General features: G+C 42.1%; 1 protein-coding gene and 1 long non-coding RNA gene across 2 annotated transcripts; both read right to left on the bottom strand.

Moving 5' to 3' along the window:
* Positions 1–20,218: 20,218 nt before the first annotated feature.
* On the bottom strand, positions 20,219–117,569 carry efna2b (ephrin-A2b). Its single transcript, XM_083557943.1, has 4 exons — positions 116,293–117,569; positions 30,948–31,240; positions 26,016–26,081; positions 20,219–22,963 (listed from the first exon to the last, which is right to left on the bottom strand). Exons 1-4 carry the CDS (start codon positions 116,427–116,429, stop codon positions 22,842–22,844), a joined length of 618 nt encoding a protein of 205 aa, XP_083414069.1. The 5' UTR covers positions 116,430–117,569; the 3' UTR covers positions 20,219–22,841.
* Positions 117,570–128,162: 10,593 nt separating this feature from the next.
* LOC310735311 lies at positions 128,163–137,586 on the bottom strand. The gene is made up of 2 exons (XR_014536261.1): positions 137,520–137,586; positions 128,163–132,596 (listed from the first exon to the last, which is right to left on the bottom strand). It is a non-coding gene; the product is annotated as an uncharacterized lncRNA (long non-coding RNA).
* Positions 137,587–141,010: the final 3,424 nt, after the last annotated feature.

Here is a 141,010-nt window from a genome sequence, read left to right on the forward strand (position 1 = left end):
GTTGTTTTTATTTTAAAGGAGAAATCGCTCAAAACTGACTGTTTGTGTTACATCCTGTAACTTATTTCCATCACAAGGCTCAGGCCAATCTGTAAACCAATCTGTGACGAGAGTCTATATTTCAATAATAATAATAATAATAATAATAATAATAATAAGAGAAAGAAGAAGAAGATCTGACAGAAATAGAGGAGTGTAAAGGATGATAGTGCAGGTTTGCTGATGAAAACCGTGTAAGGAACTGGACTGGGACGTATATGAGATCATAGAAAGTAGGACACACGTCACATTTCATTTAAAGATTCTTACGTAAAATTTCCAAGTTGGATTTCGCTGTTGGATTTTACGGCTGCAGAATCAGAATCCCACAAGAGAGTAAAAGGAAGTTCTTTCTGGTAAAATCTCATCCATTTATACGATTACTCTGATACTAAGCCCAGGTCTGAAGAATGTCTTCTTCATTAAGACGACCCTGAGGACATCTTAACACCTTCTTCCCTCCATCACGTATCCTTATCTTGACACACAGACATAATTTTTCAGCCACCTTTTATTTCCTTCTGGCTTTAAATCTTTTCTTGTTCCTTCGTAGGCCTGATGCAGTGTTATTACAGCTCCCATGAGACACGTCTCCATATGCTTTAATATAAACACTTTTGCAGCTGCAAAAAAAAAAAAAAATAGCATAAGGCGAGACTGCGATCAGAAGATAACATCAGTAACGACCCCCAAACCCCCTGCTGAAAACAGGCTGTAACTGAAGTCATGGTGGTGGAGTAAAAGTCAGGCCTGGCAGAGTCCCTGCAGAGAAAAAGGAGGAGGACTGACCGCTCTAATCTAGTGAGAAGACTGGCAGGATGTTCCACGGTGGTCCCAGCAAGAGCCGTCTCCGATGGGAACAGGACCCGGGCGTCCGAGACGCCACCGCCGCCTTCCCCATGGCTCGACTTTCACTCCTGCCTCGGACTACTCAATAATTCAGAACAAAAAGCCGTCTCTGGAGATATTAAAAAAGCAGCAGCGCTAGTTCCTAAATTACAAAATGGGCTTACAGATGATTGCATGTGGCATGTTCCAGAGAGTTATGAGTATTTTTTTTTCTCTTTCTGAAACTAATTCTCCAGGAGTGTGAAAGTGCTCATGCACTTACCGTGTTACTTGTTTGTACAAGTGAGTTAAGCGTTGCGGTGTAACAGAATCTTACATGGTAACCACCAGGTACAGTGTGGGAGCGTGTTTTCAGACACGTCAGGAGGAGCTTTTGGAGGTGTCCGGGTCGATGGAGCGATCCTGACTTTAAAGTTAAACATTTGGCCTCATGGATGACAATGAAGTCATGAAGACTTGACAGCTCTCGAATTGGATCAAGATGGACGTGTAGCACTGTTGCTGAAAAGACTCGCCCTGGAATAAGATACATCTCTTCGCTCAGAAACAGGAATTATCAACATAAATCCCTCCAGACTTCCTGCAGTTTATTGTATCATGTTATAAACTCCGTATTTAAGAAGCTTTACGATGGAGGAAACGTGGCCAAAGTAGACGTGACTCGGGATTACCAGTCATGGCGTCATGAGTTCTTGAGAAGATATGAATCGTAACTTTTTACAAGCACATCTGAAGCCCATTCGTGTGTCTCTTATCTCTAATGGCAGATCCATATGGGCTGGAACGACCTAAAGCCAACACTCGGGCTTATATAAGACTGATTTAGCATTGTGTGCGCTCTCTACACCAGCCGAGTGTTTCCCATCAGTCCTTGACAGCGTTCGGAGCAAGGCTGTGGAACCTGCTGGCTCTGGGGTTCAGTCTTAACAAAAAGGCAACTGTGCAGGCGCTGAAATCGGGACCGACGGAAATGGCTTCACTCTGCACCTGGGCACTGCAGGACACAACGTTCACGCCATGTGGTGCGATCAAACGCATGCTTCATGACTGAGACACAATAAAAATAAATAAATACTCGCTCACACCAGGTCTGGAGAAGACTGGACACTGAGCAGAAACAGGGGGGTACAGGTGTGGGTACGGGGGAGTGAGGAGACCAGGAGACTCGCTAGCATCGAAACTGGAGGAGACTGAGGTCAGAGGGCATCCGCACTCAGAAACTGAGCGTTTACTTGGGAATTTATATTCTTTATTCATCTCGATTCTACACACAAAAGCGTTTGTGAACACTTTTACCCATTAGAGCATGTTGTAACTGGGCTCCTGTGGCGTAAAGAAAAAAACTCTGTAATCCACTCTTTCTTATGTAGAACTTTTTCACTATGAATTGCTGAAGTTTTCTCTGTAAAGCAGGAACAGTTGGAAACATTCTCCCTTTAACTCCTGAAAGAAACGAGTTTGTATTTTTACATTTCTTCCAACAACACTTTATCTTGGTGGTTCAGAACCTGCACCGCTCCTGCTTTTTATCCTTTTAATTAATAAATCTCACATCCCCTCAGAAATGTTGTCTAAACTTCTCCATCTTCAAATCTGCTAGCTAGATTCGCTCAATCTGTACATAATGCACTCTTCATACACTTTCAAATTAAATGAGAAATATCAAAGTATTTGGATATGTGCATGAATAATTTATGCATGAATGGATTAAATTAAAAGGTTTTTTCTCCTGAAACTGGACATTTTTATTGTTTAAATGTTTAATCCTTAAAAATAAATCATTCAAACATCCATCAACCACAACACAGAGCTCATGTGAAGCTCCTGATTCGTATCTGCATGATGTGATGTTTCTAATAAAGTGGCCGGTGAGCATCATTTCATCCTCTCCATACTGAATGTTACTTAAACGCAAAAAAATTGATTTTAATGGGTCCCGTAATGTTTTTCTTTCTATGTAAAATGATGCAGAACGAGTTTATTTCACGTGTAATCATACGATCACAAAAATGTAATAATGGATTTTTATTATATTCTAAAGAATACAAGAATCTAATTTGCATATGGAGGCAGTACCCGTCTTTAAACATGCGAGAACGATTATTGTGGCGTATTTTGAATTATTATAAATTTATAAACAGTATTATGAGATCAACTCCAGGAAAAGTTCACACATTTGCTTAAAGAAAATTTTTTTTTCCATAATGGAAAGTTTTTATCTTTTGTCCTCATCATCATCATCATCATCATCATCATCATCATCATCATCATCATCATCCTCTTCATTGCATGGCTTTTAGTCTGGAATTCATATTCGCCGAATTATTGTGTGAATATTTTGATTGTATTACAGAAATGTATTACGTTAAGTTTATTTCCTGCAGAAATTTAACATAATGCCGCAAAAAGGAAAAAAATTCCTGTTGTGTCGGCATAAATATGAATTTTTTGCTGAAATTTGCATTTAGGTTTGATCATATTTATTCACTCTTGTTTTTTTTGGTTCCTAAGCCACATGGTAAACGTCACTAAAACCAGTGAAAGATTAATGGTGGGCCTCAGAGCCTCCATCACCAGTTCAGGGAGCTTAGTGTAGCTTTCGGCTCGTCTCCACTGCATGATAAGGACAAAATGCAGAAGTGCAGAGTTATTATTCACACATGTGACTGCAGATCCACATCTCTCTTCTTTAAGCCGTTCATGTGAGATGAAATTCTGAGACGTTGGTGCTTCGGGTTCCTCGGGTCAAAACTAGAAGCCACGTGTGAAGTTTTCTGCTCCGTCTTTGCTCACGATATCAGGATTGACTCTTCTGCAGATCTCAGCAATGTGAACAGAAGCATTTAAAACTCCTCCAAATAGCAGCTTCGTCCAGTCCAGACTGCTAGAAGGAACACGTCCTGTTTCACTCCTGTTCTCCTCAGGCCAGATGTAGGAATCTTCTCTGGGTTCCTACACTCTACACCCTATCCAGTAGGTCAGATTTCGGACACGCCACAGAAGGAGATCGTATTCCCTCCTTCAGCGTTACTCTGGATGGAAAGATGCACTATTACAAAGCAAATGTAATTATCATAACAGTGTTTCCTGCTCTGATCTTCACTTCACTCTTTATTACGTTATTGTTTTGTGGGACTTTTTCTTCTACTCCTCGAATCATTAACATTAAATTTCACAACACAACAATCATATTATACTGCTGTCCTGGTGTTCGAAGAGCAGCAAACTCCAACATCAACAGATAACAGATCATTCCCTCTACTCACATCTGTCTCCCGCAGGAACCTACAAGGATACTCTGCTAGATTGAGACTGACAATTTCTTTCCTTCCATCCATCCATCCATCCATCCATCCATCCATCCTTCCTTCCTTCCTTCCTTCCATCCATCCATCCTTCCTTCCTTCCTTCCATCCATCTATCCTTCCTTCCTTCCTTCCTTCCTTCCTTCCATCCATCCATCCTTTCTTCCATCCATCCATCCATCCATGTAGTTTTCTCTAATTAGAAGAAGTCCTTGATATATAGTTGTAATTGTCTCTTTCTATTTCTCTCTCAATTCCACACTTCCACTACGTATCTGACTGAGTAGATGGACATACATATATAATGTATTAAAAGTTTTGGACTAGTTTTGTAACACACCACCAGATGGCAGCACAAAGCTGCATGCACAGTCACAGGAAGCACCGACCCTAAAAGTCAATGTTCCAAAAGACTGCTATTCTGATCACATGCGTTACCACGTCTGCGATTTCCTCATGAACAGCAAGTTAGAACAACCAGCAAACGTGTGATTCTGCATGAAACTGCAAACCGTGTTTCGGCTCCTGCGGACTTCACCCTCTTACCGAAGATGAAGATGAAGATCCAGCTCAGTTGGACACCATTGCGGAGATCCAGCGCGAGTCGACATGTGCGATACACACATCAGTAGATACAAAACATTACAGGAGCTCACACGAGTCCACCAGATAACATACAGCGCAATTAGACCTGTAACTGATAACCTTCTGTTGACTTCAATCACTTCTGAGTGTTGAACGACACGAGCTCCAGCTTTAAAGGTGTTTGAATTACAGAGTGTTTTCCACCCCTGAACCCTGAGTAAAGTAGCACCTACATTCATCTCTCAGCCAGGGAGGATTATGACACCCTGCTGCTGCGCTTCCTACTGAACATAAATTGGATATTTAACGTTCAGCTTCAAGGTCAAACAAACCTCTGTCTTCTGAAACCTTCTATCTCACAAGTGTGCTGCTCTGAAAGAGCTTCAAATCCAGTGATAGATCAGAGACATTTTCTCTTATTTTGAAGAAAATGTAATCTATGCTGTGTGTGCTTATTGCAACAGCTTCTAAATGTAATACATCTTCACAAGGATTCTTCTCAAATGTGATCTACAGCATAATAACAGCCCACTGAAGCCGAGACGAGGAGACGTCGAATTACTATAAAACTATTTCTTTCTAAACGTCTCCATCAAGCAATTTAAATTGAATGAAAGCGTCTATGTAATGTGTAGTATTAGTATTATTATTATTATTTTATTATGATGATGATGATGATGATGATGAAGGCACATCCTGCCATTTATTTTATCCACAAAGTCAATAAACGTGTAAATGGATCCTGAAGGACAAGCGACATTATGATGGGTTTGATGAATACAGGAGACACTGAGGTTGATGACAGTCACAACAACTAATCCATAAAGCAGTGTGAAGGCCAGATCACCTGAACACCACCTCAACTTTATAAAGCGATTCCATGAAATTGATCAAGAATTAAACAAACTATGCAGAGATACAGGTAAGAACAAATCTTTAAATGAGATAAAAAAAAAAGCCCAAGAACTTTCCTTTTTAAAAAGACGTAGGGTTCATTCACTTGTCTTTCAGCCACATAATCACATCAGATGAACAGCAATAGAATTCAAGTACCACGAGTTTTCAGGACTTCCTACAGACACACATTCATATCTCAGGGTAAGATCATCATAACACAGAAACGGGAGCTGGTCAGGGTGGGTTTGAGCAGGAAACACAGAAGAGATGTTTAATCTGCATGGACCTGTGAAGCAGGGGAGATGGTGTGCCACTGGATAAACACAACGCTGGCAAAATGGGGTTTAGGTCGCAGATCCTGTGTGAAGAACCAAACCAACTACCAACCAGGAAAACCACTGCTCAGGCTCTCCTGCACTCAATTACAGAGAATTACTTTTACCTTTAAAAAGATTCACCAGAAGGACAACCACAAGACGATGAATATGTTGAAAAGGTAATGAGAAAATTCTTAAATTAAACCAAATAAACAAGACCAAAAAAAAAGGAGAAAAAATAAACAAAAAAGACACAATAATAATAAAAATAAATAAATAAACGTTACAAAAAGAAGGCAGCAAAAGATAAAGTAAATAACTGCAAATTACACACTGGCATACACACAGACAATGAACGAATAAAAAAAGAAAGGAAACAAATCAAAGAGAAGATGAGAACAATAAGAAAAGGTTAATAAATACTGTAAATACGATAAAAAAAAAAAAAAACCCACAAATGCAGAATGTCTCCATCTAGTGTCCAGAATCTGTAAATTAAAAAATGCTAAAAAAAAAAAAAAATCCTCATTAATCACAAAGTATTTTCTATCCAAGAGTGAGAAATAAATGGATATCAAATATTTTATTGCTTGTTTCTCTGACATGTAGCCCCTTTCTTTACATTACTGCACACCAAGTTACATTTTTTCATTGCAAACTGGTTCCTGAGATACATTTCGCAGTTGTCCTGTATTGTATCTTGCTAACATCGCAGCATGACAGCACTGATCCAGACATTGCTGTGTTCAGCTCGTCATACGGCAGAGATTATACACAATTATATACAAACTTTACTCACCACAAACAAGAATTCTTTTATCCATCAGGGTTTACGCTTCCAGATGAATTACTTCTGACCAACGAAACTCCGTGTGGCTGTAAAAGATATTTATACTTACAATAACTAACTTTAATCAGGTAGATTCAGAGTTACACACACTGATTAGGCATTTTCACACCGTCTAGACGATCATATCAGTTTTACTCGGTGCAGAACTGTTTAAAGAAGACTAGTGATTTTCTGTGCAGATGTTGTTTTGTAATGTATTTGTGTAAATAATCAGAGCGTCTGTGAGTGCTCACAAACATCTGCACGATTTAAACACTATTTTGCATATAGTCTGTACATCAGTGCAAAATCACAAAACATCACGTTATTAATAATACATCAGATTGCTGCAGAATAAAGAAATCTCTCAGTTTACAGTGTTTTATTGTCACAGTGTGCGACAGTTAGAGAGACGACAGGCACAATGACACGACTCTCTGTTGAAATCTTTCACAAATACATAACGTTGGCATTAAAAGCAGCTGCCTCAATTAGTCGAAATGACGAAGCAGAGTGGCACAAAAGTGATATTAGACCAGTCATCTCGCCAGCAGGACTCCCAAAGCGTGCGAGAAGAAAAAAAAGTCCTGTGTTTTAGGTGAATTGGCTAAACTAAGCAGAAAAGCATGTCATTACCCAGACCCTGTAATTCCCATCAGACTGTGTTTGTGTTGCGCTTCAGGAAGAAAATGAATGGCTTTTGGATTCTGAGCACAAGAAAAGAAAAAAGAAAAAGAAAAAAGAGACGCGACCCCCCACCACACTGAAGTCTCCTGACAGCATTCAATCCAACTTCAAAGTATAATTGACCTTTTCATCTGTCCCTGTAGAAAAGGAATAGTAACGAGGAAAGACGGGATCGGACCATTAATTGGGTTCCCTTTAAAGTCTGGCCTTGTCCTTGCTGAGGGCTCGTCTGTACATCTGTGCTCCATTATTGCCACGCTGCGTTTGGGAGGTTGACGTTGAGGCGCCGCGGCGCTGCCTGACAGACCCGGGACATTTCTGTGTGTCCCCCTGCTAGATGATGAATCCCACAGGAACCAGACTGGAGGCCAGAGTGCATTGTGTATGTAGATGAAGGAAAACAGGAGGATTGCTGTAAATCTCTGAGATTGAACACAAAATCACGTGAATGAGTCACATTATACGTTTTCAAACAGAGCACATTTACACGTCACATGGGGAAGTCGATTCTCTCCAGATCACGTTGTTTTCGTCTACAGGCGTAACACAACCGCTATCACACTGCTCTCGGTTTCATACTCCAGATTTCTGGATTTGGATTTAAAGTGTGTGGAACTTTTTTGCCACGATGCTCCTGGAGGTAGACGTGTCATCACTGTCACTGTGAGGCACAGACTCTGCCTCTGACAGTTTCTCAACCACAGCTACATCATTCGAGTGAAAAATAAAGTGTGGGATTTTTATATCGCACTCATGCATGTATTATCAACTACAACTTTTCCAATGGGTGAATTTCCCAAAAATATACATCAAATATTTCCATTTTAATACACAGCCATTAACAGTTACAGTGTGGAGACTGAACGAATGCTGAAGAGAATAAAGCTCATGTTGATGCACAGATCGACAAAAACATCCAGTCACTGTTATCACGGTTTCCTTTATTATTTAGAAGTTTCCCAGCTGAGAGTTTATATAAAGTATAACTCCAATCCCACTCACATGTCATCTGTAGTTCTGCTTATTGCTCCAGACTGCTACTGGGATTATTCACACTCATGCACTTCTTCAGCAGAATTCTACAGTAAATCCCTGGTTATTTCTACTGCCAACCTTCGTTTCACTCTATAATCCTCTCGTCTTACTTCTGCTGCCGAACAGGAATCACACTCATTCCACTCCACGCAACCTCCACTGCCCACGCCCCATGCAAACACAGCATCTGGCCCACTTTCCTGTCTGTAGCGCCGGGTTTGTCTTTCACCAAGGTTAGTAATCGGCCTAAAACGTGATCTGTTCACAGTCTGTTAATTCTCTTCATCAGGCTCAAGTGGTCTTGTGAGGGAGGTAAAGAGAGGGGGGGGGTCTTTTCTCTGGAGCTTTCATCAGCCTGCAAAACATGATGAACGAAAATGACTGACTGACTGACAACACACACACACACACACACACACACACACACACACACACACACACACACACACACACACACACACACACACACACACACACACACACTTTTTGTTTAGAGTTGGTGATGAGTGAGGTGCTGATTTCCGTTCTGGTTGTGTGCACATGTGTACAGGTGCTGTGTGCTGCACACTCGTCCCTCAGCTCCTGTTCAGAATGCTAATAAGAGCACATCCATTGGACACCACCAGAGCAAATGGAGATTCATTTTTTTGGGATGAGGAGGGGAAATGTGAAAAGAAAAAAAAAAAAGTCATCTTCATGTAAAGCACATGCAATTTCCCCCCAGTGCCTGAGGGCATGCAGTCTGGGTTTTGGTCACATTTTGACAGCGTTTCCACTTCAAACACTCGAGACTGCAGCAGAGAATATGATGGAGAGGGAAAAAAAACTATTGTCTCATGAGTCTGCAACAAATTAGACCTATTAAATTAATTTCCTCTTTGCTCCCGAGTTGCTTTCAGAGGGCAAAAGATGAGAGATGAGGTCAAATCATTGTCGTGTATCATGTTGCGAGCGGGACGTTCACCGAGCACGACCTTCTCCGACCGGTATTGAGGAGAAAAAACATTTCAGAAATCACTTCACATTCTCTACAACAATTACAAGAAAAAAAGAGAAACAACATCAGCGTCAACGCCATCAAAAAAAAGCCCGAACTCGCTGCAATTACACTCGCATCGGATTTTAAAGCAGGGAAAATATCAGGCTTTGCTAATGGGCCATTTCTACCAGCTGTGCTAAATGTGCACAGCATCTTGGAAATGTGCGTCTGTCCCAGTCGTCCAGATTGTGCTGAACAAGGAAAGAAACACGGAGCTGAAATGGTGCTAACGGTCATGAATATTTAACCACTTCACAATAGTAATTAGCAACAGATTACACAGAACTGCCGTCTGACTCGCTGCTATTAGCAGGATGTGTGTGGAGTGGACACGGCTCACGGTCACCGACATAAACAAGATGTTAAACACACATTAGTGACAAAGTGAAAACATTTCCTCAAATTTCTTTAACATGCTTCAGAGGTGAATCCAGTTCGGGGTTAAAACGCGTAAAAATATCTGCAGTGTTTGAGGTTTAATGTCCATTTCCGTCTGTTCACAAGGTGTTTCTGAGGTTTTTAGAACATTTTCAGATCGTTATTACAGAATCATTTTAGACTAATGCAGGAAATAAACATTTTATACTCGCATACGTTTTCTGAAACGTAATTCTTCCCCTAGAACTGCATCACGAAGTGTAATTTGCAGCTACAACTCGTTATCGCTTACCTTATAGCAGCTATAAACAGTCGTTCCATCACGGCTAAAAAGAACTCAATGTGCCCCGTTTCAGAAAACAGAACATGATTTTATCACTGTTAGAAATCACTGACACTGGAGACTCCTTCCAGAATTCTTAACATACTCCTCATCTCCTCATAGAAACCTTCACGTCTCTGTGTATTTGTACTAAAGGACTGATCATGTATTAGAAATCTTACACTAATCCACAGTTTGAGTGGAATCACAGAGTGAAAAAAAATTATCTGGAATAAAATAAATGTTTTATTAACAGTAACAGTTGATTGTAGCTTTAAATACAGTACATTACTGTAGCAGAGAATTCTGTCCTACTATACTTGTGTTATTTATTATATATATAATTATATAAATGTAATTCGTTAATGTACTTAAATGGCTTTTTTGCGTATCAGTACTTTACTGAAAGAAACTCCAGACTCGAACTCTCCACAAAACCCGTGAACTTATTTATATGATTTTTTGCTAAAAAAGTAGTTGAAAAGTTGTTGTGGGTTCATGATAATTATAATAGAAATCAATTAGTGTTTGCGTCATTAATATTATTCTATTAATAGATCAGTGTGCTGAGAGTCACATGACTGAGGTGATGAAGTAAAGAGTTTTGTGATGAAAATGATATCATTATAGTTATGATAAATCAGTACTTTGGATGCTTAAAAACTTTTGTACTTTTACTCAAGTCAGAGTTTAAAGGAAAACTTTTACTGGAGTCACATTTTACTGAGTGTCTCTACTGTAACTACTAAATACTTTAACTTTGTGTACTTCATCTACCACTGAGATATATACTGTATATATATGTTAATTTATCTCTCTCACACACACACACACACTGTATATATATGTTAATTTATCTCTCTCTCTCACACACACACACACACACACACACACACACACACACACACACACACACACACACACACACACACACACTGTATATAGTTATATAGTTAATGTCATGGAAGGTTTTATAACATTCTCAGCACATCACTAATATTATATGCGCATATATATATATATAATTTTTTTTAATAGGACAGTTTTCCCCTTATTATGGTTTTATTTGTAGTATATTATAATTATATTATAATAATATAGTAATAACTAATACCAAAGCATCCCAGTGTGTGAGGAGGTGTGAGAAGGTGTGATGGACCTTCTTTAAGGTGAAAATTATTTTTAAATGATCAAAATATGACCTGAAACACAGGCCTCGGGTTTAGGAAGTGTGTGTTTGTGAATCAAGTCTTTGTTTTTTCACAGTACACGCTGTAGAAGAGAACAGAGAGTGTGGGAGAGGAAACCACGCTTACATACGGGCATTTTAAAGCCTTTCTTTGGAGGTCATCCCGTGTTGCTGCAAGTATACGTGAGTATTTAGAATATATATAAAAATCACTAATACATTTAAACGTAAACTATTATACAGTATAAGATGGAACTTATTAATAGTGCAGTGAAGGTATAAGAGGCATGTAATAAACACCAGCTCTCACATTCTAAAAGCTTCAAAAGAAAAAAAAAAACACTTTCTATCTTCTTGGTTTTATAAGAACATGTGTGTGAAATGAAAGGTCAGCATTAACACTCAAAGCTCTTCATATGCAGTCTCAGTTCAGATTCCTCACAGTTCTCACAGGACTCTCAGAGATATTAAGAATCATGCCATGTAGATGCCAGGCCCTGAAAACATACACTGACCTTCATAGCTTCAGTAATTGCTACTTCTTCTTTTAATAATTCCATTATGGCATTTGAAATAAGCGCTAATTTTGTGCTTTTTTGAAAAGGGTAAGTTAAATATGTGATGTATTTCATTACATCATCCTGAGGAACATGGAGGACTGAAACATGAGGACTGAGGAACATCATCATCGCTAAATAACTTCCTTCCTTCCAATAATAACTAAATACAGCTATTAACCAACTTATAGGTGATAATTGTATGTAAACAGTCTGATGCTTTACACACACACACACACACACACACACACACACACACACACACACACACACACACACACACACACACACACACACACACACACACTTTCAAATCATTACATAGTTCACATTTAGATACAGTTATAAATATATGGCTTGTGAGATCAAAGTCTTTTTGAAATATTCATCAAAGTAAAACCAACACATGTTCTACATTTAAAACTTTTGTGTGAAGTCACACGGAGTCCCAGTGCATTAACATTAGAATAAAAGGGCAATGAATCATCAAACTGCTGAGGTATAAGAGAAATAAACCCATTCCTCATACCACCACACTGACCTCTGTCTCTGATTACTTGTGTAACAGCACACGCGCACACACACACACACACACACACACACACACACACACACACACACACACACACACACACACACACACACACACACACACACACACACACACACGTATTACTCAATGCACGTAAATGTTCTACAGCAGAACCAGACATTAAGACTGGAGATGTAAAGCGGTGCTCTGTACATGGAGCCAGTAAGAAGTGGATAAACGCAGCTGTTCAGCAGAGTAAATGTATTAGCGCTGATTGTTACTGAAGATTAATGCTGTGAATTAGCAAATGGATACGGCTATGAGAGAGAGTTTCCTTGCTCAGGCTCTGAAGCCCACATCGAGCACAAAATTCACTCTCCCTTCCCCTATTAAACACATGCACTGGTTTCATTAACAATGATTAATTCCCTTTTCTCCTGTAAATTGATTCTATAATGAGTACATTAATGTTAGGACTGATAGCTCTTCCTCAGAGGAGAGAAAAACAAACACATCAGTACAGTGGGAATGGACCTGAAACTGCTCACTAATAGCAGCCTGGAGTTCAGACGTCTGACACACTGATGGACACGTTTATAAAAAAACAAGTAACAAATCTACAGGCTGATACGTCGTTAAGATTGATCATGATGACCTGCTGCTTGTAGAGTGTGGATCGTTTATATTCATACAGGAAACAGATCGAGGCCTCGCTCCGAGTCGTGCGTTTAAAATCCACAGTAAATCACTCAGAGATGTGATTCTGTGTGTTAAAGCTTTTCTTCTGAAACAGGAAGTCAAAAACTCACCTGTCAGCAGCGTAGTGAGCTTTTACTCAGTCTGACTGACGGACAGAGTCAGACGTTCCATCAGAATGTGGGAGAACCTCTCCGGCGTTAAAAAGTGTTATATAAGTTACATAAATCATCACCAACTCACTCGAATCCCAGCAGCTTTAAACTCCAACACCTGAGGGATGGATGGAAAGGTGAAAGTGTGTAGGACGACAAACAAACAAAAACATCCGGATGAACCACGAGGGCCTCTAACACAACGCCGAAGCGTCACGTGCTGAAACAGAGCGCAAGTGCTGAGATTTTTTAATAAAGCGCAAAATATACACAATTACACAAAACACACAACAATTCAACCAAGAAACACAGACCGTTACCTCAGTCATGGTGTGCTGAGCAGAAACAGAGCACTGAGTTACACTGAGAGAGGTGTATTATAAGGTGAATGTGATCACAGGATAATGTGCTTCAGGTGGAGAAAGTCATGTGACATGAACGTGATGCTGCAGTGAATTGTGGGAAATGTAGTCCTGTGCTATAGATGCTAAACAAGTATAATAAAATCTCAAATGTGGGCAAACTGAATTTTGATGAATTGTCAAGAAATCATTTATAAATGATTCTGTTTCAGATGCTTTAAATTATTCAAGCTTTACATTTTCTTGCATAATTTCACAAACTTCTAACTTTGAACTTTTTCAAAATAGCGTGACATTTTTTAAAAATGTTTTAAAATAGAATTAATAGTCTTTTGTTAATTGTAATATTATAATAAACTACTAAATGAATAAACACGTATTTACATGCAATGCGCAAGTATCATTTTTGCTATTTGATAAAATGCTGGGGATTTGTTTCGCATGTCATTCGATCTGAAAGAGCAAGACACACCCCCAGGGGGCGGGGCATACAATCTGCAAAGCATTTCATTGAATGTTTTGCAAAATATCTGCAAAACCTTTTTTTGGTTTAGTTTAATATTGTTGCCCATTAGACTGCAGTACAGAAACAAAAATCTCAGCAATGTATTTCTGTTTTCTCTTTTAATCCCAAAACACACATCATTCTGAGTGGAGCATCATGAGATGTGTGTGACGTGTTCTGACTGTAGCAGAGAACTGAGAAGTGATGTGGTGTGTTCATCAAACACCCAGTTATGTGCTGTTTCATATATAACACTGAGCACAATCACTATCACTGCAGGGTATTTATATTTATTAGTGTTCAGGTAAGTGCTTGGGGAAGGTGATCAGATCTCCAGACAGAAATCACTGTGCTACAGACCTTTACTCGTTCATTTTTTTTCTTCTTTCTTTCTTTCTTTCTTTCTTTCTTTCTTTCTTTCTTTCTTTCTTTCTTTCTTTCTTTCTTTCTTTCTTTCTTTCTTTCTTTCTTTCTTTCTTTCTTTCTTTCTTTCTTTCTTTCTTTCTTTCTTCTTTCTTTCTGTGTGTGTGTGTGTGTGTGTGTGTGTGTTTCACTCCACACCACAGATGGTCCTCATTAATATAGAAAGCAGGCCTTTCACCCTTATGTTTCAGACAGAGAGAGAGAGGATTTCATGGTGATACTGATATCTCAGCTGTGCATGAATTAGTCAGAGCTCAGTGATGTTCTAGAATAAAATTTTATAAAAAAAAGTTTATAGAAAAGTTTTTTCATCGCTATACAGTATGTTTTTACAGTTTCATTTGTTAAATTGTTTAATTCACAAAAACACAAGACCAATAACATCCCTGTAACATTTCAATAGAAATCACACACAACTTTCATAAAAAACACACACTGTGAGTGTGAGTGTGATTCCGTGGGGACTTGTGAAGCTGACACACCTTTTTTAACGGAGAGATGATGAACCACCACACCGACATTGCATTTACAACATTTGGCATCCAGAGTACCTACTTTTTATCTCATTCATACAACTGAGTGGCTTTGGGGTTAAGGGCCTTGCTCAGGGGCCCGGGAGGGGTGCACTGCACCTCACCAGATGGAAGGTGCTTACAGCCTCCCTCATGTGATGTTTATGTTCCTGTAGTTACAGAACACATTTCTGAATGTTCAGTTCAGCACTGCTTCACTAAATTCTTGAGAACTTTAGAAAGTATTTTTCTCCAAATACTTCCAGAAATGCAAAGTCAGCATATTGTACACTGGGTTTCAACTTGCTCACGTGAAACCCTAATAAATATTTGAACGTATTAGGCTCGGACTGTATAACTGCAGTCATAACCACATACGGCAGACATCCTTATCAACCGCACACAATTATATAATTATCCTATTTATACACTGAGCAGTTGAGGGCCTCGTTCAGGGGCCCAGAGCTCGGTTCCAGTCTTAACGTCTTAACCACTGAGCTACTGCTTCCCCTTTACGGCTACTCTTATTACTCACTACTAATACACATTTACACTGAATACACAAGTAAACTATATGTAGTGGTGACCAAGTAGACATCAATAAATTCATTAATTGATTTATTATTAGACATAATTAACAGAGTTACTTAGACACTTTTTTGGGGTCAGTATAAGCTCTGAATGAGTCTCTCGTCACTTAGACCATGTCCACACTAATACATTTTCATTTTAAAACGCATCATTTTCTCTCCTTTTTGCACTGCTGTCCAAACCGAGACATTTTCAGTGGGCAAAAAGCTTTTTGAAAAAACACCCTCTAAAGTGAATCAATTTCAAAAGCATCTTATACACGAGTGTGAAAACAGAGGCTGCCGAAAACAATGGCGCATTTTTTTATCTTTCTTAGCGATTTTTAGTGATTTTTAGTAAAGAGCTGGAAAGTTAATAAACGGCAGGCGGAAATGATGCTGGTCGAAGCGTCTTACGTTTTAGGTCCAGGGACGTGAACATTTCCAGACGTTTCCGTGTGGATGAGTGAAATCTGGGAAAGTGTGGACGTGGAGTTTTTTAGATGAAAACGCTGTTTTTAAATGGATCTGGATTAATGAAGACGCCTAAATCTCACTGGTTTATCGCAGTTCACCTGGTGTACGAACCGCGGCGCTGGATTCTCTGATATGGTTCATTAATAAGCAGTGTGTAATGAGTGTATTTAATATATATATATATACAGCGTAGGCTGATTCAGTCTCCTAACTGATGTATAGATTAAAATAAATTGCTGTGCAGTTATAACACAATGGATTTACAGTGCATTATGGGTAATAATATACTACTCATCAGGGGATATATATTTCTCCACGGGGACAAGGTTACACCATGAACAGTGCACTATATCAACAAACTGTGTGGAATTCATAATTCAGAAGCTTCATTCAAACGTTAAATGACCAACAATATCAGAAAAGAGCCTCCATGCGACTCCTCCAGACGTCAGAATGTTCTTTATTGCTTCTCACAGCCCTGAGTGTTAGTGGACAATTAGAGGCCGCAAAACCTGTGGCCATTTTCTCCCTGGCGATATTCCTTCTGCAATTTTGTTAGTCAATCATCTATCGAATTCTGTCCAATTTCAACCCATAGGGACTGAATGAGGATGAACACAAAGGGGCTGATGGTGGTTGAGGAGGTTATTACAGCTGCTGATGTTGTGAGGGTGCATGGTGCTCAGACCGTTTCTGATTGCTGGTCATAATTTGTTAAAAGTGTGCCATGATAGCAGGCTTTCTTTATCCTGTTAGATGGTGCCTTGGGTGCAATCTCTGGTGCGAGTGAACACATGTCCCACACTGGGACATTGATAGAGCCTCGGCTGTGGGGCCTTTTGATTGTGGAAAGGTCAAGCTGAGCTTTGTTATCTCACAAGGGGCCAGTGGAGTGGCACTACAGCAGCACTGGATCCATTCAAGTCAAGTTGCCGGAGATGAAAAGGCAACGAAGGGAGAAGCGTTGAATACCAATCAATTCATATTTGATCTGCTGAACGCTTTGCTGCTATAGGTTTAGATGGAGTGGTACTTCACCCTGAACAGAACAGAGCTGTTGTTGTTGTTGTTGTTGTTGTTGGTGGTGGTGGTTTGCATGTTCTCAGAGCAGAAACTCTTGTTATAGCGTCAGCCACATCTGCTCACTGGATCTTTTGGCTCAGTATCAGTATCAATGTTGGTTTAATTTCAAGGCATTTAATGGACAATAGAAATTAGTCCCCTTGGGTGTGAGTGTATCATCTGGAAAAAATGGGATTAAAAGATCAGTTTTGGAGCCGTTCTTGAAGCCTGTGGTGCAGCACCGCGAAAACGTGGTCATTCAAAGTTCTTGTGTAAAGCCATGTGGTTTATCAAGCTCTAATCTCACAACATTTTCGTCTTATCTGCAGGAACAGAGAACAAAGACCACGTCATGGTCGCAAACGTCCAAGCGCACTTTTGAAAATGATTTTATTGCTGCAGTTTTACGCTCCCCAGTCAGGCGGTTTCCATCTCTGCATGAAGCTCGCATGGCATTCAGAGCGATCAGTCACCATTTACTGCCATCATCCCAAACAAGAGCTGCTCACAGGCGTGCACCTTCCTTTCCTCCCACCGTCTGACAAAACACCAAAGACTAACGGCATGCCTGTGTGTGTGTGTGTGTGTGTGTGTAAATGTCACTCTGTGTATTAAGACTAGTGTTACAGCCTTCTTTTAAAGTTGAATCTTAAAGAGATGATGTCCAGGACGTGATCTGATCGTGGTTTTAATAAGACATTGCCTGGAAAAGGGCAGCTGTGTTTTAAGTCCATAATCAAAGAAATGAAATCCTTTATTCCTGATATGATTCACGGTTTGGAATCAAACCCTCATAAAGACCCCTGTGTGTGTTCCCTGTGTCTCCTTTGAGTAAACTGTTTTATCTCTATTAAAGCAAGATTTCGAGGATAAAATGTTTAATTAGATATTGGAATATTAATGTGGTGTAAGTGAAATGTCAAGGCACTGATTAGTGATCATTAGTCTGATAAGCAACACGCAGATGTGCATGTGTTTCAACACAGTTTTGGCATGAATGCGTCTCTCCCCATTGTAGTGCTTCACAACTCACTTGTGTATGTGTGTGTTTATGGGGTCTTACAGTCATTTTGAATCAGTTAGTGTGAAGCTGTAGCATGGCAGCTTTTCCCCCCGAACCTACGCAAATGTCGATAATTCGATACTCACATGCTGATTGGCTCGTCTGCTGTTAGCAGGGAAAACAAAGCCGCACTCTTTTAGACCAGAGTTTCTTTAATCTAGTAAATTGTATTAAGTAGAGAATAAAGTAGGTGTAATTCTCAGCAGTAGACTGGAGGTTTCTCCTCAGTGTGTTCCTGCTCGGTGATTAGCTCCTGCTCCACTAACACTCCGACCCGGGACACAGATTCATCAGCTCAGACAAATACACAAATATATGAGTTTTTTTAATGGAATGTAATTACTTTTAAACACAAACACATTTGAGGATACCAGGACCATAATAACAAAAGAATGTCTGAGACTTTTTTAGGTCCCTTTAGAAGCAATGCTCATACATGATTGTGTTTGGCTGCACTGAAATAATGCAGAGACGCCAGAAAACTGCGGTTATTAATCTTCATTTCAGGAGACAAATCAGCTGGAGTGGTGCCCAGGATAAGCACCAGTTTTTGAAACTTTGTTGGAAGATAATAATAATATACCCTTTCATTTCCTGGCTTGCTGATATACTGATTGAACGTCTCTACATGATCTCGCTCACACTGCCATGATGCCCAGGGATGATTACCACTGATTTCACCAGACGTACCAACCTTCAACACTTTACACTGGAACACCACAATCAGATATTACACTGCTATGAGCATGTATTCATCATATTAATACAAATATTATAATCATTACTTCATTAATAGTAATCAGTCGTCATTTTCTCCTGAATATAAAAAGGGAGATAAGAAGGGAAATGATTTGTACAGAAGCTCCTTTTCTTTATTATATCCTCCTTTATTATATCCTCCACTGGCTCTTTATAAAATATATATTATTCAATGTAAAATTAAATCTTTCATTAAATCATTGCTAAAATGTGTATTTGTATTTTACATGTAAATAGCTAACATACACTATATATATCATTAACCTAATAATAAATATAGAACACACACACACACACACACACACACACACACACACACACACACACACACACACACACACACACACACACACAATCATTACTTCATTAAAGAATCTTGTTTTTCTACCAAACACCTCTTGAATCAGACTGATGATATTCTTCTGTATGAACCAGGATGTGTTTACTGACTGACTGAATGTAAACTAATGTTTATTTTTTATTTAATTCTATTTTTTATCAAAGGTTTTCATTTCTCTCAAACCTTCTGAGGTGTATTTATGAAGGATAGTCAAAACTGGCACTTCTGATCATGTGGAAATTATTTCAAGAATTAAATTGAAATCGTTATTTAATATACAGTATTTATTAATTTTTTACTTTGTATTTCTGAACATTTATCTGCAGATTCACCCTCCAGCAGAGGACTCGTGATCGCCGCTGCAGTGCCTGACTACACTACATTTATAAAACCATCCTGATCTCAGATTATCAGTTCTGGATAAATGAGTCATTAATCACATTTCTTTAATTTTGAGCAGCTAAAATCGATATTGTAAAAACCCAGTAAGTGGATAATAAGGTCATTATACTTTATGAAATTTGGTCCTGATCACAAACTAGAGGCAATGAATTCTGATGATAACAGTGTGTGTGTGTGTGTGTGTGTGTGTGTGTGTGTGTGTGTTTTATTTTGTTGATGAATGTTGTCTCTGGGCTGTAATGAAGGGTGTGAGATTGTATAAACTGATGTATATTATAAAGATGTTGCAGTGTGATTGCACTTCACCGCAAACATATTCAGAGTCAGAAGAAATTCTACTATAGACAAAAAGCTTTATTTTAATTGTTTCCATTTTTTTTCCTGTAGCTTTCCTCTTCCAAAACATTGGAACACTTAATAGGAATGCAAAAATGTTTCATCCACATGATCTTCAAATAAAAATGATCTGATGATACCACCATGAACGGTTCTGTAACATTAAACAAAAGAAAAGAACTCATTACAGGACTACATGAACCTGAATGTGACACGAGCAGGAAACAACGACAACAACAGCAAACATCTCTAGACTGGTTTGAACTGGTTCCGTCATTGCGCTAGTAATTCAAGGGTTCTACATCGGAACTTCATATAACATGAATAATGTCCACTGTTTTTTTTTTTGTTTTTTGGAAAAGAAAAAGGTAAAAAATAACATGGAATAAAGTAAAATATAAAAGTTTCAGCTAGCATTTTAAAAAAAGTTATTTTTCCGACTTGCCCATGTTCAGCGCCTGCTCTTCCCCAAAATCTTTTCATTCCTTATTAACATTTTTGTACAGTCACAAAATTATTCACCACACACAGAATCCCACATTTTATTTCTGAATATTCTCCTCTTTCAGAATGAAAGCGTCCACTGGAGCAGAAGTGCTACTTAAATTCCTAATTCCTCCTTTTACGCTTTGAACTTTGAGGCTTTCGCTCACTCTCAGGCGCAACTTTAGTCCTCCAGGCCCGAGGTCAGCGCTTGTTCTGGGCCGTTGCACGAGTGAAAGTGTGTACAGGGCGTGGGTTAGTGCAGATACAGGAGATTCGTGTGGAGCGGCTCAGCACGGAGAAAAAGCATCACATTCAGAAACTGGGAGATAGAGAGAGCATCCGAGAAAAAGAGAGTGAGAGAGAAAGAGAGAGACAGAGACAGATAGCAGTCGGGACAATTAAAGACCTGAAACACACTAACACTTCACCAACACGGCATATCCATCCCTGCCCCACCCCCTGCCCCGCCCCCTGCCCCACCCACCGAATCCCCCACCATCACTTGGCACTGTAGCTTTGTGACAGATTTGTTTTCAGACTGAGCACCAGTAATTAAAAAAAGGCATTTTGTAACTGGTTAATATTATTTTCTAATCTACACAACATTCTTTTTGTATGACAAAAAAAAAGCTGTCATCAAAAAACCTGTATTCTGATGCGAGTCCCTTCCTGTGATCTCGAGACCCTCGAGACCTCTAACCCTCTTCCCTGCTAAAAAAAACAAAAACAAAAGTTCAACTAATGTCTTTGGCAAATTCACAGAAAGACGTTCCCTTATTGTTTTGTTTTATATACACTGAACCAGTCATTTTATTAGGAACACCTGCACAATTAACCAATTAACCAATGAGCCAATCGTGTTGCAGCAGTGCAGAGCAGAGAATCCTGCAGGTGCATCAGGATTAGAGGAAATTTCGGAGCGTTTTAGAAACATCACAGCCGGTGTGAGCTGACAGGAAGGCGACGGTACCACAAATAACCGCTCTTTACAACCGTTTTGCACGGAACGGCACCTTAGAACGTCAAATCTTACGGTGGATTGGATACAACAGGAGAAGAACAAATCATGTTTCCCAGAAAATAGAATCTAATACAGAACTGGAAAAAAACGTCGCATGCACTGGTTGATGTTGGTGCAGGTTTCCTCTGCTGTAGCTCTTTTAATCCATTAACTGAAGCTCCAGTCCTGTATCCTCGTAGCTGATTGGATAATCGCACAGATAAATATGTGTACAGGTGTTTCTAATAAACTGACACCTCGTGTATAGTAGAAAAGAAACAGGACTGAAACAGGACTTATTTTTTTTCACGACTGACAGCATCCTGTTTCTCTGAAATTCCATCTATTGGGCTTCATTATTTATTTATTTTTTTATTTTTACTACATCCACTCTCGTTACTGAAGCATGCTGAAGCTACTTCCTGCATTCTTCTTCAGATCTCGATCTATATATTTCTTTCTTTTCAGTAAAGGCGCTGGGGATTGTTCAGAGAAAAGTACACATGCCCTGCAAAATGCACTCGTTCTCTAACCGCTGTACAGTGACTGCATCCACAGGATCGATGGTGGTTAGACGGGTGGTTTCTACTGAGGGGCACGTCGGTAGACACAAACACGCAGATGTTCCAGATGCTCGTGAGTAAAATCACAGAACACACCATCTGTAATTAGTGCATGACTCCTCCCCCCTCCCCGCCCCGCCCCCTTTAGTCTTTTCTTATATTTCATAGATTTTATTCCCCAAATGAGTCTTTTCTCAATGGCAGTCTTGGATCATCAGATGAAGATGATTTGGAGAAGATGCTCAGAAGTGAATGAACGATGAGAGTATATTTAATAAACAGTTTTTTTTTTGTTTGTTTGTTTTTTTAGCTTTTTTTTCATTTAGGAGGAGCAGCAGTGAGAAACTACATGCTGCATTGGGATTCAGTTGTGTATGTCTGTATATAGTGTGTGTGTGTGTGTGTGTGTGTGTGTGTGTGTGTGTGTGTGTGTATATATATATATATGAGTGTGTGTGTGTGTGTGTGTGTGTGTGTGTGTGTGTGTGTGTGTGTGTGTGTGTATCTGTGTGTGTGTGTGTGTGTGTGTGTGTGTGTGTGTGTGTGTGTTTTGCTGTGAAAAGCCACGGTGCTAGGAGGAGCTGAAGAGCATGAGGAGCGTAAGCAGCAGCAGAATGAGACACGGGGACAGGAGGTGACCGCTGTTGGTGTCTTCAGTCAGAAACGGCTCGGGCGACTCGTACACTGAGTCATCTGTAGGAGGAAAAGACACAGTGGAGAGAAAAAGAGAAGAGGATGTGAGTCAAACGTACATTTTCATTTGGGAAAACACAACCCTTGAGGATTGAAAGCTGGTCTCCATGGAAGTGACACTTTATTGACTAAATGCTCTTGTCTTGGATGACCCAGATTAAGTGGGAAAGACGAGCGCAGCGATTTCGCTGTCACTTTTGCGCTATGCAGATTCCATCAAAGAGCATCAGACGCAGCGCACATGCACGTGACGGCTGTCAGATCCAAGCTGGGTTTGTGTTTTGGAGACGCACGTGACTGCAGAAAAGATCACCCCGTAAACACGCCACTAAAAACCTGTAGATCTCTACAGAAACACGGTGTAGGCGTCCGACTGTACGTCCCGTCCTGCTCACTGCTCGCTGTGTTCACAAATGCCTCGGGCTCCTTTAATTCACACTAATGAAAATTATTGTTTACGTTCCACTTAGTACAAATTACACGGCTGCTACGATTACAAAACGCCAATTTCAGCCAATTATTTTCCCAGAAAACATCACGAGAGCGCACACCTGATTGCTTTTGTTATTGAAATCCAAACAGCAAAATATACAAATGATGTAGTTTGTGATTAATAAAGTTCTCGACTTTATTGCCTTAGTGTACACACACACACACACACACACAAATAATAATAATAATAATTATATTATACATTTCTTGTCCTCTGTATGTACAGTGTATTCCATCATGCTGTTTCTTTAACACTTCTCATGTGCACACAGTGTCGGATACAAACTCCTTCTCCATTCTGCTCCTTTCCCCGAGTTCCCCTTTTGTCCAAACTGAAATTTCACCCCATTCCTGGGGAATTAACGTGAGGTCTGGGGCTGAGATTAACCCCTGTCTATGCAGTGAGATTACGACTCGGCCCTGGCAGTGAGCGTGAAAATAAACAGAGGTGTAGCAGACTCGTCGTGCGGCATTATGGTAATGGTGCGAGCTGAGCTGGCGGAAAAAAAGGGCCAGGTGGGTCGTATAATAAACCGCTTTCACGCCAGGCGTCCCTTCTTCTAACGTTTCCTCTCCATCGCTGATATGCACATACGAATACGACGCTTTCAAAAGGACGGCAGGCCTTTCACCCCGCACCGCGTGGAAATTCAATTCAAGACAGTGCGAAATCCGCACACACCTCGTTGAATAACGTATGAAATTCAACTCCTCGCTTTGCGCTTATCAATTCAAAAAGACCTCGAGTATTCACAAAGGAAAAGCACTTGTCTGGTCGCGCATGCATTTTAAACGACAGTCCGAGCGGCTTGTGAAGTGAAATTGTTTTGAAGGCCAGGGTAGAGATCGAGAGAGAGAGAGATCGAGAGAGAGAGAGAGAGAGAGAGAGAAAAAGAGAGCCATCGTAAACAGATAAATGGCAGAGTGAGAAAAGGATCATTTCAATTTGCATGTAATTGTCTCGAATCCTCGCTGGAACTGATGAGCTCAGAGCGAGTCCGTTTGTTAACAATTATATTAGAATAATGGGCTTCTGCCCTGAGCAGCTTCTCCTCCAAATTTATAACCTGCTCTAAAAGCACAACTCTCGGAAATGACTCTTTTTTTTTAAATAATGCTAGTGCAAATATTGACCAGCTCCTCTCCATGCTCAGAGGAGTATAATGCATTCCTCAGGCTCTTGTATAAATACGTGTAGTGCTGCTGCTAACTCCACTGTCACTCTGGCTCGTTTCAGAGCTGCCCTCCAAAGCCCTCATGTGAACCGTGAACCGTTTCTGAGAGTTGATGTTGTGCAGGTCTGAGGAACCTCAACGCTGAACTGTTTACTGAAACCTGGCTTAACATCTGCATTTTCAGCACTACACTGATGTCCTGAGGTCATGAGTTCAGTACGAGGCTCTGTCTGGAATGTGGCTCTAAATTAGTGACGAGTCCTTCATGAACGATTCCTTCATTTTGTTCATTTTCTACAAAGCATCGCGAAATCTCCGTACTTCATGTAAAGGAAACAGAATTGAGTAGTTCATCTCTCGACCCTTCCAGTCCGAGTCGTTCGTTCTTTTATCAAGTGACTCCCATAGACACCATGCAGTTATATATACAGAACATCGTGTATATAAAAGTTCAGAACTGTAGTTAAAGTCGGTGTATGTAGGCGTGTTGTAGGCGTGTTGTAGACGTGTTGTAGGCGTGTTGTAGGCGTGTTGTAGGCGTGTTGTAGACGTGTTGATCTGATTATTGAAAATGTAACATTTTATTTTATTTCTGATCAAAGGAACAAAATGAACCAAATGACTCAAAAAAAGATTCGTTCATTTTGATGAACCGGATCCAAAGACCCGAGTCACTAAAATGATCCGGAAACATCACTACTCTATTCCAGCGTGGAGAAACTTTATTCTCTTATGGTTTTAGTTCAACTTAAACCTATTAACAAGGTTGTTTTTGACGTCCAGTGATCATCCAGGATGAACACAACGTTATCCTATCAACATTCGTCTACTATTTAAACTCAGTGGTGTCTACATGTGTCCTCATTTTCTCAGAACATCGATAATGTAACCGCACACGAGCTGACACAGAGCCTCATAAAACCCAGGTCATGAAACGTGTCACCTGCTAGCATGTTCAGCCAGGGTTTATTCAACCAAACACCTTCTGGAAGATTCTGTACACAGCAGAAAGAGAGAGAAAGGAAACCCCCTCATGGCTCCTCGGTGGTGTGATTAGTGGAAGGGTCAGAGCTTTCGGATCGTTATCGGACCCTTGTCAGATAAATAGCCTGCTACAGAATCTGCCCAGAGGAGCGTTATTATATTCGTGGAGTTATGACTGTGCTCCCGAGAGCTTGGACCATAAAGTGTGGATGGAGATCCTTCATATAAATGGCCAGGGATCGAGCGTGAGATTATAAATCAAGTCTGATGATTCGGATGGAGATGAGGGAATACGGGAACTTGTGTTCCACATCATCGGGCCGTAGCGTGAGCAACACTGATGGATAGAAAAAAACCCATCACAAGGCATTAAAGGCTCGTAGATTCATGGACATACTCACTTGTAGGCTTGACGTACACTCTGAGCTTCAAGCAAGGCTTTCCAGCAAGGTTTGGATGAGGAGATGCTGCGGAGAAACAGAGTGACAGATACAGATTAGGGCTGAAAATAGCTTCATACAAAAAAAGGCTACACAGGATGAAAAATACGCTGTGCTCAGCTGAAAGTATTTCAAAACCAGAGTCATTAATACTTCGTTGACACACTGTTTACACAAATCCAACCAACAAGGGCTGAGATCTTCACCAAACCCTGCTCTCAGACTCAGACGTCTCAGGCATTGAGCAAATCCAGCTCAACGTCTTCAACGTCGAAACTCTGTGACTCAAGTGTAAAGAACAAGTCGTCTCTGCTTGTCTGGTGACCATGTGGCCGCACACACACACACACACACACACACACACACACACACACACACACACACACACACACACACTTTATATCTCGTACCACACACCATATGGCTTTGTAAAACATACTTGCGCCCGGCTCACATCAGATGTTTTTTTCCCCACTGAGAACACAAAATGAAAGTCTTCACATGTTTGCTTCAGGAAATTTTTGTTGTATTCCACAAAAACTCCTGCGTTCCTGCTGTTCAATGGTTTTTCACGCTAATACGCCTGTTCTGGTGAAGTTCTCCGTAACAGGTGCTCTGGTGTCACCAACACAGAATTAAAGAGAAATAAAAGGAAAAATCCACAACACTTGAATCAAAACCTCGTCCCTGCTGCTGATCATCTTGAAGCAGCCTGACAGAGATAAAGAGGATTTCTCCTTAATAAGTGAGTCAGTGGTGATTATGGTAAAGAAAAAACAACCTCAGATGGCAGGAGGAAGAAACCATGAGAGGAACCGGACTCAAAAAGGAACCTCATCCTCATCCTCAATACCGAATGTCCATCATTACAGTTCCTCGTTGTTGAGGTTTGCAGTGATGCCGATTAGATGCAACTTGTGGTTCTAAGCACATTGTTGCAGACTGTTGACATTAATTACAGTCTAAATCCATCCTCAAAGCTCCTGTGTTGCTTCGTACTTTTATGGATCTCCAGGCCGTTGAGGTGAAACCATCCCCAGCCCGGTTCTGGTTAGATTAAAGAATATATGTCTACAAAATCAATTTTATCAGATGTATTCAAACCACCACAGAAAGTAGATTAGCACATTAATGCATTAGACTTTGAATCTGAAGGTCATGAGTTCAAATCCCACACCAAGCTGCCACTCCTGGGTCCCTGAGCGAGGCCCTGACCCTCTGAGCTCTGAATCAGGACGTCTGTTAAATGCCGTAAATGCGAATATAAATACATAAAGGTGAAGAATGATGAATAATACTGAGAAATAGAATGAAAGAGTGAAAGTGAGCAGTGCAGAGTGACGCCTGATCTCAGCTGCTCGACGGCTCTCAGCGCTGGATCTTCTAACCTTCTAACCCTGAGCTGCTCTTTCCAACTGAGCACCAGGATTTCTGTCCATACAAAGACAGGAATGTGACAGATTTGACCCTGCAGCTGGTCCCTACGAGGACATGGCAGAAAAAAGTGGAAAATCAAATCAAATCCAGAAAGCTTGATTTTGGGTACTGATGTTAAGGTTTGGGTGAGATTTAGGTGTTAAGGTGTGTGTGTGTGTGTGTGTGTGTGTGTGTGTGTGTGTGTGTGTGTGTGTGTGTGTGTGTGAGATATTAAAATGAGATACACAGTTTGAGTTAGTGGAGAATGTGTGCATGCATTTTTTATTTGCAGGAAACAATAGAAATGATCACACACACACACACACACACACACACACACACACACACACACACACACACACACACACACACAAATAATGACTATGGCATAGGCAATACGAATGCATTTTACGAGTAAGAATTACGTGGAGGCTGTCCGGGTGTGTTTATGGTTTAGCTGGTGCTTTTAAATCGTCTCACACTCTTTTCAGGGTATTTGCATTCCAGACGCTGATGGAAACACCCCATGATTAGCATTTTCTTTGCAACGTTTTTTTTTTTCTAAATATGGAAATATGGATAATGCATAATTGCAAAATGGGCGTTTTGCATCTATTTGTGTGTGTGTGTGTGTGTGTGTGTGTGAGACTGCCACAGTTCCCATTGGCCCTCTCAGACTGGGTGAAAATCCTGGGGTGATGGACAAGTTCTTTTGTTTGAGGATAACTAAGCTAAGCCTCCTCTCGCCTGCGCCCTGTTCCTCTCAGGCAGCCCTTTTCACCCCGTAACCCCAGGGGCCATGACAGCTACAATATTGGTAGTAGCCAAACACTTCTCCAAAGGGGGGGAAGTGGGGAGGAGAGCGTGCTGAAAAGGCGGTGTAAGTGCTTCCCTGCCCAGGCTGCTGTCGGGGACAAAGGGCACACAAAGCCCCGGGCCCCGGGGCCGAGCGGCAGGCGAAGAGCTCAGGACATTAAACCCGATTCTGGACACGCTGAAGAATCGCCTGAATCCCCCTGAAAACTTAGAACCATTTTTCTTTCTTCGTTGTTCACCCTCTCCGTCTCCCGCCTCTCCTCTTTCCAGGACTGACAACTTCCCGTGGAGGGGAATAAGTTCTGTGACGCCCTGCTGTTTGAGGGGGTGGACAATTTGTGCAAAACCCACTGCTCTCCCCCCCCCCCCCCCCTCCCCCAAGTCAAAATAGCTTTCTATCTCTTCGTGGATAATAAGCAGTGAAATATGGAGTGGTGAGACAGACAGTTTCGTCAGCTTGGAGTAGAACTGGGCCAGGGCTAAAGCTCGACTTAGTTATTCTGTGCTTGGGTAGCCCACAACCTACGATGGAGATGTTCTGATGACCCCATTGTAACTTAAAATATATGGTAAATCATGACCTGACCTAGTGTACCCAAGAGTCTTACAGAATAAAGAACAGTACGGTGTAGTGAACTGGAATTTAACAAGAATTGAACAAAGTGCATCATTTAGTAAACTTACAGTACCGTACTGTAAAAACTGTACAGTGTATCTGTAGGCAGTGGGTGCGTGGATGAGCAGGACGGATCATACGATGGTGCGCTTGCCTTTAAATATTTGTACAAACATTTATTACCACTGTTGCTATCGTTAGATTGTAAAATCATCGTCACTCAGGGACCATCTGTAAATAGAACATAATGCATTTAATGAAATGTATCAAACGGAAAGAGGTTTTGGAAAGATTGTTCAGGAGGTCAGGTTCTGCCCCGGCCACAAAGTCTTTGGATGTTTCCCACTTGCACACAGCAGAGCTTTACTAGATGTGCATTTCCAGCTTGCAAGTCTATCGGTGATTAAGGACAACAGATGGCAGTGAGCTTTCACAAATGACCGCGTTGCCAGTGATGATAATAAATGCGCTTTTAGTCCACAAACGAGCCATTTGTACAGTGGAGCTTTTAGGATCAAGTGTCCTGACACATAATGAGCTATTTATACTGCAGAGCCATAAGTTGTGTTTCACCAGCGTTTCAGTCTCTGCTTCACCAGGAGATCGGCGGCTCTCTGGACCAACACTGAGCTGTATTCATTTAAGATGAAACGCCATATTCAGTTTCTCTTTTCTTCATACATTAACTTCACCTTCTTCTCAAATCCTCTTAGCATAGAACAAAAACAAGAAAAAAAAAGTGGAGAAAAAGGGAGAGAAAACAAAAAAGATAGAGAGAGTTGAAATTGCCTCATTAATGCATCGGGCATGCTGCCCTCAGCTTTTCCCTTTTGCCTAGGCCCAGCGGGAGCCCTTTTTATCAGGCCAAAGGACACCTTTCGCCTGGGCCATTAGCAAAACTGGGACAGATTCACCCTGGCAAATTCTCCCCTTCACGAGCCCTGAGAGATTGCAGGTTGAGGATGGAGCAGGCAGAGGGGCGTACCCGCTGTGACCTTGGCACGCTGAGCACGGAGCATCTGGAGGACGAAGAATCAACAGTGAGTGGTGTCCAGTGCCACATACCCCTCAGGTTAATGGCTTTTAGCTGTTCTTGTCCAAAAAATGGTAATGACAGCAGACTCGAAGCTGCTGGAGACACAATTACTCCCATCAGGAACCTCCCCGACAGCTAAATATGATTTGGCCAATCAGCATAATTTGGAGAGCGTTCCGCTTGATGGCGTCCGTAACTGGTTTGCACCCATTCAGCCCTGTGTGGCTAAGTGCTGAGCTAATGGCGTATGTAGTGTTTGACAAATCGACGTTTTCATCAAGCGGAGAGCTCCTGGATGCACTCGGAGCAACGTGGAGGAGAAGGGGTCAGGCGGAAATCTGACCACGGGAGGTCCTGAGGGTGGAGATGAACTCACCTTGATTGATGTCGCCTTTTAAATCAACACAATCCGCAGCGATATGCACAGTTTACAAATGTTTCACGTGTCAATGTGAGTGAAGGTGAAGACTGCGGGAAATGGGAGATCACGACACAAACAGTTCGCAGGTATTAAACGGTTCGGCAGGAAAAGGACCCAAATGAAACTCCAGAGCATGACCTGTGAAATAAAACACCCATCATCTGCATGTGCTCACAATCTCATCTGTCCTTCAGAAACGAGCATCAGGCAAACGTAATGAAAAGATGTACAGAAAACAGCTCTGTAATTTCAGGAAGGTCAAAAACCCCCCTCCAGGTCTGTTTACCGCACGGAGGACATCAGTAATAGATCTTACTGCATTATTTCACTTTAACATTTATTATTTCAGACAGCAGCCTGTAAGATCTGTCACGATAACAAATACATGTATGGATCACTGGGGCACATGTTACTGATTACACTGCCCTGTGAAATGCCACATTCTGAAACATGCACCCCCAGCGGACCTTCTCTTTTGCCCCCTGGACCCTGGTTCCTGTAATATGAGAACAGATGATTAACCCCCTGGGGCAACAGCTACACCTGGTCTGGGGTGAGGAGTGTTAGGATGAAATGAGATGTACTCACAGATGTAGTAGTACTCGTGTCCCGGGCGGAACTCGAAGCCCAGCGAGAAAGGTGTAAAGAGCTGGAACTTCTCGGAGAACTTGAGTGGTCCGCTGGGGCTCAATGGCCGATTGCACTCCCAGCGCTTGAATCCTCTGATGAGGTGGTTGCAGGTGATGTAGCTGTCATAGCTAACCATGTAGAGGATGTAGCGCTCCATACGCTCAGGCGGGATTGGTGTCTCGTAGTGTGGACAGTAAATGTCCAGGTAGTCGTTGATGGCCACCTCCACTGTGTACTCACCATGTACGAATCTGTAAAAACAAAACAAATATTATATTAGTGTAGAAAATACACAATAGCTGCACAAACAAAAAGACATGGAAGACAGGTTCCAGCTGACACAAATCCATTTGCCCAGTTTAACACCTCTAGCCTCTGAAGCGGACTTTGAGGAACGACAAAACGATCTCATCATTCAGGAGAAAATAGCTGATGGCATGTGTCACTTATGCAGGAGATATTCTCAGTGCTCCCTGCGATTGGATAATGGGGCTCGGTGCTGCTGGAAAGGGACTGACTGGAATGACCAAGCAGCATCGGACAGGCGGAGATTGACAGGGGTTCACGGAGTGAGAGCGGCTTCATTAAGTGCTTTCACAAGGTCCACCTCATGGCCGTCTCAGCTGAAATGAGTTTGCTGGCTGCGCCGATTTAGATACAAATTGAGCACCTGCATCTGCCGTGGTGCCACGAGCCGGCTGAAAGACCACTCCAGACTCGATCAAACTATACATCAAATGATCCCATGTATAGATTCAGACCTGTTCTCCTGTATATCCTCACACTATTCTTAGACTTTGGGTTAGATTTTAACACCACTTCGCAGTTGGGAAAAAAAGTGATGAGTCAAGGTCTCTTTTGAGGGACGTATTCTGATCTCGTCTGCCTTGGGAGCTTTATGTGAATGAGACGTGACAGCCCCAACGGAGGGATCTCAAATAGCTTGTTAACAACACGGCTGACAGACTTGCTCCATACCCGATGCCTTTAGCCTGGGAGGATCGGAAAAGCATGTCGGGAGGGACTGCGCTCAGAAATCGCATATTCAATTGGATTAATAAGGTAAGAAAAAAATGGCGCACATTTCCACCAATAAATAAATGAACGTGAAATGCTGAAAATGTGAACGTGACATGGGGCGAAGAGAAAAAGCCCTGGACCGACTCTGACTTCTTTTTGTCCGCTGAAAGCGTAAATCCAAATCTTATAAAAACAATGGTGCCACTGTAGAGACCAGCCCACTCTTAATGCTATAGGATTAAGGCTTTGTTTATAAGAACAGCACACTGAAAGAGGCAAAAGGGCAAAAGCAGGGGGAGGTAAAGGGGCAGAGGGGGAGGAGTGCCCAGACAACAGATGACTTTATATGCCAAATATGGACGTCAGGAATATCAGGATCAGTAACGGCAATGAAAAATATTCTGTTTTGCCACGAATCTAACATCCACGTTTAAAGGCTTTTATGGAATTGTCTGAGCCAAAAAGAATCACGCCCAAATGCAACCAGCCAGACCTAATTGTTCTTCATTTTGGTTCAGAAGTTATCCCAGTGTACGTTCTCTAAAACCCTGCGAGAGCCATATTACCCTGGAGATACGAGCTCGTCAAAGTTGAGCTGCATCTGTGTCCTGACAAGGAGATTTGAATTAATCGGCGTCGTTCCACAGGCGCATGTGGACCAGATGAAAGTGGTAAGTGTGGGCCATCACTCAATTACTATCTGGGTGGGGGTTTGGAGAAAGGCTCGTATCAAATGGCCGGGTAATCTGGGTGTGGAATTACTGTCGGAGGTCTGTGGAGGACCAAACTCCAGCTGCCTTCTTTAAATGTCTCTCTCCCTTATCGCTGCTACCCAGAGATCAATCCTTCTTTCCTTTTCAGTGTGCATTTCCTTTTTTTTTTTTTTTTTTCAGTCCTCCCCCCTTCTATTCCCTTCAACATGTCACTTTTTTCACTCCTCCATCGCTGGCACTCCTGAAACCCACATGATCACTGACGGCTTGCTTGCCAGGCATGCAGTTCACTGGCATCGGGGTGGAGGGGAAACGACTAAATAAAATATAAGAACCTGTCTTTAATGTCCAGCGTTTTTAGAAAAGACTTTATATTGCTTCTGCACAGCACTCACGCTATCACTTTAGCCTTCATGTTCAAAATAATATTTGAGTAAGCACTAGCGCAGGGGTAATACTCGTCTCTCTTTCTCTTTTATCTGCTCAGGCTTTCTCTTTGCCTGGATTACAGCGTGATTACGCCTTGTGACGGAGGCTTAAGACAAAAATGCAAAGGAAAAAATAAAGATCTTTTTGATGCAAGTCTGCGATAAAACTTTTATCATCTCGCCATAAAAACGTGTGTTACGAGTGCACTAATAGCGAACACATATCATTATGGCAAGTCGTGAGTGTCAAACGTTTGTCTTTCGGCTCCCTAATATGCATTATGTCGGAATAAATCAATAACAGTGCCTTCTCCTGGCAATAAAGGCACTAAAGGCTGCCAAACGCACTGACATTCACAAAGTCTGAGCGATTCCTTCTGATCGAGATGTGTGCCTGCGTAAAAAAAAAAAAAGAAAAGAAAAAGAAAATAACGACCTTGTGAATGATGGCTGGTTGATGGAGGAGGAGCTGAGAGGGAAGGAGAGTGATATGACAGATGAAAATATCAATAAAAGAGCTCAGTGCATTAAGGAAGAGCGATTGCACACGGATGTGCGCGCCTTATTCGGTAAACTCGTCACGCCGTGGTCCTCTTACTCTGATTTAAGGTCAGGTTCTCACAACAATTTTCTCAATTCTCAGCCATTAGGACGCCGACACCCACTAATATCATGTTTACTTCCCATCTTCAGGGTATTAACTTCTCCAACGGCAATCGATAGCGACACTATCAGCTACAGCGGCCCTCAGTCCTCCGTCAGCAATCTAACAGGGAAAACACGAGATAGCATGAGATAAAGTCTGGCGTATCGTGTGATGATTTATAGAAGACTACATGGTGGGTGAAGACTGCAATTATTTCTAGGCAAGAGAGCAAAGTTTGTCCGGGTGAAAAATAATGCACTGTCAATCACAGCACAACCAACCAATCACGAGAGTCTGTGTGGTCGCGTACGCAGAAGAGGACAGATAGCGCTTTCTTCTGAGTGTGTTTCCAAAACTGGGGTCAAAACGGATGTTTCTGCACCCATACAGACAAAACACCTCAGGAACACATGGTGATTAATTACGCTTTAAACTAAACTCTCAGTGTCGACTTTGAAGCTCTTCAGAAAGCCACTGCACCATTTGGTCACCAAATACCCGCTGGACTCGAATTCATCAGGCAAAGCCGTTTGTGTTTGGCGTGTTTAAAAGACGAATGGAGATCTTCGCTGTGAACTTTTCACCCAGGGCCGTTCTCCCGTGGGTCTGAAGTGGCCTGATTTACCGACGTGTTCGACGCACCAGAGCCTGCAACGTGCTCCAGCTCTTCCAGGCTTTATGACTTCCTTTAGTAAACGTTGCCTGTAATCGGGCCCCGCTTTCAAAGTCTCAAGCAGGAAGCATCTGCACCACAAGAGGTCAAGAACCAAACCAGTGGATCTGATAAGACACAACCAGCAATTTATTACGCTATTTGATGTTTTCAATCAACGAGTCATTAAAGCCATTAGAGGTCATAAAATCAGGCCTGAGCAGGAGTCTGGGTTCTGGGTAAGTGAGAGCATTTGTGGCTGCTGGACTCTGATAAGGAACACCTCATGAACGAAGGCAATGCGCTGGAACGAGCTGACAAACAATATCTACATATTCCACAGGAACACGCCAGGCAGCCGGAGTGATTCTCAAATAAGAATGTGAAGTGAGGAAGAGTTTCTTTCTGTGACCACCGAGTCTGTCCTCAGAAAAATTCACTCCAGCTGTTTGTTAGTCCACGCCACACGTTTTACAACGAATTACAGAGCCAAGAGAGCAAGCGAGAGAGAGAGAGAGAGAGAGAGAGAGAGAGGTATTGGAGTGCAACAAGGCAAATATTCACATCCTCTCTGGTGTGTACTGCACTCGGGGATCTTCCATTCATCATGCTCGCAGTCTGGATTCTCTCCCAGTGCAAACAGTACAGAGCGGAATTTCGACAGCCGCAGCCGATTCGACGCAGAACTGCAAATCTGTTTATATCATGCGGATTTCGCTCTCCGCCTTACGGCACCTGAGACTTTCCTCTTTTTGTTGACTCGAAACCAAGACAAACAGAAGGGCAGAATATTTTTTAACAATTAACCGGTGACCCAGACGAGTTTGTTCAACGCAAACACAGTCGACTAATAACACAATCTTTTTACACGTCAGGACTAATTTAGCTTTTAGCTACACACTGTTATTTTTTAAAGTCTCTTCTAAAACAAACACCACCGATCGTGGAGTCTGCGGCGCTTTGGTGTGTTAGTGTTGGGATTTTTTTTGTGACAGTGTTTGATGAGGAAAAGGGGGTTTGTGCACAGGTCAGTTTAGTCACCGAGGTCTGCAGGAACACATCACAGAACCGTGCTGGTGTTTATGATAGACTGACTAGAACAATCCTGTAGACGACATGTGTGTGTGTGTGTGTGTGTGTGTGTGTGTGTGTGTGTGTACGTGTACACGTTTAGAATGGCCCTTTGTGCTAGCAGGCTCTGGTCTGGAAGCCATTTCCAAGCGCAACAGCTTGGACTCCGACTGCTGTCCGCCTCTTCCCATGTGGATTGTGTTTATTGTTCTTCGTGTCATGCAGACGCCGACACCCCCCCCCCCCCCCCTGCAATCTAAGCCTGTTATTCCAACTCGGCTTGAGCAATTTTCCTATCGCTGCATTTACGCAAACTTAACCCCCAGTGGACGCTCAGCACTTGTTTGCGAGAAAAAGAAAAAAAACACGTTGAGAAAACAAACGAATAAAACACGCGTACCTCAAGAGACAAAAAAAAAAAAAAAAAAAGAAAGAAAAAGGTCTGCGTTTTATTTATTTATATATTTTTTAAAGATTAAAGACTCCATATTTTTCAGCGCATCAACATGATTCCTGTCCTGGGTTTTATTCTAAACACACGCGTGAGCTGGTTTCAGGAGGTCGGCATTAATTAGCTCGGTCGCTCATGCACTGGCACACGCTCAGCAGTAGTGTGTGTGTGTGTGTGTGTGTGTGTGTGTGTGTGTGTGTGTGTGTGTGTGTGTGTGTGTGTCAGTCACAGTGACAGCAGTGGACTAATAGAATACACTCTTTATAGTGCAGATGGACTCAAGGCTTAATTACATTTTATATCTTGTTCTGTTCTTTTTCAGTTCAAATCCAATGAAACTAGAACTCATGCTACAGTCTGTGAACGATGTGAAGTTTGCAAGCGTCAATCCAACACTCCAACCTTCTGCACACACTTTATACACAGGGTACAGAGACTCCAGGTGATAAATGTGACTTACTGCAGAAGGAAACTTCTAAATAACGAATAAACAAGCTAACAATCTGAAATTGAATGAATGATATATTTATTTCTATCCTGCACATTAGCTTCCTCTGTGTAATTATCCTGTACGTACATGTCGAGTCTCTACACTACATGATATCCACACGTCTCAGACTGTAGCAGCCTGTTGAGGAGGCAGTCTGCATTTCCGTCTCGTTTTCCACAAACAAGGGAGGAATAATTACACTCCTTCTGACTAGGGAAACTATTTATCTCCCACTAAATCCCACACAACAACCACAACAGCAGCAGCAGCAGCAGCACAAAGCAGGCAGGAAAAAAAGAGCACATCTGCAACGGCTTGTGCATCTGAAAAACCCTGCACTGATCTGAGACTTGGCCGGGGAACGGGTGGGTGTGGCTGATTGGACATGCACAAACAATGCAGAGAAAAGCCTACCTTAAAACACTCTCACACACACACACACACACACACACACACACACACACACACACACACACACACACACACACACACACGGATTTTCCGATTCGACTCAGATGCCCACACACACTGGTGAAACACTAAATATAATTTAAATGGCAACAAAAATCCAGGCTTCTTCTGAGCAGCAGTGTGCTCTTCTTTACTTCTCCTCACATCATCAGCTTTTAGGGTTGAGAGGGAGAGGGAAAAGGAAAGAAAAAAGGAAAGAGAAAGAGAAAGAGAAAGTCACTTCATATCAAACATATCACTACTCTAAGCGTATGCTGATGCTTATTGGCGAATAAATGATGGTTCTTCTCTCTCAGGGTTGAGACGCTGCTGGCTGACGTCCTCTGGCCTCCTGTGAACCCTAATGAGAAGATGCTTATTGACATCGGCACTCGTTATTAAACCGAGTTTGAGAATCCGAATGTGAGACCCACGTGCTCGCCAGCAGTTTAGTTGGGGTCTGGGCCGAAGCTGCAGGGTTTCCCTTAATAGATTAGACCTGCGTGGGGGCTCTGTTTCTACTGAGTGCTGCGCTGTTACCTGCTGTTCTAACAAACGTGATCTACAAACCGGTGAACATGCAGACGCGAGTGAAACGGCGAACCATGCGGGAAAACACTCGCTCGCTCTGGGTAGAGGGGGAGGCGGAGTAACAATCAGGATCACAACTGAAACAATATCAGGATGGTATATCTGCATTTTAAAATGACATAAAAACCCACACACACTTTTTGTGTGTTTTTGTGGTCAACAATGGCAGCACGAAGTCACTGGGAGCACAGACATTCATAAGTAAATGTGCCAAAAGACATGGTCCTGTGTACATCAGGAGCTGTGCATGCGGCTCCTGCGTTTCTGATCACGTGCGTTACCACGCCTGCGTTTCTGACCACGTGCGCACCCTGCCACACGTGAGTTTCCCATGATCCATATTTGCTAGATTTGGCTCCTGTGGCCCTCTTCCTGAAGATGAAGATTCAGCTCAAATGTCGCTGCTTTGACACTGATGAGGAGATCCGGCGTGACTCACAGAAGGTTCTTGACACGCTTTAAAAAGAAGATTTCCAGGACACGTTCCAGGAGCGGCAGAAGCGCTGGGAGCGCCGCGTTGCTGTGCAAGGGGACTATTTTGAGGGTGAAAGTGTGGAAACTTAGAAAAATAAAGTACTTTCTTGTAAGAAGAGCGAATCTCAAAACTTCTGCATGAACTGAATCATGCATTTACATTATTATCAGGAAATAAAACACAATTTCAACCGGGGAGATTTTATCGCATGTTACACCAAAACACCGAGACATGGCCTCTTTATTTATATATGCTGTCCTCTAGAGGGCTTGTGAGGTGTGGACTATACCAGCCATGTGCTCGCTGCCGTGATGAGATTTTATGCTGTTTGTTTCATCATGGGTTCTGTAAACACCTGTCTCCGACAAAACACTTCCAGGCCAAACAAGACGCTAAGGAGTGCTTGTGCATGCTTACAGAGCAGCATAGGCTCATGAATTCACATGTGCACACAAATTCTTGCGCACACACGCGCACACACACACACACACACACACACACACAAGCACATTTTAACCTGATGCAGATATCGATATACAAACATACAAAGTAGCTCAAGGACTGGATACAAACCCTCCCTGTTCTCAGCTCAGGTTTCGAGCTTTGTGTGCGAATAGGTACACAAGTGTGGGTGTGTAAATGTGTGTGTGTGTGTGTGTACTGTACGTATACAGGGGGACAGGCTCCAAGCTGAAAATGATAATGATGCCATGCACTCTAGAGCTAAGTGTATCACCCGGCCTGCTCTCCACTGCCGGCCTTCTTTGTCTTTTTTAACACCATTAGCAAAGTGCAGGCTAATAGAGTTAGAGCTCAGGCTCGGTCTGCAGGAGAGGGATTGGGTGACTCGCTCTGCTTGAGAGCACATCTACTCGACTCCTCTCATCTTGCTCTGCGAGGCCTTTTAAAGGGCCTTGATGTATTCTTTTATTTCCCTCTCTGAGTACTGGGCCCATTTCACCGCCATTGTTCTGCTCGGTCAAACAGTCCGCGTCGGACCCTGCTGCATCAGATGGCTTACACAAGTCTCATTTCAAAAGCTGATCGAGAATCATTTGAAATGAAGACACACTGCGTGACACAAAAACACTAGTGATCACAGCAGCCGTTAGTGACTGTAGATTTTGTTAGGGAAAGGAGACATTCATAATCAAACTGGATAAAATCGAAACCTGATTTACGCTTCTGGATATCTGGATCTTCAGAACAGTTTCGGGTCGACGACATGCAGCTTTGAGAAGTTTGAACGTTGCTTTGTTCAACATATGTGCTTCTCATCACCAGTAAAACATAAACAGAAGGTTACAAGTATGAATCCAGTGCCAGTGGGCCTCCATTAGCGCTTCCCAGTTTTTGCCCACTCTGTGTATGGTAACTGAGCTAAAGGGGGCAGTGAGGGCATTTCTCCATGACTGTTCATCGTAAAAGGACAGCAAAGACGTATTAAGAATTCAGTTTGTATTAAAATGTATTTTCATCACATTAAAATGGCGCCACCTGCCTGTATGGACAGGACGCCTGTATAAAATTACGGCATTAAGTACAGGGAAGTATTTTGTATCTCGAACACCACAAGATGCACAGAATTGCTTTGTTATGTGTCTAACAGCAATGTGCCGATCATCTAGTTGTAAGTTGTGAGATGTGACCTGGTATTCTGTCTTCTGATTTATGCACTGAAACACCTTCTTCTCTTCCTCCTCTTCCTCCGCAAACAGCAAGTATTGATTAAATAAATATCTGACATCAGTGGGGGAGATTCTGCATCATTAGTCATCATTTTTCAAGCACGTGTTCCTACTACAAATCTGAAGGTTCTGACAAAATGCATTCTTCATCTGTGAGGGTGACGTTAGTGTGGAAGGAAAACTGCTCTTAGGAGGATTTCTCCTGTAATATAAACTTCAACCTGCAAATACGTGCTACTGTTTAAAGAGTAAAGATTCCCACAGATATGGAACGTCGCAGAGGAAATCGTAGAGCTACTCCTTTATCTCTTGGGTAACTGTAGCTTTTATATCATTCTCCTGAATCGGTGTACAAGGTGGTCTAATGGTAGGAGATATACTAGAAGCATTCCATGTGGGCATGTGGGCATAGCGAGAGATAAAACCGACGCAAAGAAAATGGCTGCATTGCAGGCAGGAAAAATCTTGGTCTGATGGTTTTCTTGAACATTGTGTGTACTAATGAACTACACCTTTCCAGCGTAGGTAAGTGTGTGTTAGTGATGGTCTGCAGGTTCTGGTGAAGAACAGGCTGCACCGCCTGCAACCCGAGCCTTGTAATGACAAGAGCTGGGACAATGCGAGCAGTGTAGTCACTGTTCAGCTCCCAGGCAGGGCTCCCAGATGTGAGATAAAAGATACAAGCTCGGAGACAAAGTTATCTACGGTCAGCATCAGCCAGTGAGGGAGGGGGAAACCCAATCCTATTGTGGAGACGCCGATTGCTGTGTGTGAAACGCCTACAGGGGCAGCAGACAGTGGCAGAGGAGCACAGCCCCTTGGGCAGACATGTCCACAACACAGGTAACATAAGCCTCGGGTGCCGCCCATTTCCCATGATCCACCCCAAACTCCATCTCCTCCACCGTCACTGCAGAACTCGTCAGGCATCTCTGTACAAATGCTCTCCTGAATTGATGAGATGACAGATTTCACCGAGGGACACGTCTGTTGTCACAGTTCTCGTCTTCCTCCGTCGTCTGCTTTTCAAACCCTGCTCAGATTTCTGTTGTATCAGCAGTGTTGTTCTTGGTCTGAGCTGATACATTGATCCAGACTGATTTTTTCACCTTTATTTGTGGTCGCTGTGTGGAGGTTTTTCACGCAGATATAAACAAAAGTCTAATAAATAGAAATATGAATTTAAAAAATAGGACGTATAAAAAACAAAGCATGCTGATTGTGTTCTCCTTGACCTTGTGCACGTCCTGGGAGCAAGTCAGGTTCAAGATGGAACAACTGAAATCAATTAGCATTCTGTGACCCCATATTTCTTGCAACCACTCATATGAAACAGACAGAACAAGTCAGGCGTGGATGTGTGCTGAAGTGCTGAAGGTGACACACTGCTGTCAGAGATCATCCACTGCCGTTCTGTAAAGGCCTTGTGAATCAAAGTTACTACAGGAACAAAGAATGGGCTCAGCATCCGTACCAGACAGTACAGCAAAGCCGCTCTGCCAGAAAAAGGTTGACCTGAATGACAGGAGAATATAACAGTGCCTGTTCACTTCCTGTTCAGAATACTAGTGTTCACCTCGCCTGGGTGTGGATGCTCAGTTTTCCATTCTGTCACATTGTGCATTTGGAATCTTGCGGTTTTGTCACACATCGTTCTACAAACACACCTGTGATAAAGGTGTAGTGCTTTCTGATTTGTGACATCAGACTATAGGGTTATGGGTTTCATAGAAGTCGTAAATAGAGATACACAAAACAGTTAAATGAAGAGTAAAAGAAATATTTCCGTTTGGGGAGACTGTAACTTTACTACACTTCAACGCCAAATATTCAACTTTTTACTCAACTATATTTAGTGAAATCAGTCGTTCCTTTTTTATGAGGATTAAAACTGTTCAAAAACACACCAATCACCAACGTCCAGTTCAGCATCAGCATCAGTTCAACAGCAAGCAGAACATTCAGAGAGGAATCAATGCTGAAGAAACTTCAGACTCGAACTCACAACAAAACACGTGACCTCATTCACACCATTTTATTAAAGTAGTTGAAAAGAAGGTTTTTTATACTTTTACTCAAGTGAGTGTGCAAAATGACACGTTTACTGGAGTCACATTTTACTGAGTGTCTCTACTTTAACTCTACTACATGGTTTGTGTCCTCCGTCCACCACTGGTAATATTAATGCGGAATTAAAATAACTGGTAAGCGTTTTCTCCGCTTGGGTCATCATCATCTCAGAATGTACAACACCAAGACTGCAGTTGTGAACCACATCATACTAGATCTTAATTCTCAACGAATCTCACACCCTGGCCAAAAGATTTGCTTAGATAAATCTGGATAAACTCTAAAACTTCATTTAGAACAAATATAGAGTAGGTTATAAAACATCCACAATTCGATCGTCAGGTCGTAGAGCTGCTAGTCTTCAGAAGTGGACTCTCAGTGTGGAAAGAGTGGCATCAGATTACAGTCAACCCCTGTTGAACTTGTCTCAGCAGATCCCCACATGCTGATGCACTTTGCCTGTACTCTAAATGTGACTCTGCCTTGCCTGTGGCATTGCGCAGTCATTTCTCCATGTCTCAGGAAACAATAGTTGACCCTTTGGGGTCAGACTCCTACAAAGAGTAACTTAATTATTGACCAATATGGCGGAGATGTTCATTTGTGCAGTGGCATTCTCCTAGGAGGCTGAGAGCCTGGCTAATGAAAGACACTGCAGATATACAGTTAGTGAAGTGGCCTGGAGCGTTCCCTACGGAGTCTGGGGTTAACCCTCACTTTTTGGTTTCCCTAAACACCATACGTAAAGAACGAAATCCATCACCGGGACTGACGGACACCTAGCTCTTAAATCGATGGAGGTTGTGACCCCTGGCCCATGCAGTATATGGAATTGAGTGGCTGAGTGGCAGCTGTGACTGGACCATCAATCTGAACAACCTGATTTGGGAGAGGAAGAGGAAGAAGGGGGGGGTTGCTCTGACTCCGTTAATCAAGAGGAGAAGAGAACATCGGCAGGCCGACCTCCAGGGTCACACCGCTTTGTTCCCCGGCTGGCTGTTTATTAGGCCGTGCTGAAAACTCCCTGAGCTCACTTCTTCTCCTTCCTCGCTGCAACGAGTTAATCGCAAGTGTTAAAACCCTAATGCTGCGCGCCAACAGATCTCGCGAGTGCATTCATCCACAGCTTGACCTCAAATTTACAAACGAGCGTAGCTAAGTAGCTCTCACACAGGGAGACGTCATCGGGTCACAACCTGCTTCTTGATCATCTGTCATCGCATCACCACATGCGATCGTGCATCAAAACCAAAAGGTTGCCGTTGTTGTTCTGTCGTCTGGAGACACCGCGATCCGAGTGCGCCGTCGATTTCCCGGCACCTCGTAAACATCAAAGTTAGGGACTAGCTGGCCTCCGTAACTCGCAGCAGCAGGGCTGAAATGTGCGCTAATTGAGCCAATAGTGTCCAAGCCCTCCATCTGTCCACCTTCTCATCTCGAAGGAAACGTCATTCTGAGCTCAGCGCAAGCTGTTCTTGGCTAAAGGAATGAAGATCGCTGCTGATGGTGACGTTTTCAAAAAGAAAGAAAGATGGAGAGCACAAGAGCAGCGCCGCGATTTCGTCCTCTCATGCAGAACTATATTTGTTCTAACGTTAATGGATTTCTGCAGTGATGATTCGAAGCCAGCAGGAAAAACTGATATTAACTTGATATGATTGCTTGGAAGCGATCCAGAAGTTTCTGGTAACTTATATTTACACCCGCCATCGCACAATCATCGCATAGTAATAAACACGCAGCTGTGATGAATGAACCAAATGAAGTGTTTCCTCCTCTGATCCAAGCCACTGATCATTACACGGCATGCTGTGACTGTGACACGCTAATTCACAGGCGAACAATTCAATCTGTCACAGCATGGATTTCATTTAGGAACAATAACAAAACAAAGAGGTTTATATGTTATTATTATTATTATAATTATTATTATTATACAGTAACATCACTCTCAGACCTGCAGTCTGTTGCTAAAGGTAAAAAGCTAAAAACCAAGATGGACTTCTTGAGTACATGGTGCACTGCAACAGCACTTATTTAGATAATACATTTTTTTTCCAGCATCAAATGTTTAAAGAGCAGATACACGAGTACTAAAAGCTGTGATCTTTAAACTTATCACACAAGTAGTTTTTCAGCAGAATATTACTGTTCTTGATCTGCATCTTTACCACCAACCACCACTGGGTATAAGAATAACAACAAATCTGGAGAAAAAGTAGAACTGAAAAGTTACAGCCACAAGCAATGGAGTTATCCCAAAGCATAATCCCAATGCAGAGGAATGGCGTCACGTATCCAATTCCGGCTTCCCAAAAAAACCTCGCCTAACCGTTGTCCTTGACTCCCAGTGGCCATTAAGCCAACTGGCGGCCTAATTAAGCATGCCGTGGTGAGCCATCAGCACGCGGTGAGAGCCGGATGGCCGCCATTGCTCCTTCCAAGAAAACGTCTCAATCAGCCCTGCAGGAAGGCACTTTTTTTTTTTCCTGAAATGCATGAAAAATGCCAGTGTACCAGGAAGACGTGTCTCTGGAAAACGCACGTTGAATAACTACTTTATTTTGGCCTAAAATGTGCGTAGGGAAGTGCGTAACTTCACACTGTGTGCAGCAGCATCCGACTCCAATCTCCTGCAAATGAATGTTCTCAAGCTGGATAAGCAAACAAACCAGTAACATATCGTACAATTAAACTATTCGTTCTGTCGTAATTATAGACGTATATTTCTCCAACAGGTGGATCGTAACAGACGTCTGGATCGTGCGCTTAAACACAGGCGGCTATTTGTGGTGAGATTTAAGTGGACGGTTAAAGCTGATCTCGTGTAATCAACGTGGTGTTACAGTGAGCTGAACAGCGAGACCACGTCCCCCTGATGTCTCAGAAGAGCCCCGATGGCATTGTGGGGTGTAACTGCTGGCACACTCCTCTCAGCTCACACTCTTCTCCAGCGACTCAGCGGGGGGGAAGTAGTGGAGGAAAAAAAAAAAAAAAAAAAAGCATTCACACAGGAAGAAACACTCATTTCTGAAACAAGGCTGCTTTTTTCCTCTCCGTGTGAACCTCAACCCCTGAGAAGATCTGGAAATAGGCTCCTGCTCAGGGGAAATAGCGACCAGCTCAGTGCTAGCCCAATTTTAGCCCAATAAATATGACCGGCAGGAAAGAACAAGGATGAAAAAAAGGTGGAATCATGGACTTGAAATTAGGAATGTAGGCGATGTACAGGTTTAGGATGAAAATGCTGATAAAAAAACAATTATAATCTGTAGCACTGTGATATTTCTTTCTTTCCCTTTTCCTCCTCTAGATAGCTGTCATGATTGGCTCCTCTTCAAGCATAGCTTCTTGGATTGCAGCCAGCGTTCCTGGGATCGAGTCCAGACCTAGCATGACCAGGATAAAGTGGTTACTGGTGAAATGTGAATTATTGAACGAATACACAGTGGTGTTAATCACTATGTATTGTTGTGCAGATGATATCCGAGTGAAGCGCTTCCATTCAGTATTTAATAAAAAATTCTACCTGAATCAGAAAAAGAGTAAAAAAAGTGCATCACCTTCACGTGATAAACGATTTGTGATAGAGTTCCGGGTTCATTGTGTCCCTGCGCTGTACTGAGTTCCATTAGACCACGTTCAAGGACACGCACCTGCCACTGCCAAGGACTTCACTCTCGAGCGGTGCTTTATTGGAGTCTGCTGAGAGACGTCATGAGACGATGATCTGATCTGAGAAACGCGAGTCCAGCTGAGAGACTCCTCCTGACCCTCTAAAAGCTTCACCTCTTCAGTGTCCCACTTGTGGATCTGATTCATGGATGTTTGTGGAAGAGAAAACTCTCTCTCTGCACATCTCTATCATCGTGCACCTTTTCCAATTTACTGTAGCAAATGACTAATAGTGAAATGTTGCTAAATAGTGGAGTCATTTTTGCTCTAATTACATGTTGGACATGTGACTTCAGAGCTTCAATGTACTCGTGTAGCATCACTTCAAGCATCTATCGATTTCCCTCTGATATACAGACTTAAATAAAATGACCTCATGTTAATTATATAAACAGAAGGAGTTTGAGCGTTAAATATAATATTATTGCTGAATTATTATCTGCAGGATGAAGCGTCAAAAGTGAAGTAAATAATCGTGTTTGGAGTAAATTACGAGATCGTCTTTTCCACAAAGGGCCGCTGTGGGTGCAGGTTTTCATGTCAACCAATCAAAAGCCACACCTGAAAACCATTAGATTTAAACAGGTAGCATTTGTGGAAAAGATTCAACACCCTGGTTTGGTCCTTTAATTACTATAACCATGGAATAAACAATGCCTTTGGTCAGAACATTGATTTCTGCACAGGAATATTATACATGAGATGCATGTGAGACATGTGTCCATTTGTTCTTGTGCTTTTTTGGCCCACACATGATGATGATGATGATGTATATAAATAAATAAATAAATAAATACACTGCTGGTGTGATGTAAAGAATTCAACCTGCTAAAAAAATCAGCATTTTATTAGTAATTTGCAAAACAAAACTGAGCAGAAGAAAAATGAACGTGTGTGTGTGTGTGTGTGTGTGTGTGTGTGTGTGGTATCATTGCCACAATGTACATTCTGGCAGAAAAGGTGGTTTAGAGCGTGCGTCTAATGAGGCCCAGATCAAAGAAACGCACTGAAGGGAGATTAGACATGAGAATTCTATCGATTTTTAATCGACTCGTGTCGAGCCGGGGGAAAGCGAGCCGACCGGAGTATGAAATTAGCTTGAGCCGTCAATCACAGGCAGAAAAACGGAGAAGCATCCGAGGGACGCTGACAAAATACAGAAACGTGGAACATCTTGTAAATCCTGTTTGGTGGAACAAAGGTCTCGAGGCGGCAGCAGCCACCTGTGTTCTTCTCCTCACCGGTGTTGGCCCGCCGCAGCGCGTGCAGCTGAACGGAGGAGGAGCGCGAGATGTTCTGCGGAAGGAGGAGCCTGCGATTCGCTGCTGGTGTCTTTCAGGAGCAGGCCAAACAGCCGGGAGGGGATGAGCGAGCGCCAGGCACCCTAATGAGCTAGGAGAGAAAAGGAACGAGGGAACGGAGCGAAAAAAGAAAAAAAAAGGACGAGCCGCATCTGCGCCGAAGGCCGGTCTCTTATTCATGGCACTCTGATGGCACTGGGAGCAATGCCACACACTTCAGCTTCACATGGTACTGCATTACATGATGACTTACATCCTTTGCTTTAATCTCCATCTCCTTCTCTTCCTATATACTCTCCATGCTTAGTTCAGCCTCGCTCTCCTCTGCTCTACAATCTCCCCTAAAACCCCAGCTCATGTGCCCCTTACCAATTCCTCCCTCTCTCTCTCTCTCTCTCTCTCTCTCTCTCTCTCTCTCTCTCTCTCTCTCTCTCTCTCTCCAGTACACTAAGGGGAAAAGCAGAAGCCTTTGATCTGCTCTTGCTTTGTCAGAAGTTGAGGAATCCTGAAATGGCAAGTGCACTCCAATTAGCCCGGGTTAAATATTTCAGAGGCTATGCCATTTCTTTCCACTTCTCACGCTATATATCAGCTCCCAGGATGACACTACAAGGAGGACACACACACACACACACACACACACACACACACACACACCAACAGAAAGGCTGAAATACGTGAAGAACGTACACTATGCTGCACTACACTCGGTTTACACATAAAGCTCCACAAAATACACACTGCACATCACAGAGAATACGTGTGTCCTAAATAAAAGGACGTGTGGAGAAGAAAACATTTGTTTTGTCCTCCATGACTTTGGTGCTCTGGTTTGGTTTGGTGTTTGGTGCATCTGATAATACTTTTAACTGCATCACGATTTCACTCGAATGTCCATCCCATTCGCTCGGCAGCTGTAAGAGCAGAAACGCCAGATTTCAGCACAACAAAAACACCTAAAACTACGCTGGCAATTTAACCACTGGGAAAAGTGCGACATTTCCTTCTTTTTCTCAGTAAAACTTGTTCACTGTGGTGCGCACGCATTTCTGATTTCCCCAATTCACATTCAAACTGTGTTTTTTCCTCCATTATCAACCCAATAATCCTGTTTCCGTACCCAATACATTTTACTGTATATATCTAACGAAAGAAATGGCTGTAGATTACCTTCATTACACTGATTATTACATTTATAGTACAGAGTAGATTCATGTGCAGACTTGCGTTTCTTTACTTCGGTCTGAAAAACTCAAGAACTGAAAACATCTTCCAAAGAAGATTTCTCACTTTTACAGAAAAGTGAAAAAAATGAATGATACTGATTCTTGTGCATTATTGATTGAGATGATTTGAGATCATAGTCTGATTGCTTTCTTAGTTATCGGTTTAAAATCAAATATTTCAACTTAAAAACTTATTAATGCCCAAAACGGAGTCTGAATTCACAAATTCACACTGTGGGTCACTTTACTGTGAATCACATTAATTTACCTGAGTGTTTAAATGATTATTTATTTATTTATTAGTTAATAATCAGCAGATTCAGACAGTAAATCAACTCTTTTTATTCGATAGTAAATTCGCATCAAATCTCTGTATTTATTTCTTGAATGTGATTCAGTTCATTATTAGATTTTTAATTCTGTTTAATTTATCTCATTGTTTATATTTTGCATTATTAAAATGTGCTTGAATGTGTTCATTTTAATCGCTATTCTGAATTCAGCTGCATCATGTACACTATACAAATCATTTTATACAATAATAATAATGATAGATAGATAGATAGATAGATAGATAGATAGATAGATAGATAGATAGATAGATAGATAGATAGATAGATAGATAGATAGATAGATAGATAGATAGATAGCCTTTTTAGCACGATGCTATTGAGCAGCACTTTATTTACAGATTCTATGGACGTAATGAAAATATTTGCTAAAAGAAAAAGATAAAACACCGAACACACACGTTACACACTCTCTACTTCTCTCTGCTATAAAACTACAAAATAAAAAAACCAGCAAAAATTAGCTCATTATAGTGTTCACAATTCTGCCCTGAGGACTGACCCCCTGTTCTGACCTGTGTGTGTGTGTGTGTGTGTGTGTGTGTGTGTGTGTGTGTGTGTGTGTGTGTGTGTGTGTGTGTGTGATCTGTACTCTGAATACAGTCTTCTTAGGGAATTGCAGATAAGCACTGCATCTAAATTATTTAATTTCCCCCAACTGTTGCTTGTGTATTAATTTATCATTTCTTTTGAAGTGTGTTAATGACGCTTGCCTTTTTTTTTTAACAAGGAAATAATAATAAAAAACCCAAAACACCGACACGTTAATACAAAAACGCATCCAGCAATTCAGAGGAGGGGAAGAGAGCTGAAAGAGAAGAGAGCAGGCCGGGCAAACGAGGAGGATTTAGAGATCTGTGTGTGTGTGTGTGTGTGTGTGTGTGTGTGTGTGTGTGTGTGTGTGTGTGTGTGTGTGTGTGTGTGTGTGTGCTGGGAAAGAATGAGCTTAAACAAGTGTCAATCATAATTCAATAGAGGGTAGAGATTTTGTGGAGATTTTTTAATGCAATATACAGAGAGACAGAACGAGAGAAAGAGAGACAGAACGAGAGTAAGAAAGAGAGAAAGAACGAGAGAAAGAGAGACAGAACGAGAGTTGGAAAGAGAGAAAGAACGAGAGAAAGAGAGACAGAACGAGAGTAAGAAAGAGAGAAAGAACGAGAGTAAGAAAGAGAGACAGAACGAGAGTAAGAAAGAGAGAAAGAACGAGAGTAAGAAAGAGAGACAGAACGAGAGTAAGAAAGAGAGAAAGAACGAGAGTAAGAAAGAGAGAAAGAACGAGAGTAAGAAAGAGAGAAAGAACGAGAGTAAGAAAGAGAGACAGAACGAGAGTAAGAAAGAGAGACAGAACGAGAGTAAAGAGAGACAGAACAAGAGTAAAGAGAGAAAGAACGAGAGTAAAGAGAGAAAGAACGAGAGTAAGAAAGAGAGACAGAGCGAGAGTAAAGAGAGAAAGAACGAGAGTAAGAAAGAGAGACAGAACGAGAGTAAAGAGAGACAGAACTAGAGTAAAGAGAGACAGAACGAGAGTAAAGAGAGACAGAACTAGAGTAAAGAGAGACAGAGCGAGAGTAAGAAAGAGAGACAGAGCGAGAGTAAGAAAGAGAGACAGAGCGAGAGTAAAGAGAGAAAGAACGAGAGTAAAGAGAGACAGAACGAGAGTAAAGAGAGACAGAACGAGAGTAAGAAAGAGAGACAGAACGAGAGTAAGAAAGAGAGACAGAACGAGAGTAAAGAGAGACAGAGCGAGAGTAAAGAGAGACAGAGCGAGAGTAAAGAGAGACAGAACGAGAGTAAAGAGGGACAGAACAAAAGTAAAGAGAGACAGAACGAGAGTAAAGAGAGACAGAACGAGAGTAAAGAGAGACAGAACGAGAGTAAAGAGAGACAGAACGAGAGTAAAGAGAGACAGAACGAGAGTAAAGAGAGACAGAACGAGAGTAAAGAGAGACAGAACTAGAGTAAAGAGAGACAGAACTAGAGTAAAGAGAGAAAGAACGAGAGTAAAGAGAGAAAGAACGAGAGTAAAGAGAGACAGAACGAGAGTAAGAAAGAGAGACAGAACGAGAGTAAAGAGAGACAGAACGAGAGTAAAGAGAGACAGAACGAGAGTAAAGAGAGACAGAACGAGAGTAAAGAGAGACAGAGCGAGAGTAAAGAGAGACAGAACGAGAGTAAAGAGAGACAGAGCGAGAGTAAAGAGAGACAGAACGAGAGTAAAGAGAGACAGAACGAGAGTAAAGAGGGACAGAACGAGAGTAAAGAGAGACAGAACGAGAGTAAAGAGAGACAGAGCGAGAGTAAAGAGAGACAGAACGAGAGTAAAGAGGGACAGAACGAGAGTAAAGAGAGACAAAACGAGAGTAAAGAGAGACAGAGCGAGAGTAAAGAGAGACAGAACGAGAGTAAAGAGAGACAGAGCGAGAGTAAAGAGAGACAGAACGAGAGTAAAGAGAGACAGAACGAGAGTAAAGAGGGACAGAACGAGAGTAAAGAGAGACAGAACGAGAGTAAAGAGAGACAGAACGAGAGTAAAGAGAGACAGAACGAGAGTAAAGAGAGACAGAACGAGAGTAAAGAGAGACAGAACGAGAGTAAGAAAGAGAGAAAGAGCAGCAATGCCACATGAGCGAGTGTGATTGGTTGCGAGGGCTGCTCTTGGTTAATGGCTGTATTGATTGGCCTCGGTGGATAATCTAACGAGCTGCTACGACTGATAGGGGAAAGCGAGAGGGTGTGAGGTTAAATTGAGAGGCTCTTACACTCATCTAACTGGGAGCAAAGTTTAAAGAGCTGCTAGACCTGACCTCCCTCACCACTACCCTGCTGCAATTACTGCCTCCTTTAAGCCCTTAATGTTTTCTTAAACGCACTCTCGACTCTGTGCATCCAGAACTTCAAGCAGCAGAACTATATATGATTATATAAGTTACAGTCTCACAGTGAGACATGTAGAACTCTGCTATAAACACGCTGGGATGGAATGTTTGCGGTCTGGTTTGATGTCCTGCGTCGCAGCGTTGTAACTGGCTTTGCTCCACCAATCTGGAATTTGTTTCCTCTTTGAAACGACTCTAATTTAAAAAAAAAAAAATAATAATCTTCTACCCACAAAAGAACAGCCAGCACATTTGACTCCAAACTGAAAAAAAAAACCTGAAGAAATAAACCAGCTGCTGATAATCAAGACTTGTTTGCTCGTTGTGTTCTGATGATGTCATGCATTAGAGAGCTCGTTCAGAAGAAACGTCCGAGCGGCCGCCTCTGGCTCGTCCTATAGAGCGCATACGGACAGCGTTAATCACCGAACGTTCACAGCATGAATGAGACCGTGTTAGCGAGACGCCGGGGCAGCAGGGACGTGACGATAATGACCTGGAACTACTTTGCACGGCATGTTAGCTACTCATGACCCCTGACTGACCATGTGATGCTTTACGAGGCTGAATTCAGGCAAAAACAATCAAAAAAACGTCTATAGATTTATTCCGTAACTTCAGACTCATATTCCAGAAAAACAGGATTTGATTTCATCGTGAGAAAAACTGGAGGGGACGCATGGATCAGGTTTATGGATCAACATGTGCCATTAAAGACGAACATTTCAGTGTCCAATCAGACACAGAATCTCAAAATGTCCTCAGTGAAATGAGAACAGAATCACAGTGTATTCGAGTCTCTTTCAGAACTATAAATAGGGTTCATTTCTATAATAAACTACATAAAAGGGTTTTCAAGGACACAGGACGTGTGTGAGGACTTTCCCAACCCATGGCTCGTTCCACTGTATTTCAAATACTGAAAACAAATCCAGGGGTTTCTGCATTCATTAATTCTATCTGGCTGTGAAAAGGTCTCGTCTTCATCCACACCGTGCCCCATGCTCTGAATCCTTCAGCTCCGAGTCACAGGCATCATGAATTTTATAAAGCAAAGCTACGCCAGAAATGCAGTGCACTCTAATGGACGGTGCCCAAAAACACAAGGAGGCAGAACCTAATCCCATCCAGTACCCAAAACAGACAGCATGGCTGAAAACCTCAGAATAGCAAACAGAAACGTTCAAACAGAAGAGATTCGCCTCGGACCCCCAGACAAATAAACAGCTTACTAACTCGGGCTCTGCAACTGATCCTGATTGGAATTCTTCTGGATCCTGTAATGGGTTCCAGCTCTTCTTTGTTTATGGGTGAAGATGATTTACCAATGTAACCTAGCAGAGGTCCTGGGCTTCGTCTCCCCCAGAACGTGAGCTTTAACTTCAAATCACAGCAACAAGCCTAAAAAAAAAACAACTCAACAAACAACGGTAGCAAACGGACGACAAATTCACAAACACAACCACAAACACAACCACAAACACAACCACAAAACCACCACTGACTCTGTATTTCTTTGTGTTTGTGTAGTGTGTCGTTATTTGAAACTGTTGTTGATGGTTGTGTTTTTATTGTATGTAAGGTGACCGTGAGTGTCGTGTAAAGCGCCTGTAAATAAAACATTCGTAATATTACTACACATGCGAAAACAAACACGCAACCAAATGGCACATCTTCATTAACTTCCAAACCGAAAGAGTTCCTCCTTATGGAATATCACATCCGCGTTCCTGACCAGCTGCAGGATGCATCTGTTTTTCTTCTGAGCACTTATATGAAGAACCTGAGTGTTCATGATGATGTGTTTTGGCTTTAAAATGTTCCCTTTTTTACTGTAAATATATCAATGTGAATATAACGTTATAATCCAGCACTAACAGGTCTCTCTGACACCTTACACTTTACTGGCATCCATCCATTGAGGGTGAATTGAGGCTGAAGCTCTGCTACAGCAGCTTCACAACACCAAGCTGAACAGTGATGAAATGAAAAGAATGTCGAGCGACGGCAGGGGCCTGAGCACTCACAGGTCAATCCTCTAAAAAAACATTCAAGCTCATTTCTCCTTGGCTGAAGTGGCTCAGAGGTCTCAGCTGGAGCTCGTCCTGATGTTCGTTTATGAGGTGAAGAGTGACCGAGAACGAAGCAGAACGCTCCATTAGCGTTTTGTCTTTCACATCAGGTCCAGGAAGCGAACGTTCACATGCCGCAGTGCTTCTGCCTGATATCTCGCACGGAATTAGCTCCGATTGATGCGCCCCGTGTGTCGGGTTTCTCTCGGAAGATGGCAGATGGCGACCAGTTTATCACTTCAATTAACTCCCAGGCACAGAGCTGGTGCCCCCCGCAGGCCAGACACTTGCCAAAATTACCACAGCTCCAACAAACAGAACCAGTCCAAGCGTGCAAACACTTTAACTTCACCTAACGGCTGAATTAAAACATTATGCCTGCGAAGATGCCGCCAGTAAAGGCAATGATCGTTAGGTTTGAAGACTCGTGTCACAGAAACAGAGCAGAGTTTATTAGTTATCATTAATGCAGTAACTCTGCTAAATGGTCTCTGCTCCAATTCTCGATCCTCCTCCTACATAAAAGATTTCATTACGACCTTTTTTTGGAAAAGCTCATTGATATTGATGTAGTTTTCAATCACGCGCTGCATTGTGATTTAAATCCAAGGATTCTCAGCTCCCCATTGGCTGAGCCAGGAGCTTTTTACCTCAACCAGATGATTGGCTCTGCCTTCACCTCTCATTTGCCTAATGTGGCAGCCAAGCCTGTCAGGCGTCCTGAGCTCTTGCCTTCCTCCTCTCATTCTTCTGGAGCAATGCCAAGCCTTCCTTCGACATTTGCAATTCAAGACTGTCATGAAATTAAATTCGTCCTGTTCCCCCCCTCCCTCCATCCCTCCATCCCATGCACTCATAGAGGGATGTGGGAGTATTCAGTGCCATCATCACTTTGCGAGGCCTTTCTGGATTTCATTTCTCTTGTCTGTCATTGAGATGCTTTGTGAATGTATTAAGGTCTTTCCCTTTGCCAGGGTGAAGAGTGAAACAGTAAGCACTGGTGATCTGTCCTTGCTCACAATTAGCACCCAGCTCTGTATCATCATCATCACCTTCAACTCACTCTCTGGCTCAGTTCAGAGCTCCAGACAAAAGACATCCGTGACCTTAATGAACGGCAGCGTTATGATTTCAGAGAAATCGCTTGGCACTTTGTGAGTAAAATCAGAATGCAGAGGGTGATCTCAATCTGTTCTGTCCAAGCTGCCAGGAGAACGTGCTCTTTCCACTCTACTTCCACTTGCTTCCCCTCTCTACCGCGCTTTCATTTTGCATTGATAATGTGTTTGCGGCCTGTTTCTCCTCCTGTGTCTTAGCGCCCGTGGCTAGGCACGGATCAGACAGGGAGATCTATCGGGGGCTCTAAAAGGCAGCGGTGGTGTGCTGGATCCCTTGCAGGCCACCCTAAACATCCAGAATCCACCGTCAAGGAATATAAAAAAATATATATAAAATCCATTTCCACATCAAAGCAGCCCCCAACACCTGCCCTCACCGGCAGTGTAAAGCAGGTTGAACTTGCCTCTTGGCAAGGTACTGAAGGTCTTTCTCTCCTGTTGACTCCCAATCAAAACACAAGCTCTCGTCTTGTTTGTTTGAAATATTAATGAGGACTCTGACTTTAGCTTCATGATGGAATTTTGCCAAAAGTCAAGCGTGTGTGCAACTTTAGGGAAGTTCTTTGACATTTCAAACTTTTCAAACTCCCCAAAAGAAATCGCAACATTATATGACGAATTAAAACACACACAACGCTTTGAGTCCATCCATCAAACAGCATCAGCGTTCGAACCGTACTATTCCAGGTCGTATCGCTGAAACTCGTCTTAGGACTTAAATTACGTTTGCAAATTCCTGGTTGGATGAGTGTCAAACTGCCTGATGCTAAACATGAAACATGTGACATGGAGTCTCAGGCCTCCTAGAGCCAACGATCCCTGGAGCTTTCAGTTGCAGAGGCCAAATATCTCCCAATGCCAAACGTGGAGAAACGCCTGACCTCCCCCTCGTCCCCCAGGATTCCCCCACACCTCGCTGAAGGAAATCAATAGCAGGGGAGGTGAGCGGGTGCAACTGTTAAAATATACACATCCGTCAGTCAAAACATGCTGTGAACCAAACATTTAGCTGGAATAAACATACATAACTCAGAAACGTTAGTGTGGCTCATATAAACGATCAAACAGACGTGGCAGCTGGGACGTGATTTGTCAGTCCAGGACATGTGTATGTATAAAAGATGGAGTGTGAATAAAGGTGTCTGCAAAAGAGTTTAAGAGAAAGTAAGTAAGTAAGTAAGCATGTGTTTCCAGTCAAATATTTCATATTATCAAATCAATTTTCACCTAATTACCCATAGATGGGATGCTTTTTCAGACATGGTTACTATAGTGACCTGAAAAGTGAAGAGCAGGAGAATGTGCAGCAGTGTGTAACATGCACCAGGGGACGAATCACAAGTCTGGGTGTCCAAGACCAGAAGAATTCGTGTTCATGATATGATTTTATTCATAGTTGCCTGGCGGACATGAAGCTAATCACCTCTGGTCACCAGTGTTTTTATATTCATCTAAAACTCTCTTTATTCTCTTTAAGTGCACCATAAACACTCCGACTTCTTCACTTCGTCCAATGTGAATATGGTCCTTGCAGTTTTTTTTCTAAAAGATGTATTTAAATCTTTAGGTTTGTACTCGTATTAGAATATGAACAGAAAATGAGACGAGCACACAATATTCATTTAAACACTAAAGTCCTTCCACTTGGCAGTTCTGCACCGTTAACACTTTCCGAGCTTCTCACCGCTGCACAGTTGGAGAATTGCAGTGCAGGGAAAATACTTTCTCTCTGGAACTCTGTGGAACTACCTGCTGAACCTTCACGCTTTAAACACCGGCTTTTCCACACTTACGCTGAAATTCCGGCTTTAAACTGTGCACTTCATGAGTTAGTTAATATTCTGTTCATCTCACCGACTGGACGCTGGGGCACAGAGAGGAATGTAAAATGGCGATGGCATTTCTGGGCCCCTGAGCAAGGCCCTTAACCCGAAAACTGCTCAGGTGTATAAATGAGATAAATGTAAGTCATGCTGGATAAGGACGTGTGTTACAACTGTTAATGTCAATTAATTTGAGGGTGTGGTATCTGAGTCTTTAGTGTGTGTGTGTGTGTGTGTGTGTGTGTGTGTGTGTGTGTGTGTTAAACAGGATAAACTGACACAACCCCCTCCCTTACCACCTGTCATGTCAAATCTGCCTCCATCATACCTGTTTACACCCCTAACACACCCCCCCCCCCCCCCCCCGGCCCACGTGGCTGCAATTCCGAAATCGTCTTTCATCTCCATCGTCCTTGAATTATTGACTGATGCATCGCATCATCTTTGTGTTGTAAAGTCTGCGGTGTAAAAATATCCAGTGTACGCCGTTTTCCCTCCTGCTCCGAAACTATATATATTATTAACCCAAACCTGCGCTCGCTCTCGTTCTCGTCACATGAGAGGAATCATCACGCAATTCATCTTCTACTTTAATCTGACTGTGAAAGTCTGATCTACAGTGAAGATCTGACCAAGTACAAAATCTACAGAACTTCTGTAAACGTCTGGTAAACCTATGTGGGACAGCGCGGACACACACACACACACACACACACACACACGTCTGGGAACACGTTATTTCAGCACTCCATTATATAACTTTATACAACATTTATAAAGACCACTTTCATAAATGAAACATAAACAGCGCTGAAGCTTTCTGTAAACAATCAGGGGTCTGTACTCTGACGTTACACAGCAAACACCACAACGTTTTCCTTCTACAGTGCAGAATAATGACGCGATCCGTCATGTGGTGAAAAGCCCAGGTTTAAGACTCGTGTTTCACTCGCACAAGTGTGACACATGCTGAAAGAATGCAATTCAACAAAACCTTTCATCTAAAGTGCAGCACAAACCTGCTCCAATCTGTAGGAGGAGACGGAACACACGGCTACAACCTGACTGATGTGCAACCAGGGCGATAAAGAGCAGACAACACTACCACCACTACCAATAACACCACCACCACCAATAACATCACCGATAACACCACCACCACCACCAATAACACCACCACTAATAACATCACCAATAACACTACCACCACTACCAATAACACCACCACCACCAATAACATCACTAATAACACCACCACCACCACCAATAACACCACCACTAATAACATCACCAATAACACTACCACCACTACCAATAACACCACCACCACCAATAACATCACTAATAACACCACCACCACCACCAATAACACCACCACTAATAACATCACCAATAACACTACCACCACTACCAATAACACCACCACCACCAATAACACCACCACTAATAACATCACCAATAACACTACCACCACTACCAATAACACCACCACCACCAATAACATCACCGATAACACCACCACCACCACCAACACCACTAATAACATCACCAATAACACTACCACCACTACCAATAACACCACCACCACCAATAACATCACCGATAACACCACCACCACCACCAATAACACCACCACTAATAACATCACCAATAACACTACCACCACTACCAATAACACCACCACCACCAATAACATCACCGATAACACCACCACCACCACCAATAACACCACCACTAATAACATCACCAATAACACTACCACCACTACCAATAACACCACCACCACCAATAACATCACCGATAACACCACCACCACCACCAATAACACCACCACTAATAACATCACCAATAACACTACCACCACTACCAATAACACCACCACCACCAATAACATCACCGATAACACCACCACCACCACCACCAATAACACCACCACCACCACCAATAACATCACCAATAACACCACCACCACCACCAATAACATCACCAATAACACCACCACCACCACCACCAATAACACCACCACTAATAACATCACCAATAACACCACCACCACCACCAATAACACCACCACTAATAACATCACCAATAACACTACCACCACTACCAATAACACCACCACCACCAATAACATCACCAATAACACCACCACCACCAATAACATCACCAATAACACCACCACCACCACCACCAATAACACCACCACCACCACCAATAACACCACCACTAATAACATCACCAATAACACTACCACCACTACCAATAACACTACCACCACCAATAACATCACCAATAACACCACCACCACCACCACCAATAACACCACCACCACCACCAATAACACCACCAATAACATCACCAATAACACCACCACCACCACCAATAACACCACCACCACCAATAACATCACCAATAACACCACCACCACTACCAATAACATCACCACCACCAATAACACCACCAATAACACCACCACCACCACCAACACCACTAATAACATCACCAATAACACCACCACCACCACCAATAACACCACCACCACCAATAACATCACCACCACCAATAACACCACCAATAACACCACCACCACCACCAACACCACTAATAACATCACCAATAACACCACCACCACCACCAATAACACCACCACCACTAATAACATCACCATTAACACCACCACTACCACTAATAACACCACCAATAATACCACCACCACCACTAATAACATCACCAATAACACCACCACTACCAATAACACCACTACCACCAATAACACCACCACCACCAATAACACCATCACTACCACTAACACCATCACTACCACTAACAACACCACCAATAACACCATCACTACCACTAACAACACCACCAATAACACCACCATCACCAATAACACCACTACCACCACCACTAACAACACCACCACTAACACCACCACCACTAATAACACCACTACCACCACCACCAATAACTCCACTACCAGCAACACTACTAACACCAAAACCATCACAAACAACACCACTAATAACACCATTACCAGCAACACTAATAACAAAACCAACACCACCACCAATAACACCACTAATACCCATGTTCTGAATGACCCTAAAGCTGGTGAGTATTTGATTGTATGAATTGTTCTGATGAAGGTCACGTCACGTCACGTCACGTCACGTCACGGCTCTGCAGTATAATGAAATAGTTTATATGAATAATGTGATAAATAAATGTAATCACAATACACTTTTCTATAATATCATTAATATTCTAATAACTTAAAAGCAGATAATTTAATATGAAGGTTTTGTATTTAATCTAAGAAACATGTTAAATGTAAATAATTTCTGCATAAGCACAGACGATCATCACGTACTAATGCACATGTTATAATTGTGATATTTTACATGAAATTAATTGATGTCTTAATAAATCGATTTCTCCAAATTCAAAAGGAACTTTCGTTTTATTTTACTTCATTTCAATCATTTTCAATAAACTCATTGGACACAGTTGATTATATACTTCATTCTTTAAATTGCTTTGTATTTATTTTAATGTAAATAAAGCGTAGTGTGTGTTTATCGTAGCGTCTGTGACGTTCCAGTGAAACTCCTCCTCATGATACTGATAAGATGTTGATCTTTGCTCTTATTTTATTAAACGTTTCCATGTTAAACACTAAATAAAGTTTACAGAAGAACAGAATCCTTCTATCAGTTCTGCAGCTCGGTGTTCGATTAGGAATCTTGTATTAATGACGCTTTCAACTGAGTGAAGTTAATATTCATCAGTATCTGCTGATGCTCATGTTATTGTTACTGTTATTATCTTCATAAATATTGTGATGATGTTGTTTAATCACTCGTCCCTGTTTAATGAGTGCGGTTATGTATATGAACGTAACCCTGTGATGATGAAACTTCTCAACACACTGCAGATCCTGTTCCACAGAAACGCCGTGAGAACGAGGATATTATTGTCTACAGTAATGAAGCGGACGATGTGATCTGCTGGAGGGTGAAGTGAATCTCAATCGAACCCTGGTGGGTTTTCTCCTCAGAGTTATTTGTTTCGACGTGATAAAGTTTGAATCTCTTCGTCTGGATGAAAAAGGACACTTTCAGCCGCACAGCCAACATTCTCACGTCGTTCGCTTCGTTCAATTTCAACCTGGTATGAAAACGAACCGAAACGAATATCAAACACACCCAAATTGGCTCTGAACTGGATTCAGCAACAGAAGAGGGAAGTGCTGCCTCTCGTAACTGCGAGGCAGAGGCAGAGCCGACGGGCCGAGCGGGTCAACCGGTGTCCAGATCAATCAGAGCTGCAAGGAATGATGGGAGTGCAGGGACCTGGGATAAGAGTGCAGACATGAGACTCCCCTACAGCCTGCTGCTTCACAGCTCCACATGCTGCAGTCAACAGCTATTAATCCCAGTCACGTCACATTAGTGTGCCATGTGCTCACTGCTCCTGCGTGGCCATTTGTCACCTGAAACTGCTCTCAACATGGAATATCAAACACGGACAGCAAGTTCACATGGCTTCTAAACCCTTTACAGTGAGGCCCGAGACACGGCAGCGCTCACCATCTGTTTAACATGAAATCTGGAGATGTTTCACACTGTATTCGAGCTGAGCGTGATTGAGAACGATTTCCATGAATAAATTACAGGATATTAAAATATTCACAATCTTTACTCTCATTCTGTTTACTCTATTAGCGAACCTGCTAACCTGTACACTGTTATTGCTCACAGTGCATCGCTCCTCTCCTCCGAAGAACACGCAATGAATCTGGAATGATTTGTACACGTGAGCCGTACTCGGGGTTGCTGGACACTTCACTGAAGCCCCGCCCCTTTTTCCTCACACCGTCCTGCGAGAGTCTCTGCAGATCCTCCGAAACTTTGAGCAGTGAAAATGTCGACCTTGTGGATTTCAGACACTGCATTTCTAACAAGACTACACTGAAAATGCTCTGGTGCAGCAGTTCCTCAACACAGCGCAGGTTTTTATATAAATATATATATCATTATTACACCTCTTCTACTCTTCTTTCACCCGAAACGGCGGAAACACTCGTCCTGTTTTTACATCGTGACTGGTTTATAAAAACTCCTTCATTAGATATAATAAATCAGTGACTTTACTCGTGTTGTTATATTAGAGTTCTATATGAGTTATAGATGTGAGTTCTATATATGAGTTATAGATATGAGTTCTATATATGAGTTCTATATATGAGTTATATCTATTAGTTCTATACTGCCTCCTCCAAAAGTATTGGAACAGTAAAGTGAAGACGTATATTTAAGATGAATATATCAGATCAGACTCTCAGCTTTTGTTGCCTGATGTTTACACTCGGACAAGTCGCACAGCTTCGAGCTTGACTCCTTTGGAGGTCAGTTTAAAAGTGAATAAAAGTAATAAGAAGTAATGAAGTAAAATTTGTGTTATTTCTCTCCAGATGTTGATGTGTAGCAAAGCTTCTTTCAGTTATTCGTTATTTCGGTGGGTTTCTTCCCTCTGTCTCCTCACCAGGAGGTGAAAAGCTGCTCAGCAGTGGGATCTTCCTCCATTGATATCTCTCTGGTTTTCATGTTGGTTTATCCCTTTTTGGTAATGAAGGAAGTCAAACCCAGAGCAGAAACCCAGAGAAAACATTGTTTAAAGGAAGATCTACCAGGACTCACCTGGGCAGCAGGAAACACCTGTCAGTTACATCTTCCCATATTTTCGATTGCTTTGGGTTTCAAACTAATTTATGGCATGAACATGAACAATGTTTGTCTGTACACAGACCTCATCTGATGAGGCCAAAATCACAGAATGATTTGCGATATTCAGGAGAATCATCGTCCATTTCAGAGTCCTGACATCAAGCGCACTCTTCATGCATCCAGTTCCCGACGGTACACGGAAACGCCCTCAGAAACGCATCAAATGCTGGGAAGTATTTAACTAAGCATATCCGAGGAGCCACACTCTGAAAGCGAACACCAATGAAGCAGCAGGGAGCGAAAGGTTCACCAATCAGAAGTGAGATTCAATAAATTGCAGGTTTCCTGAAGACACAACACAATAAAAACACTCAAAAACTCTCTCGATCACAGCAAAAATATTCCAGGGCAAAAGCAGGCACAGTGTCCTGTAGCCACCGAGTGATGTTCTACAGGTAGCAGTGATGATCAAACATGGAGGGAAAAAGTCTTCCTGATGTTTTATTTTTGTTAAGTGGCAGGCCCATGGCACGAGCGTTCCACACCTTTCTGGTTCGGCGGAAGCCCGGGTTCGGCTGACGCACCGTATTCACACGTGGCCAATTAAAGTGACTCGAGATGGCCTGCTCCAGGTCCCAGAGCTGAAGCCACTAGAGAGGACCTGTAGCATGCAGGTGGGTCCCCCGATCGCACTTCCTCCTCCCTACAAAGCGCATGACAAAACAGCGTGAGTGCAGCTCGCTCAGCACCGCACAGAGGAGGAAGCTCTGATGGAGGCCTCACCTGGATGCCCTCTCCAGGCACTGAGCCCCGGTGCCACAATGGGACCTTTAGGAGATGTTGGAGATCCCTTAAGACCTGCCCCGGTGTCTCTCGCACCCGATGCCTTGCGGTAATGTTTTCAAAATACAACAACAGGCAACATCACACTGCTACAATAACAAAAATGGATGTGTAACTATAATGGCAGACGTCTGATCTCCTTCACATAAAACTGTCTCTGGAGAGGATCGTGTGTGTGTGTGTGTGTGTGTGTGTGTGAGTGTGTGTGTGTGTATACGTGAGTGCATGTATGTGTGTGTCTGTGTAAAGTAAATAACTGCAATCTATTGTGTTGTGAAGAAGATTACATTTCAGATAAACGCTGGTGAGGTGTGTGTGTGTGTGTGTGTGTGTGTGTGTGTGTGTGTGTGTGTGTCTGGGAGGGGGGGAATAAACAAATAAAATGATCACAACCCCCCAAAACACACGGCGTCCCTCCCAGACGCAGACGTCTGCCTGACTGATTCACCCTTATTTTCATATTTTATGGAATAATTCGCCACAAAACCACTGTAAAGTGAAAGACAGGAAAATTGTGAAAATTGGGACACGGATGTGGAGAAATCACGAGTAGACGAGGAGAAGCGGACGCGTGCCATCAATACTGATCACAGCACACGTTTCAGAGATGTTGCTCATTATTGTAAATAATTCCAAAGTGCATGAATTTTTGTTTAAAAATTTAATCATTTATTAATTTATTTAATTATTAAAGTGTAAATAAATTGAAATATTTTATCAAGAAATTGACAAAAGATTTATTCAATATATTTTCTTTTTTAATGCAATATTGAATATTTATTTGTTTATTTATTTAACATATTTCCCTATTTTCTATAGTAATTTAAAATATATTTTTTACTCATTCAGTTTAAAATACATATTATTTCCTGCATCTTGATTTTTTAATCTTGTGCTTTTTTTTTTTTTTTTAACACTACAGTTTTTCTCGCCTATGTAAGAGGTTATCGTGATGATCATGTGAAATGCATTTCTAAACGTTTTTCCGTATTATTAAGTGTTATTTTGGAGGAAAGTATAAACCCACAGTGTGTTAGTGTTGATGGAAACACAACCTGGGAACTGAATTCAGCAGGAAAACACTTCACATTCCTCATCTTTAAAACCAGATGAATTCCATACGCCTGAAACGGATCTAGATGAGAATTCAGACTGTTTCTGCTCAATTATTACTGTGTACTTTATCTTCTCTCCATGTCACTGAATGCAAATAAATGAGGAAACAGGATCTGTGTGTTTTTTTTTCCACACAAACACTCGTTCCCAGACGCGTATTCACACGCAGAATTAATGCATTTTTCAAACCGCATTTCTGCGAGTTGTGCACATAATCCATGCACACGATGCCAAAGCTAACCGAACCTCTGCCAGGGAGACACGAGCCCAGATTCTGCTGGAAGCTCGAGCCGGTATGGTGTTACCAGGCTGCTCGCTTGCAGTGGCACATTCGCACAACAGAACGTCCACTGGCACACAAACCCGGCAAACTTACCCACACGCCCCGGCATCAGAGCCGCATCGCTTTAACGCTTCATCTGAACTCTGGACAAACCATCAGAACATCAACACACCTGCTGGAGTGAAGCAACGAGTATCTAATACTACATCACTGAGTATCTGCCCAGGGTTCTTCACTCACACTGTACACACTGGACTCTCAATACGCAGGAGAAATATATAAAGCAGTGAAGAAACTAGAAGGGGATCAGATTTAATGCATCAAAAATCCTTTAAAAATCTGGAACAAATCAGAAAATAAAAAGTGAAACATGGATTTATACTGAATGTGTTTTATTCTCTTTCAGCTGCACTGCGTTCTGTACACTTTCACCATCAGTCCGCTGGAGGACCAAATGAATCGCTTTCGGAATTAGTTACGACATCAAATTTTGGTTCTCAAAAAAACACTCCAGATGTTCTAACAGTCATCTCACACTGTTCCTGATGTTCATGTACACATTCATTCAGAAAAAAGAAGCAGCTCCTGAATCAGCACACGTTCTGTAGCTGTTAGTTTTTCCTTACATTCCATTTGTTTATACACAATTATAAACACATCTTTCTTTAAAAAAATATCTGTTCAAAAAACTCTAAATGCCTCTGTTGCCTTTCATCTGCAGACACGAGTTTCCTTCAGGTACGAGTGCATCAGCGTGAATTAGCTTCTTTAATCAGAACTCCCTCCAGAGAGCCGAGGCATGAGGAGCACCACCACAATACGTTCAGAAGTGCTGTTGTAATGCAGTTTAATAAAGGGAATGATGATCATAAACACACACACACACACACACACACACACACACACACACACACACACACACACACACACACAGATGTATGCACAAAGCTTCCCATGGAGCGACAGGCCCTTTTGCCAAATTCTGTTTGTGCACAAGCAGCTCTCGCTGGGTTTCTCCACCCGCTGAAGATGAAAGTGTAGGGGGCTGAAACGTGAGCTCCAGATTCCCCATGCAGCAGCCTCCCATGGGCTCGGCAAAAACGTCAATACACTGCACCCAAGCACATCTAACACAGAAGGAGCTGCTCACTCACACACACACACACACACACACACACACACACACACACACACACACACACACACACACACACACACACACACACACGGAAAGAGAAACCAGATAACCAGGATCATGCACATAGAAATCCCTGTTCGTGTGTCTTTACTGAATACGATGCAAAAATAAAAAATAAAAATAATGAGTATAAACCCAACAGGGACATGAACTTGAGTGCAATTAATTATTTTGGTGACAAACCAAAATAATATGAGTGTTGAAGAAAATCAGAGAAGCCATCTGTTAATGCTGGAACCATCCAACACAGCGAGAAAGATCTACTCTCTAATTTTATTTCATCAGTAAATATGAGCCTTTGGTGGTTCCATGAGTATGTTTGGAGGTGAGGTGGGGTGAGATAAGGGGTAAAAAAAAAGAGACGTGGTTGCTACTGAGGTAATGAGGCAGCCTAATGAGACCAGGGAGGGTCTGCCTCGCCGTATGTCATAACCCGCACCCTGCCCTTCATCTCCTTATATCATCTCATCATCTCCTAGTCTCTCTCTCTCTCTCTCTCTCTCTCTCCACGTTTCTTCCACTTCCTTCCAGCCCTGGTGAATTGGCCCGATGTCCACTCGCCGAAAAACACTGGCTCCTGGAGCCCTGGCTGGAGTTTCCCCTCATGAAAGCCCCATCTGCCTGCTTCAAACTCCCACCGCTCTTGTAACTGGCGCATCCTCGAGTGCCTGCTGCCTCCTGCCATCTGCCCCTGCCTGCCACAGACTCGCTGTTCAGCAGCTTCACCCACTCTCGCCGCATGTGTGTGTGCGTGCGTGGAAGAATTACAAGTCCTAACTTGACAGCTGTTTCAGTGGCGAATAAGAAGATCTCGATATTCCTACACCACATGGAAAGACATCAGCAGCTATTGTATATCACAAGCGCAGTAAAGCTTTTTCTTCATCTTTCTCATCATAAATCATAGAAAAACCCACATTACATGTGCTGTTGTGTCAAACCTCAAGCAGCCAGATGATTTACAGGGTATCACAAGACTACATGTCCACCGGGGGTCTGAGGACCACGCTGTGCCTTTTGTCTGCCTGATATTTAATTATCCAGCTGCTAATGATGAAGCTCCGCCTCCTGGGAGGCGACGTTCGGCCCCCGGGGGTCAGCGGGGCTACAGGTTGTTGTGGAAGCAGGTCTGGCCTGCGAATTCTGCAAATCAGTGTGTATGTGATGTTCCGAGTGTAGAAATGTGAAAATGGAGCAGCTCTGAATAAACGCTCCACAACGTATCCCCTACTAAGCGTTTGATTCACTATTAAGCCGTATGTGCTGTAAATTCAACCCCAGACCTGACGACAGACGGCTTGATTTTCTCAGCGGCAAGAAAAACTCTTAATTGTGACCGATCCAAACGGTGAGTGTTGTGAACTTCAGCACGGAGCCAGAGGTTGAATTTATTCCCCGTGTTGCCCCTCGGCTGCAGCTCTGAGGCAGATACGGTTACGCACCAGCCTCAGGTTTCCCAAGTCCCTGTTCCCTGTGAAAGCGGATGCTAAATTGCTGTAAATTACATACGTGTTGGTTGTGGATGATTTGAAGGCCAGGGCCGACAGGGGGGAGGTGGTGGTGGTGGTGGTGTTTGGGGTAATTCTGCAACCAGGTTCTACAAATTACAGCTGCGTGAAAGACTCTGTTGTGTGCCAACGTGAGTGTGAGCTGAGCGAATGATTCACACTTTTCCCCGTCACTTCGTATCACTTCACAATTAGGTCTTGCCCCAGAACACGCTTAAAGTCTAGACCACGATGTTTTCCACCCCCTCCTCCCTTTTTCCCCTTTTTCTGGTCAGCCGCGTTCTCTTTGTCCGAGCTCATGATCGTGAGAGCAGCTGCAAAAGCTCAAGTGTGCCTCATTTCTTTTTTTCTTTTTATGATTGGACTGACAAGGTGCATCGAGTCCAATACGGATGCTAATAACGTGCTGAAATACGGCTCTGTTCTCTGCTGAATAAAAAAGAAGGAGGAGAAGAAAAAGTGCCGTGATGGATAATTAGGCAGCATGGACACGTGAGCCGTATTTACTAACCTGAGCAAAAAATATAGCAGAGCATCTAAAAATAGCTCAAGGCCAAATCAGAATACTGTGATAGTGGGTCATCCACAACTTTCACTGGTTTTTTTCCTCACTCAGATATTTCTGTGAGTAAACATAAATACGGATTTACAGCAGAATAAATAAAAAGTTCCAAACACCGCTTGAGTGTGAAGACTTTTCTGAGTTCCGTGTTAAAGCGAGTCGGTTAAACGATCTCGCCGTCGCAGCAGTAACACGCGAAGGCAACTTCAGGCCGTTTCCTACGCTCCTCTGCCTAACAAAGCCTGACAATATTTGCACAACAGCTCCACTGATCTCGTGTCTCATTAAACCGAGTATTTCCACAAAGTGAAATTAGCGGCCCCTCGGCACAATTATGTGCCGCTGCCTAATGACGGTATGTGTTTGGCGACGTACGACTCGCACACTCCTCGTTAGGTAAACGAGGAAGTCAATTAGCGCTGTCAGGGAGCGAGTCACTGGATCCATGACCCAGGAGGAACTTGGGACCCCCACCGTTTTTTTTTCTTCCTCCATTTTTCAACATGGTGTTTGGGTGCCGCCGTCACTCGCTGCGTTCACAGACATCTGCCAGAGGAGAGGTGGAAGCGTTTCACTGCTGTTTAACCAACTGCATGGCCATGTCCAATCAATTGAATGTTTTTCTTTCTCTCACAGAGGCGGGGTCGTGCAGGGCGGAGTTTATCACCAGGACAAACGCCTCGGATTGGTGCAGCCTCAGACTTTCCTCGACCCCCACTGGCCTTCGCCTGGCTTTACTTCTGGAGTCCTTTTCATTTCTTCATGGTGCCCCCTTTTCTCCTCCAGCTCCTCCTTTTCTTCTTTTTCTCCTTCTTCTCTTTAGTCCTTCTCTTCCACCCTCCATTTGTTTGCATAAATAAAGGAATGGCGAACGGGTTGAACCATCCAGCAAGCGTTCTATTTTTCATCAGAGTCTGTGAGAAATGTGCCGGGTTTAAACAGGGAGGAGAGAGTCGTCACACACACACACACACACACACACACACACACACACACACGGAAAAGAAACCCAAAAGAATAGTGTTGGCCAAGTTGAACGGTTTTAACTACGCTCTGACACTGAGAGAGAGAAAGAGAGAGAGAGAGGGACAGACAAAGAGAGAGAGAAAGACAGAGAAAGAGAAAGACGGAGAGAGAGAGAGAGAGAGAGAGAGAGAGAGAGAGAGAGAGAGAGAGAGAAAGTGAGACAGAGAAAGAGAGAGAAAGACAGAGAGAGAGAGAGAGAGAGAGAAAGAGAGAGAGAGAAAGAGAGAGAGAGAGAGAGAGAGAGAGAGAGAGAGAGAGAGAGAGAGAGAGAGAGAGAGAGATACTCTTATTGGTTTCTCAGCCCTCGTCCAGGCAGCATCTGTCAATTCTGAAGCGAGGAGAATCGATCCTCCAAAAAGAAAAGAACACATTAACGAAATGTCACTTGGTCCTGATTAAGGTCCATTTCGTGGCCAAACCTCAACACATGTTCAACAAAGGAAAAAAAAACACCTTTGAATGAAACTTTTTTGTGTTTGTCTGAAAAATGTGACTGTGAAAGGAAAAGTCCCGGGCGAACCTTCTCCCATTATTACTCATGACATTTAATTTGGTAAAAAGGTTCCACATGGTTCCACGGCGCGGTGACGTGCAGGAGCTCTCACCGGCCGTCTCACAACCCGACTCGCCGAGACAAACGCGGCCTTCAGATGTTCCCTGAGTTTGGCAGGTAGAGTAGAAAGGCATGCTGGATGCAGTGATGGAGGCAGAGCTCCGGACAGCACGAGGTCATGAATATTTTACACGTTCCATGTGTGAGACCGTTTCGACTTTGGAAGAAGAGGAATCAATATTTCATACGTCTCGTGCCAAAAAAAACCCCGGGGTTGAAACAGGCGAAACAAACAATGGGAACTCTTTTAATCAGAACTAAATCCTTTTTAAATGGGATAAGAGGTAAAAGCACAGTGTGTGGAGACTCGTCTGGTCTCAGGTGCTTGATCAAGAGAGACACTCAGTAAAGACGTGTCTATCATTGAACCTCAGTGGGTTGTAAAAGTCAGGGGTCAATGGCATTGATTTGTAGCACCTCAGAGGCTGAAATTCAATTCGTGTAACACCTTACAGCTCGTGACATACAAGAGGGTATTTAGCACAAACCCAAACAGAGGTGCTGCGCTTTTTTTCTAGCGCTTTTGCTCCGTGAATAAAATCTCGGCAAACCAGAATCCTATATCACGCGTCCAGAAATTTCTGAAGTGCTGCTCGGGTTTCGCTAATGTTTCTATCTGCGCGGTGGATAACGAGCCGATCCTCAAAGAACGACGGATCGTTTTACGGGCGGACGAGAGGATTTTCCACCATCTTCCACTCCGCTTGTAGCCTGGATTTTTTTCTTTCCTCGAGGTTTTGTTTCCTCGTGCACTCGGAATGTCGCGAACGCATCACGGAATCCACGTCCCGGGATGTGAACGATCCACATCCTTATTCATACAGTACATTCACTGATCTGTATGCAAACCATTCAGTGGAGCTGCTCGAAAATCAATGGAGCATGATGTAGCATTTAGCTGTGTGGCTGCACAGGTGAAATGAAAACGGCCATTTTCCAAAATAAAACATGTTTTTCGAATCTCTTGGTGGGGGAAATAAATAAATAAATAATACTCAGGCTTTTGGATCAATTGTTGTGGATCAAAGTTGCCTGATATAATCACCGAAAGCTCCAAAACCGATTTTTTTCATCGCCACACAGGCAGATTTGTGAACCGAAAATAAAACATTCTAAAAATTAAATCTCATGGAAACATGCGTGCGAGAGAATTTCTACACTGTTATTTATTCCATATTCAGACTCGTTTTTTTTACCGCCTGCGTACGTACGAGATGTGTTTGGATTTGGAGTTCCATCAGAAGTACGAAGTTTTATCTCATGGCTCTGCTGTAACCTGTTCCCAGGCGTCTGCATGTCAGGTTTATGGAGGACCTTCGCAGAGGGGAGTCATTAAAGCAGAAAAATGACCGAACGAGAAAACGAGGGAACGAGAGAAAGAGCGTGTGCTCGTGCCAGACATCCACAAGTACAGTAACTCGATCTGATCCGAGCTTCACGGCAAGAAAAACGCCAGGAGAAAAAAACAAACCACGCATGCCGTGAGTATTATTACATTTAGAGTAATAACAGAATCACGTGTTATTTCTGTGTTAAAGTTCACCCTCGTCTTCATCACCGAGTTCCTCAAAAAAAACAAAAAAACAATCAAAGTTTCATTCCAACTGATGTTTTTGAGCGGAGAATAAATCCGGAGTAAAGAGTTTCTATTCTGGACTGGTGCGCTCCTCCGTCTGAGACTCACAAATTAATACATTTTAATGGTGACAAATAAAAATTTTATATGCAGCATCAGAAATGCAGCTTGTGTCCTTCACAATGCGACAGCGTGTAGCGGTAAGGTTACCTCCGAAGTGTCCTGAACTACAATATTTGAGACGGGGGGGTTGAAGCCCCTCCACACAGCAGGAGTAGGGGATTTGTTCTGCTTGGGCGCACTGCTGCTTTATTCACATAACCCCCGAGGTGGCGGCCTGTCAGCACTGGATACGCAAGAAAAATCAAAGAAGCTGGACAACAATAAAACTTCCCTGTGAGAAAGCCAATCATTTTCCCATGTTGTGTTTGCATACTGAATTACATTTTGCACATTTTGGATTCATCAAAAAAAAAAAAAAAACCCGATCAGCATTAGCATTGATAATAAAAACAAAAAAAAGAAAAGCGTTTCTTTAAGCGGCAGACCAGACAAAAATACCAGCAGCCGCATATCTCTGAGATTTGGGCAAAAAAAGGTTCAAAGGGGATTCAATGAATGGGTTTGGAATTTATTTATCTCGAATCTATTTTTAATCAAATAAAACAAAAAAAAAAAAACACCTTTTTGTTTTGCACACATTCTGACACATATACATTCATGTGCATTCCAAATAAATATGAATTAGATTGTGTTTGGGTGTGTGTTATTCGATATTTCTGCACATTGTTCGCTTTATATTTATTTATATGTTTTACTTATGCACACATTTTTTGCTGCACATATATTTACATATTAATCTACACTTTTGCACAATTGTTGCTTTTTGCACTTCTGGTTGATGCTGAACTGCATTTGGTCGCCGTGTACCTGCACTACGCAATAACAATAAAGATCTTTCTGAACATTTATATTATTGTATTTTATTTAAGATGGATGTTCACTGCTCCCTGTATGGTGTGGGATCTGAGCAGGCATTGTGAGTTCACTTCTTCTGTACTCCAGTTTCTGTTTTGCAGCTCTTGGTGCTGTTGTGGTCTGATCACACCGGGCGAGTGTGTGCACTTATCACCGGCTTGCCGCTGCTGGGATTACACACCAGTGACTTGTGGGAGCAGCGCTCCAGTCTTGTTAATCCAATCGCTCATTAAAATTTCATGCAAATCCCTTAGACAGATGCAGTCACAGGCGGCGATGGGACCGATTAACAGGCCGAGTGGGAGAAGCTCCGGGGCTTCTGGAGAACGCTCTCGAGATGGAAGGAAACGTGATCTTGTGACCGGTTGATGAAGAAAGAACGAGTCAATCTTCATTAGTCACTAAAAGAACATTTTAGGAATCACAGTTCTTCTGCTGCTGATTGTAATCATGTGTCATCCCACACCTTCACCACACCCTGGTCCTGACTGCGCCGTGTCCCTCACCAGACCTCAGCCCTCTGCACACTCGGGGTGGCATTACCGCTCACGGTCTTCACGGCACCCTGGTCCTAGTGGGGCTCCACATTAAAACAGATTTCACAGCAGGACCGAGTCGCCCGTGAGACGAACGTTAATCTGAGGTGTGAAAACTCACTATGTGCATCTTAACGCTTTCTGAACACCATTTCAAAAAATTCCATTTCAGCAGAAGCTTAAAAAAAAGCTGAAAACGGTTTAATGGATGTTGTGCCTCGCTAATCATTTAGCAAAGATAGCAAACATCAGGCTTCCGAACTTTTACACACATTATCCCCAAACCATGCAAATTTCCTTGAAACTAAAATAGCGCTTCAGCTTTTCTCTCTCTGCACGGTCGCTGCTCTGCCGTCGCTGTCTACACGGTCCTCAGCAGAGGATTGGTGACAGCGCTGACTGAAAGGAACCGTGACAGTCCGCATATCTGCAGTTACCCCTTAAACAATTAGCTCAGTCCAGACTTGACTCTGTGGAGGCATGAAGAGTTTGGGAGGAGGAGGAGGAGGAGGAAAACCTCTCCAACAGCTGGACACTTCTAAATGAAAAGCTATGAATGCCCTTCAAAAGCACTGAGCAGTATGAATGGTTGTGTGTGTGCATGCCTTTGGCACTGGAGACATGGGAATCGATGGAAGCATCTGTTGAGTGCTGCCGGTTCCAGATGAGTGCCCATGCAGCTTAGCAACCGTCCCAGTGGCCCCCGTTATGACCAAAGGGCAGCCGGATCGAGTCCCTTCAAACCTGTTGCCAACATTTGGGAAAAAGATAGTGTCCCCTGAGGCAAGGACAATGAAACTGGCCAGACAGAAGCTCTAAAGCTTGGAGCCGGAAGACATTGTTGTTTAGATGGTCAAAGGTCAGCGCTCTGAGACCTAGCAGGGATCTTCATCAGAACAGACGAATCCCCTCGGATCGCTGCCATCCTGTTTTCTACTACTATGTTTTTTTGAAAGCGCTCCTTCGTCCCTGTCAGATGGTTAAACGGGTGGCTTCCTGTCTAACAGTTGGACCTGTTGAAGCTTGAGCCCCTCAGAGGGTAATTTTGGGTCTGGGTAAGTAGACTCCTCTTTTTCAGGTTCCTTCCTTCTGTCCCTCACCGGAGCCCAGTGGAGGATCCCAGATCCATGATAAATGTAGAGAGATGAGAGACGTGAAGGATTTGGAGCCTGAATGAGAGTCCATTCATCACCGGTTCAGGCTGATGAGTGAAACCACGCTCTCGATTCACTAATGTACAGTTTCAACCACATGGAGGGAGTAGTGTGGGTTCAGTCTTGTTTGTGTACGGAAATATTCATTTTGCATTTTTGGAGTCTCCAGTGTCTGATTTATTTTGTAACATCAAAAAGGAACTAATGTTGTAACTGTTATAACACATGTAATAACAGGAAGTGAGCTGCACCAGAGTCCAACAGATTATAATATTGCATGGCCCCATATCATTGTTCATTTTCCTTTTTATAATGTACACACACACACACACACACACACACACACACACACTAAAACACAGCAGGTAACACATTCAGACTTTATTTTCTGCATTTGTCCAAATATAAAGAGACTCTTCTAAAGGTCATTTCTACTTTTTTATACGTTTTCAGGGCTCCTGTAAAAGTGCTCCGTAATATCAATAGTAATTCATCCTCATTTAAACCAGAAGAACGTATCAAGACCATTTACGTCGAGTGGGACACAAACCCTATTCCGGGATAGACTTAACCGGATCAGTAATAATTGAATCATGGAATCTCAGCGCAGAGCGAAGCCTCTTACTATAGAATTATTAGCAGGAGTGGCTGCTCGCTTTAACGTCACGAGACAGCAGCTGATTAATATGAAGTGCTCGATATCACCCATAGTCGATTACACGGCAAGTGGACGCTCGTCATGACCTGAAACAACTCATTCCCAGCACGTGCTTCGGCATTAATGCACCGATATCCGAGGCGAGATGGGAAGGAGGCTAACTCCCTCGACTTTCACTGGAACTCAAGACTTTCTGCTCTCATGTGACACTGAACTGAATTACACGAGACTACAGCAAAGTAGTCCAAATCAGAGAGCAATGGGAGCGCAGGAGGGTCATTCATCTTCATTTCTACACAACTACAAAAAAAGCTGAAAAATTAGAATAAAAACAGGGGGAAATGTAAACAACATGCGGAAAATGTGCTTTCGGGATAAAGAGCTGAAACTTCAAGGAGTCAAAAAATTATTATTTCAATGTCATTTTTTAACTTTTCATGTAATTTCAATGTACCAGATCTCTCTCACACACACACACACACACACACACACACACACACACACACACACACACACACACAGGATCATGCTAAATAATAATAACAATAACTTTGATTATATATGTCCCAATTATTAGACATATCCTTTCCCAGAGCACAAGTCCGTCCTTTCTACACACACACACACACACACACACACACACACACACAGGATCATGCTAAATAATAATAATAATAACTTTGATGGTCCCAATTATTAGACATATCTTTTCCCAGAGCACCAGTCCGTCCTTTCTACACACACACACACACACACACACACACACACACACACACACACACACACACACACACACTACATGTGCTTGTCTGCATGACAGAGTGTATTCAGCCCATCAGCGTCCCACTGTTCATCTGGTGTGGACAGAAAAGCCCTGTTACTGGACTACAGAGCTAAGCGTGTTCTTTCCTCAGGAAGAAACAGACCGAAAACCAACAGAGTTCACAAACTGAGTCAACAAAACTGTTAGAGTTTCAGAGCAGGAGTTTAAAGCAGAGTTGGTTTCGCCTCCTCACTTCTGTACCAAAGATCCACTGAACCATTTCAGGTCACACAACAGTTCCAGCAGTTGTGTCTTTCTGGCTTAGTGTGGATCACACATTGTTTACACCCACAAACACACACACACACACACACACACACACACACACACACACACACACACACACACACACACACACACACACAGCAAAGAGCTAAAAACAAAAAAAACTTTAAAATTAAAGATTTATCTTCTAGCATAAAAAATAAATCAAAATAATCCTAAACGTTAGTTTTGTAAAATAAATCTACTTAAAGAACATGAACACCGTGTGTGTGTGTGTGTGTGTGTGTGTGTGTGTGTGTGTGTGTGTGTGTAGACAATTCTCACACTATTACACTAAATGTATTAAATGACATACAATCCGTTTGATCTAATTCATTCTTATTTCAGGATCTGCTGAAAAAAAAATCCTCACACTGGTTTTACTGGAGCACAAGAACATTTTAAGAAAAAAATAGTTTTATATTAATAAAGAAATTTGCTAAATAAAGAGAGTCAACACACAAATCATAAATTACAACAAGCATAACTAGTCAATAAAATGCAAATAAATCATGTAAAAAATCACTTCCACAGTCGTGTCTGAGCTTCTGCTGCACTTTATCTTCTGACGAGAAAAATCAGGAGATCAACATCCGTCCACGAGTGTAGAAAAAAAATCTCAACTTTTGCATAACTTTCGAAAAAGTTTCATGCAAACACATTAACATGAAATTTCCGGTGTGACGTTGTGAGGACAGAAAACGACCTCGCAAACGTTTTCACTGATCCCTAATAACCGCTTTATTCTGGTGAATCCTGAACCTGGGAAGGTTTTGGTAGATCATACACACACATCATCCGCTTAATCTGCACTTCACTTGCTCAGTTCTTCTGCATATCAGCTACCACGTTCTCCTGAACACTTTACAGAACACACTCGAGCTTTTCAGTGAGCAAAATAACACATTTAAACGTGTAATAATTCTGTCTTCACACGTGTGGCGTCGTCACTAACCTGTATAATTCATGTGTAGAATCGATTTTAAATCAAATTATTCTTACCTGTTACAGGCAGACACACGGCAGCGTGCAGACCGGAAAGAGAAAAAAAAAGAACAACACAAATCCCACATTAGATTACATTTATATTAGATTGGATTTACGCACCAGAGTTATTATTAAATAAAGAAAAGCAATTTTTATTTATTAAATAACATTTTGGACTTTACATATTTAAATTATACAGTGTCCTGGCAAAACTGCAAAAAATAAAACTCATGCATTTTCCATGCAGCGGCGACGCAGACGCGAGATGAGATTTTCCTGCTACGTTTTTTATTATAATAATTAGACGTTTTTGTTTCCGTGCACAAAAAGCGGACGGACGAGTGTGAAACGCTGAGGGACATAAAAGCACGTGAAGTTTAATACATGTATATTTTTATCGTTATCTCTCTCACTGTGGTCTCTAATGATATCGACGTGACTCTGAGAGGGCGGTGTTTACACACAACACAGTGAAAGTGCAGTGAAAGAGGAAAAGTAATGCAGCTGGACAAAGCAGTTTATTTTTCTGTTTCTGTTTCGCCAAACAACTAAATCTCCTCTGTTCCATTAATGAGGTTTGGTTAAAAAAAAGTGTATCTTGTATGAATGGAGCACAAAAGAATGAGCTGAGAAGGAAAGAGAGGCAGAGCTCCTCAGAGCAAAAGCCTTACAAGACACAGATTTCTTGCTTTGGTCCAGGCCAATAAAACGCTAATTGGTCACAGAGCTTGTGTCCGGTGAGACAAAGGGACAGGACCCCCACCCCGACCGAAGGCCTTCAGTTCTCAGAGCATCGCCATTGTTCGTCTGAAAGAGCCCGATAACTTCAAGTGCACCCGAGTAAAGAGAAGAACGGCGAGGAAAGAAGTTAGTTTTGGAGCGGAGCAGTGAGAGACAGGAATGTGGACTTGGAGCTTAACAAAAGAGCTCACTGGAGGAATTCTGGTTGATACGCAGGAGAAGAAGCAGAAGGAGAAACGCCGGCTCCGTTTCCTCCATAACCAACAGCGTTCACTTTTACTCCCATCATCACCATTTCTCTCTTGTATAAAAATCTGTATTTCATTTCTCCATTCGTCCAAATCTGAGCTCACAGCTGGAATTATTTGGAAGAAGATTCTAAAGAAAATGTGCATCATTGTGAATTATGAGTATTTAGTAGACGCAGATGAATGAAACTTGGCCTTTTCTCATTTTTTCCTTGAAAACTGGTTAAAAATCCCAGAATTGGCTTTTCCTTCTCTCTCGCCCGTACACGCTCCATTAAATATTCCAAAGTAACTGCGTACAATATCTTTATTTCTGCACGACTGCATCAGATCAAGTTGTTTTTTTTTTTATGTTTTTTTTACTATTTATCCCTGTTTAAATAAAATGGTGAATAAACATCACCCAGATGTCTGACGAGGCTTCGGAAATTTCCAACAATTCCGACTCGGAGCTCTCAGGTTTCAGCGTGCCGCACTGATGCGTGTTGGAGAAGGGGAAAAAAAAGAGAAGTGCAGTGATCAGATATTATTACAGGAGATTTGCGAGCGGTTTCGAATAACACACTAAGCTCTTTAAAGCGACGATGAAAAATCACTTGGAAATTGAATCTTTAACAGGTATTCCTATAAAATACCAATCAACACCGCTGTAATCTCACAGCTGCCTGGAACCTGTTATCAGTCATGCAGAATTTCACGCCTCTCTCGTCCTGCAGTTTCTCCTGCTTGGAGAGGAGCGTGACTGTGGGAGACCAGGATGAACTTTAAGGCAGTAAGTTCCTGAGAGGTTCCGTTTTTACAGGAGTTTCGAACATCTGTGAGGTGAATTCGCTCCAAAACACACGGAAAAATACTGACAGATTTACAAACAGACAGGAAAACATGTATTTACAGGATTTAAGAGAAAAATATCCGAGTAATAATAATAATAATAATAATAATAATAATAATAATAATAATAGCAGCTGTGCAGTCAGAAACTGTGTGATGGCAATCACAAAAAAACTTTCTGATATTTTCCACAATCATAAGAACTGAATGTAAAGAACATTTCTGTTTTCGTTCACATCTTACATTTAAACCTCTTATGTACATTTTAAACTCTAAAAATTGCCTTTCTTTATTATTAGTCCATTGGATTTCAGCTAATCTTACATTTATCATTCAAATCGAGGTTTTACTTCATGGTACTGAGATGTTTTCTCTTCATCGTGTCCAGAAACGGAGGCCTGAAAGCCGTGAAAGTGTGTGGAATGGGTGGAAGAAGAGGAGCTTCAAGGAGAGTCGATAAAACTGGAGATTTGAAAACACCTGGATACACTGTTCTGGAGTTATGAGGTTTGACTCGTGGAGATACACACTGCTCTCTAGGTGACTTCTTGTACTAGTATAGTCTGATGAAGGCTGGCAGGTCTGATGTGTGTGTGTGTGTGTGTGTGTGTGTGTGTGTGTGTATTTATAAAACAGAATTAAAGTACACGTATTTGAATATCATGGCAGAGTAATAAAATCACGTCCAGCTGATGTAATAGTTATGGAGCAGAAGTTTCTCACTTTGTGAATTTCTGGTGAGAAAAATCAATCCGGTTCTGTGTCTCGTCTCTGACTGTCACTGTTCCCCTCCCAAGACCCTCTCAACTTTACCACTCGTTCTTCTCACTCTGGTCTGAGATGTTGGTCATCATGAGGAACCCAAGCACAAATGCTCCCACTGAGTTTAAACACTAAAGTGTGAGGATGAGAAGCTCAGCAGCTCCGTACTCGACCCCCCCAAACCGCACCTCTCACGTATCTTCAGAGCTAATCAGATTGTAGCAAAAATGAAAAGGTTTTCCGCAAGTAATCCCGACCCCCGCCCCTTCTCACTCCCTTGTTTAGATTTTACTAGAGAAAAAAAAACACTACACAAAACACAGCAGTGGGCTTTGGGCTGCTCTCCTCACCACCCTCGCATGACCTCATCACTGCAGGCTTTGTGGAGTTACCCTGGGCAACGCCAAGCTCACTGGATGAGTGGCAGCTGGCTGAGGGTTCAGATGACCCCGCTTTTGACAAGAACATGCCCTTCAGCCCCCTGCAAGAAACCCTGAGGATACCACCCAGTGCTTCAGGAGGTGACGCCACAACCCTCAGTCCTGAGACACCCACACCATCCCAGGTAGTCGAGATATTTACTCTGAAGTTTCTCCTACAGACTCTGTACAATAATCAGCCGAGACCTTCGTACAAGATGCTTTCAAACAAGAGTTACGAAAAAAAGATTTTTAAGACTAAATTTTAGCAAAAAGAATTCACAGGAGTTTCACGTTGTTCATGTGAACTTCCGCGAGACCACATGGTTTCATGCTGATTAATCATCATGTTCCATGTCTGCAGGCAAGTGTTTCACTGTGACAGATTCTAAGAACATGTTTTGTTCAGGGAGTAAGATTTACAATCAGTGTGCTGCAATACAGCTGCAATATTCCAGCATCACTAATGGACCAGTGACTTCTTAATTCTACCATCGAATTTAGATACAAATCTGCATACCACCAACAGATCATCACTCATTCTGCAGTCTTTCGCTCAAAACACCTTCATCCTGGAGTTTATCCGTCGTTACACAGTGGAAGGATCCTGATCACTTCCTGACATCACTTCCTGATCATATTTCTCTCTCCCTCTGTAAATGAAGGTTAAAATGTAAACATCGGCTCGAACACACATTCAAACGAATCTCACCAACAAGTAGTCGGAAGTAAAACGGAGCATTTTTGTGAATGTGGTTAAAAAATAAAGCAGAAGAACCCTGTTCTCTTTCCTCTCAGCTCGTCTCTCCTGCACGCCTGCAGCATAAACGATTAGCTTTCCCATTTCAAAACAACACTCTGTCATTGAGCAGGACATTTCTGCTTACTAATATCATCTGTTTTCTGGATGAATGTTGAGCCCACTTCTGGTGTTCTGGCCGTTTGAGCTCAGCACATCCATTCCCACCTCTGTATTCTGACTGGTCTTACGTTCCTTCATCAAACGAGAGCAGAATGCAGCAGAGATTTCTAAAAGAGATGATCTTCTTTTACATACTAAACACAAATACTGACTGAATCCCGCTACATGTGTGGAGTTTGGACACTGGACCTCTTTGAGTGTTTAAAGGCTCTGGCATGGAGAAACTGGTGTTGGATCTGGGATAATCTCAGATGTTGAGTTATTTTATGAGTTGCTCAGTAGCTCCTAGTTTTATAACCATAATGACTGTAAAAGACTGTAGAAAGATCATCAGTCATAATCACACACTCCAGTGCTCATGTTAGTTCTCACTCTCCAGTGTTCTGTAGTGTTTAAAGACTATAATCACACTCTTGATCTCACCAAATGAGGATGAGGTTCTGCTTTTGAGTCTGGTTCCTCTCAAGGTTTCTTCCTCATAACATCTAAGGGAGTTTTTCCTTCACCACAGTCTCCATGGTGCTCATCAGAGATACACACACACACCGTTCACCTTCACTGTTACATTCTGTAAAGCTGCTTTGAGACGATGTGTGTTGTGAAAAGCGCAGTAGTGTTAGTGAATGTACAGTAATAGTGAGTTTACTGGTGAAAGGTATAAACGTGCAAATGAATATAGTATTAATCTAATTATTATTTACCATAAATATACACACAATTCAATACTGATTATAAATGTTAATTATATTATTGGTATAAATAAAATAATGATATTAATAATAGAGGAACTGATTGTAATGGTGACTGCAGTATAAAAGTCGTAATAACTGTAATAACATTAATACTAATAGTAATAACAGCAGTATGAACACTAGTAATACTACTAATAAACACTTTGTGCAGAAAAACAGAGGTTTCATCGTTTTTTTATTTCATTTCCTAGACTGATTTTATCAGCATGAAAACTTCCAGGCCTGGTATCAGAGTCCCATCTGACTTTAAATTCTTGGCTTTGACCAAAGACAGACTCGAACAACTTCTGTTGGAAATAAATTTCATTAAAGATAAATGCTTGAGGGCGAACGCAGCCTTCCAAACGCAACCACGCTCAAAACTAATCTCATTATCAAAAGATGCAATGATGATGCAATGTCGCTTTTGTTTTTTTGTTTGTTTTACTGATTAGTGTGTGTGTGTGTGTGTGTGTGTGTGTACATGTACTCTCAGAACTTCCCAGAACTTCAGAGGCCTTGACTTTTTCCATCATCTCAGAATCATCGTGCATGTTGAGGAACACTGTAAATACACTTCTCCTGCATCTGATCTCCACCTGGTTCCTGTGATGATCACACACTTTTACAATTATACCAGATTTATCAGTTCAATACAAGAGAAACATGTGACGTCCTTGAAACCAGTCAGCTCGTATTTGATTTTAAACGCCGCTATAATGCGAATAAGAACCGATCGAGAGGAACGAAAGAGTAAACAGCGAGATGTTTCCTGACATGCATATAGTTTCTCTCGACAGCACTGAGGCCAGCAATCAAGAAAACGGAAACTTTTGTGTAAATCTTCTGCTTCTCACGTTTTCTCTCCCTCCCCTTCTACACTCGACCCAAAGCTGCCAGTAATCTCACAAAATCACAAACAGGGCTTAGACGGTCCAATTTAATGATCCTCGTTCTTGTTCACGACTTCTGAAAAGGCAGAGCTGTCGATACAAACCCCAACATTTCTCATGCATGACTAATAGGTTTCACGCCTCTCCGTTGTGTGAATGACTTTTATATTATATTTACTGCACCGGGCTGCTTTTCACGTCGCTCTTCCTGAACGTTACTGAAGACCTGGAAATGATTTCCTTTCATATCAAACACACACACGTTCACTCACACTTAACCCGAACACTTCATCAATCCTTTTATTAACTACATTTATACACATCCACACTTCTCCACGTTCACCATCATACCAACTATTTTACAACAAATCCATCCGTTCACAAGTGATCACCTAAACACAAAGGCACAGAATACTCAAATCTGATTGGATGGAAACGTTTTCGCTCGTTTGTTTTTTGTCTCCAGTGTCAATTAAATGAACAGCCATGAGACAAAAATAAATCACAGCACGATTCCAGGAAGAATTTCTACCAGATCACAGCACGGTATACAAGATATTCTCAATTCTTATTATTAAAATATATACTTTTATTCTAATTAATATTTAATGTCTATAAAAAACAACAAATGCCAAAGAAAAGGTCTAAAATAATTTATAAGAAAAAAGTAAAATGTAACCTTTCAGTATAAAAAATTAAGTTCATGTAATTAAAACATAATAATAATGTAATAAAATCACGATATAATGATGATCATTTTGACACAAGTTACGGCTCCGAAGTCTCCCAGGTGCTCGAAAAGCGACCCACAGGCAGCAGATTGTGGTGTGGGAGGAACTCCTCTGACGCTTCACGTGTAATCTGACGCGTGTAATTTCAGCGTTTTATTTAAACGAAGCTGACGCTTATTTTATTTCCCGTAATGAACATTCTCAGAAATCGGGTTTCCTGTGTGGCGTAGGAACGTTAATAAAATTAGCGTGAGCTCTGAGAGAAGGGAAATGTGATTTTCTGCCCAGCTGGGAAAGAATTCCTGCCCCGTCTTCATCATTTCACTTGTCGATACTCGCAAATAAATTCTTCTGTAGCTTATTGACGGACGAGTTGCCTGGCGGGAAGCGTGATCGCGCCAGCGGCGGCTCCAGCGCGGCCCGTGAAGCAGGTGTGTAAGGAAGACAGGAAGAGGAAAATTCTCCTGCAGTAGATGCCATCCCACTTCATCAGAGCATTTTACCGTTAAAGGCTTATCGATTTGAGAACCTCATTAGGGCCTCTTTTTCTGACAGCTTCGTATGAATCAGCAACCGTGACGTAGCTTAATAATTCGTTCCGAGCTGCCCTTGCTCCACTCTGCCTGTTTCAGCAATTCGATCCATCAAGCGAGGGATTATGGGAGAGGCAGGAAAGATCCATCTCCATCATTTCAGTAGAGAGTCCAGTTACTGGTGTCATTGAGATGTTGAGAGCTATAACGTCTAATTTGGCGGGGGAATCTGATATGAAGAGCACATACTCGGTGGCCGCTTTCTTCCTGTCGTTGACGTGTGTCAGTGCTTTTCTTTCTTTCTTTCTTTCTTTCTTTCTTTCTTTCTTTCTTTCTCCACCGTTTTCAATTAGCAGCCCCGTGACCTCAGGAACAACAGAACATCTGATACATCACTTCCTCGTGTGAAACACGTAGCCTCAGATTCCGGATGTTTGTTGACAGGAGTGGAACTTGATGTGGTCTTGGACTGTAGCTCCGGGTTCCTCATGCTGCGTTGTGCGAGTTGCTTTTCTGTGCATTACGGCTGCCAAGAGTCTTCCTGGATGTCTCTTGTACCATTTAGTATAAACTCTAGCGATCTACACCATGATCTCACACCTCCTCCATTTCAGATGTTTGTTGTGAACTAAGCTCAAACGATGATCAGCTGATCTGTTCACCGCTGGAGCAGGATGCAGATGTTCCTATCAAAGTGAGCAAAGGTTTTCAGAAGAGCAGAAGTGAATCTGCAGAAGGCCACAGGCGGCATTATATCTCTGACGACCATCAACCATGTTCATGCTGCACCCAAGACTTCTGTTTATTACATCACTGAAGAAGACCAAAAAAATAAATAAAAAGAAAAATAAGGCGTTTTTTCCTCTCCGTGCCGTTTTCTTCCTGAGACCAGAAGAAGGAGGAAGAACATCAGCAGTCTCAGTTAATCCAAACAGACGTGCAGGCCGCGGGAAAAACAAGTACAGAACCCAGGAAGAAAAGTGCTGGAGTTTGGCTTAAACAATTTACAGCAGCAGCAGCGACTGATATGAAACAGAAAGAGACGAACTCTTGGAGAAACAGATCTGGGCCTCTGTGGGAAAGCGCAGTTTTGACAGCGAGCTCGCAACTTTCGACTGGCCGGCTTTCACAGCTGCTTAATAATCGGTGCCATTCCCACAGCGAAGACTGGGCACGCCGAGCTTCAGACGTCTTCACTCCCACGGTGAAGAATCTGGTTCTGATTAATAACACTTGGCTGATGCACTTTCTCAGCAGAAGCCGGAGAATCGGCATCGTTTCACTGTAACTGTAAAGAAGTTCATGAGATCCATGTTGTATGAATCGTTCGTTGGTTAAGGAACGGGATGAGGAACAGAGTTTACCTTGCGAACTGATATCTCCAGACTAGAGAAAGAGCACTCTACATCTAACACGCCTTCGGATTTCTCAAAGACTGGGACTCATCATTCTTCATCCACTTACATCCTCTCAGAAGGATTTCTAATTTAGCCATGTGAAAAAGCACTTCATTATCTCTGCAATGAACATTCTGGGATAACCAACCTTATGAAGAACCTATACGCCCCGACCTTCACACCCATATGTGGTTCTTCTTCAAATTAGGGCCACATTGTTTGAATTGAGATTCCTAAATAATGCTCCAGCATGAAGATTCTTCTGTACACAAGCGAGCTTCATGTAAAGACATGGTTTAAAGTTGGAGTAAAAGAACTTGATTGTCCTACAAAGATCCTTCACCTCCTAAACACCTTTGGAATGAACTGGAACATCAACTGAACCCCAGACCTCCTCACTAACATCAGTGTCTGATCTCACTAATGATCATTAATCACAGATATGGCTGGTGGTCAGTCACATTCACACACTTCCTGTTTCAGAAGGAACTAATCCAGGGATGAATTTATGAGCCGTTTTTAGACGTGTACTCGGATGTACACCTGGACCCTGGACTGCTTCCTCACCAGTTCAAGCTGAAAGTATCCGTGAAAATGCAAATGAAATTAGACTTGATGGCTGGAAGGCCGTGGTGCTGCTCCTCTTGTCCAGATTAGATCCTCAGCATCTCGCAGCGATGGCCGCAGGGTTACCTCGAGAACTAATCCTCAGAGGACCGTCGTGTCCTCGCTCCAGCCTATAAGTAGCCCTGATGTCTAAATGAAGATGTTTTAAAGTCAGCGACAGACACAAATTCATTAATCACCCACAGATACTCCCACTGTCATGTCTGACAAGGCCGAGGGAGTGTGTTTGCAGGCGAGGCAGACATATAAATCATTCAACTTAACACAGCAGGTCAGGGCGAGGAAAGTAATGGGGAAAAAGCAGGGCCTGGACTTGGGGGTCCTTTTCCGTGTCAGAGACGTGTGCATATGAATTAATAAGGAACAGGACTCATGCTCTGAGATTAATGAAGAGTACAAAGGATGCGAGGCGATCAAGGGCTCTGGAAGATGTGGACTGTATGACTCAGTAATTGAGCTCGAGCAATCAATACATGCTCCTTTTCCCTCTCGTCTTCTCCAAGACCTGACGGTTCGTATTCAGATTCTCTCCGCTCGCTGTCCTGTAGTTCTGTTCCGCACGACTCCAAACCCAGCCTTTCCCACTGAGATCATCCGAGCGCATTATTGACGTTAGTGAATTTTCTTTAGGGGATTATGGTGGAATTAATGTCCAGTAATCCCCGCAGAATCTTTTGATTCGTCCTGATTTACAAAGCGCAAAGTCAAGTACAAAGTGTGTGTTTCCTATTTACGGATCAAAGTTGCAATTCCAAAAGCTGCTCAAAACATTTCCAGTTTTGGCGAGAGGATGGAAAAAACAAACAGATGCCATGCTGTTGGAGTTACAGATTTCCATGTTGTTTTGGAAATTTCTTTTTTTTTTATTGTAAGTTCTCTTCTAATCTGCAGCAGAAACACAATACCTTCAGTTACTCTTCATAACAAACATCAGAACTCGTGATCTTCATGATTTTACCCAGAGCATGTGTTCTGCGGCCAGAACAGTCGATTTCTTTCCTCCAGAGTTAAATAAACATCCAGTGGGTGAAAGTTTTGTAGGCCTTGCTTATGAGTGAGATCTGAGACGAATGGCCTGAATTGAACTTATAGTTATCAGGAAGCTTGCAGCAGAGTGGACAACCACCCTGAACATTTATGGTGAGCAGAAAAGCATCTCAGACCCATCTCTGCCCCTGGTGGTCTAGTGGTTAAGATGCAGCGCTCCCACCGCTGCGACCCGGGTTCGATCCCCGGTCAGGGAACCATCCCCAGCCACTCTTAGTGCCGGTCCCAAGCCCGGATAAATTGGGGAGGGTTGCGTTAGGAAGGGCATCCAGCGTAAAACATGTGCCAAATCAAACATGCGGAGGATCCGCTGTGGCGCCCCCTAACGGGAGAAGCCTAAAAGAAAGTTTTTAGAAAAGCATCTCAGACCCGGAATCTGGGGCAACAGTGGCACCAAAATCTCACTCTTTCACACTACTCGCATGTCTTCCCTCACCACATCCATAAACCTCCTCCTTGTTCTTCCTCTTCTCCTCCTTCCTGGTGTCTCCATCCTCAGTATTCTCCTACTGATATACCCCATGTCCCTCCTCTGCACATGTCCAAACCATCTCAATCACACCTCCCTCACCTTGTCTCCAAAACGTCCTACATGCACTGTCCCTCTAATAAACTCATTTCTAATGGGGCAGCATATTAATATAATCCACATACAGCTGCAGAGACCTTCTCATTGTCTCAGTGTCACCACATGGACATTCAATAAATTAGTGAGAACCTCAAACACGGTTCCAAAAATTCAATCAAATTTGTGCAAATAAAAAAATTAAAACGTAATCGTGTAAGTGGCCTCATTTATAGAACTTTACAGGTTTCCTTTTTACCGTGTGTGTGTGTGTGTGTGTGTGTGTGTGTGTCTGCATTTTGTCTTTATTCCCAAACCAAATCTAGACGTAGCAGCCATGTGGATTTTCATTTAAGCAAAAACTCAAAACAACAAGCTCAACTATATTGTTCCCTTCAGAGCCATGGTCTTCAGGGCCGCTGCGAAATCGCAGGCCAGTAACTTTAAGTAAATATTTTATGTGGAGGAGAAAAAAAGCCAGAACACAAAGTAAAAACAGCACAATTACAGTTCATTCTGCTAAAAAAATAACCACAAGCCCTCTGAATGTCCTTATCAAAAGTATCTAAGACCATTAGAAGCAGAAGTGCACCAGTCCGAGGTCATGCACGACAGGATGTGGTAAGAGCTCACGTATTTCTTACACGTTTAACTTCTTTCTTCTCCAAAGTGATAAAAAAACATTTTTTTTTGGAATTTCTTGATCCATCCCTATCCAATCTGGCCTGCTCCGATGTGCTGATTCGGGTTCTTTATCCGGCTCCTAGCTGTCGATACGGCTTTCTGAAGTGATCAGTGTGAAGATGCTAGCGGATTGATTGTGGGGTTTTTTTTCTGGAACTACAAAAATCCTGTAAGAAACAACAGAGGAGCTTTGAGGGGAGATGCTGGTGCCTCTGTCAGACCTCCAGAACATCTCAGAGTCTCAGCGTAAGCTTTGGGAACGGTAGATCAGCTGGACAGGTACACATTCAAGATTTAAATGATGTAAACATGTAATCGTTTCCTGATACAACACACACGTTCATTCAGCTTCATAAGGACTGGATGGATGAGAGCGTGATGGAGCGATGGCGGTGAAAACGTCTGCACTGTGCGCTAGCGTGAGGGTATAAGGTTCCTGTACGGGTCACTGTGGATAGACGCTAAATGCTGGGAAAATAATAAACAAACAAATGTAATGTGCGCAGTATATTCCAGATAAAATGGCGCAGAAATCCATGCTAACACGATTTGCAGTCGATGGAGTGGAGGTTTGGATTAGCTATTCGACTCACGTGTACTGCTGCACGTGCTCGAGCAACGATCTACAGCCTGAACTGGATCGGCCAAGCCGCTGAGAATCATCTCCTTCTTGTGATTCAGTGTTTTTATCATTTTGATGATGCAACTTCCTGTTGATCATGTGACCTAAAGAGCAGCTCAAATACAGGTAGAGGTGTTGAGGTAACAGGGCTGTGTGAATGTGCTAGGACATAAAGAAACCTGTACTAAATGATAATCTGATGAGATATAAGACAAAGTAAAGCCAAAAAATGATTTTAAATCAGTATTATATGTATGAGGTGTAAATGTAAGGTCTAGTAGAGTGAAGCAGGTAAAAACGTTCTGCTTTATCAGCACTGAATTTGTACTTTACTGGTGTTTCCTTCACATACGTTTGTTATTTCAGTAGCAAAGAAATGGCGAGTTTCCAGTTCTGCTCACGTTTCAAGGTTAAAGAACAGCTTTAAGCTCTGAATCATGCAAGGAAAATAAATAAATAAATAAATAAATAAATAAATAAGGGCTCTGACATCTAAGACCATGTTCCCAAATTATGGAGGACAAACTGCTTCCAAATGCGCAGTAATTACGCGTCTCGGTCCTGTGCTGTTCGCGTTCGCCTGCTCATTAGCGTCATTTGAGGTGAGAGCGAGGAGACTTGGACGCAATTACCACCTTCTGAGAGCAGTGCTGCGCTAAGGGGCTTAGCAGGAAAAAGGTGGGGCTATGCAGGGAATAGGGCAGGGCTGAAAAGGAACAGGGCAGGGCTAAGCAGAGAGTGGGTGGGGCTCAGCAGGGAGAGGGTAAGCAAAAACAGGGCGGGGTCAAGCAGAGAGTGGGTGGGGCTCAGCAGGGAGGGGGTAAGCAGAAACATGGCGTGCTAGGCAGGATCAGGGCGGGGCTAAGCAGGGAATGGGGCAGGCAGGAGCAGTGATTGAGAGGTCGTCAGCGCTAACACTCTGATTAATGGAGGGGTGTAGAGCAGCCAGAGGGGAGGCGCTGATTAATACAGAGATAATTACTGTAACAAAAATGTGGCCTCGTAAATGTGAATGTTCCCTCGAGGCTGAAGTAAGGTCGCGCAAATTCATCGAGTCTGTTGAATCTGTGGACGGAGCTGCAGCTGGTGAGACGCATGGGAGGAGGTGACGGAGGTGCTGGTGTTGTGGACGCATGACCTGATACTGATCCACAATTACAAAAGCAATGGTACATGGGGACAGATGTGTACCAGAGACACAGGAACAGGGTTGTTTCTGGAAACTCAATGTTGTTACCACCCACACCAACAGCACACCACACCCTCAGTCTGCTCAGACCTGCACTTTTACATCTACTAGAAACAGTTACAAATAAACACATAATTTCAGTCAATTTACTCATCTTGCTTTATTCAGGGGGACATTATCTGTCTATCAGAATGAAAAACCTGCAGAAATATTAATCGATTTCTGCCAATGACCTCCATCTCTTAAACATCCCATAATGCTTTTCATCAGCCATTTATTATCATCAACTACATCAACACCCCAAACCTACAGTACATCACCAAAACCACCAACAACACCAGCACCAGAAACATCACCACCACCACCAGCAACATCACCACCACCACCAGAAACATCACCACCACCAGCAACATCACCACCACCACCAGCAACATCACCATCAACAACAACACCAGCAACATCACCACTATCACCACTAACAACAGCAACATCACCACCACCACCAACACCACCACCACTACCACCAACACCAGCAACATCACCACCATCACCACCACCAAAAACAACACAAACCTGTCCAAAACAAACACACAATCATGTTCATATCATCTTGAACTTTAGATCTCTGTTTAAAATAAAACCCAGGTGACGTTTTCTCCTCCCCCCACTCTTTCCCTCTCTCTCTCTCTCTCTCTCTCTCTCTCTCTCTCTCTCTCACACACACAGACACACACTCTCTCTCTCTCCATCTTTCTCCCCCACTCTTTCCCTCTCTCTCTCTCTCTCTCTCTCTCTCTCTCTCTCTCTCTCTCTCTCTCACACACACAGACACACACTCTCTCTCTCTCCATCTTTCTCCCCCACTCTTTCTTTCTCTCTCTCTCTCTCTCTCTCTCTCTCTCTCTCTTCCAGCAACTTTCTGGTTTTGTCCCCTGGGATCTGGGTCCTGATGCATGTTTAATGCAAACAAGCATAATTTCTATCCGCTGCTGAACTTTGGTGCATCACATTAAATCCCTAGTGAAGTGTAAAATGATATCTAGAAAAAGTTCCTGAGAGAGAGAGAGAGAGAGAGAGAGAGAGAGAGAGAGAGAGAGAGAGAGAGAGAGAGAGAGAGAGAGAAGCATCTGCAATGCTAAGCAGTGAGCTAACTCAGGCCTCACCACTGGTTAGATTTGCTTTTGCAGTTTGCTTACTATTTTTCCCAAACAAACACACACACACACACACACACACACACACACACACACACACACACACACACACACACACAGATGCTGATGCTAGCTCCGTATGCAGAGTGAGTGTTGGTGAAAGAGGAATGAATTATTAATGAAGTCTGTCTTCCAGCATTAACGCGAGCACACTGAAGCTCCTCACCGTCCCACCGTATAGAACCAGAGAGCAGGGGGAGGAGCTAAACAGGGTCCACTTGGGGAGGGTGGAGCCAGTGGGAGGAGTTTTAAAGTCCAGGACTCTGGAGAAGACCTGGGAAACATCCGGAGTGGGAGGACGGTGAAGAAAAGCCAAACCACCCGATGAGCTTCGGAACTGGGATTCATTCCACATCTAGTGTTCGAGTTCCAAACAAAAAAAAAAACGCTTTCTCTTACATTCATCTGGCACACCATGTACCACTTACAACTGACAGGGTTTGACAATTTTCCATGTTTTGTGTGTGTGTGTGTGTGTGTGTGTGTGTGTGTGTGTGTGTGTGTGTGTGTGTGTGGCATAAAGTTGGCCAAAATGTTCTCACTGATGAAAAAGAAAAACAGAACGAGGACAATTTGATTGAAAACATTAAAATCTCAAACATGAAGCCGAAGAGCACAAAGGAGACGACACGGAGGACGAGGTGTAAAACAACCCCCCTGCCCCATACACACACACACACACACACACACACACACACACACACACACACACACACACACACACACACACACACACACCTTCATTAGAGTCACAAACACAGAGACACATTACAGGACTGACACAGGACACCGTAACTGCAGTGTTCAACACGAGCCGTCTGATACCGAACATCGACTGGACCTCACTGCCCTGTATGTGTGTGTGTGTGTGTGTGTGTGTGTGTGTGTGTGTGTGTGTGTGTGAGAGACACTGTGACTTCAGGCTGTTACACACGTATCTTAGGTAAATTCGGCGAGTGTATAATGCGTATTTGTCTTTCTGAGGCAGGAAGGTGAATGAACAGACAGCGAGGCTGCTCACGTATGCATTAAATACAAACGCTTTGCTCAGACAGCTGCCAGACTCTGCCACAGAACACACACAAGCACAGGAGGCAGAGCGACTAAATGACGGGGAACGCCACATCTATACCACATACACTTCTCTCAGAGAGAGAGAGAGAGGGAGAGAGAGAGAGAGAGAGAGAGAGAGAGATCATCTGAGTAAAAGAGAGGAATAAAAGTTAGTGTAAAAAGCGAGAGAGTGAGAATTAATCTGAGGGTTTATATTTCCTGCGGCTGCTTCGCTCGCGCTCCCGGCATCTGATTACTCGTGTTATTGTGAGCAAATTACATCAAATCCTGCAAATCCTGCAAAGCTGAAATTATTACATGCAAACATCATTAATAAATAATCCAAGAACTGAATTCGTTTACTTCTATTGAATAAACAAATATCAAAATCAAAAATGTATTCGAAACACAAATAAATAAATAAATAAATAAATAAATAAATAAATAATACAAAAATGATTAGTTACAAAAAAATTATCAAATCAAATAAATCAATTTTACTGAAATAATAATCCACTCCATCATATATTATTTATTTATTTATTAAAATATAAATATGTATTAGTAAATTAAGGTAACTATAAATAAAAATAAAAGAATGTATATAAAATTACATACTGAACAATTCAATAAAATATTAAGTGATTTTTAAATATGGTATTATGTATAATAATTATTATACAATTAATTTATTTATCAGTGCAATAACGTGACGTTTTTTATGATCTGAAATATTACCCTGGTATGAGATCTGGAGGTTTCTGGTGTCAACCCAAACCAGCACCAACAATTAGTACATCAATAAAATTAAATTAAATCTTTTAAATAAAAGGAAAAAAAGCGAGTGAGTTATTAAACTTGATGTTTCCACTGAGGAATCTGGTTTAATGTAAAATTATTAACAGTCCAACATCAGCACACATCTGCTTTTCATATGTGAAGGCTGTTTGACGTGACGTATAAACACACTGAATAATATCATATAATAATGTTGATTTATTTGGTTATAAAAGTAGTTTTGATTACATCAATAAGGTTCTGATTTTACTCTAATATGCGTTTCTTCCGTCTGAATAAAACCCAAACTATTTAAAGATCAGATTCAGTATGTAATAATATGTACAATAATATTTCTTTAAGCCCAAACATGCAGGTTTTGAATACGTTTCCTGAACTTTACACACTGATGGAACACATTAGAGCTGATTGGAGCTGCTGCTCTTGGATGTATTGAGGTTTGGATGAAACTCGGGCATTTTTACAGAATAATATTATAAAAATAAAGAGAATAAATATACAGTGCGGTTTGTACGTCTGATACGCATTCTTTTCTAAAACAATACAACTTTTTTTATTACTTCGAATTTATATTATCTGCAGGAACACGAGTGAAAATGGTTTTAATATTTGATATATATTTTTCTATATTTGCATGAAGTTCAGTGCATGTCCTCACGTTTAATTCTTTTACTTTCAGTCAAACCACAAATGAAAAGAACCTACGAATAATGCAGAATAAATATTCCAAATAAAGTGTTTCTTTAATTCAGTTATAAATTCTGTTTTATATAAATATAAATAAATAATAAACATAATTTACAGACGTTTCAGTCATTTTTTTAGAGAACAGTAAATAAAACCCAGCTCATCTCACGTCAGGGTGAGTGCGTGATTATACATTAGTTTTAATAAACCTGCACTATTTATAAACTCTGTCAAACTTTCTCCAGTAATGAGAACATGTACTGGTGCAGTACCATCATCACCACCACCACCATCATCATCATCATCATCATCATCATCGTCCCAAAACACGAAAACTTCTCTGACTACATGATGACAGCTGGCGAAAGTTATTGCGCTGAAACTCCAAGTGGGAGGAAAAAGTGGAAAAGGGTTTCCAAGCGAACAGCAGGAATATGGAGAAAGCGATTGCCTTCCAAACACGAGCACTTTCCAGGAGAGAGGTTTAGTTTGTGCGTGGAGCAAATCCGTGCAGGCGAGGGAAGTGTGCGTGAGAGCACGAGGAATTGTGAATGAAAGCGTTCGACTTTGGGCACTAAAATAGCACCATATGTTTCTCCTATGAAATCCGTGGAATGCTGATGTGCCACAGCCGAGCTTCAAGCCGACTCCCTCCGGCTCTTTACAGAGCAAAGAGTTTTTACAATTTCCTTCCAAGAAACAAATATCGCTGGAGATGTTACTCAAAAAATCCAACATTACTGATGTCCAGTGAACAAACAACAGCAAATCCTCTAAACATAAAACAGATCCTTCTATAGATCTTCATCACTAATATTAAACCGCTATTAATAAATCAATACTTTAAAGATTTAATAATAAATTTATTACACGTACTAAACGCAGTCACTGACAATCATTCAATAGTTTAATACGCCGCTTTAATAGGAACTACTGAATCCCTGCACATTCATGCAATTATCTAATCAGCCAATCACGTGGCAGCAGCACGATGTGTAGGATCATGCAGGTCACAATCTCCATTCACGCTTCAGATAAAAAAATCAGAATGAAGGAAAAAACTTTTGTGGTTTAAGGAATTTGTACAAATTTATGGGAATCTCTCAGGATTTTAGTCTGCAGAGATTCTGCTTGTGATGGTTTGAAAAACAGGAACACCTCGGAGAACGGAGAAGAACGTTCAGACTGTCGTGAGCGTACAGGAGGAGAACCTCACATTAACACTCTTTACAACTGTAGTGAGTAGAAAAGCATCTACATCAGCATTCGGATTTCACTTCTGTGAGGTAAAGACAGAACCGTGAGACTGTCAGGAGTGAGATTTTATATCTGCGTGATTTCATGCATCTCCTACTACATGACCATCTCGAGGGATAATCACATCTGAGCAGGGCTACAGGTGTTCCTAATAAAGTGACCGCTGAGCTGTTTATAGGGCTCAGATTTAACAAGATTCAGCATGCATGAATCCCACTTTCTTATCTGTGTCTATGTAAAAAAAAAAAAAAAAAAGAAAGATTTTATACACACACACACACACACACACACACACACACACACACACTCGTAACCACACCGAATGTTCTACAGCACAACTTGGGCAAACACAAGGACATGCTCCGATTTATTTAAGCTGAAATCTCTCTCTTCTCCCCACATCCCTTCTTCCTCACTCTCCAGCAGCAGCAGAGCAAATCCATCAGGTCCAGGAGCCAATCTCGTGTCACACGTCTCCACTCGGCTCGCCGGGGGCAGAGGTGGCTCCGGTACTCTCACACTCCCCCGAAACCCAGCTCGGAGCATGTGAATTACTTTGTGATTTGGGCAGAACAAGGTTAGAGCGCATGGAGAAAAAGGTGCCATGCGAGCAGAAGGTCTGTCAGGATGGAAATTGGCTCGCGCATGTTGATCTTAACGCCTGTCTTCTAAACACCGAACACATCGGGAGGTAGAGCTCTCCCTCAACATCTCAGTAGGAACGTAAATAAATAAGTGAAGCTCACAGGATTCTTCACATTTCTAACCGGTATATTTCTGTCTTTCTCCTGCCTCGTTTCAGAATACAGGACGTCCGGAGAAGCCGAGGGGCCGAGAAAAGAACCCGGAATCCTGGCAGTTCGGGTGACGAGTCGGACCACATGCCGAATCTAGAGAAGCTCAAACGTCGCTTCAGAAAGAACACAGAGCGCTTCCTGAGATCTTCAAACAACATCTCTACAACTTACACAATAACTCAATGAATTTACACGCATCGAACACCATCGTGTCATAAACACATCCAAAATATAAATAAATCCAGATTTATTTCCAGGACTTACGAGGTTAAGCTACGGTTTCGGTACAAATCAAAATGGGGATGAAAGAGGGAGGGGGGGAGACGGGGGGAAACGGAGGGGTAGACGGAGGGGAAGACGGGGGGTGGGGGAACAGCCTCTTCCATTCTGCCCCGATCGCGTCGCCACGGCAGCTGCGGGAAATCTCCATGGCAACTCCCACCTGGGAGCACTTGTTAACATGAAAGCGGCTTTGGCCTGTATGGAGCTCAACAGGTTTGGGGTGGAAGAAACGGAGGGAAAGAGAGAAAGATGCTGGCTATCAATCCGTGTGCAATTTGTCATCAGCTTTTCTGCTTTTCTCATACAGCTCTCGCTCTCAAGGCCTTCGCTCCCTCACACTTTTTTTCTTTTCCTCCGGGAGGGAAAGAGGTGCTTCAGTGGAGACAAAGTAAAAATACAGGAAGGCCCCAAAAAAACAAAAAAAAAGGTAAAAAACTAAAAATGCATCAGAGAGCATAAAAAAACAAGAGCTGCTGAAAGCTGAAAGCAGCGTAGTCTCTGCTAAACTCATCCACGCCGCATAATTCCAAGAAAAGTCTGACGGTTCGATACAAAATTGAATGGTTTAAGTAATGACTGAGATGGGAGAGATTTTCAATTTCAAACCGAAATGTGGAGGTCATTATTTTTCCTTTTGAAGACGCCATAATGGAGCTGGCTGGAATATATTCCTGCAATTTCAAGTAGAACTACATTAATGCTAAGATACTCTTTCATCTCCTAAATCTATCTCATTTGGCCTGGCTGTAAAAAAAAAAAAAAAAAAAAAAAAAAAAAAAAAGATCGAGGGTCGGGGGTGGGGGTGGTGGTGGGAGCAGGTCCCCGAGTCCCTGATGGCAATTCGTCCACTTCATTGCTTTCAATATCAATCATAGAAAATGAGAGTTAAGTCACAGGAGTCGGGGAGATCTTTCTCCTGCCGAGCGCTGGCCGTTATTCCCATCATTCCAGCCTAGAGCGAGTCCACGAGTGAAAATCCTCAGGAGTTGCCCTGCACATGGAGGGATTTGTTCAGGCAGACACAACGTTCTGCCTTTTATTTATTAAAACACACCGCCGTGATTGTGAAGGCTGACAGGCAGCTGTTATCTACTGCATTCTTTCTCCACCAAAGCCATCAGTATTCAGCGTTACAGGTGATGGTGAGACATACAAAGCTGCTACTTTGCCCTTTCAGGTTCTGCCCAAACTCCGGCCTCGGAGAGGGTGAGAAGAGGGGGATTTTATTCACAGGTAAAAAAGTTTGATTCATCATTCCTGGGGTGAAGTCAGGCTGACAGATCGAGGAGTCCGAAGAGGCTTTAAATTTCAAATGCGCTCCTGCTTTAATACACCAACACTGTATGTGCTCATGTCTGTGTGATCCTGTCCTCACTGTAGTGTTCTGATGGAGAGAACATCCAAAATACATCGCATTTACACCCGAACCCGCGCTAGTCCTAGTTCACACGAGTCCAATCGCTGCAGCACGGCTAACTTTTAAAAAATGTAACGAGAGAAACAATACACGAATACAGACGGGACGTATTACAGTAGATACTGTGGAGATGCAAATATTACAGCAGCCCAAAAAATGTGTCTGGCTTCCAAACATCATCACTTTCCAAGACTTTCTCCTGGTGGAAAAACCTCGGAGACTAAACGCAAAACTTCATATCGATCAACAATCACACTTTTGTGTTATCGTGATTAGATCGGATAAATGTTCAGTCTTACGAGTCTCTTTCAATCAGCTGTTACTAACATATAACAACTCAAAGTGAAGATCCGATAGACAGCTGGCAGAAGCTCCTGTTACTCCAAACTGACCTTCTGAACCAATCAGAATCGAGATTTGGTAAAAACACGTACAAATGTGACTAATTAAAGCAGTGTTGAGAGAGATGTTTAGCCCGTCACATCATCTACCATGTAAAGCGCGCGCGCGCGCGCACACACACGCACACACACACACACACACACACGCACACACACACACGCACACACACACACGCACACACACACACGCACACACACACACGCACACACACACACACACGCACACACACACAGAGAAATTTGTTCGAATGTGTCCTTTCCTCCAGACTCTTGTTCTTGTGTTGGTCTCGATTGCCTCCTGCAGCTAGAATATTATATTATTAAAAGTTATTGCAGCAATAAAACACATGCAAGACTTATGTTTCAATAACCTGCGTTATAACCTTCGCTTCGGGAACAAAAACAATAAGAAACCCACGAACGTCACCTTGGAGCACGGCACCAGGGAACTCACGGTAAATAATAATAATAAAAAGATCTGTTGCCAAATAAATCACCGAAACAAAATGACGACAAAACGGCTTCAACGAGGAGGAAAAGAACAGCGTTATGGAAAAATCCAAGGCTGAAGAATCATCGATCGGTTCCTCAGAACTGCTGGGTTTCACTGTCGTCTCAAAGTCTGTTTAATGACCTTTTTCAATCTGTGGCTGAGAGTCCGGCCGATGCAACGTCTGCAAATAGCTTTAATTAAAGGAGAGGAGCGGAGCGGCGTTTCCAACGTGCAGTGGGGTGAACTGCTTACGCTCGCTCTGGTCAGGAGGTAATGGAGCGGAGTAATCAGGTAAACTGATGTTTTATTCCCTCTCTGGATTTGTTTACACCACAGTGGCGTCGGTGCGGAAGAAAAAAACTCAATCCGAATATAAAAGATAAACACTGTGGTGACGCATTTGTAGGTAATAAATCCAGATCCTGACAGGTTTGCTGTTGGAGTTCCTGAGACGACGCCCTGTGACATCATTTAGTCTACAATCAGAAAAAGAAGCTTGAAATTAACGTCTGGATGAAACTTCAACATCAAATTAATGACCCCGGAATTAAATATGAGTAACGGTTCACACGTTACACACCAAACCGGAAGAAAGGAATCAGAAGTGTTTGATTGTTCAGTAGATGTAAAAGCTCCTCTGAGCGATTTTTTCTTCATTGCCAGTGATTTATTTTATTGTAAATGCAGTAAAAGGCTGTAAAACTGTGATCAAAAATGCATTCCAAAAAGCACAGAGTCAATTCATCTCAGCGAAGCTCCACCTGTCCTCTATTTCTCTTCCTGATCTGGAGGAACTGAATAAACCCTCACTATTGCATTATTCGATTTATTTATTTATTTGTGGCCATCGCCCCGGACTTCCCATAATCTTCCTGCAGCCTTTTCATTTTCACTCCGAGCTCCGTAGTCGCTGAACCATTTCCATAATCTCCATTAACCACTTCAAATGGGTCCTTTAAGAGCACTCCAATTTACATAATCCCATTAACTCTGTGGTTACTGCGCTGCCTTTTACCACCTTCCTGCACAACATCCCATCGGAAAATTAGAAAAAGAATGCTAAAAACACACCGGGAATGGGATTTCTTTCTAGCCAGGATGTGATACAAGCTGTTTGTGACCTTCCATGAGCAGCATCAGCCACGTTCAGCTCCAGCGTTCGCTCTCAGAGGAATGAAAAGCGTCTACAAGTTTTCCATTCCAGTAATAAAAAAATAAATACAAAAAACATGCGCAAAAGTTCTCTGTTATAATACACCTTTATTTACCTCGCTGGCTAATTACCCGCTCCTTCATGACTTTTATTAGGAGTGTTGAGGCGGCGGTGAGGAAACCCGGCCCTGTGGGTCGCCCCTGTCGCGCCACATTATCATTTAGGCCCAATTACGCTCTCGTTAATGAACTATAAATTGGATTGCTGTTCCTGCTGCTGCTCGAGCTGGAATTTGTGTTGGAAAGCGCGTTCAATAACAGTGATGAAAAGTAATAAAAGGAAGGAATTGCGCTCGAAGCTGATTCGACTGCACGATGCAGGAAGACCTTCGAGCAACTTAATTTCATATGCAGTGATGATGCTCAGTAAAGAAATATATAATTAACGATTCGGATTGAATTATCGAGGAAAAGTGGTGTTATAGTCTGTATGCTGATGGATTACAGTGTAATTGTGATCATTTAATACGGAAAAATGTAAACAAATTAAAAACGGTCACAGAGGGGCGGAGTCAAACCGGAGGGCGGAGTCAGACCAGGGGGCAGAGTCAAACCGGAGGGCGGAGTCAGACCAAAAGTTTATTTTGTCTTATTTTGTATGTAAATCTTATAGTATAGTTTTTTTGATTTATTTTTACTGCATAGTTTATACTCAATATTTTTATTTGATTAAATTTTTTTATATTCTATTTACATTTACATTTCTTCAGTATTGGACAGTCGTAAAAAGAATTTCAGTCACTCTGTATGAATGTGTATGTTACTGTTTCAGATTGGATAAGTGACTCCTATGTCTGACTCCACCCCCATGTCTGAGACTCCACCCCCTGGCCTGACTCCACCCCCTTGTCTACTGGATTTATAGCGATTTGTTTGTAATAACACATTTCTGTTTTTACAGTGATCTCAAATTGATCCTTTTTTCTAAGTGGGAGGAGTCAACATTCCTCTTTTCCTGTCAATCAATTAATATACAGGAAAGAAAGCGTGTCGGAAAAAAGGTCAGTAACGAATGAGAGTAAAAACACAAACTCATTTTATATTGTATTTAAAGCTTTGTGTTTGCTTTTATACTCTGGGTATTTTCACAGCTGCCGTATCGGATTTTGCTCAGCACATACACACCAGACCATTTTCCCAACATATTCCCAAACATTCCGACTCGTCAGTTACTCGTTTATTCTACAACTAGAAGTTCGACGTGAACGAGGGACTTGATGATGTCATGAACAGGGCGAGATTTTACACCGTAACATGCATCATATAATTCTCTCTTTCTCACACACACACACACACACACACACACACACACACACACACACACAGTACAAAGTGTGATAAATGAGAGCAGCAGTGCTGCACCTGTACAGTAACAGGATGTGAGGAAACGTATCAGAAAGTGGATATTGCGACGGTGCAGAAGATAAAATGCTGCACAGGACACTGGTTGAAAGTGGATTTTTTTCCCCCTTCATTTTCTTCTTCTTCTTTAATGGTACGGCTCCACAGCCAATCAATAAGCAATCTGTTAAGGTTTTAGCCTGAGAAAATGCTCTTAATAAAGACTCCCCTTGGGCTCCACTGTGAGCATCAGAGAAACTCGAGCAACAACAGATGCCCGCTGCGGGACCGACGGCTACCTGTGTAATCCACGCCGGCCGCGCGGTAGAAGGACGATAATTCACACCACTGTGCTCCTGACGGGTTCCTGGCCAACGCCTGTGATGGAATTTTCTTAGCTCTCGGATCAGATTTCAGATTCCCAACACCCCTCTGACACGCAGCCCTGCCCTCGGTCCGGAAAAAGCAGAGAGGAAGAAAGACCCGACACACACGTGACGAATCTGAAACACACACTGTACACGCACACGTGTTCGCTGTAAATCAGTGCACGTTAATCAGCGGCGGAGATCTGAACTCGTTAAAGGGCATTTTTTTTATATTTATAGGTTTTACAATTATTTTTACATTAACACATAAATAAACTTTTTTTTTAATCTGGAAAAATTATGTCAAAATAAATCATTTAGAAAGAAAGAAAGAAAGAAAGAAAGAAAGAAAGAAAGAAAGAAAGAAAGAAAGAAAGAAAGAAAGAAAGAAAGAAAGAAAGAAGATTTGAGAATAAATATTATTTCGCTTATTGGCGCTTCTGAATTCTTGACTCTGATTGATCAGAAGGTTTTGAGTTATTTTTTGTTATTATTATTTCAGCATCTTTTCTCTGCCTTTCTCTTTATTATTGTTACTTAAAATATGAAAAGAAAAGCAAAAAAGCAGAAGTTATACACTGATACACGCGTCATAACGTCACAACAGCCAGGAGACATCTGGTGCAGCTTAAAGTCAGGAGATGTTTCTTCATCATTTCTGGAATGAGTCTCCAGTGTCAGAGATTTGTAACTACATTAAATCTGTTCCTTTGTATTTTCAATCACAGAAAAGTCAAGCAGCAGATTTTGTTTAAATCATTTCAAACAAAAAGGATAAACAGGATGTCAAAACGAATGATGCTTAGAGTCGCTATAACGTCTCAAAATAAACGTGACAAACTATGACGTGTTAATCACAACATAAAGAACAATTCACTGACCAACTGCTGCAGAATTAAATCTTTTAGTGTCTTTAAATCTGCTCTGAATTCCTCCTTTTTTTGAAAAACATTCAAGTGATTTTCTTTTTTTTATGTTTATTTTAATTATTTATTGTATTTTTTATTCTTGGAAAACACTTTGAGATGTGACTTTGAAAGACGCTATATAACAGAAAGATGATGACAATAATAATAATTATTGTTATAATATAATATTTTTAAATATAATTATTATTACTATAAACAGTCAATCAGCAACATTTATAGCGTTTCAAATAGCTGACTGTATAATCCCCCCCCCCCCCCCCCAGGGGCCAATCAGGAGCCTGGAGAATCTGAACCTGCAACAATAAAGGAAGCTTTACTTTCACGCAGAACAACTTCATAAACTTTTCGCTGGAACAGCACAAAACGCTGGATACATAAATACCAGGGACACAAAAATGACACAACAATTCAACACGGACCCCGAGCGCTTTACAGCGGAGCTCCAACACGAACTGGGCAACCAATTAAAGACGATGTGAAGGCCTGAGGCAGTTCTAATACTCTCCATCTCTCCTGTCCATGCAGGCTGAGTGCTACTTAGCAGAGTGCTAGGAGAGCGTTTCTTCTAAACAGGCAGGAGAGAGCGGGCACAGTGCCCTCCAGAGACGCAGAGATTAAGGGCAGCATTAAGCAGCCTGCTGCTGTGTTCCAGCGCGACCCGCCCTATTAAACAACGTGAAACCAGACACGGACGTGAACGCAGAAAGACGAATACGCGCTACGGCACGTGCTCTAAACACAACGACTGTTTTTACGATCTTGATTTTCATTTCTAAATCGATATACATGGTGCAGAGCGGATATTACGGGAACACTGATACGGCTTTTGCTGAGCGGCTCGTTGCTACCTGCGTATACATTTCAAGTAAACTCGTGTTCCCATGACACATAATCCATACATGATGGACTAACAGTGCATTCTTCTTTAACCGCCACATTAGACACAAGTAAGTCTGATAGACTGGGCTTTTGAAGTGATCCGAGTGCCCACTGCACTTTTAGTGGTTACACACACACACACACACACACACACACACACACACACACACACACGGAGACCATCCACATCCTCCAAAGCTGTTCAAACTGATCAGCCATGCAAACCGGCTCAGCTAGCAAGTCATAGTTTCTTTGAAAGAAAGCGTGAACAAAGAGCCTTCAGCTCCCCTCGGCGTGTCCCCATACCTGAGTCTTGTCTCTGCTTTAATTACACCTCTGAAGAGTGTAAACGTGAACCTGAGGAACCCACACGCTGTGGACTGAGTCAGCAAGTCCACTTTCTATGGGAACTCCTGTTAATTGCGACTCCAACAGGGATGATGGAGCAAGAAAGGAATGGGAGGTGGAGGTGGAGGGGATGGACTGCTGGACCACTGAAATCCTTTTAGCTAAAGCTAATGTGGCAGAAAAGACTCTTCCAGTGGAGTCTCTCTCAGTCACGTTAATCCCTGTATGTGGAGCGACAAAGAGTTCAGTCGCCTGGTGCTTCCGAAGATTCCCTCATTGCCCATTCCTCAGGCAGATTACACCGAGCCCCTGGTCACTGCGACTTCCACCTGTAGGTCGGTCCTGAAATCAGGTCCTGAAACCTGCCTTGCGAAAGTAGCAAGAAAACGCATGAACGTAGTTTCGTCTTCAGCTTCTAGAGGAAAAATAAAGCTTGAAACACACATAATTCACTTTTTCGCAGATTTTGTGATCTATTATTCTCATGTACTGTAACGCAGCTTTGAGACCATGTCCATTATGAAAAGTTTTATAGAAATAAACTTGAACTAAGAACATGAGACAAAGGAGAAGATCTCCAGTGACTCGAGCAGGAGCTCAAGACCAGCATAAGTATCTCGCTTTGAAAAACAACTTGCTCTAACAGCGACTCTAAAAAACTCTGAACGAGTATCAATCGGAACATTAAGACAAACTGCACAGAGAAGAAAAAATCCATGAGATAATCTTACAGCTACGCTTCTTCATGCTAATCTAAAATTCACCCGCGAAGCTAATCCAACCGTTTCAGCCTTTCCTGTCTTCTCACCAGGCCTTTTCATCCTAGCAGTTTTCCACTTTGGTACAGCTGTCCTCCAGTCACCCTAAACCATCTCCGTTACCCGCTGATGGGTGTTGGCTCTGGAAAGCTCTTTCCATGGATAGTTCATCATAGGAAACCCATTTAAAAAAGCACATCTTGAAAAGTCCTTCGCTTTAGGTGTGGTTATGAATGCTGATAATGAGCCGTGAAATTCTTCCCTGTCCCGAGTAGACGCTGAGATAGCAGACAGTGGCTTTTTGAAAAGAAAAAAATGAAAAAAACGCTAAGTGCTTGGACACCTGGTGAGCAAAGTAGTTACCCAGACAGCTGCCAAAAGCTTTTGGAGAAGAGAAAAAATATACCAACACGCATGACTATTAAACAACATGCAAGGCTGAGAGGCTATTTTCTGTGCACGCTGGTAATTGTGTGCACCGAGGTATAGTTTATGGACGACTCCGACTGGGCTCTGGGACTCACAAATGTCATGCTTACAGCATACACGTGCTTATTTCTCTATGAACAGATATGAAAAAGAATATCCAGAGGATGCACAGAAACGGAATAGATAGCCAGACTAGCGTGAAAACAGACGCGTGGGATTTCTCGCAATAAGGATATCAATGGTCCTGAAATATGAAATATCTGATTAGTTTTGAAAACTGATGGTGAACAGGTCAACTGGTCCGTTTGCAGATTTCTCCGAGAACCAAATACGTAGCCCTCGTCAAGCCAGACCAACCATTCACTTCCATGGAGACCAACAAAGCTCACCAAGGAACCTTAAAGCCTTCTGGAGGAGTTTCTCCTTTCAAGAGTAAATCCTGGAATTAAAGATATAGTTCTATAGGGTGGGTTTTCTCTTCAGCCTCTTAAAAGACTGCGATCCTCCTTTTAGCCATTGACTCTTTTCAGGACAGAATGTAAACAGCTATGTTAATGCAATGGAACACACTTTCCAACACCGATTCACAGGGTTCTGAGGGTTCCTGTTACACACCTCATGCCTTATGATATGTGTTTTTATATATATATACACACACACACACACACACACACACACACACACACACACACACACACACACACACTCCTCCCATATACATCTTAAAAATCTCAAAATATAATAATAGTTTTTTTTTTTATCTTTTATCCTTTATCGTTTTTTCACTTCAGTAATGTAGCTGAGAAACAGCAGAATCGATAATTGTTCCACAGGAAGGAGATCTGTAGTGACTCTGGAAATTATATTTCACATAAAATTTGGAACTATTTAATGCACAAAAGCCAAAATGTTCGATTTTGAATCAATCATCAAGACAAATGCGTGTAAAACTTCAGCTCCATTATTATTATTATACATTATATTACACCAAAGGCACTTGATGCCACTCCAATGTTGGCACTTCCTCAAAGTTCTTGCACATAGCCGAAGCACTTCTTTGTTTTTTATGGCCTGTAATTTGTCTTTACAGTAGGATGAACAAGAAAAGGGCTTCTCTAATCCTATTAGTGCAGCACCTGAGCTGGAATGGCTAATCCTGTTTAAACTCACTACCCAAGCTCTATAATCCCCCCATATCCAGATGTTCAGCTGACTCCACCATCACCCAGAGGTGAGAGGGCAGTTTATCATCACAGGGTGACCTGTAGCAGCGGTCCGGTGTGGATTAATCCGAGCCCAGGCTGCAGTATTCTGGTTTGAGGAGCACACAGAAGAGGAAGGAGAACGGCTTGCTTTGCAAGTTGTGGTTTTTTTTGGATCGCATGTTCTGCTGGAGAATCTGAAAAGTATCATATTCGCTGGAATATTCGACATCCTGTGTCAGTTGCTGGATAGAGTTTGGCATTGCGGCTAAATTTAGATCCTGCTCTGTTTTCTACAGGTGAAAATGGATTTCGTTTTCTCTTCTGTATCTGTAGCACTCAGAAATAACACTTAGCGTTTCCTGGCCGGCGCAAGAGCGTGAGCGCGGATCAATCCGTAATCTCAGATGGAAAACGTTTGTCAAATTGAACACCTGGTAAACATGTGGTTGAAAGCCCTGTACTTGTTGTAATGATGTGACCTGCAGTTTATACTGAAGTCTGCATTCAAACTGGACTCGGTATTAAAACGTTTGTTGCTCAGACTCTAAACAGCGATCGATCCCTCCACAGTTTTAACATCTACACGTGAACTCAATTGGACTTTAGGACTAAAGATCTGTAGTATGCAGTTGATTTCTGGTAAAACTTACAGCAGATTGTCCCTTTCAAAGTCGATATTTCCCTTCACTGGAACTAATATTCCCAAACAGTGTTCCAGGATGATGATGATGCTCCTGTACACAAAGCGAGCTCCATGAAAATGTGAAGATTGACCTGGAAGAACTCGAGTGTCCTGCGCAGAACCCTGACCTCCTCAACCTCCGTGAACAGTAAAGTGCGGAATTTATCCGGATCGAGTTCTTCTTCCGAGAGTGATGGTCAGGGGTGCACATACTTTTAGCCATCCATTGTGGATGAACTCATTCACCAGTAACATCAATTACCGAAGAGGTAAGAGTTATTGATGCTGGTGCTGATGATGAGCAGTTAGTTGTGTAGTTAACTGATATTTTGCTTCCTGTTTGAAGATGCTTATGAGACATTTACAGCAAAAAAACTCCAACGTCAGCACTTTTGAATCTTCAGGACGTTTCCTCCTGAAGCTGCGATTTTATAAACACTGTAGCAAATCAGAACGTTGTGAAAGGTTTTGGTGAAGCTAGCTAGCTGTGTTTCTAGCTAACACTTCTAGTGTGTATCATGTCATGAAGGTTGTTCTTATTTAGTGTCTTGGATGATGATGAGAATCCTAAATCCACACACACACACACACACACACACACACACACACACACACTTGAGATTAAACTCTGCCGGTTGTTTCGAGTTTCTTTTCAGATAACGAAGCGTTTCTTCTCTCGGTGGGTGCAGTTTATTTCTTCTCTAAACGCTGCCGTTCTTTTGTTTCCGCTGGAGTTCGCAGTTTTTCTTTAAATGCTTCTCATTAATGGTGTTTGGCTCCATTTAGCCGTAACTGCTCTGCTGTTGTAAAGTAAAGTTACTCTGAAGGCTGAAATGCTGCGTGTGAAATGACGCCACTGACAGGATTTACATTTCACTTTCTCGTCTCGCTAAACGTTTCGGTTTCTCCGTCTGAAGCAACTCTGAAATGTTCACAGCTTCAAGCTGTGGTCCTGATGGCCTGAATACTTCACCTACACATTTAGGGTGAGTTATAGAGCATTTCTGCTCCTAACAAGCAATCAGAGTGAACACAGAGTGAACACAGCATCGTGTCCCCGAGTGCAAGTTCACAAATTGTTCTGCTATATTACTGTATTAGATCACAGCCTGGTGTTCGTGCTGACGCTCTGCTCCCAGGTTCCTTTCCCAAGCAGGACGTTTATAAACAGCAGACAAGCGTACAAGCTGCCTACAGATCTTCTCTTAGCGCTTCTGCTTTAAAGGGAAATATAAAAAAACGTTTAAAAAACATTTCGAAAACGTATAATACTCTAATACAGCTTCAGCTTTGTTCTGCTCGTTTCAGGAAAACATTCACAACATAGGAGTCATTACATTATATATGCGAGACATTTGGTCCACACAGGAAGCTCTTAAACGTGACTTATGACACCTAAACATTCTACAGAGTTTCCTCAGTCAACAACAGATAGCGACGGGCCAAACACGGACCTTCACCAATAAGATTTATTTCCATACCTTGCTCTCAGAGAGCAGATGTTTCCACTACATGCTGCATGTAAACAAACCAGGAAAAATACCAAGCAGAGAAAAGATTCTTAAATAAAATGCCGTAAAAGGACACAAAGTCCAATAAATACCTGGGATTAAAGCAGGCGGATCTTAATCAGAACCGAAGTGTTTTTCTAATCCGTCTACTTAAGCATCAGCTTCTACATGTTGTTCCTGCCATGTTTTTCTGCTCACCACTGTTGTAAAAAGTGTTTATGAGTTTCTAATCCTTCCTGTCAGATTAAACACGGCTCCTGTGCCTTTCCTCTGCGGATCTGCCGCACACTGGATGTTTTTAGTTTTCCGCACCACCTCGACTGATAAGCGAGAGCAGTATGGGAATCTGAGGAGGTTCCTCTGGTACCAAGGTCACATCTTTGCCCAATAAGTGTGAAGCTGTTTACGAGTCCGTGTGTGATTTTGTGCCTCATGACACCCCGTGATGATCGGATAATCGCATGAACGATTAATTATACAAAAGCATCTGGTGAGCATCGTATATTCCTCCATCATGATGTTCTTCACCGCCGGTCACAGCTACAGAACTAACAGGACAGCAACAGTGTGTTTACGTGTTCCAAACACAATCAGATAACTGGTCAAAAATGGTCAATAATCCGATGCATCTACATGCACTTAAGTAATTTGATAACGAGAAGAAACCGAGTCTACAGGGAGAAAAAAAAAAAGTCAGACTTACGCCGTAATCAAATTTCAAGTATCAAAGCTATTAGTTTAATTACATTCTCCAGCAGTAAGGTGGACGCGACGCCATGTTTTTTTACCAATCACCTGATAGACCCCCTTTAAACCACAACAAGTCAAATCATCACGTTTCACTGCTATTCAGCCCACAATCATGGAGAAAGATTTCTCCTGCAAGTCGTACTTACAAAGTCCACGTGAAGTCTCTCAGAACGTGCACGTGTTGGTACCATTTCTACTGAAACAGGAAGTCAAGGCGGGTCCCTTGTTAGACTCGCAGGGTTAAACCGTACTGTATCGTGGAGAGATTCAAAAAAGCATTCGATCGGATGGGAGATCTGATGAGAATCTAAAATGCGCAATGATGTCATCAGAATAACGATAAAACTAACGGACTTATCACAATGTGCTTTTTATGAGATTTTTGATTCTGGTTTTGACCGAAAAATGATTTGACATTATGTTTTTTGCATTTTAAAATGTTGAAAAAAAAATTATATATATATATTTTTTTTTTGTACCCTGTTTTTAATTTAATTGAATTGTTTATTGTACTCAAAATATCTTCAACATTAATTAATGTATCTTTAAACAACACTACAGTGAGAGTCTCATACTATTGATCATGTAATAGAAATGTCTTTAAGAATCGTAATAAAATGTAAAATTGTAATTTTAATTGCAGAAATCTTTACTGTGCAGAATAAATTTAATTAATTAAATAAAATGCTGCTTTCCTGTGCAGATCAGACGTATTTACTAAATTAATTGAGTTAATATACTAATAATAATTAATTTAATAAAAATTGTAAAAAAAAAAAAAAATTATATTTGCATTAAAGTATAAATCGCAAGAAAAAAAAAAAGAGTAAATCCTGAGGGCTGCATTTCCGAAAACACAAACTTCCTTTCTATTTCATATTTTTCTTTTTTGGTCGAAGCTGAAAAATAAGCCGACTGTGTGCCAACTATGAGGAAGCAGCTCACACTCACAAACATGTGCGCACACACACACACACACACACACACACACACACACACACACACACACACACACACGCACACACCTGCCACATTGAGGAGTGTGACTGTAAGACACACACAGTTGTTTAGATACAGAAACACTGGAGAAAAGCTGAATTGGTGAAGCTCAGGAGTGTGTGGGTTTGTGTGACCATCCAGCTCGACTGTACATCAAACCCCGTCCCAGCTGGAGTCCACGGCTGATTGTACGCTTGGTGTTTTTAGAGGAAAAGCTTCGGCCGTTTCAGTTCAGCCTTCCCATAACCCCAGAGCCTCCATCTCACATCAAACCTCCAGAAAACAGCGTTTTTATTCTTGCTCTGAAAGAATGACGGGTTTGACACGTCTGTGATTCAGGAGAGAGAAACTCCCAGGTGAACTGGACTGCTACACGTCTCCCAGGCTTCCCTGCATTCTCCAAATCCCAAACTTTTCTCCAGTTGTTTTGAAGGTCGAAGCTCACTGTGCTCTGTGCTAAAGCAAACACTCGCTCTCTCACGCCAAGCCAGGAACATGTGGGACGTGGAGCAGCGACCACTGTGAAGATCGCCTACATATATATATATATATATATATAAAAATACACACACAGTGCGGCCCAGAACTGTTTTTCCATTTAAAGCTTTTTATAGCGTTAATATTATAATAAGTAAATATTACTCAATATTCTGTACTATTTTTAGATCTCGTTTAAAAGAAAAGTCTCCTACAGACCAAATGATCTCAAATCATCAGATTTTCCTTGTGTCTCATTCCACTGAAGCGTGTGATCAGACATCACTGTGAGGAATCAGATCGAAAATGGACCAGAAGATTTACATTAACTTGGAGTCCATGCAGCTCAAATTCATAACCCAATACGAAGAAACCGAAACGACTACCAAACAAATTCTTTCTAGTATTTCACTCGGGTTGCAAAAATCTTTGTGTTAAATTAGAAGGATTTTTACTCAATTTGATTTTCAGACCACAGAGTGTTTATTTAATGTTCAACTAATTGTTCAACAAACAGAACATCTAACATTTAAAATTCTATGATCTCAAAGCCGAAGACGAGGAAAAGTTTTAAAATCATATTAATATACTGAACAATAAACTTTTACATTTTAATTTGTTATTTAATTTAATTTCTTATAAATCACTTTGTCCAAAGAATGTACACAATTATATAAAAAAAAAAAATAATAATAATATATATATATAAATGGAGCATTCTTGAATAATAAAAAGAAATTAAGTAATCATTAATATGAATATTTACAAAAATCGACTTAACAGTCCAAAACTTTCCTCAAAATAAAATTAATTCAGGTACATTAGGTCAAAATAATTTCTAAAATCCAGCGTAAAAATAATCATAATTTTGGGAATTTTAGCTACAGAAACAAATACAACATAAATTAATTTGAGAAATTTCGGACACTTTGGCGTTAACTAATGTGAAGCGACTTACATATGAAATATTTCATTTTCAGGAGATTTCCCAGAATCCTGATATTTAAATAGAAATACGAGGTGGATTTTCTGCAGTTTGGATATAATGTAGAAACGTAGGTGATCATTTTGTAGTTTACACTGAAACACGTGAAGAAAATGAAAACCCTGTTTACTTTTACACGTCAGTTAAACTGCACTTTTCCGATTAGATCCCATGAAATAAAACAGAGGTCAGCGTGAGCTATTATTTCTACACAATATTATTTACTATTATTTCTACACAAACTGTTTACACGGAAATTTCTTCTTTGTCTTTAAACTGCATAAATACATTTTTTTGTTTCAAATCATAAAGTACAAAACTGTAAAAAATAAATAAAAAAAAGAAGGCAGGATAGAAATCTGACAGTGACGTATTTACACGAGTGTTAATCATCATCAGTTCTCTTTACTGTTAAATATCTTCAGCTCATTTAGTTTACACGCTTTATCATCATCATCATCATCATCATCATCATCGTCGTCTCTCATCCGTGCATCAGATAAAACCACAAAACCATGTATGGTTAAACTTTTATAAATATATATTGATGTGATTTAAATGCAAGAGCGTTTGGTTGCTCGGGGGCTCAGGAGGATGAAGAGCAGTTTGGACTCGTCTGAGATTCTGACTCGCACTTTATTTAAAACATATAAAGCAGCTGTGGGAGAGCTCTGTTCCACTTTTTCCACCATAAATAGTGTACGCTGAATAGACGAGTGGTGAGAAAACAAGCCTCAACCCCGTGAGGCTGCTTAAAAAAAGCAGGAATAAAGCACACACACACACACACACACACACACACACACACACACACACACACACACACCAGGACTCCATGTCCAGGGCTTGATAAGCTGAGAGCCGTGTCCCGTCCCGATGCGAGTGAAATAAAACCCGTTGCCGAGACGCAACTTTCTGTCAAATCAGGACTCCGACAGCTCAAAAATCGCTTTTTTTTGGCGAGAGGGATCTCTATTCTCTGAGCACCGACATCAAATCCAGTTTGGAGTCCTCTCAGTGCACGTGACTGCCGACGTGGAAAATGAATGTGGGTCACGCATTAAAATGTATGAGAAGTGCAGAAGGTGTGATGACGTGCTGGTAGCTGCTGTTGCTGGGTATAAAAACACAGAAGGAAATAAACGCACAAACGTGTTTGTTCAAAATCTGCATTTCGGTTGAAATTTATTAAGAAATAACATCGAACGAACGGATTTGAGTTTATCAGCGAGCGTTAAGTCACGGATTACAGGAAAAATTGCAAAATGTGCATGGGGTCAAATTTCATATTTATAATAAATAAATAGATAAATAACCTACAATCTGCAACTCATACGTTTTATTCCGTCTTCTGAAGCAGTGTATGAGAATATACAGAGAAAATACATAATGACGGCTATTGAATTTAATATTATCAGACGTGTGTGTGTGTGTGTGTGTGTGTGTGTATACTTATATTTAATATATACTGTATATATTTAACCTACACCTAATATTTTTACTTTTCCAAAACCCCCAGATGGAACGAGTCGAGAAATCCAGCTGCAATTTGGCAAAAAAATTCATCCCGTCATTATTGAGTCTCTCCTCATAAATTTCTTTGACTCCCTTTTTTCAGTTGTCCTGAAAGCTGAATACGTTCTACTCGAATGATCCTGTGTGCCCGTCGCTCGCTCTCAGGCGTGGGACGTACGATCCGAACCCAATTTTGGGCCAAGGAGATAATATTTCTGCAGTAAGCAAAAAAATAAAAAATAAAACCCTGACATTCACGATGATGGCTGAGGGTTTGAGGCGGTGGACGCTCATGACTCCAATGCTGCATTTCCATAACTTTGATTAACATTGGAAATGAATGCTGTGTCCTGCAGTCAGAACTCGGCTCTGGGACTCGTGTTTTCTCAGGGAGGTTTTATTTATTACTGACTGCTGAACTTGTCCTCGATGCTGATCGCTTCACACACCGTTTTCCTTAACGAGAGGTCCGAGAGCGTGAGGCCGGGGCAGGATACGAACAGAAAATTGACTTTTCTCATTTATTGTCTTTGAACGGAGGAAAAAGAATCCGATTGCTACGTTTGTACGTCCAGTTTTACGTGTGATAGCGATATTAAATAAAGAAAAGCGAAGTCTGGATTCTGTGTGATTGCGCTTAAAAAAAACCACAATTATAAAATCCGTCCTTCAACTTCTAAACGTATTTTTATCCATTTTTATTATTGTTCTCTCGCGAATGAAAAGAAACGTCCTGGCTTTAAATGGTCAATGTCAAAAAGCTGCTCCTGACTCGAATTACTGAGATCAGGGTTAAAGCCAAATGTACATCTGACCTCCACAGAGCTCTGTAACTCAATTCCCCTCATACAGCAATCCAACAAATATAGTCCGGAGTCTCACAGAAACCAAGCCGACGTGACTCCGGGTCCCATCCCACAGGATGCAGTGTGTCTTTTTAAAACTGGACCCTGCTGACCGCCGTTCCCACTTAATCAAATTTACAAACCAGCGATCGTGCCGCGTCCTGCGCTACGTCCGTTTAAGTGCATTCCTGCTTCCCAGGACCGCTGCAGACGCGCAAAACCACTGGGGACAAGGAGGAAAAACTTGAGTGATTTAATGGCTCAGATGAAACGAAGGAGATCGAGTCGGCTCTCGTGACGGTCCTGCGTGGGATTCGATCACGCAATATTATCGTAATAATGCTACTCGCTCGCCGTTTCAGTACAAAAATACACCCCGAATGCTTTGTGACCTTGAGGGGAGCAGGTCGTGTTCCAAGCAGATGGAACACTCATTAGTGCTCAGTGGGTAATTTCAGGGGAGATGGTTTTCACACACAATGAAGAAGAAATTAAACAGTAAATCACCGCCCCCTTGACGCCATAAATTAATTACAAGGGCCCAAGTACACACGTGTAGTTGGTTTGCACAACGTGGGCAGGATGACCGCAAAATCGCTTCAAAAATTGTTCAAATAAATGAAATAAAATAAAGCCACAACGCGAGTGCGGGACATTTTCAGCAGTTTAGAAAAATATTTCATATAAGAGATTTACACGTGCAGCCGTTTTCCACTCGAACAAAAACACTAAAACTCATAAACATATACATTTAATACAAATCTTTTTACACCACACAGGAAAACATTTCTTTAAAGTTCTTTTTCACCGAAATAAAATGCTTGTGACGTCTATAAAGCTATAAACGATTCTCTCTGAATCTCACTTCAGCCCTGCGCTCCATTTCTTGTGTTCAGCTTCACCATTCCAGGAGAACTACCCTGCTCAGACGCTTGAGAAAATGGCGGACAAAGTCAACGTTCCAGCAAAACCCAAGTGTAACGCCACCTAGAGGATCGTACAAACTAAAAACCACCACGAATCCAGTTCCGGCTCCAATCATTACAATGTACATGAGTGTATTTACGAAAATACAATAATATACGACAATAAATCATACACAGACGTCGTGTCAGGACTCGCGAGGTTCTTTTCTCCGGGCCATAAAAAAAACAGGCAAAAATACGCAGGAAAATGTTCAATGTGACAAATTTGAACAAAACTTGATGTTTTTGTGTAAATAAAATCTTCACTGCTCATTTACTAAACTGAATCGATGTCTACAGAGTTCACGCTACATCACCAGGAGACACGGACCTGAATTTAACATACTACAGGAACCTATAAAGCACACACACACACACACACACACACACACACACACACACACCTATTTAATCTAATTATATTCACACTAAATGAGAGTGCGTCGGCCGTGTGCTCCTCCTGCCCCAGCTTCACTCCCTCTACACCCAAATTGTGTTTTTTACCCCAAACCCTGAAAGAAAACATTACATTAAGAGCGCTTCACCAGAAGGTCCATGATCAGGTGTAACGTGAGGAGCAGTTATTCTCCAACATGAACCTTATAAACTCAGACAGAAGACAGAAGAGTCCACACACACACACACACACACACACACACACACACACACACACACACACACACACACACACAGTCTATTAATCAAATAAAGTTTTTTTAAAAGTTTCTGTTTTGGACACACACACACACACACACACACACACACACACACACACGTGCGTGCGCACATCTACGCACATGTATGTGCACAAATGTTCCCGGCACACATGTTCCTCACACACACACACACACACACACACACACACACACACGTGTTCCATCAGAGCTGTGAGGAGAAAAATCAGTCAATGTCTTAAAAAATTCCAAAAGTTTAGGAGGAGTCGTTGTTTCTGGGCTTTCAAAATACAATTTCATGATCCTAAACAGTACGTGTGTGTGTGTGTGTGTGTGTGTGTGTGTGTGTGTGTGTGTGTGTGTGTGTGTACTGTAGTTAAACTGTAGATCAACTCTGCGTTTGCTGCGTGTGTCTGGATTTATGTCACTGGCAAGATTCCCTACAATGCTTCATTCGGGTTACAAATCAAAATAAATAGAAGGCCAAACTTCTTTCCTCAGTAGAGACAACACACACACACACACACACACACACACACACACACACACACACACACACACACACGGCAAATTCAAGAGTCAAGACTTCAGAAACACCTACAAAACAATGATTTCAAAATTCTTACTAAACTTTATGACTTAAAGCCCTTTCTCACACACACACACACACACACACACACACACACACACACACACACACATCACAGAGTCAAACTCCAAATATGTGGGATTGTATATGAAGCCTTGCAGACTGCACACAAAAAGCTCAGCCTTCTGCCACACTGGAGCTCGGCCCAAGACTCTAAGCACAGTGTGTGTGTGTGTGTGTGTGTGTGTGTGTGTGTGTGTGTGTGTGTGTGTGTGTGTGTGTGTGTGTGTGTGTGTGTGTGTGTGTGATGGGGGTAGTTTTAAGATTTCATCTCACAATGCGAACCACATGGTGATCTGAGAGTAAACGTCTACGAGAAATACAACTGAATTCAGAAAACACACTTTCAAAAATTAAGATTTATTTTAAATTATATATAAAAAGATGGTGAGATTAGAATTTAATATTTTATCATTTATATTTTATACACACACATACACACACACACACACACACACACACACACAGCTTTCTGTCATGTAGTGATCATATAGAAACCTACTGATTCCTAGATTCTCCATGAGAAGCAGATCTGCACTGCTCACCTGCACACGTGAATCAGATTTCACACTCAGGAATATAAATAATAATAATATCATGACGTATGCGTGTGAAAACGTTGGAACGGAGTGTGTTCAGTAATTCAGTACACGTATGAGTGTTCCAGCTCTACTGTACTGCTGTTAGAACACCAATAATAATAATAATAATAATAATAATAAACTATTATAAAACCCTGCGTTTATTTCTCTCAAAAACTTTCTTGCGAAATAAAACTGAGCGCAAATGATCAAAACTCAAATCAATAAATACTCAATAATTACAGCAATATGTTTTGGGGTTTATTTATCAATAAAGAGAGAAACTGAAGAATGAAATTTACCCCCATAATAAATAAACGTTCAGTTCAAGGTTCAGGTTGGAGGTTGGAGGTTCTAGCGGCCTTCTGCTTTCACAGCTGCGGAACTTTATATCCGTTCGAAAGTTAAAGTTAAAGAAAAGTTAAATCAATTAAAAAAAACCTTCAATAAATAAACTTTATAAAAAAATTGTGATTAATACTTTTTTTATTTAAAAAAAAATTATCTTTTTTTAATGATGATAATAAGAAAGGAATTTATTTGCATCTCAGTACTGAGTTTGAGAGTCGCTGCATTACAAAATATTCATATGAAATATTAAATATTAATATAAATAGTCCACTTGCCATTTGGCAATAATTATATATATATAATGTTTATTTATTTAAAAATTATTAATTATTTAATTATCTTTTTTTTAATGTGTAATTATTTGTGTGTACTTTTTTGCACTCCGTGTGTGTGTGTGTGTGTGTGTGTGTGTGTGTGTGTGTGTGTGTGTGTGTGTGTGTGTGTGTGTGTGTAAAAGCCTGCGTACCTGGGATTGGTGCTGTTCCAGTACACAGCATATCTGTCTGAAATGATCTTGCTGTCATCTGCCCAAACTGTGACCCAAAACAGCATCATCAAAAGTGTCAACTCCATCTGATAGACACCAAAGTGTCTGTCCATCATGTCCAATCTCAATCCAAACAAGTCAGAAATACTGCACAGAGCTCTTCTTCTCCCTGCTCTTCTCTCGGTGTTCTTCTCTGTCTCTCTACAGAGGAGCTGGGATCAGATGCTGCTCAGCTCACGTGCAGAAATAAAGCGTTTAATAAGAGCACTCATTGCAGTCTTCATGCAGTCTTCACTCGGGTCTCCAGGTGAGAGGAAAGTCGAGCTCCTGTGACTCGCACGAGGTTTTCTATCAGCGCGTTTCAGAGCTCATCAGTTCCCATTCAAACTCACAGCGTCAACTTGGGCACGCTGACGTCGCGCGAGCTCACACCTACAACCGCGTGCAGCATGGCCAAGCCTTATCTCCGTGCACGTGAGGGGGGGGGGGGAATAAACCTACTGATGAAGATGAAGGTGGTGATGAAGATGGTTGTGTTGGTGGTAATAGAGCGATATTAAAGATATCGCGTGTGGAGTCGGGGTGCACGCGCGGCGAACCGTGTGCGTTTTACATCCATTCCAACTTGCGAAGGAGGAAACTTTCCTCTCGGTGGAGACAGCGCGAGCTGGAAAGCACGCAAAACACGTGCAAACGACAAGCTTGGACACTTTGTCAATGAGTGCGCCTCCTCTTCCTCCCCGTGCACACGTCCGGGTCCGAACAGAACCGCGTCAATACACTCCTGTCTCTGCGCGCCCGCGCGCGTGTGGGGGGGAAAAAAACACAGCAGGAAAGAAAACACGTTATCCGGTCAGTGGATGGAGTCAGAGCGCGCGCCTGGAGGACAAGCACCGTGCCGGCTGCGCGTGTCACGTCATGTGAAAGTTGCCCCGCTCCTCGCGTGCGCTCAGTCTTCTGTCTCCTCTGTCCAGCTCCAAATCAGACGCACCGCATCACTGAAGTTCTCCTTCGTCCAGTGTTTTCCTTCCGCCCGCCCACACACACACACACACACGCACGCGCGAGCAGCTTCTAGTTCTCACACTAAACAACCCCACAGCGACCCCGGCAACATTCTACCGAACCCTGGTACCGCTCTGCTCCTCGGTCTCGCGTGCACGCTCTCGGTCGCGCTCGGTCTCGCGCTGAGTGACTGAGTAGCTCTCCATTCACGCGCGCGCCGTGTGAGCTGCACGCCGGAGGGGAGGGGCTACAGCCAGCTCCAAGTTTTCATATGCACACACACACACACACACAGCGATTAATGCATTTATTAAAAAATATATATACAGAGAAAGATTAAACATATTAAACACTGATTATATTGTTTTGCACATTAAAGCATTAAGTAAAATCTTGATAGTGACACTTGATGGTGAACAAAACAACTGGAACAGTGTTGTGTATAACAGTGAAGTGGTTCTGGAGGTCATTTGCATCTTATGTGTGTATATTTATATTTATATTTATATTTATATTTATATTTATATATACCCCCTACAAAATAAATAAATAAATAAATAAATAAATAAATAAATAAATAAATAAATACATCCACTAGGACAGAATTGATCATATAATCAGCAGACTATAAACTCATATTTAATCACTTACACATCACTAACATGCTTTGATGTTCTTATCTGTATGAGTTTCACTTTTCTTCTCATTGAGGTGTAAGGATTCATCTTCTGTAGCTTTAGTGTGTATATTTGCTCATGGAAATGCCCATAATTACATTTTCATGAGAAGGACTTTAGCGTTTAATGTTCACTACATGCAGGTTTCCAGGTAAATGATAAACACTAAAGATACACAGAGTCTGTAGGAATCAGGGCAGTGAGAAGGGAAGGTACAGCTGATCACCTTCATCCTCCTCCTCCTCCTCTGTGACATTGTGTTCATTATTGTGAATGATCAGTCATTAGGAGGTGAGGTGATGGAGTGTGTGTGTGTGTGTGTGTGTGTGTGTGTGTGTGTGTGTGTGTGTGTGTGAGATGGCCTAACTCAGCGACTCGGCCCTGCCTGTGTCCGAGAGCAGAGAAGGAAGCGAAGCGTTTCACAACGTGAGATTCTGCACTGATGAATATTTTAAAAGTCAGGGTAGGCGGACAGGGAGAGGATGGAGGGGGGAGGAAAGAAAAATACGAATGAAACTTTAATTCCCTGCTTTTAACAATGGCACAGAGATTAATGGTGGACACTTATAAAAATTTCATCGGCTGTTATGCATATATGCATGGAGCAGAGGGGCTTGTCGACAACTTGTGGTGGAGGCTGCAGGAGCGAGTGTGCTGCGGGCGAGAGCGTGTACACCACAATCATCTTCACTCTGATTATTCTCCCTCAACAAAGCCTTCAGGGGTGTGAAAAAGAAAATGGGACGACAAACAAAATGACCTTTGAATGTTTGATTACTATTGAACAGATTTTGAAGAATCTAGGGTAATGAAGAATAGAACGTGGATGAATTCACTGGTGAACATGGACACGAGTAGGAAACATCTGAAACTGCAGTGCTAAGATTAATAAAATACTATTTATTGACAGTAACTCTAGATAGTTTCGCTGAGTCAGATTCCTGTTCATTCGTGTTCCTCTCTGACAGATGTGGAACCTGATGTGGTCTTCTGCTATTGGAGGGTCAAGGTTCAACATGATCAACATGATGTGCATTGTGAGATGGTTTTCTGCTCAGCACATTTGTAACCAGTGCCGGAGTAACTGAGATCCTTTTCCCCAAATATATAAATGTATATATATACAGACTCTAGAGTTTCTCCATGTAACTGGTATCTAGTTTCCACCCAGTTCACCAAAAACATGTCACTGGTACGACTGGCTGCACCTGACTACCTCTAGATGTGAATGTGTGAATGTGTGTGTGTGTGTGTGTGTGTGTGTGTGTGTGAAAGTGTGTGTGAAAGTGTGTGTGAATTGTGTCCTACAATGTACTGGGAAATATTCCACAGCACAACCTTTAGCAGCTCCAGATCCTATTTCTATTACTATAACTGTAGTGTAGTTCATTAATAAATAAAACATCATCGGAATATCAATTAGAAGCCCTTCGCTTATAAATCCCATCCCCCATCACCTACACATGCAGACATGGTGTGTGTGTGTGTGTGTGTGTGTGTGTGTGTGTGTGTGTGTGTGTGTGTGTGTGTGTGTGTGTGTCCCAGCATGTAAGTCAGCCCGGTGACTGAGGAAAAGACTGCACATAGATAAATAACTGCATAAAACTTGCCTTGACTCTGACAGTCGTGTGCAATCAATGAGACGGCTGTGCAAAGCTCACGGAGATTCATCTCTCCATTACAGCAGTGCCAAAGGGCAGACATCTGATTCACAGGTCGTATTTCTCCCTCCCTCTCCCCTTCCCTTTCTTCCTGGAGGCTTTATGAAGCCAATTACACCATCACTGGGGTTACACCAACGAGCAGAGGCCAATGGCTTTGTAAGCGACGGTCCAATACCCTGCTGCCCCACGGCTACGGTCCAGGCCACGTCCAATACAACAAGCACCTACGCTCTGGTGTCACCTGTAGAATCGGACGAGCCGGGTCAGAGGTCAGATCTCTCGTACAGAGGGAACATGTGGTCATGTTTTGGCTCATATAATGGATCAGCAGGGGGCAGTGTGTCTAATGCATTAACTCAAATCATGGCTGTCAGTGTGGAGCCATGTGAACATTTTCTTGTTTATAGGCAGCGCAGTAACAGATCAGTCAGCGTTCAAATGCATCCACTGAAAGTCATTATTAAAAGCCCTGAAGTGCCGTGTTAGTGTTGCTGTAAATGGACTGTGCATGGGCTAATTTTACCAGCCCAATTCACCCCCCAACACACACACACACACACATACACACCACCGAGCCCAACCCAGACCCCTTTATCCATCTCCAGCGATCGTTTGACAAGCCCGGAAAAATGTTTGAAAAATATATCTGTCATCGGAACAGGTCACTTTGTGAGAAGCAGTCAGTTGGAAATGTATATAGGCCTGAGGAGAGATTTCGGGGAAAAGAGAGAGAACGGGTCACATCTGTTTTTTATTTACAGACCAATCTGTAGCACACGCCAGCAACCATGCGGTGTGTAAAACAATCCTGAAGGGATCCAGCATACCTTTTTAATACGCTTCAAACGCACTTGTGGCTGAATTGCGCCAAAGACGAGGTTTTGTTGGAGAATTTGTCAATAAGTGACACACAGGAAAGGGAAACTGTCCTATGTGCTGAATCAGTGAACAATCAAGCCGACGATCACAGATACATGTGTGATTCTGATTAAAAGCCTTGAAAGACACAATGGTGCAGTATTGAATTCAACACATCTGCATTTATTTGATAGCACTGAACCATTTAATAACCACTTTAATACAATTCTTCTACATAAAAACACACTTTACTACATTTTGAGATTATCTCAATTTGGTTTCCTATAAACGTGTGTGTTCCTCCTGCTCTATAGCTTTTTAAACGCAGCCGTAAATGAACTGAATATCGGCCTCTTTTTGCCATGTAATACTACACACAATCATCACACACAAACCATGACTCTGTCTGAGCGACATTAATCTCAGCAGTCCTTCTCTAATAAGCGTGTGAACGTTATGGAGTCTCTTATGAAGCTTGGACATAAATTTTAAATGCCTCCTGGCGAGAGGAAAGTCTGTAGTTAGTGGCCGAGTCCTTTAACATATAATCGCAGCTATCATCTAACTGTAGTGCTGTAATGGTGTAATGGTGTAAAAATGGCACAATGAGCCTTCAGAATGGTGTAATTGCGTTGCGGAGCAGACAAATGAAATCACGAAATACAAATTAAAGGCAAGTATAAGATTCATAAACTATAATTATGACCTTATTAGAGAGAAATTGAAATGAGCAGAATTACGGTATACGTACACGACTGCTGTGAATGGAAGCATATGCACACACACACACACACACACACACACACACACACACACACACACACACACACACACACACACACAATGGCTGTCTATAGGCATCTTTGTGGTTGGATTAAGAAGGAAATAAAGCATGTGCTCAAAATAATGAAATAGTTTCTCAGTTTAGGGTAAATACAGCACTTTAGAATAAACCATTATGTTTTAAAGTTGTTCAATGACCACCAAACACTCATCTTTAAATCTGTTATTAATGTTATTCTGTTTTATTCTATTCTATAATGTCCTTTACATCACCTCACAAGTACACACGAGACAGTAAGTGTATAAATGAAAATAAAAACTTTATAATGCTGTTTCCTAGGTATGATATGTAAACTCCCATTTGAGTGTGTGTGTGTGTGTGTGTGTGTGTGTGTGTGTGTGTGTGTGTGTGTGTGTGTGTGTGTGTGTGTGTGTGTGATCTTGTTTATTCCGACTGTTTATTCCGACTTGTTTAGTGCACCCCCTGTTGGACAGAGGCGGTACTGTAACCTTACACACTCACCCAGGCCATCTTTTACGGCGTGTGTGTGTGTGTGTGTGTGTGTGTGTGTGTGTGTGTGTGTGTGTGTGTGTGTGTGTGTGTGTGTGTGTGACATTGAAATAAAACCAAAAAAACACACTTTTCCCACAAAACGCAACTTGTAATGCATTTGAATAGTTTTAAAGTTGATATCAGGTCACTCAGTGTATGAATGATCCAGCATTATAAACTGGTCAGGACCTTCTGATTACACACTGATTATGGAATTAGATTGGACAATTAGACAGTGTGAGTTACAAACATATGCTTAGACTACACTGCAGGCTTGAATTTCTAGAAGAATTTTCTTCCAGGGTAAAAAAAAATAAGGAAGCTACTTTCTTGAGTCAACGCTGAAATGATAATCTCACAAGTCTTAATTTGTAGAAAAGCAGAAAGTGTTGAACTTTATAATCAACACTCCACTAAAGCACAGAGAAATTCTTTTTTCAGAATCAGGGTCAGCCCTGAAGCACAGAGGGTGAAGGGCCTTGCTCAAGGGCCCAAGAGTGGAAGCTTGGAGATACCAGGGGCTTAAACCCCACCAACCTATTGATCGTTGACCCAGGACCTCAACCGACGAGCTTCCACCTCCTAGTCTGTGAATCCATGATCCCATTCTGATCCACTACTTCTGGATAAAGTTCTCATCAACCGGAAACCATTCACTGCTCCTGAGAACGTTCTCATCATGGACATCCTAAAGATACATGAGAATACTGTGGCTGGGAAACACTGAGAAACCATAAAGATGGCTTTGGTCAGTTCATCAGTTTGTTTCTCAAATCTCTATTAGAGAACATTTAATATTTTAATAATAATAATTTAATCATCCACTTCCTGGACACATGAATGCATTTTTCTTTGACAAATTAGACAAGTCGAGACTATAGTTTTGTAACATGGCAGCACAAAGCTGCACACACAGTCACAGGGAGCACCTGTGTGCCAAAAGACATTGTCCTGTGTACATCATCCAACGCGAATCACAGAAGGTCTTTGAGACGCTTCGAAAAGAAGACTTTCATGAACCGTTCCAGAAGAACACTGGATTGCTGTGCAGGAGACTATTTTGAAGGTGATTGTGTGGAAGTGTAGATAAATAAAGTACTTTCTTGTAAACAGAGCGAATCGCCAGATACTTTTTAACACCATATTTAATATAACTGGTGTCACAGATTTCGGTTCCTCCTCGTATAGTCTCGGGAAGTTTTTTCTTTCCGTCACATCTGGCTTGTTCATTTATAGCGTTCATTTCAAATGTACGTGTATCCTGAATCTATTTCATTCAGTTCAGCTGGTTTATAACAAGCTTTATTGTTAAACGTGTTCTACAAACACAACTCAATCGAATTCGTCTCTGCAGTCAAAGTTCAACTGCTGAAGTCAATACAAGATTCAGCAGCTTTTCTTCACAGTTGCTGATTTCTGTTTTTATTAATCAGCTAATATTGAACATCTGCTGTATTTACGAACATCTCTGGCTTGAATCCATGCTCTCCTCTTCTAATATGTAAAGTGTTTGAAAATGTTTACTGCATTCCAGAAGCAGGATGATGGGAATCTAGGAAGCATTGCATCACCTGAAAATGTAGAGGCTAATCGTCCTGGGCGATTTCATTTCCACTCCCTGTCTCCATACTACCATCAGGCATTTTGATTATAATATAATAAAGATGGAGAGATATTAAACCTCAGATTTTTTTTTTTAAGAAGTTTGCAATCTCATGTCCCAATGATCACATTTTCTTTATTCTTTCTGACCATGAATGGTTTATTGTTATATTATAAGCATGTACAAGAAAAAGGTGTTTTTATGCTAATCTAATAGTGACGAGTTGTACATTTTTAGTTGCCTGAAGAAACAAAAGGGACTATAAATATAAATATATATATGATAGAATACATGCTGTGTGTTTTGGAAAACATTTGATCAAAAAAACAGAAAGGTGTGTTCTTGGTGGTGCTCGAGGAGACGGAAAAGAGTCCCAACGTCCTGCGTTTCTGAATTACGACCGAGCAGAGTTGGCTCTGATGTACCAAATGGACGGGTAAAGCTTTTATCGAGGAAAATGGGGCCCATTAATGTAAATGGAAGACTATCACGGCCTGTAACACAAACCCCAAGCAGAACTCAGTGTTTCCACTGCCCGCTGTGAGAGCAATTATGGTGGGATACACAGATGTACCGTAATGGATAAAACTAATTGGTGCCCTCACGTTCTCAGGGAGTAATCCATTTGTGGAGGGAGGTGTCCGCTCTGAAAACACACACACACACACACACACACACACACACACACACACACACACACACACACACACACACACACCACTGCTCATGCTTGTATAATCACATTATCAAAACTTTATAAGGTTAACCTTTATGCTTGCTTCTATCTAAGTGCCGTATATAATATTCATATAACTATTAAATATTTATGTTTAAAATACATGTTCCGATTGGATATCCATGCACGTTGAATAAATAAATATATTCTATTCGCAGTGTGTATTTGCATGACTGTATTTGTCCAGGGAAAGTGTCAGATAACGTCTTATTGGTGTTGTTTTGCACCTGTTGTGATTTTCCTGAAGCCCACAGGAGTATGATGTTTTTTTCGAAATGAGACGTCGGAGCAGGAAAAAGCCACATAAAAGTGTCAGCATTGAATTAAACCAGTGCTGTAGTACTTTTCTTGTGTGTGTGTGTGTGTGTGTGTGTGTGTGTGTGTGTGTGTGTGTGTGTGTGTGTGTGTAGAGCCGGGATGAATATTATAGTGGCTGATTTTAATATTTCTATATGAGATCATTAAAATTGCTCAGCGCCTCTAGAATCCTTCAGCTTACATGCAGATAATTGACTGTGCTTTAGATAATGTGAGTAACTCGGCTGATAATAGTGATTTAGGTGCAACACTATGTACAGAAAACGCTTTTATTATTAGGGCACTTTGAGAGAATAAATAAGTAAATAAGTTTCTGCTTCATAAATAAATGCAACCATACATACAACCATATTATTCTCAAAACCAAATTCTTCCCATGCCAGACATTTGCACACATGGTTCTAATTGGCGGTTGGTTTTGAATCCCAAAACCATTATACCAGAACCTCACACACACACACACACACACACACACACACACACACACACACACACACACACAAATCAAAGAACCAAATTGTACTATTTTTTGTCATTTGTTGATCCCTGTACACTCATGTTGTCTCAAACAGAAGATGAACTCGAGATGATCTGCAGCTGGAGCCGTTCACCATGAGGTGTGTACATTTGGTCCATTTTGAGATGTTCACCGTGCTTGTACTCATTTTAGAGCGTATTAATACTTCTCATAAACAAAGCTGTTCTTGTCTGCAGAACCCGAGGCTCACTTGATGTTTTTTGTTTTCCGCACCATTCTTGGTCACATCTGAAGAAAAATGTGTGTGAAACTCCCAGAAGATCGCTGCTGCTTCATGCCAGTTTCCTCGATTTTTGATAGCACACAAACGCTGCACGAGTAATAGCTTCAACATGCTAAAAGTGAGTAAGCGAGTGTGTGTGGGGGTTGAAAGGCGGCCCATGGAGTAATTAGTGCCTGAGTCAGTGGTACAGTAAAGCGAACACTGAGCCATGTTCTCATTTCAGCGCAGGTCCACCAGAACTGAATACTCAGTGGTTATGAGGCAGAGGGAAGCAGGTAAGTATTGTTGTATGTTCTGATAAGGAGGACAAAGTGCTTGAAAAAAGCTGTGAGATATTCTTTGATTTGAAAGACAGCTGATAAGGAGAGAGAAAAATACAAAGAAAAACCCCACATTCTTATTGTATTGTGGAACCAGTAGAGATCTGGACTCCAGGTGCACCGTGTTCACTCCTTTATAGACTCTTCACAACACACAATCCAGGCTGGTTGCATTAGTTCAGCACAAACCCCTCTCCCCCTCCACCCTGAGAGCCATCATCTGAAGAAAAAACTCTTTTTCAGTGGCCAATAAATAGTTTTACACTTGGAAGTTGTAAACTTCATCTTGAGTGGTTTCTGGCAGCTACATGTTGAGAGATTGACTTTCAAAGCTCAGATTACCCTCTGACTCCTGCCACATCATTTATCGGAATTTCAAGCTATAATCTACGAGCAGAAATTGTAATTCAAGATGCATATGATCTTTTAATATGACATGGTGTGAAGGCATGGCTTTCTGTCATGTTGTTTTTGGATTTCCAGAGCTGAAGACATGGTAAATTACCTTTTGGAATCAGCAGAAATAGAGAGAGAAGAAGAAGAATTCCTGCTTTCTGTAAACATGTGTAAAGTGAAGCTGGACGCCTCCCAGGGCTTTGTGTCTTGTTTAAACTCATCACATCCAATCTGCACATAATTAGCTGTGAAGAAAGTTGGACTCTGATGTCTAATCAGGAGGTTTGGGAGTGTAAAGCCAGCGAGTGTGGAACGCTAAGGCGATGTGGCATGTGAGGGCTGTGTGAAGCAACGAGGTTACACACTTAATAAGCACTCTTGTTAATTATGCTAATAGGGTAGAAGAGCACTGCTGGGATAATGACTGGGTAATATTTAGTGGTGCTATTTAATAAACAGAGAAGCGAGCGATGGGGAGATCCAGTCTGTTCGCTGAGGATTGTGAATTGTAATCTCCTCAGTGGTCAGACTGCTTCAGAAAACCAGTAAAGCACTGTTAAAGATTCAGAAAACACTATCATTACTGGTCCTCAGTAAGAGACCCAATGGATCCAATCTTTGACCAAAACCAAACTGGGAGAAAAAAGTCTAAAAATAAAGGTCATTTCAAACCCCACTGAGACATCAGCATCACTTTATCTCCATTTATTTAACCAATTCTAGGTCTTTATTTTCAACCAAGGATTTTGATATGGAAGGATGACATTAATAATGAGAAAGATACTCAAACACAATGATGTAAGAGGTTATGTCTTGTGTTACAGGCTGTCTAGGGATGTTTCTTCAGTTCCCCCGTAACCAGAGGCAGATGATCAACAATAATGCAGTCATTCAGCATTTGTGCCTTTTTTCAGATGCTTTTATCCACAGCAGATTATAATTCCACATTTATACACCTGAGCTGAGTTGAGAGTCAGTGGTATTGAGCTGGGATTTGAACTCATGACCATCCGAGCAGAAGTCCAACATCTTGAGACAGTTTTGACTTGTATCTTTGTGCAATGGTGAACGTATTAACCATAGTTTACATTTTTAGCATAGAAAAACAAGCCGTATTGATCGCATATACTTTGAAATTCTTTTCTTCGCAAATTTTTTAGGAAGCCGGGGGTCAGAAGTTTAGAGCCCAAACCTGGCAGCTTGGTGGTGCTGGTGTTTAAACTCCTCACCTTCTGATCAGGAACCCAGAATGTTAACAGTTCACACACCAGGGTCTGTTAATTTCTAGTTATAATTGAAATAAAAACATCACACAACAGAATGTCAGACTTCTGGTCCACACTGAGATTTGAAGTCTGAGGTTTAACTGGTCTCAAGTCTCTGGAGTGGTTGAGAAATTATTAATTCTGGTTAAAAGGAGGAATCATGGTGATAATGACTCATGTCCATGCAGAAGATAAATAAGTAAACCAATCAACTTGCCTTGATCAGTGTAGAAATACAGAGTGGAGGAAAGCAGAAACAGTTTACTAAACAACAAATGCAGGAACAGAGTGAGGGTTTATTGTGCCTGGGGGGGAAACGGCGTGATAGACTGCCTCGGTTTTACCAGAACAAGAAGTATTAATGGGGGAAAAGCTTCAAGGGTAATGACATCAGTGAATGGTGGGGTGAGTGTCAGGGTGGCTGTGGGTGGCGGTGGCTGAGCTCTGAAACAGGGCTCGATTGCTCCCAGACACAGACTCAACCACAAAAGGCCTGATTGGAAACAGCATCCCACTGCAGCACTGAGGACAACACGGCTGTTTAACTGCACCAGAAGAGGACACGCGGTCAGATCTATTTTCTGAAGCAAGAAACACAACTTACGGCAAAAATCACCCCTGAGTGATATAGAATTAATAACTGTATGAAGCTTGTAGGACTTTGGGCCATGACCTCATGCTACTCCATGCAGCACACATAAATAATAATTAGTCAGTAGATTGTGGAGAGGATGATTACACATGGAGAGGTCACTAAAAACACATGTTCTTCACTCGACACAAACAAGCATCCACCTTCTCGTTACTTTGGGGCCCATGAGCAGAATATGGTAATGCTGTAGGAACTGATTATCATTTCCAGAATATTTTCTGCGAAGAAAAATTCTCCAAATTTCCTGATTGATTGTACTTTTCTTTTTTTGGACTCACACATGGTTGTGTTTTTGTAAGCTCCTACTCTATTTAATCAGACCAGATGATATATTAATATATGTATAACGGGGCAGGGAAGCATGCTTTTGGAAAACCAACTGTTTGTTATAATTTTTATGTTGATTTGTGCAATTAACCTCGTAAGAGAATGAAATATGATCAACAATTTCAACATGAAATACATCTACATATACGCAGCATTTGTAATGGAAATTAGAAGAGATTTTACATCACACTGTGGACTGGGGAATGTGGGCCATTGGCTGGATCATGAGCTTGGATCTTTGTGAAGTTTCACATGTTCTTCTCATGTCCATGTGGTTCTCCTCTGGAATTTCTGGCCAAATAAATTTTTACACCGCTGGAAATCATGCTGATGGGTGGCATCAAGGTGTGCCTGGTGCCCTGTAACAGACTGATGTCCCACTGATGTTCAGGTCCCACCTCATGCCAATTGTTTTCAGGAGAATCTAAAACATAAAAAGATTCCTGAAGATGAATGAACGACTTGATCTTCACAATTGATGGCTCTTCCTGAGCTGTGTTTCTTCACTCCCCGGACTATCAACTTGCCGGATTTTCCACAGTGGTCACATTCCATTTTTCTTTAGTTGCGTTATTCAGCCGTTCGCTTTGAGACGATTAGAGCTTGTGAAGAAATAAATCCAGAGGTGATGAATCCTAAACGGTGCACGTTCTCAGCAAGATTCAGAATGTACAAGTTCTAAAAGCCATCCATCTGTTTTGAAAGGATCTCAAGCCAAAAGGCTGGTGGTGAAATGTGCTTCAGAGGCGAGTTTCGGAGCTGACAGCGGTGCAGAGAGCTTCTCATTAGGAACACAAGAAGAGAAAAAAGAGCAGAATTTCGAATGCATTTAAAAGAAGAGACCGAGAGAAAGAAAATGCCCATCATCATGACAAGTGCAGATCAAAGGTTTTACACAAATATACAAAAATATACAGATTAGCAGGCAGTAAGATGAATCGCTCTTCTAATGAAGAACAGCTTGGATCTGTGGATTTTTTTTGTGCAGTTTGGCAGACTGGTTCGAGGAATCAAGGTTATTCATCACGGCCTTTAAGGTACAAACTCTCTGTGGCACTCGAGAGCGGATTCTGATGTTGACAGCGATGCTGCTAGTTTGAGGAATATCAATGGGACGGGAAGTCAATGAAAGCGAGGAACCAGAGCTGTCACCGATCCACAGCCATCACCAGCAGCTCCCTTCAGGTGACCGCGGCCCAGAATTCTGTACTGTGAGAAATATTACTGCTTTTACTTTCCTTTTATTGTATTTTTTTTTATCTTTTTTAAAACCTCACCACCAACAAATCCATGGAAACACGGAGCACTCGAAGCAAGGTGAAGTGCTTTTCATCCTGCTTCTCATGAACACGGAGCAAAGACGGAGGCGGGGCCTGAGAGCCGGGGCTTAACGAAAGACCTGATGTCAATCACTTTTGGGTTTTCAGGAAATAAAAAAGTGCACTCTTTTGCTGAACAGTCACTTGAGGATTCATCAGGCATTAATTAGCTGTACTTTATTCCGTCTCTGAGAGCGGGGAAAAGCTTCCGTCCAATAAAACGACCCGAAAAGCCTTTCAGGATTGAAGTAGCAGAGGCAATTGATAAAGCTTCCAGTGGTAAGCTTTGAAGGGAATGCAGGTTGGATGAGGAAGAAAAGGCACCTTTCCATCTGCCCTACTGCAGGACTCACAAGTGTAACCAATTAGGGTAAGTGAAAACAGAAGATGTGTCCAATAGTTTTCAGAAGAGAATGCAGCAACGGCGAAGTGTAGTTAGAGGCCGGGCACAAGAATAAGAGGAAAATTGGCAATTATTTACGTCTCACATGCCAACGCAATTATCCAGCCGCTCCACACAGGAGGGGGTACTTGTAAATAAGCAATAGGACAGGCAAAAAGCTGGCAGGTGGGGGGTATTAGGTGAAGAATTTGCCCACTGGGAAGAAAAAGCCATCTTGATGGGAGGCACTGGACCATACCTTTTGCATAATACCCCTTTTAGGGGGGAAAAAAAAAGCACCGAGTTGTCAGGAGCATCGGAACGGCGGACACGCTAGCCAATGGACCTGTCAGGAAGGTCTCATGGTGAGATTTATCCAAATATTTTGCCTTGCACGTCAAATCATGCATGGGCGCTCATCGCTCTCTTGTTTCTTGTAAGTCAAACAGTTTTTAAACCTTTTTTTCCCCCCATTTCTTCCACGTCTCTGACAGCAACCCGCAGCAATTTGTATTGATCAGCCTGCCAGCTTTTGTGTGGGCTCTTATTCAACAGGGTGACTCTGAGGAAGCAGCGCTTATTGATATCAAAATATGGCAGGCAGGTGTCTCATAAGTAGTTAGCACAGCTGGAGAAAAATGACGAGGGGATTTTTTTTGACACGTTTGCCCCTGTTTTTGGGGCCGAGTGGGGATGCGCTAGTGAAATTAGCATTTAAACTACTTGCTCACCAGGCATTAGCTAACCTTGTGTGCTCAGTCAATATGCCCCCTGCTACCCTTTAAAAACTCCTGTCAGTCTTTTAGGACTTGCTCTGAAATGCTCTGCGGCTCGCTCCAACATCTTTTGTTGTTGCACTCGACGATCGGCCCACATATAAGCCACGTTTTTCAGTTAGCGACGGTTCGGATTCTGCCATGACAATTTGTATGTATTATTTAAAGACGTGGTTATGAGGCTTTCGGGGCGGAAAATGTGCCCAAAAAATGCCACAATGAACAAACTCGCTACTGAAGCGAGCGTCGTTACTTCCGCCGAGGGAAGCGTGAGCGTGTATTTAAGCCTAAAGCAGTCATGTTGAAGAAATCACTTAGGCTGTGTGAGCGTGTCCTGACTGTGACAGACAGCTGAGGAGCTGTCAGTCTGTCACTTTCCTGGCGTTAGCGTGTGCACTGCGTGTGGACTCACATGTCAGCGCCAAAACTCCTGATCGCTGTGAAGTGGCACATGCATTTCTCCTGCTGTAGCCGTGTGCAGTAAGTGCTCTTACCTGACTGTAGGTGAGGAACGTTACTCCACTGCTACTCTTACACCTGAGAAGAACACTGTGTGGGAACCTTTCAGTTTCTCAATAGGTTAAAATAGTGATAAATTCATCTGTTAGTGTTTCCTTTAGATGTAAATTTATAGTGTAGCCAAAAATTATTTTGTTTCCTGACCTAAAATAATCATTCATTTAAGCAAAAAACAAATAATGTCGAATTTAGCCGTCAGCATGCAGCTGTATTTCCAGTGCAGATGTTTGTGGGTTGGTCGTTTTCCAGATGTTAGTGTACACAAATGCAAGGCCTTGTAAAGTTCCTCCACACTGAGTCTGAGAAGGTCTGAAGCCCAGAGGTCCAGCTCACTATACATCATTCAGCAAGCAGCCTCTGTATTCTAAACATGTCACGGCCGGTGATTTCCCGGTTTATTTACACCGTCCTAATCATTCCAGACTCCACTGAGTAAATACACGGAAATAAAAACCAAAGCTTGTTTCTTTTGTCCATATCAATCCCATCAGCGTGCACGTTCCTCATACAGTACCTATACGTCTTCATCCACCCAGTTCCACGGCGTGATGAGGGACATTGCTTGTGTAAAATAAGGACATTTTGATGCTAACTCTAACTCCTACACCACTTAGCAAGCATGCTGCTAATTAGCTACTGATATTGAGTTAGAGCGCCCCCTATAGACACGAAGGACGTGCAAAAAGATATGTTTATACCGATTAATAATGAGCATAAGCGAGTCGAGTTCATAAAAAAATATAAAGAATAAAGATGTAAAGTGTTAATCGTAGAGATCAGAAACATCTGAATGCACATGATGCACGAACGTTAGTTTCAATATTGAGATGATGATGTCTTTCAGATCGTAATTCAGAAAACTAATAAACGAACAAAAAAAACAAGGATGTTTTTCCATCCTAAAGTAGTCAATAAATTGGTGAATGAGTGTAAAAATAGACTACTATTAACCTTAATTAACGCTGTGGGTTCACTGAAAGGATAAAAATATCACACAAAGTAAAAAAAAAAAACTCTGTGTGTGTGTGTGTGTGTGTGTGTGTGTGTGTGTGTGTGTGTGTGTGTGTAATTAATGGGCCTGTACCAATACCTAATTAGGTGACAAATGTTCTAAAGACCTTGGCTGTGATGAGATTTTGAGCGATCGCTTCACGTCTCCGTGCCGCACTTAATGCCATTGCAAGGCTCTTCGCTGCTCCAGTCGTCTCACGAGGTTTCGCTAAATGAACTTCACAGTGTGGCCAAATCGGGTCAGCTTCCTCTCAGCACCATAACGCTAATGTCTCTCAGCTTTTCTTCTGACATCGAACATGGCAGATGAGCGATGGCGAGCCCCGTCATCTCCGCTATCCTGCACATTACAGCCAATCTGTTGGGATAAACAGGCGCCACATACATAAATAATCATTCCGATAGCTGCGACTCTGAACGGATAGATAGATAAAGGGAGGGGGGTTTATTCTGCATTTTCTTTTTCTCCTGCTCTCAGTTCTTCCTCTCTTTCCGACAGACAGGAAGTAGTTGAAGCATGGCACCCACTCGGGTTTCAACAAGCCAGTCTTCCTTAAGGATGTCAGCTCGGTACACAGCTCTCACTCTCTCCACTGACAGCTGGTTTGGGAAAGAAGGGAGGAAGATTGATAGATAGTGCTGATGGATAAAGCCCAGAGGAGCACTGAACGACTTAGTGAGAAGCATCAGTAAATGAATACTCAGGCCAAAAAAGTCAATCACCAGCCGTAAAGCGTACAGTATTAAAGCACAACATTAACTTTTCCACCAAGATATGGAGTTTCCTTTCACGATGACGTTATAACGTTCCTCCTTCTCCTTCTTCTTTCCAGAATCCAGTCTACGGAACCCAACCCATTCCTTCTGTTATGGAGCTAGATGATGTGCACCTCAAAATAAAAGGAAGTCTAGCTGAGCTCCTCATAATCCAAACGACAGAAATAGAATTATAACAACACACTGACCACAGCAGTCATGTTCACATCCACAGAGTGGGATAAAACCCCCAACAATCTGAAACTGAATCTACACCCGTGGTGTGGTTTATGATCGCTTCAAGTGTAGATGCAGATTGTGGTTTTATTGTTTAACACTGAAATCCTTCCTGTCTGAAATGAGCAAATACGGAGAACATGCTGAGCCCAGGAGAGAAAACTGTAACTCCATGGTTCTGCTAAAAGTGTGTGTGTGTGTGTGTGTGTGTGTGTGTGTGTGTGTGTGTGTGTGTCTGAAGTGCATCATTATTCTACAGTTCTCCTACCTCACTTCTGTTCCTGTTCACACTGAAACCGAATCAAAAGCGAGTATTCTGCACTTTTACTCGAGCAGAGTATTATTTCAGCAGGGGATTCAAACTTTTACTCAGGTACAGGAACAACATTAATTCAACCCTGTGATAACAAACAGGACGTGACGTAGGAAAATAATCAGTGACGAAGTGTGATTCCTTCTGATTCAGAGTTTCTACAAACTATTTTTATGAACCCATTTATAATTCTATAGTTACAGCTCACATCATGGAAATGAGGTCTTCTCCGATTATTACACACTAAAGCTGTAAAGCTGCTTTGAGACAATGTCTGTTGTGAAAAGCGCTATACAAATAAACTTGACTTGACTTGACTTGACACTAGAACCCCCCCCCCCCCCCCCCCCCGTTAATATAAAGGAAGGGGTAGGACACTGGTTAAGGCATTGGACCAGAAGGTCATGAGTTCAATTCACAGCACCACCAAGCCAAGCTGCCACTGCTTGGACGCTTAACAATCCCTGGATTCACATCATTGTCTCTTTTTTCAGTATAATCCAATAAGTCCATAGGTTTACTTGGGTTACTGATCGGAAGGTCGGGGGTTTTAAGCCCCGGGTATCGGCAATCTGCCACTCTCGGGGCCCTTGAGAAAGGCCCCTAACCCTCTGTGCTCCAGGGGCGCTGTATCATGGCTGACCCTGAATTTCAGAAGTGTGCTGTGACAAGTAAAAAAAAAGCAACTTTCTTTCTTTCTTTACAAGACTTAATATTTAAAGAAATAAAAGGGAAAATCTCTCCCTTAATAACTTTAATTATCAGTTTCATTCCTGACCAGTTAAAAGCTCGAGTGTACAGTAGATGCTGAGATTCTGTACAGTGATGATCTGACAAACATAACCACAGATCTGTGTATAAGAAAGTACCGTCTACAGAGGGTTCAGTGTATGAGCATCGTCCTTCTGTAAAGTAAATGACCACAGCGGTGGCGGTTTTACGGCCTACCATCATCTCCGTGGGAAGACTGACAGCAAAGTAAAAGGAAGCGGCGCTAGTTTAGTCAGGACTAGCCGCAGCGCCCCGACAGACCTCCGTCGCGGAGAGCCGATCGTTCCGGAGTGTGGGAAGACGGCGTGCCGAGCGAAGGGAATATCGACAAACTCCTCTGCTTTAATACAGGGCCATATGGAGACGCAGCAGGGTCCAGCTGTCTTGATAAACACCCTGTCTGTATACAAATCAATTTCTGGCCAGCGCCCATACGCGAGGGTCACTGGAGCGTAAAGACAACCTGCACCGAAACATAGTGGTGTCTGTAAATGCCTGCGTCGGAGGAAGCATAATAAAGGAGCAGCGATAGCTTCCATGAATAAGTCAGCATCTACAGGTGCAACCTTCTTCTCGTTCTGCGGCAGGTGGGAACGCTTTTATTTTGTTTCGTTGTTTTTTTTTTTTTAAAGAACGTTTTTTCTGTAGGAGATCCAGGATGAGTGTGTGATCTTGGCATGCATCTACAAACTGCTGCTCGAGCGTTAGAAAGGAGGGAGGGATGGCTGTCAGTGCAGCACTGGGCCAGACAGAATTGCCTCAGTCTGGTGCCACCGTCTCACACTGCGGCACACGGAAATGTGCTCTTAAATGGGTTTTTAAAGCGCTGCCCATCGCTTCCTGCTTCACGCCACCCCACCGGCACACCTGTGGCCAATCGTGTTCGCCAGCCATGTGTCAGGAAAGAGACGGAATGCTTATTTCAAATGGTTACGAATTCAGTATAAATCATGTATATATATATATATATATATATATATAAATATATCTAAAGATAACTTTACTATAAAAGTTTTCTTACAGACTCGTTTCTGAATCAGGAAAAGGCACACGACCTGCGCTTCAGGATCAGCATTCGGCAAATACTCATTATCATTTTATTCTGTCGAGGGTCAGAGCCGATCCTGAGAACACTGAGCTCGATTGAGACGGGCACAGAGTCCCGGAGGACATCCACACCGACACGGGAAGTAAAACATGTCAAACAGACAGAATCCTGAGCTCAGGACTGAACCAGAGAGCCATAAGGCAGGAACCACTTCTTGCTTCACCACCATGCAGCAGCTTTAATTACTGGATTACGTCAAGATGACACGTCGGCTCTGTGTGGCTTCGTGTCAGAATCAGAACAGTGACTTCATTCCACCTGATCATTAGCTTCTCGGACTCCTCAGGACTCCCCGATCTTATCAGTCTCTTGCAGAGGGAGTTCAGACTTAATGTCCAATTACACACAACATCTCCGTGTCGATCCCTGGACGCTACTGTCAGAGGACACGCGGCACTTGATATGCGCAATTAACGAGCTACGCTTCGAATGCGATGCTAAGGTACTCATCAGAGCCGGGACACACGTCGGCAGCGTTCACGTCCAACATGTGACCCGACTGCAGCAGCGCTGGGAACATGGGGGAATAATCTATTAACGCCACCGACAGGAAATCGAAAGGGATGAGAGCAGAGATGATAGCTTGAACTGTGAGCAGGAAAGCATGAAGGAAAAATGAAGGCCTTCTCCTACTCTGTCTCTCCCTGTCTGTCCGTCTCACTTTCTCTCAATCTTCTCTCCTGCTCACTTGAGGATGCTGCACACAGGCTTCAGGAGAGAAGGACAAAATGTCTCCATTAGGAAAAACCTGCGTATCGGCCCAACGCATAGAAAATACGTACGGAAAAAAGACCGCTCACCAGGTGAGAGCAGCACTCAGCACCCGAATTCATCACAGCACGTGTCTCGAATGAGGATCAGCAGGACGCCGGGCTCCATCAGGATGACGTGGTGTGTTACAGACTGTACATGGAGGCAGTAGGAGCCTTTTAGCCCTTTAGTGAGAAAACTGCTCTACCTTTGACCCCGGGAGATAAATACTGGGATTAAACATTCTTTATGTGCTCTGTCACCAAATTAAATTCGACACAGGGAAGGATTACTGATGGCTTGCGGAGAGACCGCAGGGGCCCTGCATATAAGGGGCCCCTCAGTAAGCACTGTATTTAAGCCCTGGTTTTTGTGGGTTTGTTTGTCTAGTGTGTGTCGCATCCGAAGCTCACGTGTCGACTCCTAGCTCCTGTATTGATTACGTTTCTGTGTGAATCACCTGCAAAATAAATCACTTGCACTTGCATCCAAAAACCCAGACCCCAGAGGAAAAAAATACAAATATACATCAATAATGAGTTTACTCCAAAAACTGCATGAGTTTGAGTAACCTAGTTATTGTTCCAGATTTAATCCAGAAGTGACGTGACGGTTTCTTTTTACGTAACATTGACAGCAGGAGCAGGAGCAGGAATCTCTGGAAATAGTGAAGGTACAAAAATGTATAAAATTCCTTAAATGCCGATCTCTGGTCTAATTAAAGTGCTACATGAGCCAGTAAACAGAGAGACATTACTTTAACAGTGTTTTCACTCAGAAGGACGACATGAATTCTAGATGATTCTGCGCTGATTGCTCCTGAACAATCAATGTTCTGCAAAAAGCTACAGGAACTCCGTGAAGGTACGGGTCACGTATTTCTGCTGATGGGAGAACTCCTCCACACACTCGACACTCTTTTATTTGAACAGCCTTTTGAATGTTTTCTTCTCTGCACAGATGAGATTTGGCACGAACCTCTGAAAGATTTTATCTTTATATTATCTTTCCCATTCCCAACCTCGCTGTCCACCAAGATTCAACAAGACCCATCCCTGTCCTTCCTGCTAGAAGAGATGGATCTAAATAACTTTATTGAGACATGATGGTTATCAGGGCTTCCTTCACTCTGATTTTCTGGATGCTCCATTTCTGACTCGCTTTCAGGTTTGTTTGACTTCGTCTTTCGGCACGTCGCAGGCTGAAACATCAGCCGCGTTTAACTGACCTGAAGAGCAAAACTGCAACTCATATGACGGATTGTTCAATCCAGCGGGCTGAAAGTTTTCAGGATTTTAGAAAAACATGATCTGATTTGTTAGAAAACAATGGCAATGTTCACTCACAAGCTAATCGTTTGGTGGAAATAGGCGTTGGTCTTCACACTTCCTGGTTGGTTGTAGTCATGTGACAGGTGGAGAGAAACACACTGATTTTAAACAATATAAACACTAAAAAGTGAATGCAAGGAAATGTCAAATAAATAATATTTCCCTATAAATCTAAGACCGGCTTCACCTCCGACTGCTTCATTAGGGATAAACATATAAATATTAAATATTATGAAGTGTAATATTGTTATTTGTGACAAAATCCATTTATTAAAAAAATTTGTCTGAACTGATTTTTTAGCAACATGCAATTTAAGACAAAATTGTAGATGGAAGAATGTGGATTGAAGGAGTTTGTGTTTGTTTTTGTCTGTTTTAACGGCACGTTTTTATGGGGTTGTGGGGAGGATTGGATCGTTAAGACACCTGGATATGATCAGCATTTTCAGTGCGAATACAGATTGGTGTTAGAAAAGTGTTGGAGACTTCAGCCAGAAATTCTCCTTTGAAAGTTTTATTCTCAAAAGAAGTGCCTTAATAATGCTAAAGTGTGTCTTGTGTTTTAGACTCGGTGTGTGGTCTTCTCCACGGGGGTACACCAGAAGAAACCCAACCACAGAAACCCTCTAAAGATTTTCCAACATCCAATCACCAAGTCTGGCATCAAAAAAACTAAACAAAAACTATTTTCTCAGTGTAACTTTAGGTAAAAATTTTAAGTCCAATTTGAGGAGCCATTCAGGGACCCTAAAAGAACTATTTTTGATTTTATAGATTTCAGGATGAAAAAAAATGTCCTTCTGTGTTCCCTTTAGAACCCGAATGACTTTTTCATGAGGCTAATAGGAAACTAGGTGTTATTATGTCCTGCCCCTTGACTCCCTGATTATGAAACGGCACAATGTGAAGAACGGCAGGGGTGTGAGCCGGAGAAAGAAACGAGCAGTAGAGGAGCACAACGATTCATTTAGAACAGACCGGCGTCCTAAATTCATTACTCACAAGAAGCCATATTCACCTCATTAAACTAAAATAAAGCGAGAAACAAAAGCGCCTTATCGCGGATTGCTTTCCTTTGGGGTAAAAGCACAAACGGCCTGTTTTCCTGCAGCACTCGTTCTCTCACATGCTTCATCAGTCAGCAGAAAATTCAATTGCAGTCATTTCAATTTCTGACCTCCTTTCCAGCACAGTTATCTGCTTTATTCTTCATATGTGCTTTATAAAAGGCAGAACAGAGAGAAGAGTTGCAGGGACGGGGGAGTCTAATGAGCTGGAAAGTTTTTTTAGAAGACCAGGTTGAATAGTTCATGGAAAAAAAAAAGGATAAAAAGAAAAAAACACAAGTTTATAATGTAAAAATGGACTTTTTTTCCCCATTTGTTTAATTCGGGAATCGTTTTGCCGCCGCCGAGATCCACATGCGTCTGCCTTAATGACTTTTTTTTAGAAGCTATTATTATTTCTGAGGAAATAAAAGTAATAAGAGTTCACACAGGCAAGCTTAATAGATGTCTATTTTTAGTTGAATGATTTCTTTTTGATTACAAACGTAAGTATGTTTTGATGAAAATCAATTCGCGTTTGTGCACATCGGCTTGAAATAAAATACCAAAAAAACAAAGTTTGGATCACGGCGACGGGGTTGTGAGGGACAGGGAAATAAAGAGTCCCTTTAAATGATCTGGCTAAAAAATAAATGCATGCAAAACTCTGAAGAGGGTTAAAAGGTCCGCCGTATACAAACAATGAGTTCAGCTCTTTCTTCATCAGGGTCAAATGTACAAAGTCAGCACAGGCCAGGACTGATTCATAATCAAATGAGCACGAGAAAGAAAAAGGTCACGAGCCCACGCCTTCTCCAGTCTACAGTCCCACCTCCGCTCCAGAGGAGGCCGCATGTTCCCAAACAGACTAGGAGCTTTTGTCCACAAGAGACGCATGCTTAAAAAAAAAAAAAAAGAGGGCGTCAAAGGAGCGACCCAAAAAAGGAGAAATCTTTAATCACCTTCTTGAAAAGGTCTATTGAGCGGGGTCGCGTCCCTTCTCTTCTCTGAACTGTCCGTCAGCCTTACGAGGGGGAAGTTTGGAAGCTGTGACAGGCGGGACGGAAGGACCCAGATGGGAAATGTAGAGAGGGGAGGAAAGGCTAGCGAGGGATTAGGCAAAAAAGGGAGGGATAAAAAAAAAAGAAGGTGGGTGCAAAAAAAATTCTGTCCAAAAATGACTTGGGTGGAATGCTTGCCGCTTGACTGCTGCGTGTGACCGAGCTGGCATCCAGACGCTTTCCCACAATCCAGCTTTGTTCAGCCGGCTGTGCAAAGCAGCGAGGCACTGAGGAGAGCGAGTGACGACCAGGAGAGAAAGGAGGAAGGATGAGCGACAGATAGAAGAATTGGACGAGCAGCTTGCTTCTGTTCTTTAAAAAGTCCCAATCTCTCCATCTCATTTCCATAAGATTTACTGCCACAAAAAACGCCTCAGTTGCTTTTTATTATCCTCCTTCTCCCCTCCCTCTCTTTATTTAACTCTAAAGCACAGGAGTGTGTGGACTCTTTGATCCAGTCAACTTTCAGAGTGCTAAACCCTCTCGTATCTATCCTCAACTCCTGATGTGAAACAGTGCATGATTATATATAACGCCCCGACGCTGGACTCAATCACGTTTTATAGACTAGGACACATCACGTGTGTACCATCTCACAGAGTCCATGCTTTTACTGTAGCATCAGCATTTTCTCCACAACTCTAATTCTGGGAGCGTTAAGAATAAAATATATATACTCTTAATTATGAACCAGTACAAATTCATTATTTATTAATATTTGTTCAGTTTGTCTGAAGTGTTTATGTTATATTTATTAACACTTCCTGGTTACGTTCACTTTCTGTTTATTAATTTGTGTAATTTCACGTTTCTAGTTGAAATCAGAACTGGAAAGATGGAGCTGAGGTTGAGGAACTGCTGGAGATTTCCATGCTGACGATGCTGATGTTTTAGAATGATTTCACCAGTACAATAAAAACAGTTTCCCAATAAAACACAAAAAAAATTTTAAATAACGATGATGAGATCTTTTGTGTCAATGAATCTGAGTTTATGTCCTGCATTTGAATTTCAGACACTGAACTTCTTTGTACATTTACTTCAGCTACATCCAGAAAGCCGGTAAAGTTGTGCTGAGGGGACGAGCCCGAGTCGACTTCATCTGACTCCACGGTGTTTATCGGGCCGTTTGTGATTATGTATGTGTGAATGAGAGCGAGATCCAGAGAGTTCCAGGCTTCCTCTGCCGCTCAGTAGATCTATTGGTCTCATCTCTTTTGTTCTGTTACTTCCTTTGAGGCCGCAGTCTTCTCCTCGCAGCCTTTTGTGTCCTGGATGAAAAGGGCGCAGTTTATTATGTCCCCCTGTGGCACTCCGTCAAGCGGTGGCAGCCCCGGCAAGCCAACACACAGCAAGGTCACGAGGAACACTCGCCTCTGACTTTGAAAACGAGAGAGAG

This window comes from Silurus aristotelis (assembly GCF_946808225.1).
Source record: "Silurus aristotelis genome assembly, chromosome: 13".
In the NCBI taxonomy this organism is placed as follows: domain Eukaryota; kingdom Metazoa; phylum Chordata; class Actinopteri; order Siluriformes; family Siluridae; genus Silurus; species Silurus aristotelis.

Excerpts from the sequence above, each read along its gene's own strand:
- efna2b (XM_083557943.1), bottom strand. The coding sequence starts at position 116,429 with ATGATGGACAGACACTTTGGTGTCTATCAGATGGAGTTGACACTTTTG. Across the intron at positions 31,241-116,292 it reads TGGAACAGCACCAATCCCAG|ATTCGTACATGGTGAGTACA; the intron begins GTACGCAGGCTT and ends TTGTTTTTACAG. Across the intron at positions 22,964-26,015 it reads AGTGTACGTCAAGCCTACAA|ATGACTCAGTGTACGAGTCG; the intron begins GTGAGTATGTCC and ends TTCCTCCTACAG.